General features: G+C 43.6%; 1 protein-coding gene across 1 annotated transcript; it reads left to right on the top strand.

Moving 5' to 3' along the window:
• Positions 1-50,143: 50,143 nt before the first annotated feature.
• Positions 50,144-115,728, top strand: NPTX2 (neuronal pentraxin 2). Its single transcript, XM_073590997.1, has 5 exons — positions 50,144-50,931; positions 54,779-54,995; positions 67,905-68,149; positions 105,087-105,266; positions 108,462-115,728. Exons 1-5 carry the CDS (start codon positions 50,485-50,487, stop codon positions 108,687-108,689), a joined length of 1,317 nt encoding a protein of 438 aa, XP_073447098.1. The 5' UTR covers positions 50,144-50,484; the 3' UTR covers positions 108,690-115,728.
• The last annotated feature ends 28,451 nt before the right edge of the window (positions 115,729-144,179 follow it).

The raw sequence follows: 144,179 nt of genomic DNA, 5'->3' as shown, positions 1-144,179 counted from the left end.
CCTATTGTGTTAGTTGTTTCCTTTCCCAAGATTTGGTTGAAGAGATTGTTCATTTTTTCTATTAGATTTTCTGCTTGTTCTGTTTCCGGTAACCCACGTATTCTCAAGTTTTTCTTTTTATCTCTATTTTCTTGCTCTTCTATTTTATATGATTGTTCCTGTTGTTCCCGTTTTAATTTCTTTATTTCATCTTCTAGTTCCTTTATGTTTTTTTGATGTAGGTCTACTTTGATCTCTACTTCTTCCACTCTGTTTAACATATATCCCATATCTTTATGGAGTGTTGACATCTCTGCTTTTAGGGAATTCTCTAGTGCCGCAAACATTTTTTCCATATCCTGTTTTGTTGGCAACTGTGGCCCTTGTTGTCCTTCCTCCTTTCCTCTGTCTTCCTCTCCCATTTCTGGCTCCATTCTGGGTTCTGAGAGGTGGCTGGTTTCTGTTTGTACTTTATACTGGCCTTTTTTATCCTTGTTGTCCTTCTCTTTTGTATCTATTTGTCTGCCCTTTGAACCCACTTGTTTCTCTCCTTCTCCGATTCCTTGCTGTATATACCTGTTCATAGGGCCTGGACTTGGGCCTAGGCTGGTCCTAGGTGATTTCGGTATTGCTCCCGCACTTCTTGTTGTTTTCCCCTTCATGTTTGTTTCTATGGCTGGATTTATAAGATCTTCAAAGCTGCCTTCCAGAATACCCCTTGATTGGGATCTCTTAATGATGAAAAAATCTCCCAGCCTTTTTAAATTGACTTATTTTTACTAATATTTCTTTTATTCCGTTCTCATACCCGGCATCCTCCCCACAATCCAATAATAGAAATAAATTAATGAGATATGAGTGGTCCCCGTTTTCCAGAAGTTATGTTACTACCTTAAGTACATTAAGCATTCCTTAGTGCTGTTCAATTGTTTAAGCGTTCTTAAGCTGGAAAAAAAAAAAAAAAAAAAAAAAAAAAAAGGCTCAAAAACGCTCAAAAACGCTATTGCAAAAATGCTGAAAAAAAGCTGGAAAAAGTTAAAAAAAAAAAAAAAAAAAAAAAAAAGTCACTGCAAAGACACCGGCGTCTTCACAGCGCTTTTCCAGCAACCCGTGTGCATGGGGGCCCAGGTGCTCAGCAAAATAATTCAAATGTTTTAGCGATATAATGCAATCTAATTCAAGTATTCAGCAAGATGATTTATATATTCAGCAGTATAGTTCCAGTATAAGCTTATATGTTCCACATTTTGTTACTATGGAATTTCTTCTTATTCTATAGTTTGTACTATCAAGCCTATAATTAGTACCCTTTGCAAAAAAAAAAAAAAAAAAAAAAAAAAAAAAAAAAAATTCACAAGAAAGGGAGATACTGCAGCAGCAGCAGCAGCAGCAGCAGGCAGGTGGGGGCTGGGAGACAACTCTTCCGTTGGCTTGTCTTTCTTTCACCTTCTCCTTCTCTTCTCCCCTGTTCCCCCCCCCTGTTTTTATTGTTTTTCTTAGCTCACTTGATTCTACTTTTTCAGCTCTTTCGCCTTTTCCCCTGCTTGTTCACTTCAAGACAATTGCAATAGAAGAGCCAAAAGAGGAGGAAAAAACAAAAACAAAAAAAAAAAAAAAAACGCTCCAAAAACGCTCAAAGACGCTATTGCAAAAACGCTGAAAAAAGTAAAAAAAAAAAAAAAAAAAAGTCACTGCAAAGACACTAGCGTTTTCACAACGTTCTCCCAACAGCCCATGTGCATGAGGGCCCAGGTGCTCATAAAAATAATTCAAATGTTTTAGCGGTATAATGCAATCTAATTCAAGTATTCAGCAAGATGATTTATATATTCAGCAGTATAGTTCCAGTATGAGCTTATATGTTCCACATTTTGTTACTATGAAATTTCTTCTTATTCTATAGTTTATACTATCGAGCCTATAGTTAATACCATTTGCAAAAAACAAAAACAAAAAAAGACCAAAAAAAAAAAAAAAAAAAAAAAAGGATCACAAGAAAGGGAGCTACTGCAGCAGCAGCAGCAGCAAGCAGGTGGGGGCTGGGAGACAACTCTTCCGTTGGCTTGTCTCTCATTCACCTTCTCCTTCTCCCCTGTTCCCCCCCCTGTTTTTATTGTTTTTCTTAGCTCACTTGATTCTACTTTTTCAGCTCTTTCGCCTTCATTTACTTTCGCTTTTTATTCCATTTTATTTCGTTTTATTTCAATATGTTCTTTCCCTTTCCCTTTCTTTTGCTCTATTACTTTTCCTTTGCCTTTTCACTTCAAGACAATTGCAATAGAAAAAAAGCCAAAAAAAAAAAAAAAAAAAAAAATACGGTACTTATCTTTTAGTTGTTGTTGAAGTTGGGACAAAAAGGGACGCTCACTACAGCTTGTTGCAGTCAGACGCAGGTACAAACTTCCTCTGGCTTACTCCACAAGACAGCTCAGTGAGTGATGAGCAGGGGGGGCGGGGAGGGAAGCTACCTACACCTTCTCATCAGGCCGATCATTCCTCTCAGCTGCAGGGAGAGGGTTCTCAGGATCCTCACGCCGTGCACAGAGCCATTACCAGGCTCCCCAGACCCCAGACTATTTATGTGCTCTGCTTCCACCTACTGGGCACACCTCCTTTAAGGATTGACCGAGACCCCATAAATATTCAGGCTACTCATTTGACCTGCTGCACTGCTATATTCTGGAGCCTTCCAGGAGGCAGGGAGAAACAGTCAAGCCTGCAGCCTGTGAGTTTCAGTCCAAAACTATCAGCAACTGCTCTACTGATTACAGAAGAGCCCAACAAATATTTACCTAGCAGCCTACCATCTAACTAGGAGGGTGCTACATAAGTATGCAGTTGTGGAAGAGGGAGGGTAGGTTCTATAAGCATATGGGTTCAAGTATAATGATGTATTAAAATTATCTTTATGCAAATCAGTGATGCAACCATTCAGTCCCTTATATTCTGCTAAGCAATATTTTTTAAAAGATATCCTTTAAAGTGGACGTAATCCCATCAATTTAACAGTTTCAAAAAACATGTATATTCTCGGCATGCCAGGAATGCTAACTGTCACATTGGTTGTACTCTCAACCAAACTGTCAAACCATCCAATGGCTGGTGTCATAACTAATCACATGTGCACCTTAATGGCAGTTGAAGATTAAACAGAGGCCAAGGTGGCAGCTTCCTTGGATGAAAACGATAGAAGGATTTACTTCCACTTTAAGAATGTAATATTCAAAACTGCCAGGTTATGTGCACTTTCACTTGATGTTTTTTTGAGTCCATGCAGTGACAGCACTCAGGGTTATATGCCAGCTCGCCATAGCTGATGGCAAGATACTAATCAAAGTATATTGTAAATGGTAGGTAGACTACCTATCAGATGAACTATGATGTGCCTAAAGCCACGTACACACGGGCGGACTTTTCGACTGGTCTGACTTTTGACGGACTTTTGACGGACTTCCGACTGACTTTTTACCGAACGGACTTGCCTACACATGATCACACCAAAGTCCGACGGATTTGTACGTGATGACGTACGCTGGACTAAAATAAGGAAGTTGATAGCCAATAGCTGCCCTAGCGTCGGTTTTTGTCCATCGGACTAGCATACAGACGAGCGGATTTCTGGGTCCGGCGGAGTTACGCCGTAAAGATTTGAAGCATGTTCCAAATCTAAAGTCCGTCAGATTTTCGACTGGAAAAGTCCGCTGAAGGTCTGATGAGGCCCACACACGATTGGATTGTCCGCCGGACTCGGTCCGTCGGACCAGTCCGATAGAAAAGTCCGCTCGTGTGTACACTGCATAACAGCTAGTTTGACTCTTCAACCCTCAACAAACAATAAGTTTTTAAGTCAGGCAGACTTTGCTGCCTGCTTCTGGTCTACAAGTGATTTTCATTGCATCTTGTAATTGTTTATGCTTGTCTTCACTGCTTTTCTTTTCCTCGCTGTGTAACTCACCCCATGGGCATTCACTGCTACCATATTAGCCAATGACTGCTAAAAATCCCACAGAACACACATGCCTTTTGCTGCTTTAGTGGATAATTGCAGTTATAATAACCATATAGGCTACATCAGGTATTTCTTTACACTTATTCTTATGCTCAATATAACAGACTTGTTAACTACTCAAATGACTATCTGCAAAGTTCAGTTCAATAAGCAGAACCACGTTTCTGTATAAACAACAAGGCTGAAAGTTGCATTCTTACTACAGACTACAGTTACAATTGAAGTGTATGTAAACTCTAGCAATGGACCTTCATCTGATACCATTTGATATGTTAACCGTTTGCTGACCATATAACTTACATATACAACGGCAAGGCGGCTCTCCTGTGCCAGATCATGTACTAGATGCGTCCCACCGGTGACTCAGCTGTGCTGTGATTATACACAGCAGATGCCGATCAGTAAGTGCCAACCAATGGATGACCACCGGCACCCGCAGACCATCGAGAAGACAAACAGGACAGAGCTCTGTCCTGTCAGTGGGGAAGTAATGGATTTTCTTTCCCCGCAAAGCAGGGAATAAAATCCATTACTTCCCTTAGTAAAAGCACCACACACAGTACACCAAAACACTGGACCCTTTGATCACCTTAGATGTTTAACTCCTTCCCAGCCAGTGTCATTAGTACAGTGACAGTGTATATTTTTAGCACTGATCACTGTATTTGTGTCACTGGTTCCCAAAAAGTGGCAGTGTCAGAATGTCTGCCACAAAATTGCAGTCCCAGTATAAGTCGCTGGTGGCCACCATTACTATTAAATAAATAGATAAATAAATAAAAATTCCAGTATATATCTCATATACTATACAATGTTTGTAGACATTATAACGTTTGTCCAAACCAATCAGCATATGCTTATTGAGATTTTTTGCTGTAAATATATAACAGAATACATATTGACCTAAATGTATGAAGAAATCTGATTTTTTTATTTTTTTTATTGGATATGTTTTATAGCAGAAAATAATATATTTTTTTTCAATATTATTTGGTTTATAGTTAAAAAAATAAAAACTGCAGTGGTGATCAAATGTCACCAAAAGAAAGCTCTATTTGTGGGGAAAAAAAATCACATACATTTTATTTGGGTACAGCGTTGAATGACCATACTAGTGTCAATTAAATTTACTGTCCCCTCAAAATAACTCAACACACAGCCATTAACCACTTCATTACAGGACACTTATACACCTTCCTGACCAGACCAATTTTTAGCTTTCAGCATTCTCACTTTTTGAATGACAATTGCGCTACAAATAAAAAAAGAATGAACTTTGTAAATAAGCGCGTTTTCTCTTTCTCTGATGGGTACTAATGAGGCTGCACTGACAGGCACTGATGAGGCAGTAATGATTGGCACAGATAAGGTGGCACTGATGAGGTGCCACTAATATGCAGCACTGATAGGCACTGATAAGCAGCACTAATGGGCACTGATAGGTGGCACTGATATACAGCACTAATGGGCACTGATAGGTGGCACTGATGGGCACTCATAGGTGACACTGATGGGCACTCATAGGTGGCACTTATGGGCACCCATAGGCGGCACTGATGTGCACTAATAGGTGGCACTGATGGGCACTGATAGGTGGCACTGATAAGTAGCACTGGAGGGAATGTATAGGCGGCACTGATGGGTGGAACTCATAGGCAGCACTGATCAGAGGCCTGGCACGGAGCACTGATGGGCACAGAGTGCCATCCCTAATGGGCAATGATTTCTATCCCTGGTGGGCTCTAGTGGGCTTACCTGGTGGCCATGGGTGGGAATCCCTGGTGGCCATGGGTGGGCATCCTTGCTGGCCATGGTTGGGCATCCTTGGTGGCCATGGGTGGGCATCCCTGGTGGTCCTGGGTGGGCATCCTCGAGGGGGCTGCACTGATAATCAATCAGTGCAGATGCCCCCTGTCAGGAGAGCAGCCGATCGGCTCTCCTCTACTCGCATCTGTCAGCGTGAGTAGAGGAAAATCTGATACACGGCTTTTCCTGTTTACACTGTGATCAGCTGTGATTGGGAAGATTTCCAAGACCCTGAAACTGAGCTACAGCATGGTGACCAAGACCATACAGTGGTTTAACAGGACAGGTTTCACTCAGAACAGGCCTCGCCATGGTCACATGGCACATGCTCAGCGTCATATCCAGAGGTTATCTTTGGGAAATAGACGTGTAGTACTGATAGATTTGCGATCTACCATATGTTAGGTAAATTTAGTAACTTGTTCGTTAGGAAGGTTAGGTTTGCCTCTGTTCCAGCTTGGCTGATGTTGTGTGTGTTTCCAGACTGACCGGTGGGTGTCGCTGTTATTACTGGTCAGTGTTGGAAAGGCAACGTGTTGAAGCGTATGGATGCTCTTCTGTCCCGGAGACAACTCGGTGGAGGTGGTCCTCCGAGTTACATTCTGGGTGAGGGTATTTATGGGACAGACGCCATATTAGGGGGTTCGTTTTACAGCCACCTGCTGGCCCTCCTGGCCAACAGGTATGCGTTAGAGAGCTATCTCGTGGTCCTCCGTTCCGGAGGCCCACGCCGCTGCGGCGCAGGGGTGGGCCCAGAAGCTTGTCTGGGGCCTACCACAGCAGCCGAGGAATGGTCCTGAGCTGTCTATCCAGAAGGGAAGAAGCTGGACAACCGGGGAGATCCCAGGGGAGGACCCATCATGGAAGGATCACGCAGCATGCTGGTCTGGAGAGGGGCCTGGTGACTCGGTTGGAGGACGTATCCTAAAAGTAACTATACAGCATAGTGTTGCCAGGTTGGCTTAAAGGTTCAAGCACTGTGACTGACATTCACTACAAGAAAAACCGGTACATCCTGTGGCAGAGCACTGTACAGGTTTATCCCAAACAAGTCTGTGGCAGAGACTTTTGTTCGGAGCGCATTCTATTATATTATCCAAATTCTACCAGGACATTTGTTATCAACCTTATAAGAAGATATTTGAGTTTCTTCTGCAGTTTTCCTTCTGCCTCTTTCCTGCTACTTCCTTAGTAAATCGTTTAATAAAGCATTGAAAATGTGTTCAAGTGTTGGTGCGTGTATCGTCCAGAGGTAAACTCAACGGAACCCTAGACCCGGTGCCGGTAAAACAGAGGGAAGGAGAGTGAAGGTAACAAGCAGCTCCAACGAGAGTTAGTGCTACAGACGTATGAGTGCTGCCAGCATTGCTGCAAGGGTTGAAGGGGTGGGGGGTCAGCCTGTCAGACCATACGCTGCACACTGCATCAAATTGGTCTGCATGGCTGTTGTCCCAGAAGGAAGCCTCTTCTAAAGATGATGCACAAGAAAGCCCACAAACAGTTTGCTGAAGACAAGCAGACTAAAGTCATGGATTACTGGAACCATGTCCTGTGGTCTGATGAGACCAAGACAAACTTATTTGGTTCAGATGGTGTCAAGCGTGTGTGGCAGCAACCAGGTGAGTAGTACAAAGACAAGTGTGTCTTGCCTACAGTCAAGCATTGTGGTGGGTGTGTCATGGTCTGGGGCTGCATGAGTGCTGCCAAAACTGGGGATCTACAGTTCATTGACAGAATCATGAATGCCAACATGTACTGTGACATACTGAAGCAGAGCATGTTCCCCTCCCTTCAGAGACTGGGCGGCAGGGCAGTATCCCAACATGATAACAACCCCAAATACACCTCCAAGACGACCACTGCCTTGCTAAAGAAGCTGAGGGTAAAGGTGATGAACTGGCCAAGCATGTCTCCAGACCTAAACCCTATTGAGCATCTGTGGGACATCCTCAAACGAAAGGTGGAGCAGCACAAGGTTTTTAACATCCACCAGCTCTGTGATGTCATCATGGAGGAGTGGAAGAGGACTCCAGTGGCAACCTCTGGTGAACTCTATGCCCAAGAGGGTTAAGACAGTGCTGGAAAATAATGGTGGCCACACAAAATATTGACACTCTGGGCCCAATTTGGACATTTTCACTTAGGGGTGTTTTCACTTTTGCATACCTCCCAACATTTTGAGATGGGAATGAGGGACACCTACTAGCATACATATGTAGGCATAGGACACGCCCCTTTGCCACACCCCCTTAAAGGAGAATTAACAAAAAAAAAGGTTAATTAAATCCACAAGTGCTTTTTTTACCACTACTATTCCTTTATATTGGCTTTTAAAATGTACAAATGCAGTAATTTAGGAGTTGGATGAAAGGTTTAGTGCTGGGAAACACTTTTTGATAGATAAAATGGGCATTTTCTATACAACTATATAGATCAGACCAAAATGAGGGACAAATGAGGAGGAATGAGGGACAGAGGGACATTGCTCCAAATCAGGGACAGTCCCTCGAAATCAGGGACAGTTGGGAGGTATGACTTTTGTTGTCACTGGTTTAGACATTAATGGCTGTGTGTTGAGTTATTTTGAGGGGACAGCACATTTACATTGTTATACAAGCTGTATACTCACTACATTACATTGTAGCAAAGTGTCATTTCTTCAGTGTTGTCACATGAAAAGATAGAATCAAATATTTGCAAAAATGTGAGGGGTGTACTCACTTTTGTGAGATACTGTATATTCCTTTAGGTGGCAGCAAAGTAAAGCTTATCTCTTCATTTTAAAGGAAACCTGTACTAAGAAATATAAAGGTACTGATGACCTCTCCAGAGAAAATGCTGGTTGCCTGGTTGTTACGCTAAACAAATGACTTCAATATTTTCTGATTCACTGACCTGAAACAAGTATGCAGATCATGAATTATGGTTTCACATGCCGCATGATTGTTTTTGCTCTGACTCAGAAGGTATTGATGTCAGAGACAGATGGCATACTAACATTTTCACAAGGAAGTACGTGATGGCAGGCAATGCATTTATCTCAGCACAGGCTTCCTTTAAAGGAAATATATAGTCATTCATGTAGATGAGCTCCAGCCAAACAGATAAAAACACAGATTAAATATTTATATTGGAGCTGTTTTATCTACCAAAGGATTTGTATTTCTGTCCATCCAGTCTTGAGCTTTAGATAGCTCTTCCACATAGCACAGCCCTGTCTGGCTGGACCAGGTTCTTTTATGTGGCAATTCAGTAAGACCCCTTTCACACTGGGATGGTTTTCAGGCGCTTTAGCGCTAGGAATAGCCTCTGCTAAGTGCCTGAAAACTGCCTCCCATTCATTCCAATGTGCCTTTTCACACTAGGGCGGTGCACTTGCGGAATGGGAAAAAAAGTCCTGCAAGCAGCATCTTTGGGGTGGTTTGGGAGTGCTGTATACAGCGCTCCCAAAAACGCCGCTGCCCATTGGAAGGAATAGGCAGTGCATTCAAAGTGCCTTAAAAGCGCTTTCAAAGTGCAGCAAAATGGGAGTAAAACCGCCCCACTAGCTGACGAAAACAGCCACTTAAAGAGCGATTTAGCGCTAATGCATCCCCGTGGCCCCAGTGTGAAACGGGTCTAACACTTACAGGTCTCCTCTCAACCCACACCCTGTTACTGGATACTGAAAGAAGCAGCAGACTGATAAGTCCATCTCTCTGCTCACTCCTACTGTCAGCATGGTCCTTGTGCTGCAGCAGAACTGATCAGCTCCTTCTATTGCTTCTTCCTCCTCCCAGTCTAAGCTCTGCTGTACAGGGACTGCAAAAGGCTGATACCAGGTCAAATGTAGATATTCACATTGCTTGCTTAAAAAATACATTTAAAGTGGATGTAAATCCTTCCATATACCCAGTGAAGGGACTATCCTCAGGTGATACGCAGAGATGAAGCCAATCCCCCCACATAAGTTGTACCTGTCTATCTGCAGTATTCTCTTCTCTACATCTGTTCAAAGTGCTGAATTTATAAGGTTGTCTGAGCAGTCAGAAAAAAGGGGGTGGAGATCTGAAGTTACACCCTGCAGAGCTCAGTGACCAGAGCTCTGAGATCTAATTGGAGTAAAGAGACACAGCCCAGTTAACACAGCACACAGGAACAGAGCTGAGGCTGTCAATCACCTGGAGATCCCTCTCCTCTGACAATTTCTCTCTCGGTGTCACGAAAAACATCAGAGGTGATTCATGCTGATAGCAGATGAATAAAGCAGTAAACAGAAATGACACTGAGGCGCGGTTTCCACTATTGCGACCCCAAAGTCGCGCGATTTACAGTGCGACCTTGATGTTCTGCGATTTAGTCATAGTGATGTAATTCCTTATCCTGCTTAGTTATTTCCCCTTCCTCTTTCATTGTCATGTGTTGTATAGTGCTTAGCAAACATGTTGGCTATGCAATATATTGGGTCAGCAGTCATGGCTGCTGTAGCAGCATTCATAGATGAAGAAGAAGAGGATAACCGGAGGAGAAAAAGGCATAGATTTTGGATCCATCCCGTCATTGCCCAAAGGGAAGGGAGAGGCCAGTTTTGGGTCCTTTACAACGACCTCCGTGCTCATGAAGAGAAATTCTTCAACTACACACGGATGTCAATTAGAAGGCGAGAACATTTATTTATGTCAACTTGCAAATGCTCTAAGATATATTTAGGAAAACGTGTATATGCATGGTCACTATGACTCTTTTTCTAATTTTTAGCTTTGGATAGCTAGAAGTGTTAACAATAACCTGATCAAATGTTTTAAAAAATGGAAATAGATTTATAAATGGTTGATTTTTACATGGTCAATGTAGATAATAGCCATATATTTTCTCTTTTCAGTTTTGATGAATTGTTGGCTTTGCTCTCTAGCCATCTAGAGCGACAAAATACCAGTTTCCGAAGGAGTATTCCAACTGTTGAAAGACTCATTATATCATTGAGGTAACTTTTCATACCTACTTTTACTTCTTCTTACCTCATATGTGGCATTTGGATATCTACATCATTCTTTCATCCTCTTTACATGAATTGAAATAATAAATACTAGAATGTTATTGTGGGTGTGATTGTTTTTACAATATTAATTGTCCCTGTACATCACCAGTGTCTTTCTTCTGCTCCTCTTCATTCTAATAAACTGTATTTACTCTTCCATTTTATGAACTTGGCAACTAGACATTCCTTTGCAAGTTTGCATTTTGAGTTCTTGGTTGACAAAACTACTGCCAGCAATATTGTACATGGTACCTGCAGAGACATCTGGAATGTTCTTAGGGATTTGGTACGAAGAAGCCCACTCCCGAAGATTGGTGCAAGATAGCGGAAGTTTTCTGGGAACGATGCAATTTTCCGAATTGTGTTGGGGCAATTGACGGCAAACATATAAAAGTAGTGATGCCTATTAGCAGTGGAACAAAATTCTTCAACTATAAAAAATATTTTTCGTTTGTCTTACTAGCAGTGGCTGATGCCAATTATTGTTTTAGATATATAGACATAGGACCGTACGGCAGCAGCTCAGACTCCAGTATTTTTGCATGATCATCTTTTGGAAGAATGTTGAGGGAAAATAGCCTAGACCTGCCGCAAAACTGTCAGTTGCCTGGAACAAATGGGCCGCCACTGCCATTTGTGTATGTTGGGGATGAGGCCTTTAGTCTCAGTGACCATCTACTAAGGCCTTATTCCAATCGGTCTCTGAGTGAAGAGAATCTTCAACTACCGCTAAACGAGTACAAGACGAGTTGTCGAATGTGCATTTGGTTTTCTAGCGAACAAGTGGCGGTTCATGCATACACCTATCAATTTGAAAATGGAGAATGCAATAGCTGCGGTAAAAGCAGCATGTGTGCTTCATAACTATGTCCAAATTTGTGATGGGTACCTTTTTGAAGACTCCCTCATGGCATGGTATGGAAGGTGCACAATGGAGTGCCAGTAGGGGCACCACCAATGGTGCCACTGTGCGTGAGCAGGGCCACCATCAGGGGGGTACAGGCATTACACATGTAAGGGGCCCACATGTCCCCAGGGGCCCAGCCAGCGCGTCCCCCCAGTAATCAAAATGTTGCTGGAGAGAGGAGGAGAGAACATGACACTATCACTTTTTCGGCAGCACCCCCCCCCCCCCGCTTATCAGCTGCTGGAGAGAGGAGAGGAGGAGAGAACATGGAGAGATGACACTTTTTCCCCAGCACCACCCACCAATGCCCCCCCTGTTTATCAGGCTGCTGGAGAGAGGGGAGAACAAGAAAGAAGAGAAGACACTTTCACTTTCACTCTCTGCTCTGCTGATGGCTGCTGCAGGATTTGCACGGACTGTGATTGGGCAGGACAGGGACAGGGAGAGTGGGCAGCTCGTCGATAGTGCACATGGACACCAATAACAGATTGGAGAGTGCAGCATGGAGGGTAAGTCACAAATATTTATTGTGTGCTGCTGACTGTGCCCCCTGTGCTGCCTGTACATTTTAGTGGGACTTTATTTATCTCCTTCTTGTTGGATGGGACACCCTTAGGCTGACTAGCTGCCTATAATTGATTTGCATTGTGAAAATGGATGACTCTGTGGGTGCAAATGAGTTACATTTTGGAGAGCCTGCTGCCTGCCTCTTCACTATGTAACTCTCATCCCCATCCACAGTCATCCTCATCCATTTTCACAATGCAACTCAATCATCTTCATCTGCACCCAGCATCTGCTCCATCCCTCCCTCCAGTCTCCACAACACACGCATCCCCACCCACGCTGAGCACCATCCATCCTAGTCCTGCTAGCGGCATCTTTAGAGCGGTGTGTATACTGCTCCTCCACCTCTCCTGCCCATTGAAATGAATGGGGCAGCGCGGCTATACTGCTGGCATAGCGCTGCTGCAGCAGCACTTTGCGGTGGATTTAACCCTTTCTCAGCCGCTAGCGCGGGGTAAAAGCGACCCGCTAGTGGCCGAATAGTGCCGTGAATTTGACGGTAAAGCGCCACTAAAAATAGCGGCGCTTTACTGCCGACGCACCCATCGCCCGAGTTTGAAAGGGGCCTTACTGTTAAATATTGAAAGCACTGATGACTTTTAATCCACTTTGCATATATTAAGGTGTAAGAATGTTAAAATAAAAGTGGGTGCACCGAAGAACTCGGTGGGATGGCCAGTGGGCCGATTCGGTGGGACTACCAGTGGGCGGGCCCTGGGGAATGTCAGGATGCCATTGCATAATGTATGTCACACATTTTTTGATTTATTATTTATATGTCTGTTATGTTTAATTGCATTCAAATGCTGAATAACAGGTCTTTAACACAAAATATAAAAATGGATAATTTAAAAACGCATAATGTAACCAGAATAATTTTTATTTTCAAAATTTTTGGGCAAGAATGCACCAAAAATAAAGTATTTTTTGGTGAACTACACCATTTGTTGTTTTTTTTTTTAGACAACCACAACAAAGAAAAATAAATTAACATATATAAATTTGAACAACACCAAAAAAAGGCATACCAAAAACAATATATAATCTGAGTGTTTTTTAGCGGCAAAATCTTTTTGCAAGAATGCAAGAATAGCAAAAATTAGTTTCCGTGAACTAAACCATTTTTAGGTTGTTGTTTTGGCAACCACAACAAAAAACATAAATGAACAAGTATCAAAACAACACCAAAAAAAAAAAAACCTTACAATTGCTGGTATGTTTTTGTTTCAGTGGTCCCGGAAACTGAACTAGTGGTTGGTCCAGGGTAATCCACTGATGTTCCCGGGTAGTATATCCTTTCAAGAAAAGGCGGAACCTGACTGGGTGTAGGCTGCCTAAGTTGGTGAGTGGTCGGGGGGCCAAGGGTAGAGGTAGTGGGGGCAGGAATTGGATGCAACATGCGTGGCCTTGAGGGATTCAGCATATTACCATACTGGTCACAGTATGGACGGTTTATTGGTGGAGCATACTGTGTACTTTGAAAGTGAGGGTATTGTTGATTAGGGGGATATGCAGGGGAGGGTTTGCATATATGCTGAGGATGTTGTTGGCTCCTCACCCACAAAGGATTGAGCAGTTGACATCAAAGCCATCCTGAGTGCATATTTTTTCTCTCGGGGGACCTGTTTACATATGCTTAAAATTACAGTGAGAAATGCTGTGTCTTCACACTGGTTTTCAGCCATTTTATTGGAAATCTGACTGACTACATCTAAGATTTTATCCATGGGTTTCCCAGCCCTGGCACTTAACCTTGAAGATCTTCGCAAAGGCCTAGAGACATTGCTAGGCCCTGGTTCTGCATCCTCCTCATTCATGGAGTTTGTTGATGACCTTGATTCATCTACGAACAGTTCCTTGTCAACATTGTCTTGGAATTGTTCTTCCTCCGCAGCAGCAGCAGCTTCCTCTGACTCATCTTCCGGTCGCAAACCCTGTGTGCTGTCTTCCCAGCTTGCTTGGGTTCTGAAATTCGAATAACATATTTTTAAAGTAAGCATTACAATTTTAGATGTCAAATTCATAAAATATGCCTGCTGATAACTCACTCTCGCATTTCCAACACCAGTTTTAAAAATTCAAGATCCCCGGCATGGGCATATGAGGCTAATATTTTTGAGCCACTCCTTCCCACTTTTAATTTTTGTACGTACTGGTTGTAACAGTCTTTGAGACTTCTCCATGGAGTTTGTAATGAGTGCACTGCAAAATATAAAGACCATACCAAGTTCAAAAAATCTTTCTTTATTAACTGCCCATAGGTCATTCATTTGCTAGGCTGCATAATTGATGTTGATGGTGGGAAAACAACCCCAAGATATATTATTCATGACACCTGCAGAATTTGTGATGTGCTGAAGGATGTCGACAGGGCCATCTTTAATATTGTTTGGACCATGGTCAAATATTATTTGGGCCCCCCCCCACACACACACACACAGATTTACTTTCCTGCAGCCACAGGTTGCAGGAAAGAAACTAGCTAAATTCCACCATCCACACAGACAGTGTTGACAGGGGATTCCCTCCTGCCAAACCATTGTGATCTCCCGGCAGGAGAAGCGGTCCCCACCAAGAAAACACAGTAGTGCACATTATTAACACACACCCATTGGTTGCTAGAGGTTACTGCACATTATTAACACACACACATTGGTTGCTGCATATTTAAATAGGTGCAAGCCACAAAATGCTAAGCAGCATATATCAACCACTTACTTTTTGCAGACCGTTCTGTAGCTGATAAAGAGTCCCAGGTATCATTATATATGTGAGCCACTTCCAACCATGCTCTCTCCTTCTTTACATGATCTTTGTAACATGGATCTCTGAGGTCATATATTGCCGGACACTGTCTGACAAGCCAAATGATTTCTTCATTGTCATGAACTTGTCACTTGTTCTTTCTAGCCCTAGGCATGCTTCCTGGTGTCTTCCACACTCACGTATATACATATAGGAAGTGATGTATTTGGAAGGAGCAGAGATCATGTGCTTCCGTAGACTTCCGTGGAAGTCGCAACAAAGTCGCGGTGTCATACATGTACATGTGACTGCATTGCGACTTACTTACTTTCTATGGAGAACAAGTTGCACCAAAGACGAAACAAAGTAGTGCAAAACCCTTTTTTGGAGTCGCTACGACTTGAGTCACACCAATTAGAATGGGGACCCTTGAAATACATGGATTTTGACTTGTCATGCGACTTCACATGTGTCAAGTCGCACAACTCGCAGTAGTGGAAACAGAGCCTGAGCGTTTTTAATTGAGACAAGTACACGCAATAGAGGGATATGCTTTGTTCATATATCCTGCCTGAGGTTTACAACCACTTTACGGGTGTATTATTGAATATATTGAATATAGAGCTGTATAATTTGTGTCATTTTTATCTGTCTTGAGTTCAGTTATATTGTTATTTTTAGATATATTGTATATGTGTAGCCAGAACAGTGACTGCAAGCTGTTGCAAAATATCCCTCTATGTTAAATTGTATCACTCCCTGCATGTTGTATTGACAGAGTTAAAGCGTTTGTTACCCCAACACTTCATATTCCTGATATGTGCCTGCTGTACCATGTACTTATATGAGAAAGTACCCTGTTCTCTTTTTTTTGCTTAATGTATGTGAAATCTCTGTTGTTCCTGCTAGTCCCCTTGCTTTCCTATTAAAAACTGTTCACACTAAGCAGGAGAGCACACTGTGGTCAGTTCTCTAACTGCGCTGGGAACTCAGTGTGCTCTCCTCCAATGGTCAAACTTTTCCTGACATGCCCCCCCTGCACAGTTATTCACTTGCAAGCTCAGTATGCTGCTGCTTCTCCTCCCCCTAGCTCTTATGCAGCTGAGAACAGAGGGGATGTGATCACTTATAAAAAAGGGAAAAAAGGTATTTACAATGTTTTTTTTTTTTTAATAACTATACAAAAATGTTTTGCTTTTCATTTCTATTTTGAACTGAATGAGCTGTTTTACAAGGTGATCCTTTACAATCACTTTAAGTAAAGGTATCTACAATAAAGAGATTTGGCAGCCATCTTGCCAAATAATTAGTAGCAGGGGGCCATCTTGAAGGAGACCATGAACAATGCTCAGCTAAGAAGTGTCTTCAACCATGGGAGTGGCCATCTTGAAAGAAACCATGAACAATTCTCAGCTAAGAAGTGTCTTTAACCTTGGAAGTGGCCATCTTGAGTGCGACTAAATGGATGGAGAAGGACTGTAATTGGCTGAGACTGGTGACTGTTGCACCTGTTACTGGCTACAGATTCTAGCTTCTACCCCTGCTTGTCTAGAACTGAGTGGCTGCTGCATTGGACTCCGAGGGAATGTAGAACTATAGTCACCAGGGTACTCAAAATTGAATGACTGTGCCTATAAGTAACCCTATTGCTTCACCATAGGGACAGAACTGAAACAGCAAACTGTGTTGGTGTTTGGATCGGTAATACTTAGCACTGCACTGCTGTTAGCAGAAGAAACTATGTGCTTCTAGAATCAAGAAGAGGACAAAGACTGTTTGGGGTCCAGGATCCAACATGAGAGCCCATTCATAACATAGGAGGGCACGCTCAAGGTTTCAGGAGTGGTGAGTGGCCCTGTGGCCACCAGGATATTTTGTACTAGTCATTATAGTGGTTGTTAACCCACTTCTATTAAATACTCCCATCTGCTCTGTACCATTATAATAATTGTCCCTGTGCCTGTATTCTGTAAAAAAATCTGCCCAATTGTACCTATATGAGCTCCGCTCCGGGTGCTTAGCTGATTCCTCTCCTCTCTTCTCTCTTCAGCTCACGGCTGCAGTGGGCGGGGCCAAGACCTCCCACTGACGTCAGCCAGGGAGGAGGGGGAGAGAGGAGAGAGAGCCTACAATCAGCTGAGCACCTGGGGCCACGCTCATATAGGTACAATCAGGCAGATTTTTTACAGAACACAGGCACAAGGACAATTATTATAATGGTACAGAGCAGATGGGATGATATAATAGAAGTTATGAGAGCAGATATGAGAGCAACAGTAGCGGGGGGGGGGGGGGGGGGCGTTCACTGGTACGAGCAGAAACAGACAGAGAAGGGAGGGGGGAGGAGGACACAATAGACAGATAGCAGGCTGCAGATGATGGAATCATGCAAACTGACCACGGTGTCAGGGCACAGCAGCCTTGATTATCGTGCGGAGTTTGCAGAGGGGAGGGTATAGCCAGGCAGGATCAGCCAAGTATTTTAGATGATACAGGGGTCCAAATGACACCGCACAAGCACTGTGCTGTATAACATGCTTTAAGGGAACAGGATCTTTATTATTTTTTTGGGGGTTAACAAACGCTTTAAGTCTGCTAACCAAAACACACAGGGCCCCCGACACTGGCCAACAATACACTTAGTCCACTGGCCAGTTAGACAGTATCAAAACTAGAAGTATAGGTCAGAGCCTAATGTAGAGATTTTCCTGAATTGCTCTAACATGCACTGTGCCTGTGTAATCAGTTAGTCTCATATCCACCTAGGACTAAAGTGTACTTGTGTAAACTTAGATTTGCTGAACTAAGCTCCTCTTTCTTTTTACAGTTTGTGCCTATCTATATTATTGCCCATATTATCAGCTGGGCTGTGTAGCTCATTGCAAAGTTGGAAAGAACCCCTAAGGCCTTATGCACACAGGATGTAAAAAATGCAGCTTTTATTGGAGTTTGACTTTTTTTTTTTCCTGCCTCTAAACGCACCTCTATTTTAGCCTATGAGTCCATGCACACATAAGCATTTACAGGCATTTACAATCAGGAGCGTTTAGAGTCAGAAAAGAAACATCACTTGCACGTCCAGAAAAGGAGCACATTAACACTAGATGTGTTTTTTTAGTGTTTGCATGTTAATGCATTCTAATGGCCAGAATAAATTTTATTATATCCAGTGGAACGCATTAACTGACAAAAACACAAATGCACATAAACACGCATAAATGCACATGCAAAACATGGCTTTAGGTGCATTTTTAAACTGCGTTTTCCTCCCCTGGAGCAAAGCTATCCAGGTGAGGGAAAAGATGTCCTGTGTGCATGAGGCCTAAAGTGTATTAGTGACTGCCAAGCAATTAAAGAGGAAATAAACCCTTATGGGTTTACTTCTTTGTTTCCCTGCAAAGGTAAAGCATAATGGGCTACTATGAATCGCATAGTAGCCCATTATGTGTCACTTACCTGACACAGGAGCCTGCGATGTCACCGCTGTCCCCTCTTCCACGAAGCGTCCATCTTCCTTCCCTGTATCGATGCTCCGGCCACTCACAGCGCACTCCGGGAGCTGTCAGTAGCGGCATGTTAGCCTTCACTAACGGCATGCTCAGTGCGTTTGCACCGTTGTCTACAGCACACTAATCATTCACCACAAATATAGACCATGTTGTAACCAAAATATTCCAGGTTCTCTTTTTACCCTTTTGTGCCCCCTTAGTTTGGATCGATTCACCAAATACAAATGACCTTTAAATGATAAAAGGTCTTATAATGCTTTCCCCAATAGGACTAATACACCTTCTTCAGCCAATCCATCCACATCTAAGGATTGGCAAGCTGCAATATATTAAATTGTTGTTCTGGCATTTAGATATACTGTAAGTAGGGAGGCTTAATACCAAAACAAAAATATGGAAGAGCAAGCAGGAAATATGTGACAGACACATTAAAAATGAAATGCATAATACATTTTTTTTTTTTTTTTTTTAGGAAATATCACTGCTCATAATGCAGCTGTTCTGGGCAACATCTAAACTCATTTTAACTGTAATGAGAAGAAGGTAAAAGATAGCTGCAGCTAAAGTGTTACTTAACCCACAACAGTAAAATCAGTCTGCATATGCAGTAAAGCACGCTTGTTATACTCACTGTGGAACCTAAGGGGTTAATCCTCTGCATTGTGTAAAGAGGCTGTTTTATCCTGTCTTCTCTGATCTTCACCTTCTTCCAGTGTCTCCAACACCTCTTTGAATATTATAAATGGAAGGAGTCAGGCTGCACTTGCTCAGTTTGGAGTGTTTTTTTGTTCTTGGAAGGGTGCATGTTCTTTGTTCTAGAGATGGTTTGTTTGTTCTTGGGAGGGTGCATGTGATCAGCACTGTCCAGACAAAGAGTCAGGGGTCCTGAAGTTTTATAGGACAGTGACGGCAGAATGAAAACTCTTCCTACCAGCTTTACTACACAGGGATAGAATTCAGACTGCTATATACTGCTGTGAAGGTAAGTATGTAGCGCTAAATATTCGAAACAGTGAAATGTGTGTAAATCACTAAATAATAAATAATAATTAATAATATGCACCCTGCTGGGTGAGATAGTGAAACAATAAGTCCACAAGTGAGGCAAATACAGTGGAAATGTCCATCATAAAAGGATGAAGAATATCATGGTGAAGATGTCATAAAGCGGTATGAACCATCCCATGGAAATTTCTTTCAAACAAATGGTATGACTTAAACATGCTTACCGGAACTGTTGGACCCGACTGTTAGTGACAACAGATCAATCAAGAATGGATAATCCCAATCGGCAGATGGACCGGGCTGTCACAGGAATCTTGAAGAATATGGGGTACACCTTGCTGATATCCCAATGGTGTTAACCACAGATGGAGCCAATGGACAGCAATAGGCTGATCAGATGTTGGTGTCCCAATTGTGTAGATGGATCAAACAGCCAAGGGTATCCACGAGAAATCCAAAAGCAGCAAATGGATTCTGGTATAGAATACCCCTGAGAAGGGTAATAAGGACCCAATAGAGGAACCCAAAAAAACTTTCATCCACAGAACATGGAAAGAAAAAGAAAAAATAGGGGCTCCAATGGTGCAGTCTATTGGGTCTTTATTACCCCTCTCAGGGGTATTCTATACCAGAATCCATTTGCTGTTTTTGGATTTCTCCTGGATACCCTTGGCTGTTTTATCCATCTACACGATTGGGACACCAACATCTGATCGCCTATAGCAGACCATTGGCTCCATCTGTGGTTAACACCATTGGGATATCAGCGAGGTGTACCCCATATTCCTTCAGGATTCCTGTGAGAGCCTGGTCCATCTGCCGATTGGGATTATCCATGCTTGATTGATCCGTTGTCGCTGACAGGCGGGTCCAACAGTTCTGGTAAGCATGTTTAAGTCATACCACTTATTTGAAGAGGTATGGGATGGTTCATACGGTTTTATGACATCTTCAATGTGATAGTCTTCATCCTTTTATGATAGACATTTCCACTGTATATTCCTCACTTGTGGACTTATTGTTTCACTATCTCACCCAGTAGGGTGCATATTATTAATTATTATTTATTATTTAGTGATTTACACACACTTCACTGTTTCGAATATTTAGCTCTACACACTTACCTTCACTACTTTTGGAATTTTTGTCACATTCTGTGTAGCTGCTGCTTTCTTTGTGTTTGATCTAGGGTAAGCGCAATAATTATTTTTATTCACATTTGCTATATACTGCTGATGAGAAAAGTTTTTAGCAGTTTATATTTACTAAAATAATTGCATTTGCATGTTCTGTGTACTGTGGGAGACCAGATATATTGAATGCAAGGTCCTGGGTTTAGTAGCACTTTAAGTGTAACGATACAGGATTTTGGTCAAACATTTACTTTGTACCCCTTGTTTTCCCTAACTCCCCCCTATTCTTCCCCTGCCCCTCTTCTTTTTTCCCTTTTTTATTTTTATTTTATTCCTTCTGCCCCTGATATCACCTTCATTCCTGATAAATCTTTCATGACCCCTTCTTCCCCACCTTCGTTTCCTCCCCTATTTCAGACCAGCAGCTATCATCTACCTTATTTTAACCTCTCAAGCCCCAGAAGGTTTACCCCCCCCTTTATGACCAGGCCATTTGACACTTTCTGGGGACCTGTGACATCAATACAGTGATCAGTGCTAACAAATGCACTGTCACTGTACTAATGACACTGGCAGGGAAGGGGTTAACATCAGGGTTAAATGTGCTCCTAGGGAGTGCTTTCTAACTGTGTGGGGGATGCTTTGACTGGGGGAAGACAGGTATCTCTGTTCCTGCTTAGCAGAAACACAAGATCTCCATCTTCTTCTCTCACAGAACGATGGTCTGCCTTGTTTACATAGGCAGACTGCGGTTTTGCCTCTCTTGAAAATGATTGCGGGGTGCTGGTGAACATCGGGTCCACCAGACCCGCTGATTAGCTCCCACTGTGTCCAATCACAGCGGGAGTGGGTCGCCGGCGGCGCGCTCCAGACCCAGTGCACAAATAGTTTCCTCTTTCAATTTCCCACCATTAGGGTTTCCCTAGTTTTATAAAGAAAAAAGGTGGGCCTCACCAAACACTTTGCTATACTAACCCAAGATCCCCCCTGGAGTGCAATGTAATTACATGCTGTTAATGTATGCTTCAGTGAACATCTTAAATACAGAATACATTTTTTTTTTAAATACATGTTTATAAACTGATCATTTGCAACATTTTGTTTCCCAATTCTTGTGTAAAACATTCATTTTATAATTAAGCATTCGTGAGTACATTAATGATACTTTGGAGAAAATTCTAGGCTTTCTAATAAGAAAGTCTAGCAGTACAGGCTCGTTTTTTGACTGTCTGTCTGAAAATCCATATGGCTTCAGGTAAAGCACTGTTCCCCACCTCTGACCTATTCAACTGTATTCAAACAGCGCTAAATATCTGAGAATCAATTACAGGCTATTCACAGCACAGTGGTAAAATCCCTCAGCAGAAAAGTAGAGTTCTACTTTGAGTGCACCACTTACCAAATGCAATTTTGAAACATAGATATGCATTATTTTAGATTTACAAAACAAACAAAATTCATAAAATTATTTTTCATATTTCAATATGTGCAATGTTTTACAATATTGCTTTGTAATTATTTTTCTCAGTCATATACTCAATCTCCCACATTAGCTGTCAAGTCAAATTAAGAATATTTTTTACAAATAACATTAGCTTACTGTTGATGCTGGCTAATACTGACCTTGTTGTATAATCTTTCCCAAAGGCTTCAGATCTGCAGCAATCTCAACACTCCTTGCTGATTTTCTACAAATTACGGCAAACAAGCTTGTAAACATTACAAATGTGTTCCATCTTTCAGAGCTAACTGAAGTGTGAAGTGCTTTTAGACCTTAGAACATACAATATCTCCATCACACTATATACAATAGCTAAAATGTGGCAAAAAGTAAATATCATATCCCTGTTCATTAAACCTTGTTTATTATAGAGGCTAATGGCACTTCATACTTTAACCCCGCTCAGGCTTCCCACTTCCCTAGAAGTCCATTAATTCAGTCTCCCAATTAATAATGCATTTCCCCCTTGAGCACTGAACTCTGAATTTGCCTTTTTTTTCTTGTTTTCTCAATGGTGAATCCAGCCGCAAAGAAAAATTACCAGTTACACTTACCGGTAACGGGTTTTCTAGGAAATCTTCCAGGACGGCACACCTGAGATGACGGGTCTCACCTGAAAGGAACACAATCAACAACAGAGTTTAAAAGGCCCCACCCTTCCCTCTATCCCTCAGTTATGACAAAGTATAAAACCCACACTGGTGCCAGAGGGTACATTCTGTGAGAATTAAAACATCACTGACATTTAAGGGTAGGCCTGCCGTCCTGGAACATTTCCTAGAAAACCTGTTACCGGTAAGTGTAACTGGTAATTTTCTCCAGTCATCTTCCAGGACACACTTGAGACAATGAGCAAGAAGTTCAGGCCTACCTTAGGGACCTGTAGGACCTTCCTGCCGAACGCCAAGTCCTCTGTAGTGCCTCAGGAAGGTATTTTGGCTCGTCCATGTTGCTGCCTTGCAGATCTAATCAATCTAGGCACCTGCCCTCTCTGCTCAGGAGGTCGCCAGTGATCTAGTTGAGTGAGCCTTAAGGTGAGCTGGGACAGGTCTACCTGAGTGCTCGTAAGCTATTGAGATAGTCTGCTTGATCCACCTGGCTATCGTTGGCTTGGAGGCCTGAAGACCCTTTCTCTGGCCACAAAAACAAATTAGTAGATGGTTTGATCTCCTAAACTCTCTCACTCTCTCTAAATAGACCAGAAAACAACGTCTAACGTCTAATAAATGAAATTTTTCTTCCTTATCATTTTTGGGGTTCTGAAAAAATGATGGAAGTATAATCTCCTGTGACCTGTTGAAACCCGAGGTCACCTTAGGTAAATATAATGGATCCTGTCTGAGGATTACCCTATCCTCTAGGAGCAACAAAAGGGGCTCTTTAATAGGGATGAGCTTCGAGTTCGAGTCGAACTCATGTTCGACTCGAACATTGGCTGTTCGCAAGTTCACCGAACAGCGAACAATTTGGGGTGTTCGTGGCAAATTCGAATGCCGCAGAACACCCTTTAAAAGTCTATGGGAGAAATCAAAAGTGCTAATTTTAAAGGCTAATATGCAAGTTATTGTCATAAAAAGTGTTTGGGGACCTGGGTCCTGCCCCAGGGGACATGGATCAATGCAAAAAAAAGTTTTAAAAACGGCCGTTTTTTCAGGAGTAGTGATTTTAATAATGCTTAAAGTCAATCAATAAAAGTGTAATATCCCTTTAAATTTCGTACCTGGGGGGTGTCTATAGTGTGCCTGTAAAGGGGCGCATGTTTCCTGTGTTTAGAACAGTCTGACAGCAAAATGACATTTTGAAGGAAAAAACTCATTTAAAACTACCCGCGGCTATTGCATTGCCGACAATACACATAGAAGTTCATTGATAAAAATGGCATGGGAATTCCCCAAAGGGGAACCCCGAACCAAAATTTAAAAAAAAAATGATGTGGGAGTCCCCCTAAATTCCATACCAGGCCCTTCAGGTCTGGTATGGATATTAAGGGGAACCCCGGCCAAAATTAAAAAAAAAAAATGACGTGGGGTTCCCCCTAAATTCCATACCAGACCCTTCAGGTCTGGTATGGATTTTAAGGGGAACCCCGCACCAAAAAAAAAAAAAAAAACGGCGTGGGGTCCCCCCAAAAATCCATACCAGACCCTTATCCGAGCACGCAACCTGGCAGGCCGCAGGAAAAGAGGGGGGGACGAGAGTGCGGCCCCCCCTCCCTCCTGAACCGTACCAGGCCACATGCCCTCAACATTGGGAGGGTGCTTTGGGGTAGCCCCCCAAAACACCTTGTCCCCATGTTGATGAGGACAAGGGCCTCATCCCCACAACCCTGGCCGGTGGTTGTGGGGGTCTGCGGGCGGGGGGCTTATCGGAATCTGGAAGCCCCCTTTAACAAGGTGACCCCCAGATCCCGGCCCCCCCCCTGTGTGAAATGGTAAGGGGGTACATAAGTACCCCTACCATTTCACGAAAAAAGTGTCAAAAATGTTAAAAATGACAAGAGACAGTTTTTGACAATTCCTTTATTTAAATGCTTCTTCTTTCTTCTATCTTCCTTCATCTTCTGGTTCTTCTGGCTCTTCTGGTTCTTCCTCCGGCGTTCTCGTCCAGCATCTCCTCCGCGGCGTCTTCTATCTTCTTCTCCTCGGGCCGCTCCGCACCCATGGCATGGGGGGAGGCTCCCGCTCTTCTCTTCTTCTTTTCTTCTCTTCTTCTCTTCTTCATTTTCTTCTCCGGGCCACTCCGCAATCCATGCTGGCATGGAGGGAGGCTCCCGCTGTGTGACGGCGCTCCTCGTCTGACAGTTCTTAAATAACGGGGGGGGGGCCACCCGGTGACCCCGCCCCCCTCTGACGCACGGTGACTTGACGGGACTTCCCTGTGACGTCACGGGGAATGCCACAGGGAAGTCCCGTCAAGTCACCGTGCGTCAGAGGGGGGCGGGGTCACCGGGTGGCCCCGCCCCCCGTTATTTAAGAACTGTCAGACGAGGAGCGCCGTCACACAGCGGGAGCCTCCCTCCATGCCAGCATGGATTGCGGAGCGGCCCGGAGAAGAAAATGAAGAAGAGAAGAAGAGAAGAAAAGAAGAAGAGAAGAGCGGGAGCCTCCCCCCATGCCATGGGTGCGGAGCGGCCTGAGGAGAAGAAGACAGAAGACGCCGCGGAGGAGATGCTGGACGAGAACGCCGGAGGAAGAACCAGAAGAGCCAGAAGAACCAGAAGAACCAGAAGATGAAGGAAGATAGAAGAAAGAAGAAGCATTTAAATAAAGGAATTGTCAAAAACTGTCTCTTGTCATTTTTAACATTTTTGACACTTTTTTCGTGAAATGGTAGGGGTACTTATGTACCCCCTTACCATTTCACACGGGGGGGGCCGGGATCTGGGGGTCACCTTGTTAAAGGGGGCTTCCAGATTCCGATAAGCCCCCCGCCCGCAGACCCCCACAACCACCGGCCAGGGTTGTGGGGATGAGGCCCTTGTCCTCATCAACATGGGGACAAGGTGTTTTGGGGGGCTACCCCAAAGCACCCTCCCAATGTTGAGGGCATGTGGCCTGGTACGGTTCAGGAGGGAGGGGGGGCCGCACTCTCGTCCCCCCCTCTTTTCCTGCGGCCTGCCAGGTTGCGTGCTCGGATAAGGGTCTGGTATGGATTTTTGGGGGGACCCCACGCCGTTTTTTTTTTTTTTTTTTTGGTGCGGGGTTCCCCTTAAAATCCATACCAGACCTGAAGGGTCTGGTATGGAATTTAGGGGGAACCCCACGTCATTTTTTTTTTTAAATTTTGGCCGGGGTTCCCCTTAATATCCATACCAGACCTGAAGGGCCTGGTATGGAATTTAGGAGGACTCCCACGTCATTTTTTTTTTTTAATTTTGGTTCGGGGTTCCCCTTTGGGGAATTCCCATGCCGTTTTTATCAATGAACTTCTATGTGTATTGTCGGCAATGCAATAGCTGCGGGTAGTTTTAAATGAGTTTTTTCCTTCAAAATGTCATTTTGCTGTCAGACTGTTCTAAACACAGGAAACATGCGCCCCTTTACAGGCATACTATAGACACCCCCCAGGTACGAAATTTAAAGGGATATTACACTTTTATTGTTTGACTTTAAGCATTATTAAAATCACTGCTCCTGAAAAAACGTCCGTTTTTAAAACTTTTTGCATTGATCCATGTCCCCTGGGGCAGGACCCAGGTCCCCAAACACTTTTTATGACAATAACTTGCATATAAGCCTTTAAAATTAGCACTTTTGATTATTCATGTTCGTGTCCCATAGACTTTAACGGTGTTCGCATGTTCGAACGAACTTTTTTCCTGTTCGCATGTTCTGGTGCGAACTGAACAGGGGGGTGTTCGGCTCATCCCTACTCTTTAATAGTCAGAGCCTGTAGGTCGCCAACCCTTCTGGCTGTGGTGATGGCCAGAAGGAAGGCCATTTTAAGGGAAAGAAATTTAAATGAAATTTGAGCCACCGGCTTGAAAGGCTCTTTCGTTAGGGCATCCTGTACCAGGGACAAGTCCCACGGCGGAAACCTGTTTGTCCTTACTGGGGTTACCCTTTCCCTGGCTGTCAAAAATCTTTTTACAAGGGGGTTCAGAGCCAGTCTACTGTCCAGAAATACTGATAGGGCTGCAACCTGGACCCTGAGGGTACTGACCGCTATACCCTTGTCAACCCCCTCCTGGAGGAAATCTAGGACTGTTGGGATTGTTTGGAGAGTGCCTTCCCTAGACTGAGCCCAGCGAGAGACCTTCCAGACTTTTGCATAGATCTGTCTAGTGACTGGTTTCCTACTAAGCAAAAGCGTAGATCCCATACTTCTGAAGATCTCCCTCTCAAAAACCAGGCCATCAGGGAAAGGAACCCCAGGACTGGATTAACGACTGGGCCCTGGCAGAGGAGAATGCGTAGAGACGGGAGATGCAAGGGAAGAGCAATCGACCACCTCTTCAGGGTGGGGAACCATGCCCACTTCGGCCACCAGGGTGCAATCATAATGAGGCATCCGTGTGACCGGGACAGCTTTTGCAACACCCGGGGAATGAGCACTAGGGGAGGGAATGCGTACGCCAGGCCGAAATCCCAACTCTGGGCTAAGGCATCTACACCCCAGGAACCCTGCTCCCTGGTGAGAGAGAAAAACTTCCAAACTTTTCTGTTCTTCCTGCAAGGAAACAGATCTCTCTGGTTTGCCATAATGCTGGCTTACCAGAGAGAAAACCTCCTTGTTTAGCTCCCACTCTCCTTGATGAATGGGCTGCCTGCTGAGGAAGTCTGCCTATAAATTGAGGGACCCTTTTATATGGACTGCTGAGACTGAGAGAATTCTCTTCTCTGCTTCCCCCAGGATCTCCTCGGTCAGCTTCATTAGCCTGCTGGATCTTGTCCCTCCCTGGTGATTCAGGTAGGACACAGCCACCGCGTAGTGCGAGAAGATTTGTACTCCCCTTCCCTGGACCTGGTCCTTGAAAAAGTTTAACGCCTTTCCAACTGCCAGAAGCTCCCTGACATTGGAGGAAGCTTCGCTCTGCTTCCCGTCCCAAGGACCCTGGGCGTAGAGATCTCCCCAGCCCCAGGCACTTGCGTCCATTCTTACGCTTAGTGGATTTTGTTGTGTCCAGGTCCGACCCCCTGACAGGCTGTTCGGACTGAGCCACCAGTCTAAGGAGTTTCTTACCTCTCCTAAGAGAGATACTCTCACGTCCGGGGATTCTCCCATCCCAGTAGGAGAGAAGGAATCCCTGGAGCCCCCGAGAGTGGAGCTGGGCTCATGGGACCGCTGGGAAGTGCCCTGTGCACACAGCATTACAGCGGGAGTGAGCGTCGTGTCAACATCGGAAGAAGAGAAAACAAGACGATGGAGAAGATCAGGCCAACGCTAGCAAGAGAGCGGCAAAAGAGCAGAAGATAGCGGAGGAGCCCAGCAGAAGAACCGGAGATCGGGAGAAGAACCGGAGAGCGGGAGAAGAACTGGACACCGGGAGAAGAGGCCAGAGAGAGCGGAGAAGAGGCCGGAGACAGCGTAGAAGTCAGAAGAGACCCCCAAAGTCAGAAGAAGACCCCCGGGGCTGCCTAATAAATTACTTTAAAAACCTGTCTAGTGTGTTTTTTTATTGACACTTGTTTTCCCCCAGGTGAATGGGTAGGGGTACGATGTACCCCATACTCATTTACATAGGGTGGGGGCCGAGATCTGGGGGCCCCCTTATTAAAGGGGGCTCCCGGATTCCGATAAGCCCCCCGCTCGCAGACCCCAGAAGTCGAGGTTCGGGGGCACTCTGTACAAAAAGAACTGCACAGTGGAGGTAAGTATAACATGTTTGTTATTTTAAAAAAAAAAAACGAAGCCTTACAATCACTTTAAGGCCAGCTTATGATCAGCTGTGTATGCTCATGCCTGTTCACAATATATTTCTCTGTGGGGGGTCGCAGTGTATTATTTTCTACAAGCTGTGTACTACAGACAGAGTAAATGATTTTTTTCTCCAGTCATCTTCCAGGACGGCACACCTGAAATGACGGGTCTCATCTGACAGGAAACACAATCAACAACAGAGTTTAAAAGGCCCCACCCTTCCCTCTGTCCCTCAGTTATTGATTGTGTTTTCCACAGGATGGCAGCGAAACCATTTATTTTTTTCTATTTCTTGGACCAAGGTCTGGGACCGAGGTCTCCCCCCTGGGATGTCAGACCTAGGGCAGCCAGTGGTGACTGCAGGGTCTGACAGGGCTCTATTCGTTCCGAGGGGGGTCTTTCCCTCTTTCTTCCAGAAGAAAGTACTCAGGGGGAGGTACAGCAAGAACCCCCCTGAGAAACTGGTGGCACTGGACACGGTGAGGGTGTCCATAACCCCAGGGACCTCACATCCCACTCTCTCCTCCTACCTGACAGTGGTGGATGGCATAGAGGGGCCGCTTGAATGTTCCCCATCTGGTTTGGGATGGAGTCCCTGATGTGTTTGGCATGGTGTCCTGGGTCAGGTGTGGCTGCGGGACCGAGGGATCTCCTGCTTGCCGCTGTGCTGTATCGGCGTCATCCGGCTGCTATTGCGCATGCCTGGATGTCAGTAGCGCTCGGATGTCGTCATTTCCGACGACTCTGGGCTATGACATGATGTACGTCGGCAGAATGGCACGGCTGGGCAAATGGACTTACAGGTATGTCCATTTGAATTCTCGCCACGCCATTGCGTGCTCGCCGCCAGCGGCAGGCGTGCGCGCCGGCCGGGAGCTCCGTGAGTCGGGTGGTGGGTCCCGCGGACTCGATCGCCAAGGGGATACCCGCAATCGCCTCACGGAGAGGACGAACGGGGACATGCTGATGTAAACAGCATCTCCCCGTTCTGCCTAGTGACAAGTGTCACTGATCACAGCTCCCTGTCATCGGGAGCAGTGATCAGAGTAATGACACTGCTAGCCCATCCCCCTACAGTTAGTAATCACTCCCCTAGGACATACTTAACACCTCCCCGCCCCCTAGTGGTTAACCCCTTCACTGCCAGTGTCATTTACACAGTAATCAGTGAATTTTTAATCGCACTGATCGCTGTATAAATGAGAATGGTCCCAAAAATGTGTCAAAAATGTCCGACATGTCCGCCATAACGTCGCAGTCACAATAAAAATCGCTGATCGCCGCCATTACTAGTAAAAAAAAATTGTTAATAAAAATGCCATAAAACTATCCCCTATTTTGTAAACGCTATAACTTTTGCGCAAACCAATCAATAAACGCTTATTGCGATTTTTTTTTACCAAAAATATGTAGAAGAATACGATCGGCCTAAAATGAGGAAAAAAAAAATGTTTTTTTTATATATTTTTGGGGGATATTTATTATAGCAAAATGTAAAAAATAATGCGTTTTTTTCAAAATTGTCGCTCTTATTTTGTTTATAGCGCAAAAAATAAAAATCGCAGAGGCAATTAAATACCACCAAAAGAAAGCTCTATTTGTGGGGAAAAAAGGACGTCAATTTTGTTTGGGAGACACGTCGCACGACCACGCAATTGTCAGTTAAAGCGACGCAGTGCCGAATCGCAAAAAACGCTCTGGTCAGGAAGGGGGTAAAATCTTCCGGGGCTGAAGCGGCTAACCACTTCAATACAGGGAACTTTTACCCTCTTCCTGCCCAGGCCAAATTTCAGCTTTCAGCACTGTCGCAATGCCATGCAACATTGTACCCAAACAAAACTTTTATCATTTTATTCACAGTAATCAAGCTTTCTTTATGTGGTATTTAATCAACAATGTTTTTTTTTAATTCTAGTTTTTTTTTGTTAAATAAATGAGAAAAGTAAAAAAAAAGAAAAAAACATGTTTTTCTGTTATAAAATTTTGCAAATAAATAATCTTTCTTCATGTATTTAGACCAAAATGTATTCAGCTACATTTCTTTGGTGAAAATAACCCAAATCAGTGTATAATATTTAGTTATTTAGGAAAGTTATGCAGGCCACACATTATGGTATATATCTAAAAATTGATCAATCCTGATGTACTGGCGGCCTATCTTATTTCTTGTGGCCCAAAAATGTCAGTACAAATACCCCAAATGACCCCTTTTTTGGAATGTAGACAATCCAAGGTATTTATTAAGAGGCATGGTGGGTTTTTTGAAGTTGTAATTTTTTTGTCATAGTTTTTTGGAAAATTTAAAAATTTTTACACTGTTTCCAGTGCAGTACACTGTCATCATATAAGTGGTGGGGTGGTGATCAGGTACACTGACTGGTAAAAGTATTGAAAAAAAAATGTATTATTTTTTTAAATTATATTTTTTTTACAATTTTTTTTTAACACACTTTGACCAGAGCAATATAATGTTACCATAGTAACATCGTACTACTCTGGGGAAGTGATCAGTATTTAAATTTTTTTTTTACACAATATGTTTGCATATAGCAATGAATTTCTAAAATGAAAGCATTTTACCAAATGAAGTTGATTTGTTCAGTATGTTTTGTTGTGATTAGCTGTGATTGGCCACATCTGATCACATGGCACAGATGGGGCGTGGTTGGCCCTGTCTGTACCATGTGATCATTGTGACCAATCACAGCTAGCAACACAATTGTATACAATAGATGGCTTAAAAGGAAGCCATCCATTGTTTAAAACTGTCACGTGACCTGCTGTGATGGGTTACAGCGGTCACATGGTACTGTCAGCGGGCCAGTCCAGTGACTGGTCATCGCTGTGTCTGGTGGACGCAGCCCCTGACAGTTTGTGTCACTGCTCACGGGGAGCGATCTGGGATAACGTCACATGATGTCCACTCGGATCGACGAGAGGTTTGTGCAGGTGTCATCCACTCATAGGCCGGGTGGGAACAGATTAAAAAAAAAGAGAATAATGAAATTGCATTACCTATAGCAACCAATCAGAATTTATTGATCAATTACTTTGCCTTGTTAAACAATAATTTGATCGGTGGCAAAGAGTCAGTAACTATTCCTGGATAGAGTAGAGATCCCATAGAACTGTAAATGAAACAGAGTACACTGACATAAGTAAGATCCTCAAAAAATCTTTTAATTGGTTAAAAGATATTGTACTCACAAAAGTAGTATAAAGACACACTTCTCGCATAATTTCCATAAGAAACATCTCATCCATCCATTAGCGCTTCATTTGAAAATGGACCTCTAATATCCTGGCTAATGTGTATTGAGGAAGCACCTCTTCATCTTTAACCCCTAAGGTGGCTGGAGCTACCTCGAAATGCGTTGGCAAGTTTTATTAAAGATGGGTCTTCGAATTAAACTAATGGATAGATGAGGTGTTCCTCAATTATATGAGAAGTGTGTCTTTATACCACTTTTGTGAATGTAAAGACACACTTCAAGATATTTATTTTAACAAATGAAAATATTAATTAAAATATTTTTTTGAGGCTCTTACACCATGCCAGTGCACTCTCTTTCATTTACAGTTTTTCTGAGGCTTCCCTAATCTGGAGAGAGCTGCAAGGAAATGGATGTTTTTTCTTTTATATTATGTTGAAAAATGAGACTGTGTCAATAATTAGAACTTTGGGAAAGACTTTTAGATCTCATCACTGTTGAGTGCTGACACTAGTTTATTATTTCAGGGATCTGTAGACACAACATCATGTAAGTGGAAAATCTCTCCAAAGTGGGGAAAATCCCCTCTTACACAGTTATGAATGGAATGTGCCCCTACTGGAAAATTTTCACTATATTCCTGTTCTGATGACAACTAGGGATGAGCCGAACACCCTCCTGTTCGGTTTGCAGCAGAACATGCGAACAGGCAAAAAATTTGGCAAGAACACACGAACACTGTTAAAGTCTATGGGACACGAACATGAATAATCAATAGTGCTCATTTTCAAGGCTTATATGCAATTTATTTTCATAAAAAGTGTTTGGGGACCTGGGTCCTGCCCCAGGGGACATGTATCAATGTAAATTTTTTTTTAAAAACGGCCGTTTTTTCAGGAGCTGTAATTTTTGAATGCTTAAAGTGAAACAATAAAAATGAAATATTCCTTTAAATATTGTGCCTGGGGGGTGTCCATAGTATGCCTGTAAAGTGGCACATTTTTCCCGTGTTTAGAACAGTACCACAGCAAAATGACATTTCTAAAGGAAAAATTGTCATTTAAAACTGATTGCGGCTGTAATGAATTGTCGGGTCTTAGCAATATAGATAAAACTCATTGAAAAAAAGAGCATGGGATCCCCCCCAGTCCACTACCAGGCCCTTTGGGGGAACCCCAAACCAAAATTTAAAAAAAAAATTGTGTGGGGGGGCCCCCCCTATAATCCATACCAGGCCCTTCAGGTCTGATATGGAAATTAAGGGGAACCTTGCACCAAAATTTAAAAAAAAATGGTGTAAGGGCCCCCCTCAAAATCCATACCAGACTCTTATCTGAGCACGCAACCTGGCAGGCCGCAGAAAAACAGGGGGGGCAAGAGAGCACCCCCCCCTCCTGAACCATACCAGGCTACATGCCCCCCCAAAGCACCTTGTCCCCATGTTGATGGGGACAAGGGCCTCATCCCCACAACCCTTGCCTGGTGGTTGTAGGAGTATGCGAGCGGGGGGCCTTTCACAAGGGGACCCCCAGATCCCGGCCTCCTCCCCTGTGTGGAATGGTAACGGGGTACAAATGTGCCCCAACCATTTCACAAAAAAAGTGTCAAAATGTTAAAAGCGACAAGACGCAGCTTGGGGACAAGTCCTTTATAAAAAATAAAAAAATAAAAATGTCCCACGATGTCCATTCAATGACCCCCATGCAATTTTTTTTTTAAATTTTGGTTTGTCAGAGAGGTTACCTTGGTGGATGTGGTGATGCTCACTGTGGTGTGCGCCGGGGTGCACCGGTGCATGCTGGCGCGCGCGTTCCTGTTCGCGCTGGTGTGCGCGCTCCTTTAGGCACTGGTGTGTACGATACAGCTGGCCCTGGTGTGCGTGCCAGTGTTCAGACGCGTGCGCGTGTGTACGTTAGCGCGCTCGTTCCTATGGGCACTAGTTCATATCATTCTGTGGGTGCTGGTGTGCGCGCTGGTGTGCGGGTGCGCACGCCTGTGCGTGTCGGTGCGCGCGCATGCGCCATTTGGCGCCAATCTGCCTATTTAGGCTGGCTGCACTCTCTGCTCGGTGCTGCCTGATCAACAGCTCTTCCGTGCCTTGTTCCTGTTTCCTGCACCTATGCTTTGATCTCCTGACAAACCCGGCTTGTTTCTTGGACTCCTCTGAACGCACCTGACCTCTGGCCTGTTTGATTACTCTTCTGACTGCTCCACTGTACCTCGTTATCTGCCTGTTGCCAAACCCAGCCAGTATCCGGACCACCCTGCTCTGCTCCTGCTCAGCTCCTGTTTGCGTGTGTTCCAGCTTACACCTTGCTGCTGAAGGACTGCCTACCTACCAGCATCTCCTGTGCTTCCTGTATACTCTACTAGGGGCCACGAGTCGGACACGTAAGGGAGTCTACCCTCTGCCCAAGTGGACTCACCGGTCAGGTACGTAGAAGTCTGATAGGGTTCCCCTTAATATTCATACCAGACCTAAAGGACCTGGTAATGGACTGGGGGGATCCCATGCTCTTTTTTTTAATGAGTTTTATCTATATCGCCGAGACCCGACAATTCATTTTCAGTTTTAAATGACAATTTTTCCTTTGAAAATGTCATTTTGCTACGGTACTGTTCTAAATATGGCAAAAATGTGCCACTTTACAGGCATACTATAGACACCCCCCAGGCACATTATTTAAAGGAATATTTCATTTTTAATGTTTCACTTTAAGCATTAAAAAAGTCACTGCTCCCGAAAAAAATGGCCGTTTTTAAAAAAAAAATTTCATTGATACATGTCCCCTGGGGCAGGACCCGGGTCCCCAAACACTTTTTATGACAATAACTTGCATATAAGCCTTTAAAATTAGCACTTTTGATTATTCATGTTCGTGTCCCATAGACTTTAACGGTGTTCGCGTGTTCGAACGAACTTTTTTCCTGTTCGCATGTTCTCATCCCTACTTTTGACCAACAATCAGTTAGTTTTATGGATGTTAGTGTTTGTCAACCCAGATGGTACTGTTGGATCCTCTCTATATAGGAAACCATGCGTGGGAAATACAGCCCTGCGTGTAACAAGTTCCCACCCCAAACCTTTGATTTCTAGAATACCCTACAGCCAATATCTTAGGCTGAAAAGAAACTGCAGTCGAGAAGAAGATTTTGAAATTGAGGCATAGGCCCTACATAGTTGTTTAATTAAAAGAGGCTACAGCCGTTCCTGCTTTAAAAAAGCCTATCATCGAGCAAAATCTAACAATAGAGATGGCATGATACATTCTAAAAAAAACTAATTGCAAGATCAAAAGGTTAGGCTGATAACTCGATATGCTGGGCAACATAACAAGGTTCCAATATATACTGGCATTTGTTAGTTACGGATGATGTGATGTCCAAGTATGTGAATTCCTATCCCCAGAACACTTACAAAAGATCCCAATCATTGAGAGACCAAATAGTCCATAGCCATTTTAGAACTAAATCCAAATCTAATTCTTGAAAAGCTACTGCCCCCTGTGGAAAATGCTATTTTTGCAGATTCTTAATGAACACTGCAGTGATAGTTTTGCCAAATGGGGAGCAATACAGATACAATTTCTATGCCGATTGTCAATCACTCAGCGTAGTATATTACATGGAATGTGATTGTAAAGCCTTCTATGTTGGCAAAACTAAAAGGTAATTTTTTCATTGAATCAGGGACCATGTATCCCTTGTTTTGAAGAAGAGAATGGAAACTCCCATCAGTAGACACATGGGGCTGTATCATTCCTTTCAGTTATACAAAATGAGGTTCTTTGCCTCATTTTGATAGCACACTTTTGCAGTGTGAAACAAGATGGATTCACACCTTGGCAGCTACTAAACACCCGGGTTTGAATTAATCCATCAGCTATAAGCCTTTTCTATAACTTTGTTGGACCTATTCTCCATAAAGTGGCATAATTGTGTTATTCTCAAATTATGCTGTTTGTTTTATACAGACAGATACCTTTGTGATTGAAGAGTCTTTGTAGCTCTTATGTGTGTATGCCTGTTTCAGTTTCTCCATGATCTCTAGTTAAGTTGTATTTAATAGATATAAGTATTTCATTCAATTGGCTCAGTTATCAACTAAAAACCTAATGTATTTTGGCTCTGAGATGTTTTCTCAGTGAGTGTATTTTAAAATTTTAGCAGTAGATGGCACCTGTATGGGCTAATTATGGGGTCTGGATTAGGATCAGGTGACCACACGGATGCACGGGCATCATTTTGGAGGGTGACGGGGAGTAATTTACTCCATTTCCTATCCTGGTGGTGCCATCACTGGGCGTGTTTGCTTTGCCCCCATAGTGAGATATCTCGGCTGGATTGCCTATAGACAGTCCTTCTTGTTATGTCAGATGAGGGGCGATAACTTCCATCATCTAATCGCTCCTTCCTATGGGCGTACTTTTCCAACATGGTGCCGCGGCTTCAACATGTGAAGCGTAACGTGTTTACGTGACGTCAATCCTGCAGTGGCTCGCGCATGCGCACTGGCCTACCTTGGGCGTCCGCACCTCCACCGGTGCCATTGGTTACTGGTGTAGGTGGAGGGGGTATAAAGAGGTGCAAATTTATTGAATTTTCTGTGGCTCCAACTGAAAGAGGGAGGTATGTCCACATTTTCATACATCTAATAGGTAAGGAGGTCATGATCTTGGTAGATTTTAACTTAAGTCATAAGTGGGTAATTGTTCCTTGAACTAGTCCTTATTTTATGTGTATTTCATACAGGATCGTTGCTGGTTTATTCGGACAACTTGTCCTGATGAAAATCGGTCCTGTTGTTTGGGCAATATCCCAGGTTGAGGATCCCTGGACCTTATATCCAGTAATTAGGATTGATCAAAATGAACACTTTTGATTTTTCATGTTAATGTCCCATAGACTTTAACCGCATTCCAGCGGCTTTCAAATGTGCCCCAAACACCACAATTTGTTCGGTGTTCTCAGAACTTCAGAACAACCAAAGTTTGGCCCGAACGTTTGCTTGGGCCGAACCGTTCACCCATCCCTAATGACAACCCCAAATGTTTCCACACTTTTGGTCTCAGAGACAATGGTCACCACGACATGAAATACTTTATCTATAGCAGCCAATTAGAATTCATTGTTCAATGATCTGACTTTAGTAATAAAAATCTGATTGGATGCTAAGGATTGCAAACTTTTATTTGAATAGGAAACGGTTAAAAACCAGTGAGGTTTTTTTTAACCATCTAGGTTCTATTGGATAGATTTCCTTTCACTTCCTGTACTGTAGACATGACAACTTGTCTTTAAGGCAAGCCAAGGTTAGGATAGCTGGAGAGCAAATCTCTCCAAAGTGTGGAAAATACCTGAGGGCGGAGGCCTAGTCACCCTGCACACAGGGGTACCTTTCGCTGTGTATGCACTCACCAATGCTCAGGACAAGGCGGGAACTGTGAAAGTCTAACATTAAGGCAGTTCCCCTTCTTAGAGATGAGCCATAACACTGTGTACAGGAGTAAAAGTACAGATTCATAGTGAAAGTTCTGCCCCCTGTCACTACACACCATGACTTGATGTGTGTTGTATTAGGAGAGACTCTGCTGAGCGCGCCCCCTCTCCACCAGTCCAGTGTACCTCTGTTACCTCACTTCCAGTAAAAGAATGGGGTCCTGCCATGCACATAGTGAGGAACACATGTGTGCACTTGTTAACACTTTCCTTCCCCTACCAAGTGACCGGGTCATAGATCTCTGAAATGCTGGTTCGGTTCCAGTTGCCACTGTAAACTGACCACTGTAAAGGAAACTGGAACATCAACCACCTCATTACCAGAGGACCCACCCCCTATACCAGGTACCACATTAAACAACTGGTTGCTTTCTGGCTTGTTCTAATGCTTGGTTATCCATGGCAACAGTATTGTTTATCTTGTTAATTTGCCAAGTAAACCTTTTGTAGCAGCTAAACTTCATACCTCACATATGCTTTACAGATCCTGGTTCTTTTGATATGCCAAAACCAACATGCACCCCTTTGAATAACTTCAGAACGGTCAAACGACAGAGCAGGCATTCCGTAATTAGCCTTCGTTGCGGGCAGGACTTTTTCAGGTCTGGCGGTGGGGCAGGCATCGTGATTGACGATGGATCTACATAGGGGCACATTGTTTTTTTTATTTCTTTAATAAAGGAATTGCCAAAAACTGCCTCCCGTCTTTATTTATTTTTGACACTTTTTTTGGTGAATGGATAGTCCATACTCATTCACATAGGGAGGAGGCTGGGATCTTAGGGTCCCCTTGTTAAAGGGGGCTTCCAGATTCTGATAAGGCCCCTGCTCGCAGACCCCCACAACCACCACCCAGGGTTGACGGGAAGAGGCCCTTGCCCCATCAACACTGGTACAAGGTGCTTTGGGGTGGACAAGTTGAGGGCATGTCGCCTAGTATGGTTCAGGAGGGGGGGGGGGGGGGGCGCTCGCTTGTCCCCCAACCTTTTCTGTTCTGCCAGGCTGCATGCTCAGGTAAGGGTCTGGTTTTTTTTTTTTTTACTTTTTTCTATTGCCTGCAATGTTTTTTTTTTTCAATTCAGGGAGTCTGTTGACAGCTGATGACTCATCTTTTGTTAAGGACACAGCGGTCGGCTTCCCGGTCCGCTCAACAACCAGCTATTCACTGTGCCCTGATTGGACAAAGTTTTGACCAATTAGGGCTTAAAATGCACTGTGCAGCCCTGCAAATGCGGGTGTTCGTCGAATGGGTGAACAGGCGATGTTTGGGCCAAACTTTTGCTCGGCTTGAACTGTTTGCCCAACTCTTTTGATAATGTCAAATACAGCTGCTGATATGATTTTTGTAAAAAGTGCAGGCATAAAAGTGTTTTCTTAACTGGGGTACCTCCAAAGATAAGGAAAAAAAAGAGACAGAGGCTGTGGGAGAGTTCCTTATGGTTTAGTAGATTAGCAGATAATTGGATAAAATATATGATGAAAAGGTAAATTGCAACGGTGTACTCAATCTGTGAGGTTGCTGAGCTCCCTAATGGGGGATCAGACAACCTGGAGTAAATGCCTGCAGAGAATATGACTGTCCCTGCGCAGAGTAAGGTCACTCTCAATGTTTGGTGGGGTGATCCACACAATCCTACGCTCTGCGATCTCAGGATTTTGGGGTATTTACAGAAAGAGGTCTATAAGCCCCAAAAGATAGGAAAGTGGTGTCAGCAGAGGCGCTCAAATGTAAAGAAAATTTGATATTTATTGCTCACAGAATAGTATAAAACACAGTCAATGCGTTTCGTGGCACTACACTGGCCACTTCCTCAGGATGGTGCATAAAACACTTTAAACAGCTGTGATCTGCCTCTCGTGCTGTTTGTGAGTGTGCTGGAAGGCACACTCTGTTTGGTGTATAAATAAACAGATGGTGTGCGTGTCAGGGAAGGAGAGAACTTCCGGTAATTTGACTTCTAGCTAACAGGGCATGCCTGAAGTAGCTCTTTTTTCAAAATGTCACATATCACAGCTGTTTAAAGTCTTTTATGTACCATTGTATGAAGCAATAATTATCGAATCAATGAAGAAATCATTTCTCAGCTTCTTCTTTACAGCACACCTGTGGACACCACTTTCCCATCTTTTGGAGCTTATATAGTAGACCTCTTACTGAAAATTGTCTTCTGTTACAAATTACCTTTCGACTCTCTGCCTGAAAATCCATTTGGCTTTGTGAAAAGCAATGTGCAGCTCCCCTGACCTATCAAACTATATGCAAAAAAAGGCCAAATATCTTAGGATCAAATTACAAGCTGTTTACAGCATAGTAGTAAATAGATTTAGCAGAAAGGTTTAAGTACCACCTTTAGTGCAATTCTAGAATACAATAGAACTAAAACTATAGATTTGCAGTATTTTAGCTTTACCAAATATTTTCCAAATTACATTTCTTAGCAATTATTTTTCTCAGTCAGACACTCAATCTCCCACATAAGCTGTCAAGTCAAATTAAGAATATTTTTTACAAATAACATTAACTTACTGTTGATGCTGACTAATACTGACCTTGTTGTGTGATCTTTCCCAAAGGCTTCAGAATTGTAGACATCTCAACACTCCTTGCTGATTTTCTACAGATTACGGCAAACCAGTTTGTAAACATTAGAAATGTGTTCTAGATAACTGAAGTGTGAAGTGCTTTTCGATGATAAGACACAGAATATCTCCAAACTACTATATGCATTAAGTAAAATGTGGCAAAAAGTAAATACCATATCCATGTTCATTAAACCTTGTTTATTACAGTAGCTAATGACACTTCATACTTTAACCCCATTTAGGCTTACCACTTCCCTAGAAGTCCATTAATACAGTTTCCTAATTAATAATGCATTTCCCCCTTGAACAGTAAATTTGCCTTTTTTTTCTTGTTTTCCCGATGGTGAATCCCCACTCAAAAAAATGTACTCTGTATGTAGTGCCTGTAGAAAATAATACACTGCATCCTCATGCAGAGAGATAGGTTGTAGGAGGATTGATCCTTTGATGCACAACCTGTTTTAAAGTGGCCAAACATGTTACAATCTAATTTAACAGTCTCCAATAAATTTACCAATACTGTACAGTGAGAGGCCCTGAGTAAGCAAACAAATCAAATTGTATCCAATTCAACAGGCCCTAACACTACATAGTTGTAGATTTAAAGGAACATACACAGAATGCTACCTAACTCTACCTAAACTGGCTACTGGTAGCATAGGTTGGCTTGGAAATGCATTGGCTTGATCATCTTTGCTACTTTCAATAAAACGACTACGTATTCACCTCCATTTTGTTACTAATTGGATATTGGGCACACCATTAACCTACCCCTAGAAATAAATGCGGAAACGGCCTTGAGGCCATACCAAGAGGTAGCTCACACTGTCACCCTTCTGTTAAGTTGGGCCGGAATCATCGGGAGTGAACTCTTCCAACCCCCCCCCACCATCACCCACTTACAGACCTTCAACTGAGTGAGTCAGTCCAGTGCAATCTCCAACCTTTAAGAAGACAGTTATTGAGCTGCAGCAAGTGTAAATTGGCTACAAGGGCACTGATGAGCATGCTCTTAGTCCATTGAGAATTACAAGTCCATCTGCCACAGTGGAAGATGGGACTTGCTGTGAATGAATGATGCAGCTGTCTAGAGCCTGACAATTTTAAATGTCACAGCGGCTGTGGGGAGAAGAACCCCCCCACCTCCAGTTACAGGGGAAAGGGCTCTGGGGGTGAGGAGGCTGGTGATTACAAACATGTTACATGTTATGCCGTAAATACGTGTGTAACATGTTACATGTTGGTAAGGGTGAACCTATCCTCTAAAAAAAAGAAATCTAACCAAAAGGTAAAAAGGAAAAAGCAGAAAAACCTAACAGCACTTTTAGTCCTTCCCTGTACTATAGAAAACTAGAATTTTTTATTTATTTTTATTTATTTTTTTTTTTTAAAGATACTTTAATAAATACAGAGCTGCAGTAAAATGTGGCTTTTATATCGGCCTGGATTTCAGCTTTAAATGTCTGTCACATTCCACATGTAAAATATACATATTTGCATATTTAGGATGACTTAAATGACTTTTGACAGATCAAGATTTAACTCCTCATTCTGATTTGCACACTTGGGAATTAGCAGTGTATCTCTTAACTGCAAGCCTGATATAACTTTAAAAAATAAAATGTGAGTTTTTATTCTGTTGAAAATACAAGGCTTATTCATTAAAGTGAATCATGAAATTGCTTTACCATTTTTCATTGTTCAATAATCTGACCTTAGCAAACAGAAATCCGATTGGCTGCTAATGAAGGCTGCTAAGTACCACTTACAGTACTTTGCCAGCTTTTTATTGCACTGTTCCAACTTTTTTTTAAATGTGTTGCTGCCATCAATTTCAAAATTACCTTATTTTCTCTTAAAATGGCACATTTTCTTAGTTTGAACATTGAATATGTTTTTTAATTTTTTTTATCGTAAATAAAATATGAGTATGAGATTTACAAATAATTGCATTCTGTTTTAATGTAGATTTTACACAGCACCCCAACATTTTTGGAATTTGGGTTGTAAAAGTGTATTCAATTCCTGTAGCACATGCATGCCCAGAACAACAGGGACTTCTAAAAAGCAGAACCACAGGTCACCTCTACTCTAATATGATCAAATATTTGATCGAACACTTAAATTCTCATCCAGGAGAACCCTACCACAGGGATGGGTAACTTACTGGTAGCCTCCAAAGGTTATGAGGAAAGTCCAAAGTCTGATACTGTTCATAATGTTGTTGATAAATGGAGTCCATAGTAGTAACTTCAGATGCAGTATCTACACAGCATATTGGTGTGGACTAGATACCAAAGTACTTCCTGCAGCTTGTTCCCCTACCCCACAATTCTTTAGTTTTGGAGGTGAACCTTTTTGAAGAATAGTCCTTTCACACCTACAATTCTGAGTGAAATGGCCAGAATGGCCACATCGCCAACCTCTCTGATTCATGCGGCAGATCCTCCGATGGAAAATATTTCTATGCAATGACTGGGCAACTTCCCATTTAACAGCCGTCACCTCAGCTTGATGATGACCAGAGACTCCTTCAGTTCTTTGTAGTCTCCTCTAGCATGAATAAGGCAGAAGGAGTTGTCTCGTTGCACATTGCCACAGATTTCATAGTCCTGTGGGCAGCTCTCATTCTAAAGCCTCTTGGAGGATGGTGATGAATGTCTCCACTTGGTCACCTAGAGCTCATTTGCTGGCCAGACTGAACTCTGGAAATAAATAGCAAATACAACCTGATCAGGAGTAGGTATGTTTGCATAACTGGGGCCATCTTTCATTTCTAAGCAGTTCCATAATTCTTGCATGTCCACTGCCTGGGCTTTTTCCTCAGAAAATAGGTGTAGGAGTTCATACCCACCTTGCCAACCCTTCCAGTACAGATCTCACTCTTCAATACCCATCTCCCCAGTACAGTGCTCTCCACCCAACCCTCCAGTACAGAGCTGTCCCCCATCCCATTAAAGAATTCTCCTCCAACCCCTCCAGTACAGAGCTCTTTCCCCAATACCTCCCTAGTACAGAGCACTCCACCCAACCCCCAGTACAGTGCCCCCCCAGCACCCCCTTAGTTAACTCCTCAGTTCAGAGCTCTCCCCCATCCCTCCCCCATTACAGAGCACACCTCCAATCCTTGTCAGTAAGTACACCTCCCCAAGTAGAGAGGTCTCCCCCAAAAATCTAAGTATAGAGCACCCCCTTCCCAATAACTCCCCAGTAGGGATGAGCCGAACACCCCCCTGTTCGGTTCGCACCAGAACATGCGAACAGGAAAAAAGTTTGTTCGAACACGCGAACACCGTTAAAGTCTATGGGACACGAACATGAATAATCAAAAGTGCTAATTTTAAAGGCTAATATGCAAGTTATTGTCATAAAAGGTGTTTGGGGACCCGGGTCCTGCCCCAGGGGACATGGATCAATGCAAAAAAAAGTTTTAAAAACGGCCGTTTTTTCAGGAGCAGTGATTTTAATAATGCTTAAAGTCAAACAATAAAAGTGTAATATCCCTTTAAATTTCGTACCTGGGGGGTGTCTATAGTATGCCTGTAAAGGGGCGCATGTTTCCTGTGTTTAGAACAGTCTGACAGCAAAATGACATTTTGAAGGAAAAAACTCATTTAAAACTACCCGCGGCTATTGCATTGCCGACAATACACATAGAAGTTCATTGATAAAAACGGCATGGGAATTCCCCAAAGGGGAACCCCGAACCACAATTAAAAAAAAAAAATGACGTGGGAGTCCCCCTAAATTCCATACCAGGCCCTTCAGGTCTGGTATGGATATTAAGGGGAACCCCGGCCAAAATTAAAAAAAAAAAAATGACGTGGGGTTCCCCCTAAATTCCATACCAGACCCTTCAGGTCTGGTATGGATTTTAAGGGGAACCCCGCGCCAAAAAAAAAAAAAAAAAAAAAAACGGCGTGGGGTCCCCCCAAAAATCCATACCAGACCCTTATCCGAGCACGCAACCTTGCAGGCCGCAGGAAAAGAGGGGGGGACGAGAGTGCGGCCCCCCCCCTCCTGAACCGTACCAGGCCACATGCCCTCAACATTGGGAGGGTGCTTTGGGGTAGCCCCCCAAAACACCTTGTCCCCATGTTGATGAGGACAAGGGCCTCATCCCCACAACCCTGGCCGGTGGTTGTGGGGGTCTGCGGGCGGGGGGCTTATCGGAATCTGGAAGCCCCCTTTAACAAGGGGACCCCCAGATCCCGGCCCCCCCCCTGTGTGAAATGGTAAGGGGGTACAAAAGTACCCCTACCATTTCACTAAAAAACTGTCAAAAATGTTAAAAATGACAAGAGACAGTTTTTGACAATTCCTTTATTTAAATACTTCTTCTTTCTTCTATCTTCCTTCATCTTCTGGTTCTTCTGGTTCTTCTGGCTCTTCTGGTTCTTCCTCCGGCGTTCTCGTCCAGCATCTCCTCCGCGGCGTCTTCTATCTTCTTCTCCTCGGGCCGCTCCGCACCCATGGCATGGGGGGAGGCTCCCGCTCTTCTCTTCTTCTTCATCTTCTTCTCTTTTTCTCTTCTTCTCTTCTTCATTTTCTTCTCCGGGCCGCTCCGCATCCATGCTGGCATGAAGGGAGGCTCCCGCTGTGTGACGGCGCTCCTCGTCTGACAGTTCTTAAATAACGGGGGGCGGGGCCACCTGGTGACCCCGCCCCCCTCTGACGCACGGGACATGACGGGACTTCCCTGTGGCATTCCCCGTGACGTCACAGGGAAGTCCCGTCAAGTCACCGTGCGTCAGAGGGGGGCGGGGTCACCGGGTGGCCCCGCCCCCCGTTATTTAAGAACTGTCAGACGAGGAGCGCCGTCACACAGCGGGAGCCTCCCGCCATGCTAGCATGTGTGAGGAGCGGCCCGGAGAAGAAAATGAAGAAGAGAAGAAAAGAAGAAGAGAAGAAGATGAAGAAGAAGAGAAGAGCGGGAGCCTCCCCCCATGCCATGGGTGCGGAGCGGCCCGAGGAGAAGAAGATAGAAGACGCCGCGGAGGAGATGCTGGACGAGAACACCGGAGGAAGAACCAGAAGAGCCAGAAGAACCAGAAGAACCAGAAGATGAAGGAAGATAGAAGAAAGAAGAAGTATTTAAATAAAGGAATTGTCAAAAACTGTCTCTTGTCATTTTTAACATTTTTGACAGTTTTTTAGTGAAATGGTAGGGGTACAAAACCCTTACCATTTCACACAGGGGGGGCCGGGATCTGGGGGTCACCTTGTTAAAGGGGGCTTCCAGATTCCGATAAGCCCCCCACCCGCAGACCCCCACAACCACCGGCCAGGGTTGTGGGGATGAGGCCCTTGTCCTCATCAACATGGGGACAAGGTGTTTTGGGGGGCTACCCCAAAGCACCCTCCCAATGTTGAAGGCATGTGGCCTGGTACGGTTCAGGAGGGGGGGGGGCCGCACTCTCGTCCCCCCCTCTTTTCCTGCGGCCTGCCAGGTTGTGTGCTCGGATAAGGGTCTGGTATGGATTTTTGGGGGGACCCCACGCCGTTTTTTTTTTTTTTTTTTTTGGCGCGGGGTTCCCCTTAAAATCCATACCAGACCTGAAGGGTCTGGTATGGAATTTAGGGGGAACCCCACGTCATTTTTTTTTTTAAATTTTGGCCGGGGTTCCCCTTAATATCCATACCAGACCTGAAGGGCCTGGTATGGAATTTAGGGGGACTCCCACGTCATTTTTTTTTTTTAATTGTGGTTCGGGGTTCCCCTTTGGGGAATTCCCATGCCGTTTTTATCAATGAACTTCTATGTGTATTGTCGGCAATGCAATAGCTGCGGGTAGTTTTAAATGAGTTTTTTCCTTCAAAATGTCATTTTGCTGTCAGACTGTTCTAAACACAGGAAACATGCGCCCCTTTACAGGCATACTATAGACACCCCCCCAGGTACGAAATTTAAAGGGATACTACACTTTTATTGTTTGACTTTAAGCATTATTAAAATCACTGCTCCTGAAAAAACGGCCGTTTTTAAAACTTTTTTTTGCATTGATCCATGTCCCCTGGGGCAGGACCTGGGTCCCCAAACACTTTTTATGACAATAACTTGCATATTAGCCTTTAAAATTAGCACTTTTGATTTCTCCCATAGACTTTTAAAGGGTGTTCCGCGGCATTCGAATTTGCCGCGAACACCCCAAATTGTTCGCTGTTCGGCGAACTTGCGAACAGCCAATGTTCGAGTCGAACATGAGTTCGACTCGAACTCGAAGCTCATCCCTACTCCCCAGTATAGAGCTCTTCACCCAACCCCCCAGTACAGATCTCTTCTCCTAATAATCCACAGACCAGCAAAAGCCTGTTTACTGATCTTCCCTAGCTTGTAAGAAACCAGAAGTGACAAGGATTTAATCACTTCCACTTTCTACTGTCACAATCTGCACTCCATTAGCTTCAACGTAGTTCAGCTGAGATATTAAAGAGAACCTGTCCCAGTAAATATAGTACTATTGTATATTTGTGCTGGAGGGACCTTAAATGTGTTGCGTACAGGTACCGAAGCCTGTTGCCAGTTCACAGACTGCTGCTCCCCAAAATGGCCACTAGGAGCCCAAAACAGAGGACAAATCAGTCTTATGATCATTGTGTTTACTCCTGGATCTAATCAGGAAATGATTTGTGATCTGTTAATCACCCCCTCCCTTTTCATGCTGTCACCTGAGAAATATTACCTTCCTTTGGGTGCAGCAGCAGCACCTCTTACAAGCTCTTAAATCTAAAGTTTACATATAAATTTTATTGTATAGTTACACTGGTTCAGCTTGGATCAACGTAACATGCATATCTCATACCTATATAACTGCTGGGGAAGCTCACAATTGCCATTACTACAGTGATGACAGCAGTCATTTGGGTACAGTGCTGAGCAGCTGTCCACCCGCATAGTAACCACAGGGGGCCACTCACTTGGTACTGTCCCCATTCACAGGATGCCATTCTATGATTGGAAGAGGTAGAAAGGTGGAGCAGCAATGTCATGATCTTCACCTTGTCCAACCAGAAAATGCCTTGAATTCATTGACAAAAAAGACAAGGCGTCCTGTGAATGATGGCAGTGCAGAGAGAGCAACCCTCTGTGGTCACTATGCAGAAGGGCAGCCACTCACAACTGGGCCTGGACAACTTCCACTATCACTGTGGTATCTGTGACTACTATAGTGATTTTCAAAGAGATCACTCAGGTATGAGATATGAATATGTTCATTGGCCCAAGCCAGACCTATGTAACTATGCAATAAAGTCTAAACCTAATCTTCAGCTTTAGGGGCTGTGGTGGAAATTATAAGCTTCACCTATAAGCAAAAAGATTTGTTGCACTTAAAAGCACAAATATAGCTCTTTTGTATAATTCCAGAAAAGCGCGCTTTTATATCTCAAAGTAACACAGACAGACGCTGGTATCATGTTGAGCTTAGCAAAATCCTGCCTGTGAAGATCTGCTGCTTTTATTTATACTGTAAACATGAATAACAAAGGAAGGTGGTGGCTTCAGAATCAGCCAATCAGACATTTATATTCTTTCAAAAGAACCAATCACACTCATGTATATATTCAAATAGAATTCCAGTAGTGACGTGTGCAGACGGTCGTGTGCAGAGCCATGCGGCCAGCCCCTTTTGAGACACAAAGTGTCTCACAATTTGAGCACTAAGTACATGGCTCTGAACATGCTCTTGTGCACATTCCCACTACCACTGACGTGAGCCGCACTCTAAGATAGCTCAGTAGGCCATAATTTTCGTATGGTAATGCCATGTACGCAGATCTGTTTGCTAGGTGCGTTAATGCAATCGCCATAAGATGGCCAGTCTCTTGGTGAGGCATAAACGAACATCCCTAAAAGAGCAAACAGATCTGCAATGTCCACGGGAAGGTTTCCCCAGCCAATGGTCTTCCACCAAAGTCTGTATGTGCGAATACGCTCACATGAGCGTATTACAGCAAAACTGACACTGGGGGACATCTGACAACATACATTAATAAAAACAGGGCTCATTTACACTCTAATTTTCCCCTCTGAAAATCAATCTGTGATGGATTATTTTTAAGAGAGTGGTTGACAAGTGTCTTGAAGGTGATATGTCACCTCGTCACCTATTTTAACCCTGAAATACCTGCACCACCTCAAATCAACCACATGTATTGCATGCAATTGCAGAATGATTGCAGCACAGCCCCATTCACTTGTGACAGGGGGTATAAATTTTGCTTCAGCTAAAAAGCAGGGCATTGTGGCTGCTGCATGTATACAAACCCGTCTGATATCTGGGTTGGGTTTAGGGGACTGAATACATTTTTTCCCCATATAGTAAGGTAATATAAGGTAGTACAATAGGTAAAATAATAGCTCGCAATCAGGATGAATCTTTCACTATTTCAACTACACTGACCCAAAATCATATCAGTTGATCTGGATCAGTGATTCTCAACTACTGGGCCATGCCCTTCTGCCAGACTGCGGCATCCCTCCTCCCAGGTCTCTATCTAGCTGTACATTCCCAAACCTATCATAGTGCCTTCAAACTTCCATAATTGCCCACAGTATCACTCAGCTCCCACAGTGCCACCCAGCCTGCCACAGTGACCCAGAGCTTGCTGGAGTGCCCTTAGCCCCTCATAGCACCCCCAACCTCCAACAGTGTCGCACAGTGCCCTCCAAACTTCCACAGTGCCTCTTAGCCCCCACAGTGCCCTTCTGTCTCACACAGGGCCCCTGCAAAGCCCCCAGCCTTCTGGAGAGACCCCAGCCATCTCCTGAAACCCCAGTCCCACCAGGACCACCAAGTCTGTTGCAGTCCTCTATCTCCCTCCAGAACCACTATTCCTCACAATGACCTCAGGCTCCATGAGAGCCCCCAGGCCTCACAGTGCCACCAGCTTGCTGCAGCTCTTTCAGCCCCCATAATACCCACAACCTAACAGGCCAGTCAAGTTTTCCCCCCCAAAACTCGCTCATCCATGTCTTTATGGACCTTGCTTTGTTGGAACAGGAAGGGCCATTTGCAAACTGTTCCCACAAAGTTGGGAGCATGAAATTGTCCAAAATGTCTTGACATGCTGACACCTTAAGAGTTCCCTTCACTGGAATTAAGGGGCCAAGCCCAACCCCTGAAAAACAACCCCACATCATAATCCCCCTCCACTAAATGATTTGGACCAGTGCACAAAGCAAGGTCCATAAAGACATGGGTCACGAGTCTGGGGTAGAGGAACTTGACTGGCCTGTACAGAGTCCTGACCTCAACCTGACAGAACACCTTTTGTGATAAATTAGAGTGGAGATTGCAAGCCAGGCCTTCTCATCTACATCAGTGCCTGACCTCACAAATGCACTTCTGAAAGAATGGTCAAACATTCCCATAGACACATTCCTAAACCTTGTGGACAGCCTTCCCAGAAAAGTTGAAGCTGTTATAGCTGCAAAGGTTGGGCCAACTCAAAATGTAACCCTACGGACTAAGACTGGGATGCCATTAAAGTTCATGTGCATGTAAATGCAGGCATCCCGATCAGTGGTGGCTGCTCCATAAGAGGCGCTGCCCCCCTAGATTGCATGCGCGAGGGCACCAGACTAATACTTTTCTATCAGGTCTTTTTTTTTTTTCAAGCACATGATTAGAGGCTGAGGCTCTAACTAGCTTGAAAAAGGTTGGGCTCAGGGCGTCCTGAACCCTCCCACATTTGATACTAGCGAATCAATATTCACTATCGGTTTCCGACTTTGCTTCCCGGCCAATCAGGACAGAAGGTGGATCTAAAGAAGGCTGGGTTGGCCGGAAGGAGAAGCCAGGAAGCCATGGCGCCATGACCGCTGGAGGGGTGAGTGCGGACCTTGGGGGGTTTGTTTTCTGCCCCCCAAAAAATGTTTAGCACGTGGGGGGGGAGGGGGGGCAATATGAATTATATTACTTTTGGTAATATAATGTATTTTACATATCATACTTTTATTGTGTGAGTATAAACATTTTTATTTTTTGCTATACTCTTAGTGGATAGAGGAAGAATTTTCAGTGATCTAAGGTTGGTGAGGACTGCTCTGGGCTACTTTGCATCTCCCATCATTCCTCGCTCTCCCTAAAGCTCACATACTCTGTTGTGTTTTATTCATTTTAAAATCACAAACCTTGCATTTGCAACCGGAAACTCATGATGAATATGTATTGTTGTAGTAAATGCAGTGGGCAGCATGACAGATGAAGGGGGCATTTAGTAACCTACAAGAAGAATGTAGTGAAGTGATTCCTGTCCAGCCAATAGCCGGGCTTTCTGCTCTCACACATCATTTTTCACCTTGAACAGAATGCTGTACATTCACATGGGATGAGATGACGTCTGCATGGGGGGAGAAGCTGTCCATCAGACCCGCCTGCTGGCGCTGTCCCTTTAAGACGAGGCAGTGAACTCGCTCGGGCACAGCTCCGCTGGAGAGAATCTCATAGAGAGCGGACAGAAGAGGCTCCGCACACACCGCTCCGCACACACCGCTCCGCAAACACCGCTACCTACCTAACCTCATCCCTCCTGACGCTTCCTGGCTCAACGTCAACGCGGCACCACTAGTCACATCGCGTGCCCTCTCCTTCACCATACCCTCCCGGACTCGCAGCTTCTTGTGTGGACTAGGAGTAGTAGTAGCAGGCATGCTTGCGGTAATAAGTGCGGGGATCTGCCTGCTAGCCCTGGCCGGGGGCAACACCATCAACAAGCAGCAACAGCTGCAGGACAACGCGGGGGAGCGCTTTGTGTGTACAGCTCTGCCCCCCGATGCCACCCCAGGCTGCCCGATGCAAGGCTTCAGTGCCACTCCCGAGGAAGAGCTGCGATCTACCGTCATCCAGCTCCGGGAGACCATTCTCCAGCAGAAGGAGACCATCGGCAACCAGAAGGACACCATTCGGGAACTTACCGCCAAGCTGAACAGATGTGAGAGCCTCTCCGAGGATGGCAAGCATGGGTCCTGGAAGAAGGTGGCCGGAAAATCGGGGGGCAAGGACACCATGGGCGATCTACCCAGAGATCCCAGCCAGATCATCGACCAACTCAGCCGCACCATGCAAACCCTGAAAGACAGGCTGGAGAATCTGGAGGTAAGTCGGAGCGATTATCCCTTACGGCTGCCATGGAAAACTTTATAACATGCACACACCTTACAATCTGATTGTACAATCTCCTTTACTTGTCAGATTGGATATATACTGATTGAATAGATTCGGAAGGTCCTTACATAGTTATGCTCAATCTAAATGTCATCACACATACAATCTGCTTGTGCAATCTCCTTTACATCTGCCCACTAATATGTCCGATTGAATATATACTGATTGGATAGATTAGGAAGGTCCCTACATTAGAGCTATGATAAATCTAAAGTTCATCACACATATTACAATCTGATTGTACAATCTCCTTTACATCTACCCACTAATATGCCCCATTGGATATATACTGATTGGATAGATTGGAAAGTCCTTACATTACATAGTTATGATAAATCTATAGTTCATCACACATGTTACAATCTGATTGTACAATCTCCTTTACATCTACCCACTAATATGCCCCATTGGATATATACTGATTGGATAGATTGGAAAGTCCTTACATTACATAGTTATGATAAATCTATAGTTCATCACACATGTTACAATCTGATTGTACAATCTCCTTTACATTTACCCACTAATATGTCCGATTGGATACATACTGATGGGATAGATTAGGAAAGTCCTTACATTACATAGTTATGGTAAATCTAAAGCTCATTGACAAGTTCAAGGACATTATATAGTTATGGTAAATCTAAATTTCATCACACATAATACAATCTGATTGTACAATCTCCTTTAGTTCTACCAACAACTTACCTAATGCAAAGAACTCTCTGACTGGATACAAATTGATTGGGAAAGATGAGGTAGGTCCTCATATTACATAGTATTGGTACATTGAAAGTGAATTGTATAGTCACATTGTAAGGTTACCCTTAGGGCCGTCATACACACTTTTTAAAAAAAAATCTGATTATTGTGTGATTTGATCAAAACAATTGAAGCCACAAACAATCGGAAAGCCATAATTTCCCTTCCAATCGATTTCGAACAAACTGAGATGTTTGGCCAGGATTAAATATTATTGATCGGTTTGCATCAATTAGTAGCACTGAGATAATTTGTTTATGAATTTGATGGTGTTTTGGTCAATCTAATTATGAGATAAAATTATAGAAACAGATATATGATTATGATTGTAAGTTACGATCTTATCTTAACTATCGATCAGAATCTACTTCCCCATGTGTGTAATATGATTCAAATAGGTTATTGACTATAGATCAATTATTTATATTGGAGGAGATCAATCTGAAAATAAATCAATAATTTATGGATGTGTGTGTGTGTGACCACCATCAGTCTTCACTCCTTGTGTCTAGTATGGTGAGGTCTGTGCTTCTTCAATGGTCTGCATGCATAGGAGAGTAATCCCATTCATTCACATTTACTGGACACGCTGTGGGCTGCTTTCCATTCATACTTATGGCACGGAGATGCTGACAGAGAGAGGTTTTAAAGCACGCTTGGCTCTGTGCAGAGCTATGAAACAGAAAGAAACAAGAAAAATCCAAATTCAGCACCTGGGACAGCTCAGGCTCTGATCTTCTATTGAGAAGCATCACAGACCACCCTGGAGCTGTCAAGATTAGCACCCAGGAGCTGTCCAAAGTGCTGAAATACCACCCAGGAGCTGTCCAACGTGCTGATTTACCACTCGGGAACTGTCCGAAGTGCTGGATTACCACCCAGGAGCTGTCCAACATGCTGAATTAGTAGCTTCATTCACACATTGCTTGTGTGTGTAGTCCAGTGTTTCTCAACTACAATCCTCATGACGCCCCAACAGGTCATGTTTTCAGGATTTCCCTCAGATGAAACAACTGAGAAATTACTAAGGCAGTGAAACTGATCACATCACCTGTGCAAAAAAATGAAAAGCCTTAAAATATGACTTGTTGGGGCGCCTTGAGGACTGGAGTAGAGAAACAGTGGTGTAGTCAATGCGTTCAGTACCCTATAAGAAAACGGGGGCAACAGACATACGGATTAGGAACCTTGTCATTTTAAATAGTTGTATACATTGATGGCATTATCATTTGTCATACTGTAGAGGTCATTAGTGCTTAGCAAATAAAGTCTTCACAAAGTGCTAATATTACTTTTAGCAGTTTAGTACATCAGGTATACTAGATAGTGTGTTGATTTAACTATGTAATTATACAGTGGTTCTACAAAGAGAATGTATTTAGTGGGCAGGTAAGAATGTTATGGTTTATAAGATGTTAAGAAAAAAGCAAATGCATATGTAAAGTTTAGGTTGAGGTTATAAAGAATATGCACATAGATGATAGATATATCGATATATAGATTGATATTTCCAAGGGTGACCACCACATTCTAAGTATGAGCAAATATAGATAGATAGATAGATAGATAGATAGATAGATAGATAGATAGATAGATAGATAGATATTTCCAAGGGTGACCACCACATTCTAAGTATGAGCAAAGATAGATAGATAGATAGATAGATAGATAGATAGATAGATAGATAGATAGATATTTCCAAGGGTAACCACCACATTTTATTTGTGAGCAAAGTACCCACCCCACAGAGAGAGGTAGATAGATAGATAGATAGATAGATAGATAGATAGATAGATAGATAGATAGATAGATAGATAGATAGATAATGTATTTAGTGGGCAGGTAAGAATGTTATAGTTTATAAGATGGTAAAAATATAGCAAATGCATATGTAACGTTTAGGTTGAGGTTATAGATAGATAGATAGATAGATAGATAGATAGATAGATAGATAGATAGATAGATAGATAGATAGATAGATAGATAGATAGAATGTGTACACAATATTGAGAATGCCCAATGGTCATGATGCAGGAATTAGCAAAATTTAAAGGACTGCTTATTGTTAACATATTTTACATTTGTTAGCATCTGTTGACACATTTACTAGCTATTTATTAAGATTCTTAGAGATATTATAGAAGTTTTAATGTACAGTAATGATATTTTAATTTTTCTGGTAATATTTCTAGAAAGGGAGATGAATGTGTTTGTATGTTGTTACAATTATCGAGATTGTCATTGATTGTGTAAAATGTGTTGCACTGTAAGGTTTGTAACTGTTAAGTATTCCGGTTAACGTTTGCTGATTTTTACAGTTGCTGCATATTTGTAGTCATTGATAAAATCTAAAATAATCTGTGTGTGTAAATGTGCATGTGTTTATATATTTATACACACACACACATACAGATTATACTGATCTATTGTGTTGGGATATACTGCAATATTTTAATTTCCTAGAGCCATGTGTTTACAGCAGGTCTGTAGCAAAATGGCTACATATAATGCTTAATGCAGTTACTAAAATAGGGCAACCTAGGATAATGTCTTGCTGTGTTGTGTACTCATTATTTTCATAAACCATGTAGCTCTCCTGGGTATGCGTTAATTCCCTGTGAGTGGCATAGTTATTTCAAATGCCTGCTAAAATTGTAAGTACATCATAATCCTTGGCATAATCACACATGTAAGAATGCGAGCCAATATGGGCACAAGCCCATGGATAGTACACTTTTGTTCATTGATATTCCTCATAAATCATTCATAACTATATTGCAGTATTGGCAACTGTGCACAAACTAGACTACCATAGGAGGCAAATCACCAGTCAGATAGTGAAAATGTATTGAAGGTGATTTTCCATGGCTGCGCATGACTTGTTCCTTGGTGCCTGAAGCGGTTAATTCATTTGATGAGCAGTATGCCAAGAATGCATTGCAGGAAGTATTGTGAATTTGAATATCTAACCTCCATATCAGATGCCTAATTGATTTGTCTTTTCTTTTTGTTGAAGCATCAACTGAGATCCAATGTGTCCTATTCAGCTCTGCCTAATGATCTTCGAGAGATGCTCCAGAGGAGGCTGGGGGACCTGGAGCACCAGCTTTTAAACAAAGTGGCTGAACTAGAAGATGAGAAATCCATTCTTCATAACGAGAGTGCAGCACATAGGCACAAAACAGAGTCTGCCCTCACTGCGCTCCTAGAAAGAGTTAATGAGCTGGAGAAAGGTAATTTGGTAGAAGAATGATCAATAACAGCACATTCAGCTGTATTTAACATCATACAGACTTCATTAGTAATACAAAGAGCAGAAATGATGTACAAAGGGTAGTAACCCATGGAGAACAACACATTTTATCATTCACTAGATCTGACCAAAGTAAGCTGAAGTCTGTTCAGTTGCAATGATTTATTCCCCTTTGCTCATGGTCAATGTTCTTTGAACTGTCTTAATGAATATACATAAAAGAGCAACACTGAGCTTTAATCTAATGCAACTAGTAAGATATAAACTGGCAGTATGGTCGGGATGAAATTTGGCTTGTGATTGGCTGCCAAGGCTGGTTGCCCATAGCTTCATTTTTATTGTGGTTTTGAACTGAAAGGATTATCCTTCTTTAGGCATCTACATGATGCACCAACACATGTGCATTGCTGCAAGGACTGCCCACCACATCTAAGTCCACCATATAAATGCATGACTTTTTTACTTCTCAAATCAAGCTGTACCACAAAGCATGGAAATACGTTACAATGCATTGTGATGCAATGCAACATGTATGATGGCTAGGTACATTGGGGTGCCATTGAGGCTCTATTCATACCCTGCAGGTGCAACATAGCATGCACTCTTTTTTTGCACATTTCCATGTATTTTTTTCACTTCACGTCTAGGGCAGCCCATTCATTTTTTAATGGGCTGCTCTACACATTGGAAACTTGCAAAAAAAGTGCCTTACCCAATTTCAAAACACAAAAAAACATCGTACTGCATACATTCCCACAACACAGAAGTGTGAACAAGCCCTAAGAAATAATGGTGGGCAACTCCAGATAACGCTTACAAAGACTATATTAAAACTTGATAGTGAGTAAAATAGATAGTAAGTAATCACAGTGGTGCTGTAATCAAGGCGTCTAGCTGAAATGTGTGAGCCTTTGTGTATTTTATTCCCTATCATGTTATAATAAAGTCTTTGTAAGGATTATCTGGAGTTGCCGGCTATACTTTTTGTTCCAGTATTTGTCTTTTGATGTTTGGGAGGACATCTGAGCTTGAGCACTCATCAGTGGATTCCATTACAAGCCTGCATTGGAGGTCCACTGCTCTGACCTCTTCACTTGTTTTCTCTTAAGAAATAATGGCATTGCAGTTCATATTACAGTGTAATACACGTTCTTGGGCAATGCAGTCCATAAATAAAAAGTCCACTGCACTCCATACAGCAATGAAACCCAGTCATAGGAGGTTGATGTGATGAAATAGTGGATGGAGCTACCAAGAATAAGTCCAACCCAAGATATTAGCACACCATGATCAGAAAAACACACAAGACATGCAATTGTCACCAACAGAAAGCAGCAGGGTTTAGAGGCCACTAAGGTCCACTTCCTCAGGCAGCAGCCTAATGGCCTTGAGACGTTGCTGCTTTCTGTTGGTGATATTAAAGTGTCCTGTCTGTCTTTGAACATTGTTTGCTGCTGATATCTTGAATTGGATTTGTTCGATGCAGGAACATGCTTGGGAAAACCCAGAGATCTGAAGAGAGCTTTATAGAAAAACTTAAAAATATATTCAAATATAGAAGCTGCCATTGCTGACCTCTTATTGAAAGTGCTAGATGCCTGGCAGTATTTTGTACTTTCTGGGTCATGGACTTTGACCAAACAAACAGCCATTTTAATCACAGGTCAAAGTTCCCACTTGCACAATTTTGGGGAGATTTCCTAAAACTGGAGCACACAGAATCTGGTATACAGTAGCTGTACATGGTAGCAAATCAACGTCTAACTTCAGCTTGTTCAATTAGGCTTGGACAACAAAGCCTGGAGGCTGATTGGTTTCTATGCAGAGCTGCACCAGATTTTGCACTCTGCAGTTTTAGTAATTCAATCCCATTTTTGTGGAGCAGTATTTCAAAATGTGTAAAAAGCTGGTGTATCAGCATAACAGCATGGCATCCATTTTCAGCAGACAGCCTTCAAAACAGTGTCATAGCCACTATCCTTCAGTAAGCCTGCATTCACATTATCGTTCCATGGACATGCGCAAAATCACATCATGAATATGTGTGTTGTTTGTGCATTTTTGCATCATGTGCATAGAGCAGCCTCATGCGCGACATGGTTGGGGCGCCATTAACAATGAATAGCAACATCAGCTCAATGTGCGTTTTTTTGCACATTTCGTAAATGACTGTAAAGTACGAGCTTGTCTTTGCAACCCAGCACACTACTCTAATGCCGCATACACACGAGCGGACTTTACGGCAGACTTTGCCCGGCGGACGGGATTTAGTCGGACGATTCGATCGTGTGTGGGCTCCAGCGGACTTTGCTCAAAAGTTGGACGGACTTAGATTTGAAACATGTTTTAAATCTATCCGTCGAACTCGACTCCGGTCGAAAAGTCCACTCGTCTGTATGCTAGTTCAACGGACAAAAAGCCACGCTAGGGCAGCTATTGGCTACTGGCTATGAACTTCCTTATTTTAGTCCGGTCGTACGTCATCACGTACAAATTCGACAGACTTTGGTGGATTGTGTGTAGGCAAGTCTGTTCATTCAGAAAGTCCGTCGTAAAGTACGTTGAAAAGTCTGCCGGGCAAAGTCTGCCGTAAAGTCCGACCGTGTGTACGCGGCATAAAGCACTGTTACATATTCAGTACTTTAGTACCAACAAACCATATGCTTTTAGAGTTTATACTATGCCCTTCAAGTATTATTTGTCATCAGCATTTCAGTCTGTTCTAAGATAGTGGGATGTTTTACTAAGCAGCACAGGGGATTATTGAACAAACGTAGGCCACATAGCCTTTAGCATTTTAGGAAAAGAGCCCCAGGTCCTGAATTCAAATATTTGTTTGGCATATCTAATTCTCAACTGTGAGTACATCAAAGGTTGTCCATGACTGTTTGGGTAAAGAATAATCAATAAGAAGAAGCTGTGCATGAAAATGGTGCTTTTGTTGAATATGAGCATGTATTTATTGCTCCTACAACCCAAAATTGTAATAGAATATAGAAATATGTATGCATATACTGTATATTATGGCATAGACATTTAAAAAAAAATACTTGTTTGCTGTAAACTAAAGCCTTAAATATGTTTTCTTTTGTGCCAAGCTCACCTCAAAAAAAAAAAAAAAAAAAGCTGCTAACAACAAATTCCAATATTAAAGCAGTATTAAACCCAAAGTCAAACATTTAATATATTGCAGCTTACCAATTCCTAGATGCTATGCCTATGTAAGGTTTTATTTTTTAGGATTTCTTTTATTTTCACCTGGTGCTCTGGCCAGTAAGTCTGTTGTTTTCCAAGGAACAAGCTCCCTTGCTGATGTAGCAGTTAAAGAGATGAGACAAACCATTTACCACTGCCTACAATGATCAGCTTTTATTAATTTATATAAAAGCCTTTATCCCAAAAGTAAAACAAATTATTGCTGTAACTGCCTATAAAGTGTGAGCTGGAGTTTGGCTTCTGTTTGTTAGTGTATCTAAATCTTCGAGTGCATCTAAAACTCCCCTGCTCCGAGAATAACAATGCTGCTGCCCAAAGGTGCCCCTATGCTCCTTTATCCAGAGTGGTGGCACTTTAATACAGGAGGTGTATTACTGGCCAGATCACTGGGTGAAAACAGAAGGGAAAAAGTATAATAAAAGAGAACTAATGCAGCCACCACATCTAATGACTGGTAAGTTGCAATATAGTACAATTTTGATTTTGGGTTTAATATTGCTTTGATCTAAAGCATTGAAAAATAGCGTAGCACGTTTTTGAATATATTAAAGCATGTACATCTATCTCATAATCCATTATTCTCATTGGGAAAAATCTGTATCTAAATCTAAACTCTGAAAAAACACATTTTTAAATAATTTTTTTTCCAAATCACATTTATTCATACTATAATTGGTACAAACAGACATATTGGAGAACTGTGATTTATTTTCTGATTCATCTATATATAAGCATGATGATTCTCATTGCTCATCCCTATTTGGCCTCTACTCACTGTGTTGGGAAGCCCACTTAGTTTATGTTTTATACATTTTCCCTATCATCACTCACAGATAACTTAAAGTGGTTGTAAACCCAGTCATGAAATGTGAACAAAGCACATATATCTGTAGTATTTACTTGTCTCTCTCGCAAGCTATAAGTGTAGCTTCTCTCTGGTGCTTCATTCCTCTGTTATCAGCATGAGTCACTTCTGAGAAATTTTCCTGAAATTGGTGATGGGGAGGGAGATAAGCACACAGCTTTTCTATTCAGAATACAGCTCTGCATGTTCCTTCGTTCCTCTGCCCATGTGGGGGGTGGGGGTGGGGTGTCCCTTTCCTCCAATCAGCACTCACACAGTTGTCACCAGAATAGAAATGGAGGGGAAATCTTCCAAAATTACCACCATTTCTGGTGACCCAGGGATTCCTTCATTTTGGAGGGGTTCCCTCACACTTGAAAGGAAATCATCCCAAATGGAACATAGATGGAAAAAAAAACCTGACCCATTCTATCCAACATGAAAAAAAGTTCATTGTTATTGTGTGCTGTGGTATGCTGTGTAAACTCAATGCATAAAATGTTTCAGAAGACTGTAGGGGCAAGTGAAATTTGAATTCAGTGTGATAAGTGCTGTAAATAATTAGAATGGGGTAATTGTGGGGTATACATAGCCAAAGCATATGTTTATTTGAAGATTCATGCAATGCCTGTGTTTACAAAGGAATTTAGAAGAGTGTGTGTGTAATACTCTTTAGTTTGCAGAATTGCAATGTTAGGAACAGGAATTTTCAGAAAACAAGGTTACTGGTAAATGCAACATTTTTGCAGAGAATGTTGACCTGGTACTTACGACAAAAAAAGAAGTGATAAAAACAGAAAATTATTATGTAAGCTTTTTAGTTTTTTTGTGGGGTATCTACTTAATATTGCTATGTATTGGGCTTAGAGGCTGACAAAGAATGAGTTGGTACGTTCATTTAAAGAATTCCTGCATAGAAGTTTTTTCTATGAACACAGAGATCTGTAATTAGAGATGTCACGTTTAGCATTACCTGCTGGTGAAATGCTGTATTACCATGCTACGATAAAATACAGTGGTGTTCTTTGGAGACCTCGCTGCCAAGTAAAGACGCAACAGTAGGGCAAGAATCAAGCTGATATTTATTAGGGGGTGTGCACTTAGGTGCTGCTTCAGGAAGGATTAAAATTCCTGAGAAATCCTATTAAAAAATGTGTTATGCACAAAAAGGTACAGCATAATAGGCAACCCATCCTCCACATTAAATAGTGGTGGAGTATAGTTTTGCATGTTGTAGATAGACAACTGACTGACAGATCTCCATCATTCACACAGAGATAAAAAGCATTACTGTGTTACCAGGTGCAAAGAGCTTTTGATCAGCCATTACAGTCTATTATGTTAGTGGAAAGTAGAACAGATTGTGTTTTCCTTTTTAAAGTGACTTTTACTGTGCTACATGAGGATTTTAATTGCTTGAATTAAAAATAAATGGCTAGCAGAAACATAGGGATGGCTGTCTATATTCGATATTTGATTTTTTATAGTAAACCCCTTTGAAATATTCAGTAAGTAATAACTCCACTAGGCAGTGATTAAATGCCCATACAGCATGCAAAAACGTATTCACATAAGCAGTAACTCTTTCCATCCATGGTTCTACTGCATTGCAAGGAAAATAGGGATAAGAAATGACAGTGTCCTACCACTAGTTTAGTTTTTTTAGTTTTGGATACAGTGGGGGAAAGTTTTACTGCTATCCAGGGCACCATTACAAAGATTTATCTCATTTGTGTCTCAGTGATAATGGTTTAACTCGTCAAGTGAAAGCAAAGGCAGAAGGGGCACCTACCTTGGGTTCCAAGCTGCGTGGGGCACAGCCTATGCTGTCACCCAGCGCCCAGGGCAAAGATGCCAAACTGTGCCCCCCCTTCCCTTAGGGTTAGGGTCAAGGTGCCCCCATTCCTGCGATAAACCATTGCACCCAGGGCAGCCTCTCCTCCTACCCACCCCTTGTCCCGGCCCTGCTGCCTCTGCATCATCTGGCTTTAGGGTGCAGGACCAAGCCCCAACTCTTATGCTATGCCCTGGTACCACCACCTCACCCTTGCTCATCAACATAGTTCTGTCATCACATTGTCACCACTCTGACTCAGCTCTCCTGACCCCTTTGCACTCTCATACTAACTCCTTTCTACTCAGCATCAGTAGAAACCTCCACCTCCCTCAACCATTGAGGTGCTGCAACTCTGACCTTGTCCTGCTGGCAGATTTGCTGTTCGGCTCCTGAGGAACAGAGCTGTCACTGAGAGCCATGTTTGGAAGGCTTAGGAGAGCTCCGTGGAATGCATACTTCAACAGTTAGGGAAGACTTGTGTGCCAGTACACCCTGTGTTAACAAGCCTTTCCTGTGAAACATCGCTCACACATGCTGCTTTCATAATGTTTCCCTATACTCTACCAACTGCCCTTGCTGCCGCCCCTCCTATTGCACTCTAACCCCTCTCCATTTATCTCCCCTTCTCCCATTCCACACCCCTATTACTCTTCCAACCCCCCCACCCCACACACACACACACACACACGCCTTGCACCGCTTCTCTTCTGTCACCCTGTATCCCTTTTATTCTGTCACCTTTATCATCCTCTTGTCATCCTGCACCCACCCCACTCCTGTCACCCTCCCCCCATTATCCTTTACGCTCCAACTGAGGGAGTCAGAGGCCACTTCTGCTTGGAGTAGATAAAGCCACGGGATGGGTCACACCCTCATGTACTATACAGGCTGGTAGCAGGTTCTGGCACCAAGCACTGGTCTGCCAATACTGAACTGGCTGTCTTCAACATGTTCCTCAAACAGTCTCGGGAGCCTATGATTGCAGGGACATCAACCACATGGTGGCTGCATTCGTTTTCTTTTTTTTGGCTTTGTTCCCTGTTTTCATCTGGTGATCTGGCCAGTAACACACCTCCTGTATTAGAGTGCCTACACTCTAAGTGAATTTGCTTGGGGGCACCTTTGGACTGTATCATTGTCACTCTGGGGGGAAGGGAGTGTTAGATGAACTAGCCGATTTAGATACACTAACAACTTGAAGCCAAACTCCAGCTTACACTGCAGTTACAGCAACATTTTTTTTTTCTTTTGGGATAAAGATTTTACATAGAAATATAAAATTAGATAATTGTATGCACCCCTGTCAGTGATAAATTGTTTGTCTCAACACTAATACATTTGTAGGAGAGCTTTTTCTGTTGAAAAACAACAGGCTTACTGGCCAGATCACCAGAAACAATAAAGGAAAGAAAGCCTAAAAATGAAAACTAATGCAGCCATCACATCTAAGAATTGGTGAGCTGCAATATAATAAATGTTTGCCTTTGGGTTTAATAGCACTTTAAACTCCTTCATCACCTTCCCTTCTCTTTTCTTCTATTTGTATAAATCTTTTAAATTAGTTTTCCTAAGTTATACCAAATTAAATCACTCTAAGGGCAGTAGAGGTGGGGGTCACACTTTGGCATTCCCACCTTGGATGCCATTGTACATAGTCCTGGCACTGGTCTCACCAGACAGGATGTGATGGAAAATTTCCAGTAGAACACAGATAACTATAAAAAATACTTCTCTTTAGTGGAGTAGAAAAAGACTAGAATTGTGAGTTTTACTGCCCCCCGGCTGCCCACCAGCATTATAACATTACAGCCTGATGGGCTGTACACATGCCATGGCTGCAGCAATATTAAATCATGCTGCAAAGTTTGACAGGCAGCATTGCCTGTCAAACTTGCCCATTGAGACCAATGAGGCCACACCTAACCTGTGAACCAAATGCTTGGCTCACAGTTGTGCTGCTGTCCCGCCATGTTAAATTTTCATTCCACAATAAAAAAAAAAGAAAACAAAAAATAAAAGGCATCAGGCAATCCACCGCAGATTGCTTTTCAGAGGGCAGTAACCTTACTACCTGTAAGAGCCCTTGTTGTTGTCTGTGTCATTGTTACAGATTCTCCCTTACTTTCTATCTGGCCAAACCATTGGCCAGACAAAAAGGAAGTGTAGGAAGTGAGGGGAAATCTCTCTAACCCAGATAGTTAGATCTTCCTAGAAATCTCTCTAACCCATAGAGTCCCAGATGGCAGGGAAATCCTTGCAGGGGGTTTGTACCCTTATCCACTCTATCCAAAACTAGAAAAATATTTTGCTTGGCCTTACACCTTAAACTGACACCAAACTGTGTTTTAAAAAAATCTATTTAATTATGTATTGTTAAAAGACAAATTTGGGGTTCACAAAAACAAACATTTATACTCAGCTAGGTGGATCACTCAGTTCTCCCCCTCTGCTCTGAGTAGAGAGCCATGACTGTCAGTCAGTGGCTCTCTGCTCTCCCCTCTGGTGCTCACTGTAGCGCCAGGCTATGGGGGGCACCCTGCTATGAAGCCTGCCCAGTGCACTTGTAGTGCAAAGTGGATTTGCCTTTCGTATATTGCCCCCTATGTGGACAGAGGATTGTTGGTGGAGCAGTGGACAGTGAATTGTTGGTGGAGCAGGGGACAGTGGATTGTTGGTGGAGCAGGGTACAGTGGATTGTTGGTGGAGCAGGTAACTGTGGATTGTTGGTGGCGCAGGGGACAGTGGATTGTTGGTGGAGCAGGGGACAGTGGATTGTTGATGGAGCAGGGGACAGTGGATTGTTGGTGGAGCAGGGGGCAGAGAATTGTTGATGGAGCAGAGGACAGTGGACTGTTGGTGGAGCAGGGGACAGTGGATTGTTGGTGGAGCAGGGGATAGAGGATTGTTGGTGGAGCAGGGGACAGTAGATTGTTGGTGGAGCAGGGGATAGTGGATTGTTGGTGGAGCAGGTAACTGTGGATTGTTGCTGGAGCAGGGGACAGTGGATTGTTGGTGGAGCAGGGGACAGTGGACTGTTGGTGGAGCAGGGGACAGAGGATTTTTGGTGGAACAGGGGACAGTGGATTGTTGGTGGAGCATGGTACAGTGGATTGTTGGTGGAGCAGGTAACTGTGGATTGTTGGTGGAGCAGGGGACAGTGGATTGTTGATGGAGCAGGGGACAGTGGATTGTTGGTGGAGCAGGGGGCAGAAGGATTGTTGATGGGGCAGAGGACAGTGGATTGTTGGTGGAGCACGGGACAGTGGATTGTTGGTGGAGCAGGGGATAGAGGATTGTTGGTGGAGCAGGGGACAGTAGATTGTTGGTGGAGCAGGGGATAGTGGATTGTTGGTGGAGCAGGTAACTGTGGATTGTTGGTGGAGCAGGGGACAGAGGATTGTTGGTGGAGCAGGGGACAGTGGATTGTTGATGGAGCAGGGGACAGTGGATTGTTGGTGGAGCAGGGGGCAGAGGATTGTTGATGGAGCAGAGGACAGTGGATTGTTGGTGGAGCAGGGGACAGTGGATTGTTGGTGGAGCAGGGGATAGAGGATTGTTGGTGGAGCAGGGGACAGTAGATTGTTGGTGGAGCAGGGGATAGAGGATTGTTGGTGGAGCAGGGGACAGTGGATTGTTGGTGGAGCAGCGGATAGAGGATTGTTGGTGGAGCAGGGGACAGTAGATTGTTGGTGGAGCAGGGGATAGAGGATTGTTGGTGGAGCAGGGGACAGTAGATTGTTGGTGGAGCAGGGGACAGTGGATTGTTGGTGGAGCAGGGTACAGTGGATTGTTGGTGGAGCAGGGGATGCTGGATTGTTGGTGGAGCAGGGGACAGAGGATTGTTGGTGGAGCAGGGGGCAGAGGATTTTTGATGGAGCAGGGGACAATGGATTGTTGGTGGAGCAGGGGGCAGGATTGGTGGTGGAGCAGGGGACAGAGGATTGTTGGTGGAGCAGGGGACAGTGGATTGTTGGTGGAGCAGGGGACAGAGTATTGTTGGTGGAGCAGGGGTCAGAGGACTATTGGTGGAGCAGAGGGCAGAGGATCATTGGTGAAGCAAGGGACAGAGGGCTGTTGGTGGAACAGGGGACAGTGGATTGTTGGTGGAGCAGGGTACAGTGGATTGTTGGTGGAGCAGGGAACTGTGGATTGTTGTTGGAGCAGGGGACAGTGAATTGTTGGTGGAGCAGGGGACAGTGGATTGTTGGTGGAGCAGGGGACAGTGGACTGTTGGTGGAACAGGGGACAGAGGATTTTTGGTGGAACAGAGGACAGTGGATTGTTGGTGGAGCAGGGTACAGTGGATTGTTGGTGGAGCAGGTAACTGTGGATTGTTGGTGGAGCAGGGGACAGTGGATTGTTGATGGATCAGGGGACAGTAGATTGTTGGTGGAGCAGGGGGCAGAGGATTGTTGATGGAACAGAGGACAGTAGATTGTTGGTGGAGCAGGGGACAGTGGATTGTTGGTGGAGCAGGGGATAGAGGATTGTTGGTGGAGCAGGGGGCAGTAGATTGTTGGTGGAGCAGGGGACAGTGGATTGTTGGTGGAGCAGGGTACAGTGGATTGTTGGTGGAGCAGGGGATGCTGGATTGTTGGTGGAGCAGGGGACAGAGGATTGTTGGTGGAGCAGGGGGCAGAGGATTTTTGATGGAGCAGGGGACAGTGGATTGTTGGTGGAGCAGGGGACAGGATTGGTGGTGGAGCAGGGGACAGAGGATTGTTGGTGGAGCAGGGGACAGAGGATTGTTGGTGGAGCAGGGGACAGTAGATTGTTGGTAGAGCATGGTACAGTGGATTGTTGGTGGAGCAGGGGACAGTGGATCGTTGGTGGAGCAGGGGACAGAGTATTGTTGGTGGAGCAGGGGACAGAGGACTATTGGTGGAGCAGAGGGCAGAGGATCGTGGGTGAAGCAAGGGACAGAGGACTGTTGGTGGAGCAGGGTACAGTGGATTGCTAGTGGAGAAGGGGACAGTGTATTGTTGGTGGAGAAGGGGACAGAGAATTGTTGGTGGAGGAGGGGACAGAGGGTTGTTGGTGAAGCAGGGGACAGAGGACTGTTAGTGGAGCTGGGTACAGTGGAATGTTGGTGGAGCAGGGGACAGAGGATTGTTGGTGAAGCAGGGGACAGAGGACTGTTAGTGGAGCAGGGTACAGTGGAATGTTGGTGGAGCAGGGGACAGAGGATTGTTGGCGGAGCATGGGACAGAGGATTGTTGGTGGAGGAGGGGACAGTGGATTGTTGGTGGAGCAGGGGACAGAGGATTGTTGGTGGAGCAGGGGACAGAGGATTGTTGGTGGAGATGGGGACAGTGGACTGTTGGCGGAGCAGGGGACAGAGGATTGTTGGTGGAGCAGGGGACAGAGGATTGTTGGTGGAGCAGGGGACAGAGGATTGTTGGTGGAGCAGGGGACAGAGTATTGTTGGTGGAGCAGGGGACAGAGGACTATTGGTGGAGCAGAGGGCAGAGGATTGTTGGTGAAGCAAGGGACAGAGGACTGTTGGTGGAGCAGGGTACAGTGGATTGTTAGTGGAGAAGGGGACAGTGTATTGTTGGTGGAGCAGGGGACAGAGAATTGTTGGTGGAGGAGGGGACAGAGGGTTGTTGGTGAAGCAGGGGACAGAGGACTGTTAGTGGAGCAGGGTACAGTGGAATGTTGGTGGAGCAGGGGACAGAGGATTGTTGGTGAAGCAGGGGACAGAGGACTGTTAGTGGAGCAGGGTACAGTGGAATGTTGGTGGAGCAGGGGACAGAGGATTGTTGGTGAAGCAGGGGACAGAGGACTGTTAGTGGAGCAGGGTACAGTGGAATGTTGGTGGAGCAGGGGACAGAGGATTGTTGGTGGAGCAGGGGACAGAGGATTGTTGGTGGAGGAGGGGACAGTGGATTGTTGGTGGAGCAGGGGACAGAGGATTGTTGGTGGAGATGGGGACAGTGGATTGTTGGCAGAGCAGGGGACAGAGGATTGTTGGTGAAAGAGGGGACAGAGGATTGTTGGTGGAGCAGGGGGAAGAGGAGTGTTAGTGGAGAAGGGTACAGTGGAATGTTGGTGGAGCAGGGTACAGGGGACATCAGTTTCCTGTGCTTTGGGGGGAAACTGGGGGGCACAGGAAACTGCTATGGGGGGAAGGGGCAGAGGACCCTATGAGAGTGATATGAAGGGGGGCCGGGGGACACTGACACTGCTATGGGGGTACAGAGGACACTGCAATAGGGGAGGACCCTATTAGGGACCACATCAGCCATGGGGACAGGGACCCCATCTCCCCAAGGGACAGGAACCCCATCTCCAGACCATGCTGGCTGGCAGGACTGGCGTCAGGCACCCTTAGGTGCCAGGATGGGGGAGGAGGCAGTAAAATACGAATCCCCAGCCACATGCTCCCTCAGGGTGAACTGGCTTTTCATTAGTGAAGCACCTTAAAGTGAGGTAAACCTGTACTGTTATTATTACTATGTTAGGATTATCTTCATTTATTAGCAGGTGAATGCGGCCCTCCATGCATTAGCATACATTGAATCCGACCCTTACGTGGAAAAAGGTTGCTGACCCCTGGACTAGGAGCTATGAACTTTGGAATTTGTAGTGTGCACAGAGCAATGCACATGAACCCAACTCACGTGCACTGCTTGCTCCAAGCAAACAGAAGTGAGGGTGAAAAGGAAAGGTTCAGGAGCTTAGGGAGGATGTTGATAGGAGGCAGAAAAACACACAAATCAATTCAATGAAAAATAGATTACAGGGCCTTTAAGTAGTGCATGTGTATGGATTATTTTTGGAGAATAAGGTTTTTTTTTAGTGTCACTTTGATTGTATAAGATCTCTGTGTTTTAATGATTTAAATGTGCAGTGCAGGCTTATGTAATCTCTTTTTAACATTGTGATTTTAACAAAATAACACATGCTATAATTTCATTTTTTTATCAATAATGTAGAAGTGGAAGGCCTGCAATGTCATATTTTGTTCTTCTTTTTCTGTGCTCTAACAGGGAGCAGCGCGTTCAAATCACCAGATGACTTCAAGGTTTCCCTCCCACTTCGTACCAATTATTTGTACGGCAGGATTAAAAAGACTCTGCCTGAGCTGTTTGCTTTCACAATCTGTATGTGGCTGAAGTCCAGCGCCTCGCCTGGGATTGGAACCCCGTTCTCCTACGCTGTGCAGGGCCAGGCTAATGAGATTGTGCTGATCGAATGGGGGAATCACCCGATTGAACTTTTAATTAATGACAAGGTAGGCATATTTTTTTAAATAATTACTTGTATCCTGGTAAACATATTAAGTGAAGAAAATTGAAGGAAGCAAAAAAAACACTGAAGCATAAATAATTTCATATAATTTGATGTTGATAATGCTTAAAAAATTGCTGAAAGGCTGTTATTAAGTGGAATATATAGTTTGTTTCAAATATTTTATAATTTTATGACCGCAATATGCCTTTTACTTCCTCACACACAATGCTGCGTGCCATGAAGAAAATTGAAACAGAACACCAGCCAAAAATAAGAAGATAAAAATGTATAACTGGCTAAAATATAACATAAAAAAGCACCTTTTTTTAATATTCACTTTCAATCCAGAGCTCTCCCCCGTAGTATCTCTTTCCTTCCACAAGATGTCCTCATTGTGTTGGCGAGCGTCATTCAACCCAGTTTTTCTCAGCTCAGGCTGTCCTGGACCCACCCGAAACCTGTGACTAGACAGTGAAATATCACAGTTACTCTACTCTCTCCTCCTATCAGCATGCTTCTTGTCAACACATGAATTGGCTACTTTTGCTGCTTCTTCTTCTCTTGACACTCTGGCTCTGCAGTATAGAGGCAGATACAAAGTCAAATTTAGGTACTTACACTGCTTTTATGATTAATACTGCAATAATAAAACGTGTTCCTGACCTCTACACTCTACGCAAGGCTGTATGTTACATACTTCTGACCACTACACTCTTTACACAAGGCAATATGTTACATAGTCCTGACCACTCTATATGGCAGGAGTGCAGCAGGTAAGAGTGTGCCAAGTACACCACAGTATACAGAGTTCAGCAATCAGGAGTATGTAATGTACAGCACAGCTAACAGAGTGCATTGGTCAGAAGTATGTCATTTACAGCCTCATGTAAAGTCCAGTATATTGTGGTAATGGACAGTAGCATGCAATGTAATACACAGAATACAGATGGCAGCAGTCAGGGGTATGTAATGTACAGCACAGCTGACAGAGTCCATTGGTCAGGAGTATGTAACACACAGCCTAGTGTAAAGGGAACAGCAGTCAGAATTATATACTGTATATTGCAGCATACAGGGGTAGTAGTCAGGAGTATGTAAAGTGTGACAAAGCATACAGACTGCAGGAGTTAGGAATTTGTAATATACAGCCTAGTGTAAAGAAAGCAGGGGTCAGGATTATATAATAAAGAATAGTGCAGTATACAGTGGTAGTGATCAGAAGTATGCAATGTACGACACAGCATACAGATTGCAGCAGTCAGGATTATGTAACGTACAATGTACATCACATAATCCTGAGCATATTGTATATGATGTGTTGTGTGGTATATACAGGTACCTTTTACTGTTGTACTATACACATACCTCCCACCTTTTTGATATGGGAACAAGTTCGACTGCTGCAACCCTGGTAGTTCCGCCACTGCGCCATCATATGACAGCGCCTAGTCTCACAGCGATTGCGCGCCTACGGGGGACTGAGACACAGCGCGATCCTGATCTTGGTAAAGAGCCGCGACCACGGCTCTTTACCCATGCGATCAGCTGTGTCCAATCACGGCTGATCACATGTAAACAAGGAGATGCCATTTATTAGCTCTCCTCACCTCACACTGACAGAGTGAGCTGATCTTTGGCAGCAGCATCTCCTCACAGAGGAGACTTGTATAGGTAATCAGGACACTAATCATCAGTGCCCTGATTACAGTGCAGCCCCAACAGTGACAATCTGTGATGCCACTTTGTGCCCATCTGTGATGCCAATCTGTGCCCATCAGTGACACCAATCTGTGCCCATCAGTGATGCCAGTTTGTGCCTATCAGTGAGGCCAATCTGTGCCCATCAGTAATGCCAATCAGTGCTGCCATTCAGTGCCCACAAGTGCCTGCTCATCAGTGCCGCCCATCAGTGCTGCCTATCAGTGCCCATCAGTGCCATCTATCAGTGCCCATCAGTGCTGCCTATGAGTTCTCATCAGTGCCGCCTATCAGTGCTCATCAGTGCTGCATATTAGTGCCTCCTCATCAGTGCCACCCATCAATGCCCTTCAGTCCTGCCTCATCAGTGCTGCATATTAGTGCCAGAAACTGAATATCAGTGCCACCTATCAGTGCCCATCAGTGCTGTATATTAGTGCCTCCTCATCAGTGCTATCCCATCAGTGCCCTTCAGTGCTGCCTCATCAGTGCCCATCGGTGCCGCCTCATCAGGGCCCATCAGTGCAACCTATCAGTGCAGCCTCATCAGCGCACCTCAATGAAGGTAAAAAATTACTTATGTCTTTTTTTTGTTTTTTAGCAAATAAAAAAACCCAGTGGTGATTAAATACCACCAAAAAAGCTCTATTTGTGAGAAGAAAATATAAAAAATTAATTTAGGTACAGCGTTGCATGACCGCGCAATTGCCATTCAAAATGTGAGAGCACTGAAAGCTGAAAACTGGCCTAGGCAGGAAGGGGGTGAAAGTACCCTGTATTGAGGTGGTTAAAAGAGAATTATACAAACTACCACTTTTATTCCTTTATACTGGCTTTTGAAATTTACAAATGCAGCAATTTAGAAATTGGATGAAAGGTTTAGCACTGAGAAACACTTTTTGAAAGATAAATAATGCATTTCATATACAGCTATATAGATCAGACCAAAGTGAGGGACAAATGAGGAGGAAAGAGGGACAGTTGGGAACTATGCTATACATACTTATGACCACTGCACTCTGTATTCTAAACTGTATATTCCATACTCCTGACCAATGCACTCTAGGGTTGCCACCTGTCCGGGATTCACCCGGACAGTACGGGTTTTGAAACATGTGCCCGGGTCTCTGCCCGCCTGAGACCCGGGCACATTATTCATTTCAGACCCGTGGCTCCCTGTGCCGAAGCTGTGTCATCAGTGCGGCCGTGGAGTTCGGGTCCGTAGCGCCGCCTTAGCGCTGCTGCTCCCGCACAGCTGTCTGAGTGCAGGACGGAGTCGGGACACAGAGGCGGAGCCTCCGTGTTACCGGCCGGGTGCTCTCCTCCAATCCTCTGGCTGCCAGCAGAAGGGACAAGGAGGTGGGCGGAGCCTCCCCATTCCCTGCTGGATTGTGTGCACAGATCGCGCTGGGACTGGAGCCCAGCTTGTAAGGTAAGTTTTTATCATCCATGTCAGGATTTCAAAGTACTCTCACCTCCTTCCCCCCCACCATACACTATACATACATACACCCCCCTCCCCCCACCATACACTATACATACACCCCCCCCTCCCCCCACCATACACTATACATACATACATACACCCCCCTCCCCCCACCATACACTATACATACATACATACATACACCCCCCTCCCCCCACCATACACTATACATACACCCCCCTCCCCCCACCATACACTATACATACACCCCCCCTCCCCCCACCATACACTATACATACATACATACATACACCCCCCTCCCCCCACCATACACTATACATACACCCCCCCTCCCCCCACCATACACTATACATACACCCCCCTCCCCCCACCATACACTATACGTACATACATACATACATCCCCCTCCCCCCACCATACACTATACATACACCCCCCTCCCCCCACCATACACTATACATACATACATACATACATACACCCCCCTCCCCCCACCATACACTATACATACATACATACACCCCCCTCCCCCCACCATACACTATACATACATACATACACCCCCCTCCCCCCACCATACACTATACATACACCCCCCCTCCCCCCACCATACACTATACATACATACATACACCCCCCCTCCCCCCACCATACACTATACATACATACATACATACACCCCCCTCCCCCACCATACACTATACATACATACATACATACATACACCCCCCTCCCCCCACCATACATACACCCCCCCTCCCCCCACCATACACTATACATACACCCCCCCCTCCCCCCACCATACACTATACATACACCCCCCCCTCCCCCCACCATACACTATACATACATACACCCCCCTCCCCCCACCATACACTATACATACATACACCCCCCTCCCCCCACCATACACTATACATACATACATACACCCCCCTCCCCCCACCATACACTATACATACACCCCCCTCCCCCCACCATACACTATACATACACCCCCCTCCCCCCACCATACACTATACATACATACATACACCCCCCTCCCCCACCATACACTATACATACATACATACATACATACACCCCCCCTCCCCCCACCATACACTATACATACACCCCCCCTCCCCCCACCATACACTATACATACATACACCCCCCCTCCCCCCACCATACACTATACATACATACATACATACATACACCCCCCTCACCCCACCATACACTATATATACAGTTCTGCCGGCCCCCTCCCATATACCATCCATATAGTTCTCTCTCTCCTCCTCATACACCATCCATATATACAGCCCCCCCCCCATATATACAGTCCTCTCCATATATACAGTCCTCTCCCCATACACCATCCATATATACAGTCCTCCCATATATACAGTTCTCCACCCCCTATATACCATCTATAGATACTGTTCTCCACCCCCCATACACCATCCATATATACAGTTCTCACCGGGTGACACAGTCCACTGCTCTACCGACACCATCCACTGCCCTACTGACACCGTCCACTGCCCTACTGACACCGTCCACTGCCCTACTGACACCGTCCACTGCCCTACTGACACCGCCCACTGCTCTACTGACACCGTCCACTGCCCTACTGACACCGTCCACTGCCCTACTGACACCGTCCACTGCCCTACTGACACCGTCCACTGCCCTACTGACACCGTCCACTGCTCTACTGACACCGTCCACTGCTCTACTGACACCGTCCACTGCTCTACTGACACCGTCCACTGCCCTACTGACACCGTCCACTGCCCTACTGACACCGCCCACTGCCCTACTGACACCGTCCACTGCCCTACTGACACCGCCCACTGCTCTACTGACACCGTCCACTGCCCTACTGACACCGTCCACTGCCCTACTGACACCGTCCACTGCCCTACTGACACCGTCCACTGCCCTACTGACACCGTCCACTGCTCTACTGACACCGTCCACTGCTCTACTGACACCGTCCACTGCTCTACTGACACCGTCCACTGCCCTACTGACACCGTCCACTGCCCTACTGACACCGTCCTCTGCTCTACTGACACCGTCCTCTGCTCTACTGACACCGCCCACTGCTCTACTGACACCGCCCACTGCTCTACTGACACCGTCCACTGCTCTACTGACACCGTCCACTGCCCTACTGACACCGTCCACTGCTCTACTGACACCGTCCTCTGCTCTACTGAATCGTCCTCTGCTCTACTGACACCGTCCACTGCCCTACTGACACCGTCCACTGCTCTACTGACACCGTCCTCTGCTCTACTGACACCGTCCTCTGCCCTACTGACAACGTCCTCTGCCCTACTGACAACGTCTTCTGCTCTACTGACACCGTCTTCTGCTCTACTGACACCGTCTTCTGCTCTACTGACACCGTCCTCTGCTCTACTGACACCGTCCTCTGTTCTACTGACACCGTCCACTGCCCTACTGACAGCGTCCTCTGCCCTACTGACACCGTCCTCTGCTCTACTGACACTGTCCTCTGCCCTTCTGACACAGTCGACTGCTCTACTGACACCATCCACTCTACTGACACCATCCACTGCCCTACTGACACCATCCACTGCCCTACTGACACCTTCCACTGCCCTACTGACACCATCCACTGCTCTACTGACACCGTCCTCTGCCCTACTGACACCGTCCTCTGCCCTGCTGACACCGTCCTCTGCCCTACTGACACCATCCACTGCTCTACTGACACCGTCCTCTGCCCTACTGACACCGTCCTCTGCCCTACTGACACCGCCCACTGCCATACTGCCACCGTCCTCTGCCCTACTGACACCGTCCACTGCCACCGTCCACTGCCCTACTGACACCGTCCACTGCCACCGTCCACTGCTCTACTGACACCGTCCACTGACACCGTCCACTGCCCTACTGCCACCGTCCTCTGCCCTACTTATACCGACCTCTGCTCTACTGACACCGTCCACTGCTGTAATGACACCGTCCTCTGCCCTACTGACACCGTCCTCTGCCCTACTGACACCGTCCTCTGCCCTACTGACACCGTCCTCTGCTCTACTGACACCGTCCACTGTTCTACTGACACCGTCCTCTGCTCTACTGACACCGTCCTCTGCTCTACTGACACCATCCTCTGCTCTACTGACACTGTCCTCTGCCCTTCTGACACAGTCGACTGCTCTACTGACACCATCCACTCTACTGACACCATCCACTGCCTTACTGACACCATCCACTGCCCTACTGACACCTTCCACTGCCCTACTGACACCGTCCTCTGCCCTACTGACACCATCCACTGCTCTACTGACACCGTCCTCTGCCATACTGACACCATCCATTGCTCTATTGACACCGTCCACTGCCCTGCTGACACCGTCCTCTGCCCTGCTGACACCGTCCGCTGCCCTACTGACACCGTCCTCTGCCCTACTGACACCATCCACTGCCCTACTGACACCATCCACTGCTCTACTGACACCGTCCTCTGCTCTACTGACACCGTCCTCTGCTCTACTGACACCGTCCTCTGCCCTACTGACACCGCCCACTGCCCTACTGCCACCGTCCTCTGCTCTACTGACACCGTCCACTGCCACCGTCCACTGCTCTACTGACACCGTCCACTGCCACCGTCCTCTGCCCTACTGATACCGTCCTCTGCTCTACTGACACCGTCCACTGCTCTAATGACACCGTCCTCTGCCCTACTGACACCTTCCACTGCACTACTGACACCATCCAGTGCCCTACTGACACCATCCAGTGCCCTACTGACACCGTCCTCTGCCATACTGACACCGTCCTCTGCCCTACTGACACCGTCCACTGCCCTACTGACACCGTCCACTGCTCTAATGACACCGTCCTCTGCCCTACTGACACCTTCCACTGCCCTACTGACACCATCCACTGCCCTACTGACACCATCCACTGCTCTACTGACACCGTCCTCTGCCATACTGACACCATCCATTGCTCTATTGACACCGTCCACTGCCCTGCTGACACCGTCCTCTGCCCTGCTGACACCGTCCGCTGCCCTACTGACACCGTCCTCTGCTCTACTGACACCGTCCTCTGCCCTTCTGACACAGTCGACTGCTCTACTGACACCATCCACTCTACTGACACCATCCACTCTACTGACACCATCCACTGCCCTACTGACACCTTCCACTGCCCTACTGACACCATCCACTGCTCTACTGACACCGTTCTCTGCCCTACTGACACCGTCCTCTGCCCTGCTGACACCATCCTCTGCCCTACTGACACCATCCACTGCCCTACTGACACCGTCCTCTGCTCTACTGACACCGTCCTCTGCCCTACTGACAACGTCCTCTGCCCTACTGACACCGCCCACTGCCCTACTGCCACCGTCCTCTGCCCTACTGACACCGTCCACTGCCACCGTCCACTGCCCTACTGCCACCGTCCACTGCTCTACTGACACCGTCCTCTGCCCTACTTATACCGACCTCTGCTCTACTGACACCGTCCACTGCTGTAATGACACCGTCCTCTGCCCTACTGACACCGTCCTCTGCCCTACTGACACCGTCTTCTGCCCTACTGACACCGTCCTCTGCTCTACTGACACCGTCCTCTGCTCTACTGACACCGTCCACTGTTCTACTGACACCGTCCTCTGCTCTACTGACACCGTCCTCTGCTCTACTGACACCGTCCTCTGCCCTTCTGACACAGTCGACTGCTCTACTGACACCATCCACTCTACTGACACCATCCACTGCCTTACTGACACCATCCACTGCCCTACTGACACCTTCCACTGCCCTACTGACACCGTCCTCTGCCCTACTGACACCATCCACTGCCCTACTGACACCATCCACTGCTCTACTGACACCGTCCTCTGCTCTACTGACACCGTCCTCTGCTCTACTGACACCGTCCTCTGCTCTACTGACACCGTCCTCTGCCCTACTGACACCGCCCACTGCCCTACTGCCACCGTCCTCTGCTCTACTGACACCGTCCACTGCCACCGTCCACTGCTCTACTGACACCGTCCACTGCCACCGTCCTCTGCCCTACTGATACCGTCCTCTGCTCTACTGACACCGTCCACTGCTCTAATGACACCGTCCTCTGCCCTACTGACACCTTCCACTGCACTACTGACACCATCCAGTGCCCTACTGACACCATCCAGTGCCCTACTGACACCGTCCTCTGCCATACTGACACCGTCCTCTGCCCTACTGACACCGTCCACTGCCCTACTGACACCGTCCACTGCTCTAATGACACCGTCCTCTGCCCTACTGACACCTTCCACTGCCCTACTGACACCATCCACTGCCCTACTGACACCATCCACTGCTCTACTGACACCGTCCTCTGCCATACTGACACCATCCATTGCTCTATTGACACCGTCCACTGCCCTGCTGACACCGTCCTCTGCCCTGCTGACACCGTCCGCTGCCCTACTGACACCGTCCTCTGCTCTACTGACACCGTCCTCTGCCCTTCTGACACAGTCGACTGCTCTACTGACACCATCCACTCTACTGACACCATCCACTCTACTGACACCATCCACTGCCCTACTGACACCTTCCACTGCCCTACTGACACCATCCACTGCTCTACTGACACCGTTCTCTGCCCTACTGACACCGTCCTCTGCCCTGCTGACACCATCCTCTGCCCTACTGACACCATCCACTGCCCTACTGACACCGTCCTCTGCTCTACTGACACCGTCCTCTGCCCTACTGACAACGTCCTCTGCCCTACTGACACCGCCCACTGCCCTACTGCCACCGTCCTCTGCCCTACTGACACCGTCCACTGCCACCGTCCACTGCCCTACTGCCACCGTCCACTGCTCTACTGACACCGTCCTCTGCCCTACTTATACCGACCTCTGCTCTACTGACACCGTCCACTGCTGTAATGACACCGTCCTCTGCCCTACTGACACCGTCCTCTGCCCTACTGACACCGTCTTCTGCCCTACTGACACCGTCCTCTGCTCTACTGACACCGTCCTCTGCTCTACTGACACCGTCCACTGTTCTACTGACACCGTCCTCTGCTCTACTGACACCGTCCTCTGCTCTACTGACACCGTCCTCTGCCCTTCTGACACAGTCGACTGCTCTACTGACACCATCCACTCTACTGACACCATCCACTGCCTTACTGACACCATCCACTGCCCTACTGACACCTTCCACTGCCCTACTGACACCGTCCTCTGCCCTACTGACACCATCCACTGCCCTACTGACACCATCCACTGCTCTACTGACACCGTCCTCTGCTCTACTGACACCGTCCTCTGCTCTACTGACACCGTCCTCTGCTCTACTGACACCGTCCTCTGCCCTACTGACACCGCCCACTGCCCTACTGCCACCGTCCTCTGCTCTACTGACACCGTCCACTGTCACCGTCCACTGCTCTACTGACACCGTCCACTGCCACCGTCCTCTGCCCTACTGATACCGTCCTCTGCTCTACTGACACCGTCCACTGCTCTAATGACACCGTCCTCTGCCCTACTGACACCTTCCACTGCACTACTGACACCATCCAGTGCCCTACTGACACCATCCAGTGCCCTACTGACACCGTCCTCTGCCATACTGACACCGTCCTCTGCCCTACTGACACCGTCCACTGCCCTACTGACACCGTCCACTGCTCTAATGACACCGTCCTCTGCCCTACTGACACCTTCCACTGCCCTACTGACACCATCCACTGCCCTACTGACACCATCCACTGCTCTACTGACACCGTCCTCTGCCATACTGACACCATCCATTGCTCTATTGACACCGTCCACTGCCCTGCTGACACCGTCCTCTGCCCTGCTGACACCGTCCGCTGCCCTACTGACACCGTCCTCTGCTCTACTGACACCGTCCTCTGCCCTTCTGACACAGTCGACTGCTCTACTGACACCATCCACTCTACTGACACCATCCACTCTACTGACACCATCCACTGCCCTACTGACACCTTCCACTGCCCTACTGACACCATCCACTGCTCTACTGACACCGTTCTCTGCCCTACTGACACCATCCACTGCCCTACTGACACCTTCCACTGCCCTACTGACACCATCCACTGCTCTACTGACACCGTTCTCTGCCCTACTGACACCGTCCTCTGCCCTGCTGACACCATCCTCTGCCCTACTGACACCATCCACTGCCCTACTGACACCGTCCTCTGCTCTACTGACACCGTCCTCTGCCCTACTGACAACGTCCTCTGCCCTACTGACACCGCCCACTGCCCTACTGCCACCGTCCACTGCCACCGTCCACTGCCCTACTGCCACCGTCCACTGCTCTACTGACACCGTCCTCTGCCCTACTTATACCGACCTCTGCTCTACTGACACCGTCCACTGCTGTAATGACACCGTCCTCTGCCCTACTGACACCGTCCTCTGCCCTACTGACACCGTCCTCTGCCCTACTGACACCGTCCTCTGCCCTACTGACACTGTCCTCTGCCCTACTGACACCGTCCTCTGCTCTACTGACACCGTCCTCTGCTCTACTGACACCGTCCTCTGCTCTACTGACACCGTCCTCTGCTCTACTGACACCGTCCACTGCCCTACTGCCACCGTCCTCTGCCCTACTTATACCGACCTCTGCTCTACTGACACCGTCCACTGCTGTAATGACACCGTCCTCTGCCCTACTGACACCGTCCTCTGCCCTACTGACACCGTCCTCTGCCCTACTGACACCGTCCTCTGCCCTACTGACACCGTCCTCTGCTCTACTGACACCGTCCTCTGCTCTACTGACACCGTCCTCTGCTCTACTGACACCGTCCACTGTTCTACTGACACCGTCCTCTGCTCTACTGACACCGTCCTCTGCTCTACTGACACCGTCCTCTGCTCTACTGACACCGTCCTCTGCCCTTCTGACACAGTCGACTGCTCTACTGACACCATCCACTCTACTGACACCATCCACTGCCCTACTGACACCATCCACTGCCCTACTGACACCTTCCACTGCCCTACTGACACCGTCCTCTGCCCTACTGACACCATCCACTGCCCTACTGACACCATCCACTGCTCTACTGACACCGTCCTCTGCTCTACTGACACCGTCCTCTGCTCTGACACCGTCCTCTGCCCTACTGACACCGCCCACTGCCCTACTGCCACCGTCCTCTGCTCTACTGACACCGTCCACTGCCACCGTCCACTGCTCTACTGACACCGTCCACTGCCACCGTCCTCTGCCCTACTGATACCGTCCTCTGCTCTACTGACACTGTCCACTGCTCTAATGACACCGTCCTCTGCCCTACTGACACCTTCCACTGCACTACTGACACCATCCAGTGCCCTACTGACACCATCCAGTGCCCTACTGACACCGTCCTCTGCCATACTGACACCGTCCTCTGCCCTACTGACACCGTCCACTACCCTACTGACACCGTCCACTGCTCTAATGACACCGTCCTCTGCCCTACTGACACCTTCCACTGCCCTACTGACACCATCCACTGCCCTACTGACACCATCCACTGCTCTACTGACACCGTCCTCTGCCATACTGACACCATCCATTGCTCTATTGACACCGTCCACTGCCCTGCTGACACCGTCCTCTGCCCTGCTGACACCGTCCTCTGCCCTGCTGACACCGTCCGCTGCCCTACTGACACCGTCCGCTGCCCTACTGACACCGTCCGCTGCCCTACTGACACCGTCCGCTGCCCTACTGACACCGTCCGCTGCCCTACTGACACCGTCCCCTGCTCTACTGACACCGTCCTCTGCCCTACCGACCACTGCCCTACTGACACCGTCCACTGCCCTACTGACACCGTCCTCTGCCCTACTTATACCTTCCACTGCCCTACTGACACCATCCACTGCTCTACTGACACCGTCCTCTGCCCTACTGACACCGTCCTCTGCCCTGCTGACACCATCCTCTGCCCTACTGACACCATCCACTGCCCTACTGACACCGTCCTCTGCTCTATTGACACCGTCCTCTGCCCTACTGACACCGTCCCCTGCCCTACTGACACCGTCCTCTGCCCTACTGACACCGCCCACTGCCCTTACTGCCACCGTCCTCTGCCCTACTGACACCGTCCACTGCCACCGTCCACTGCCCTACTGACACCGTCCACTGCCACCGTCCACTGCTCTACTGACACCGTCCACTGACACCGTCCACTGCCCTACTGCCACCGTCCTCTGCCCTACTTATACCGACCTCTGCTCTACTGACACCGTCCACTGCTGTAATGACACCGTCCTCTGCCCTACTGACACCATCCTCTGCCCTACTGACACCGTCCTCTGCCCTACTGACACCGTCCTCTGCTCTACTGACACCGTCCTCTGCTCTACTGACACCGTCCTCTGCTCTACTGACACCGTCCACTGTTCTACTGACACCGTCCTCTGCTCTACTGACACCGTCCTCTGCTCTACTGACACCGTCCTCTGCTCTACTGACACAGTCGACTGCTCTACTGACACCATCCACTCTACTGACACCATCCACTGCCCTACTGACACCATCCACTGCCCTACTGACACCTTCCACTGCCCTACTGACACCATCCTCTGCCCTACTGACACCATCCACTGCCCTACTGACACCATCCACTGCTCTACTGACACCGTCCTCTGCTCTACTGACACCGTCCTCTGCTCTACTGACACCGTCCTCTGCCCTACTGACACCGCCCACTGCCCTACTGCCACCGTCCTCTGCTCTACTGACACCGTCCTCTGCCACCGTCCACTGCTCTACTGACACCGTCCACTGCCACCGTCCTCTGCCCTACTGATACCGTCCTCTGCTCTACTGACACCGTCCACTGCTCTAATGACACCGTCCTCTGCCCTACTGACACCTTCCACTGCACTACTGACACCATCCAGTGCCCTACTGACACCATCCAGTGCCCTACTGACACCGTCCTCTGCCATACTGACACCGTCCTCTGCCCTACTGACACCGTCCACTGCCCTACTGACACCGTCCACTGCTCTAATGACACCGTCCTCTGCCCTACTGACACCTTCCACTGCCCTACTGACACCATCCACTGCCCTACTGACACCATCCACTGCCCTACTGACACCATCCACTGCTCTACTGACACCGTCCTCTGCCATACTGACACCATCCATTGCTCTATTGACACCGTCCACTGCCCTGCTGACACCGTCCTCTGCCCTGCTGACACCGTCCTCTGCCCTGCTGACACCGTCCGCTGCCCTACTGACACCGTCCGCTGCCCTACTGACACCGTCCGCTGCTCTACTGACACCGTCCTCTGCCCTACTGACACCGTCCTCTGCCCTACCGTCCACTGCCCTACTGACACCGTCCACTGCCCTACTGACACCGTCCTCTGCCCTACTGACACCTTCCACTGCCCTACTGACACCGTCCACTGTGCTACTGGCTGACAGTGTCCTCTTTTAAGGTAGGCTATTTTCATATTTTAACTGACATTTCTTTTATTAATTGAATCATATTTTATGGGTACACTAATGCTTTTGTTTAATTTAACCATGCCCCTTTAAGTCCCCCCCCCCCCCCCCCCACTGTTAATGCAATTGGGCCACAGCCACTGTTCACTGTAGCACACCTCATTACTACTCTCTTTGGGTAACCCAAGGTATTTTACAATCATATAGCATGTACTACAAAAAAATTGCCGTGCACCGCAAAAGTGTTCGGGTTTGGCTTGAAGAAAAGGTGGCAACCCTAATGCACTCTGTACATTATAAACTCCTGACCACTGTCTCTTTATGCTATATTGTAAATATATATGTCCTGTTCATTGCAGTTGATAAGTAGTGTCTAACTATTCTTTATAAAATGGTTCTTTAGGGTAGTCTTAGACAAAGTGTTAGCTCTATGTTTTTATTCTGTGTGCAGTAAAGCAAATGTCATCAAAGAATGTTAGCTTTATAAAAAGTTTGGTTCTGATGTTTATGTGTCTGTGGGACTCTGATTGTGACAATCAGTAAATAGGGTTGTAAACCCTCGTATTTTTTCACCCAAATGCATCCTAGATATTAACCACTTCAGCCCCGGAAGGATTTACCCCCTTCCTGACCAGAGCACTTTTTACAATTCGGCACTGCGTCGCTTTAACTGCTAATTGCGCGGTCATGCAATGCTGTACCCAAACGAAATTTGCGTCCTTTTCTTCCCACAAATAGAGCTTTCTTTTGATGGTATTTGATCACCTCTGCCGTTTTTATTTTTTGCGCTATAAACGGAAAAAGACTGAAAATTTTGAAAAAAAATGATATTTTCTACTTTTTGTTATAAAAAAAATCCAATAAACTCAATTTTAGTCATACATTTAGGTCAAAATGTATTCAGCCACATGTCTTTGGTAAAAAAAATGTCAATAAGCGTATATTTATTGGTTTGCGCAAAAGTTATAGCGTCTACAAACTAGGGTACATTTTCTGGAATTTACACAGCTTTTAGTTTATGACTGCCTATCGCATTTCTTGAGGTGCTAAAATGGCAGGGCAGTACAAACCCCCTCCAAATGACCCCATTTTGGAAAGTAGACACCCCAAGGAAATTGCTGAGAGGCATGTTGAGCCTATTGAATATTTATTTTTTTTGTCCCAAGTGATTGAATAATGACAAAAAAAAAATTTACAAAAAATTGTCAATAAATGATACATTGCTCACACAGGCCATGGGCATATGTGGAATTGCACCCCAAAATACATTCAGCTGCTTCTCCTGAGTACGGGGATACCACATGTGTGGCACTTTTTGGGAGCCTAGCCGCGTACGGGGCCCCGAAAACCCAGCACCACCTTCAGGATTTCTAAGGGCATACATTTTTGATTTCACTCCTCACTACCTATCACAGTTTTGAAGGCCATAAAATGCCAAGATGGCACAACCCCCCCCAAATGACCCCATTTTGGAAAGTAGACACCCCAAGCTATTTGCTGAGAGGCATGGTGAGTATTTTGCAGCTCTCATTTGTTTTTGAAAATGAAGAAAGACCAGAAAAAAAATTTTTTTTTCTTTTTTCAATTTTCAAAACTTTGTGACAAAAAGTGAGGTCTGCAAAATACTCACTATACCTCTCAGCAAATAGCTTGGGGTGTCTACTTTCCAAAATTGGGTCATTTGGGGGGGGGTTTGTGCCACCTGGGCATTCCATGGCCTCCGAAACTGTGATAGGCAGTGACGAGTGAAATCAAAAATTTACGGCCTTAGAAAGCCTGAAGGCGGTGCTTGGTTTTCGGGGTCCCGTGCGCGGCTAGGCTCCCAAAAAGTCCCACACATGTGGTATCCCCGTACTCAGGAGAAGCAACAGAATTTATTTTGGGGTGTAATTTCACAAATCCCCATGGCATGTTTGAGCAATATAACATTTAGTGACAACTTTGTGCAAAAAAAAAAAAAAAAATTTGTCTCTTTCCCGCCACTTGTGTCACAATATAAAATATTCCATGGACTCAACATGACTCTCAGCAAATAGCTTGGGGTGTCTACTTTCCAAAATGGGGTCATTTGGGGGGGTTTGAACTGTCCTGGCATTTTATGCACAACATTTAGAAGCTTATGTCACACATCACCCACTCTTCTAACCACTTGAAGACAAAGCCCTTTCTGACACTTTTTGATTACATGAAAAAATTATTTTTTTTTTTGCAAGAAAATTACTTTGAACCCCCAAACATTATATATTATTTTAAAGCAAATGCCCTACAGATTAAAATGGTGGGTGTTTCATTTTTTTTTTTCACACAGTAATTGCGCAGCGATTTTTCAAACGCATTTTCTGTGGAAAAAACACACTTTTTTAAATTTTAATGCACTAAAACACACTATATTGCCCAAATGTTTGATGAAATAAAAAAGATGATCTTAGGCCGAGTACATGGATACCAAACATGACATGCTTTAAAATTGCGCACAAACGTGCAGTGGCTACAAAATTAATACATTTTTAAAAGCCTTTAAAAGCCTTTACAGGTTACCACTTTAGATTTACAGAGGAGGTCTACTGCAAAAATTACTGCCCTCGATCTGACCTTCGCGGTGATACCTCACATGCATGGTTCAATTGCTGTTTACATTTGACGCCAGACTGACGCTTGCGTTCGCCTTAGCGCGAGAGCAGCTATTATTTTTTTGCTTTTTTATCTTATTTTTAAACTGTTCCTTTCATTTTTTTTTTTTTAAATCATTTTTATTGTTATCTCAGGGAATGTAAATATCCCCTATGATAGCAATAGGTAGTGACAGGTACTCTTTTTTGAAAAAATTGGGGTCTATTAGACCCTAGATCTCTCCTCTGCCCTCAAAGCATCTGACCACACCAAGATCGGTGTGATAAAATGCTTCCCCAATTTCCCAATGGCGCTGTTTACATCGGCGAAATCTAAGTCATGAAATGCTCGTAGCTTCCGGTTTCTTAGGCCATAGAGATGTTTGGAGCCACTCTGGTCTCTGATCAGCTCTATGGTCAGCTGGCTGAATCACCGGCTGCATTCTCAGGTTCCCTGTTGAGACAGGAGAGCCAGAGAAAAACACGGAAGACGGTGGGGGGGGGGGCATTCCCTCCCACTGCTTGTAAAAGCAGTCTAGAGGCTAATTAGCCGCTAGGATTGCTTTTACATGAAAGCCGACCGCTGGCTAAAAAGAATGATACCAAGATGATACCTAAACCTGCAGGCATCATTCTGGTATAACCACTCAAAGTCGTGAATGGCGTACCAGAAGACAAAAAAATGGTTAACAATAAAGCACAGTAAACGGTAAAGTATAAAAAATTGCATACCTGAAAAGCAAACATGATAAAACATAATAACAATAAAACATTGCAGAACAGAATACAGTAAAAAAGAGCAGAACAATAGAGAGAGAATAGAGAGAGAGAGAACAATGAAACGACAACTATTTTTTTTTTATTTTTGTTTGTGTTTTTTTTTTTTTTTACACTTTTTTTTGTAACTGTAACTTTTATAACTGTAAACGGTTCCAGGTTCGGGTCTCTCAAAATGCGATGGCATCTTGGTAGACCCAGTGAAAGTGTGCCTAGTCTGTGCAATGCTGTACCCTACGCTAATACTCAACTAGTGAATGGTAGCGTTCAAAACATTCACCAATGCAAAGACCAGGATTGTCAGGACAGGAGGGACAATAATAGCGGGTGTCATGCTTATATCCGCGCTTGCTGCAGACACAACATCTTTTTTGGGGGGGTTCGTTGGGTAGGGGTACTCGGGAGGACATAAAGAAAATGCCTCTCATGCAGCCGACTGCATTTGGTTGGGGATGTGAATGGGGGAAGTACGGGCGCTGCAGAAGCGGTGGGTTCCCAATTAGGATTGGCGAATGCAGCAGGAAGGGCATTATGGGCACGACAGGCCTGTGTTTGTCTTTTTGGTGGCAGCGGGACACTACTTGTGCTTGCCACCTCACCAGCTTGAACTGCACTTATGGGACTCGCCACGTCACCAAGTGTTACTGCAGTGCTGGTATGACCATGACCGGGGTGTACTAGGCCGCTGGCGCTTGCCAGTTCACCAAAACGCTAAAAAAAAAAGTGACAGTGATCGATCGATACTGCACTTGGGTGAGCTGGGCTGGGCCGGGCGGAGGGGCAAAACGCAGGTGCTAGCAGGTATCTGGGCTGATCCCACTAACACTGCGTTTTTGGGAACCCTAAACTGCTGGGGACGCTAGTGTAGATCTGATCGGATCAGATATTGATGCGTTCAGATACTATACCACTAAGGGAGGCGTATGCTGCGTGTGTGGGTGTTAGCGGTACTGGCGCTAATCTGACGCTGCCTGGGGCTGGTGCTTGCCAGTTCACCAAAATGCTACCAAAAAAACTGTTAGCGATCGCAGGGATCAGGCCTGACTCTGCGAACGCTGCAGTTATGCGTTTAGTGTTTTGTAAGTGACAGTGATCGATCGATACTGCACTTGGTTGGGCTGGGCCGGGCCGGGCGGAGGGGAAAAACGCAGGTGCTAGCAGGTATCTGGGCTGATCCCGCTAACACTGCGTTTTTGGGAACCCTAAACTGCTGGGGACGCTAGTATAGATCTGATCGGATCAGATATTGATGCGTTCAGATACTATACCACTAAGGGAGGTGTACGGTGCGTGTACGGTACGTGCGTGGGTGTTCGCGGTACTGGCGCTAATCTGACGCTGCCTGGGGCGACGCATATCACCGCCGGGCGATCAGGGGGCTAAACCTTTATTCGGTAATAAACGGCGGGTGCCCTGACACTATAAAAAATAAACGAACTAACCAGCGTCACCTGTAACAGTTATACGGTGATCAGTGGTGAAAGGGTTAACTAGGGGGCCATCAAGGGGTTAAAACATTTATTAGGTAGTATATGGGGGTCCCTGTCGCTATAAAACGCTGACAGCGAACCTAAATATTTACGTTCCTAACTAGCGTCACCAGTGACACTAATACAGCGATCAGAAAAATGATCGCTTAGCGACACTGGTGACAGGGGGTGATCAAGGGGTTAAAACTTTATTAGGGGGGGTTAGGGGGGGTACCCTAGACCTACAGGGGGCTAATACTAACTGTCCTACCACTGCTAACTGTCACAAACTGACACTATGCAGTAATCAGGAAAAAAAAAAAAACCTGCTTGGTGTCAGTTTGTGACTGGGGGGGGGGGGTGATTGGGGGGGGATCGGGGGGGGATCGGGGGTGTTTAGTGTGCCTGGCATGTTCTACTGTGTGTGTGTGTTGGTGCAATTACATGTCTTCTCTCCTCGGCGCTGGAACGGAAACTGCCGAGCCGAGGAGAGATGACATCACATCCTCTGCCTCTGTGTACTATACAGAGGCAGGGGATGTTTCTCATTGGCTGGGAGCGATCGCGAGGGGGGGGCCACGATCGGATGGTCTCCCCCTCGTCTCTCATCGCTCCCAACCAAATGCCGACCGCCGATGGCACCGGGGGGGGTCCGATCGGACCCCCCGCCCGCGGGAAGGCAATCACGTACCAGGTACGTGATTTTGCCTGCCCGTGCCGCTCTGCTCACGTATATAGACGTGAGGCGGTCGGCAAGTGGTTAAGGTGAAAAAACCCCTGGCAGTGACCGGCCCCCTAGCCCCCTGTTTTACTTACCTGAATTTCCCTCGGCGAGGATGTGCTGTCCCTCTCTCCACGGGGTCCCGGCTCTTGATTGGATAGATTGATAGCAGCGCAGCCATTGGCTCCCACTGCTGTCAATCAAACCCAATAACATGGGTGCCGGGGGGCAGGGCCGAGTCCGGCATTGGTGTCTATGGACACCAGTGCTGGACTCGGAAGCATGCCTGCAAGGTAACACCCCAGGAGAGCGCTTCTAGGGGGTTATCTGATGCAAGGAGGAGCCGCAAGAGCCACCGAGGGACCCTAGAAATGGATAATTGGTGTCACTCTGTGCAAAACGAGCTGCACAGTGGAGGTAAGTATGATGTGTTTGTTATTTAAAAAAAAACGATTTCAATCACTTTTGAGCATTATTTGTGAGGATTGGGGCATATGTGTTGCTGTGAAAGTAATGAGTAGGCCCCTTTAACTGTTAGCACACTTGGCCCACACTGACTGTTCTGTACCTAATTTTGCCGATCCATTGGCTCCACCCCTGACTCCACACCCTTTGCCCTGCCCATGTATAAGGTGGTGGGGGAGATGTTTGCGGTGCCTCTCCACTATTTCTTCTGCCGTGGTCTGCAGGCCCGCACCTGCACCCCTGCACCTGGCCTGAAGACTAATAGTGGCTGCACCGGCTCGCTTCCTCACACCAGCTGTGGCCTGCAGGTATACAGGCAGGCTAGGAGGGTATACAGACAGGCTAGGAGGGTATGCAGACAGGCTAGGAGGGTACAGACAGGCTAAGAGGGTATACAGGCAGGCTAGGAGGGTATGCAGACAGGCTAGGAGGGTATACAGGCAGGCTAGGAGAGTATGCAGACAGGCTAGGAGGGTATACAGACAGGCTAGGAGGGTATGCAGATAGGCTAGGAGGGTAAGCAGACAGGCTAGGAAGGCACAGACAGGCTAGGAGGGTATACAGACAGGCTAGGAGGGTATGCAGATAGGTTAGGAGGGTATGCAGACAGGTTAGGAGGGAACAGACAGGCTAGGAGGGTATGCAGACAGGCTAGAAGGGTATGCAGGCAGGCTAGGAAGGTATGCAGGCAGGCTAGGACAGTATACAGGCAGGCTAGGATGGTATACAGACATGCTAAGATGGTATACAGGCAGGCTAGGACGGTATACAGGCAGGCAAGGACAGTATACAGACAGGCTAGGACGGTATACAGGCAGGATAGGATGGTATACAGGCAGACTAGGACGGTATACAGGCAGGCTAGGATGGTATACAGACATGCTAGCCCCTAGCCTGGGGGGGAGAGAGAGAGAGAGAGAGAGAGAGAGAGAGAAGAAGGTGATGAGGAAGAGAAGGGGAAGGAAGAAGGTGCATAGCACATAGGGGTGGGAACAGAGAGGGGTGTTATTCTGGGGGTCTTACTCACTAATTTTGCTCTCCCATTCAGGCTGATCTCCCCCAGGGCTGTGGCAGCTATTGTTTGAAAACAGAACTCCTCTCACAGCACAGTACAGTGCATTGCATGCATGTGGCTGGAGTGTGGGCAGGCACAAAGGGGAGGCGGAATATTGGATTGGACAAGCAGTGCAGTGAGGGAGGGGTTAGGAGGACAGTGGAGACAGAACACAGCCCGACTCCTGCAGAAGCTAGCTGGCTTTCCACGCTCTCAATGTATCACTGTGACAGGATGCCAGAGGCAGTGGAGCGCCGGAGCTAGAGGGGAATAGTTATCCTTGATCTCCACTCCACACTGTACAAGTCTTGCTGCCTGGGGGAGAAGACGCTCCTCCCGCAGCTACCCACACAGACTCCGCCCCCTGCTCCGCCAGCGCTTGTTTATCCTCATCCCCGCCCTGCTCATAATCTGGCTTGTCACCCCGCACCCAGCAATATAACTCCAATCTGCTCGGTGCGGCGGGGTGTGTGATAGCATCCAGCAGTGCGGGGTCACTACGTCAGCCAGGATTTTACTGCCCCCTCCATCCTGGTGCCCTAGGCGGCTGCCTAATGGTGACGTCGGCTCTGGTGACATACCAACGACAAGTGTTTTACCACAAACAGAAGTTGCTGTCACTGGAATGTGAACATTTACTCTACTATAGGCTATATGTACTGGGCAACAAATGACACCATGAAACTATGTGATCAATGCACATCTTATGTAGATGAAAAACACAAGGTGCAGGTAGAAAGGTTTAGCATGTCTTTATTAGTATACAGCAAACTGGTCTGTTCAAGAGTGGGAGATAACAGTAAATGTAACTCATTTTCGAATCACCAGTAAGGCTTGGCCCTGTGTATCATGGATCTTTTTGCTGCATAGGGTTGTGTTGATGTGAAATTATTAGGTTTAGTCAGTATAGTGTATATAGTGGAAATTCTCTCTTTCCACGCTTTCTTGAACATGCAAGTCAACTCAAACGCACTCACAGTAAGAGGCCAGCTTGCATACTTAAGTTTAGACTTTAGATGAGCAACTATCTGAGAGTAACAAAAAAAATTCCCCTAGGGGTAACTTAAAGTGGAACTTCACCCAAAAGGGGAAGTTTTGATTTTCCTCCTCCCCCTTCCTCTTCCTTATTTGTATTTTTTTTTCTTGGGGGGGGTATACCAGATTTTGAAAGTTACCCACTTCCACTCCTGGTCAGATTGCCGTAATGGTACAAGCAGAAGTTGCACCCCCCTTCCTCGTCCTGCGGGACCATTCACGAGGTCATAGTGGGTAGCCGGCTGTGAAGCTGCCAACAGCCAACAGTTGCAGTCGCCTGGACCCAAAGACAGGAAAAGAGTCAGGTTGGGTGAGGACATGCTGGATCCTGAGACAGGTAAGTGTCTGTTTTTTAAAAGTCAGAAGCTACAGTATTTGTTGCTGCTCCAACAATGGGATAAATATGACACCAACAATGTGGAAAATCACATAAGTGTGCAGCTGCCCCTTTAAAAGGGGAAAAGTAAGGCGCTACTGTAAAACCACAAAAAAACTTTATACAAGTGATAGCAACATATTATACATCAAAAAATGGAAAATTAGAAACCAAAAGAAAGTCCAACAATTATAAGTATATATACACACACATACACACATATTACCAACGGCTGCCTTTACACACACATGAACTTTAATGGCATCCCAGTCTTAGTCCGTAGGGTTCAATATTGAGTTGGCCCACCCTTTGCAGCTTTTACAGCTTCAACTCTTCTGGGAAGGCTGTTTACAAGGTTTAAGAGTGTGTCTATGGGAGTGCTTGACCATTCTTCCAGAAGTGCATTTATGAGGTCAGGCACTGAGTTTTTTTGTGGTTTTACAGTAGCACCTTACTTTTCAATGGTTTATTTGTAGCTACTGACTTTCATATTTTTGTTTACAGGGTGACAATCCTTTAAAAGATCTTTTTGAAAATAGTCTATGCTACATATTCTTTCGCCTGTTGGGAAATTCCCTATGCAATTTAGACCTTTGTTTGCCTATCATTTGGTCCTTTAATAGATTAAACTGTCCAGCAAACGTGACAGTTGGAAGGTTGAGAACAAACCATTTAAAACTGGGGTACTGCAGTGGTCAGCTTTTATTAATTTATTTTTTATTCATTTATGCTAAATGTTTAACCCAAAAGGAACAGAAATGTTACTGTAACTGCTTAAGAATTGTTTGCAGTTTAATTTGTTAATTAAGACTTATCTAAATTTGCTAGTGCATCTAACACTATCCTCTCACCAGATTGACAATGCTGCAAGTATTATACAGGACTCAGGCATATCTTTCATTAACATAATGTTACCCGTAAATACCACACAGGAAATACAAGGAACTCTCCCCAATAAAAATCTAGTTCTATTCCTCCTCTGCTCTATCCAAAATTCAGACTGGGTTCACACTATTGCGAATTGGATGCGGGTTTCTCCACATCCAATTGGCATGTCAGGAGATTATGACCGGCTCTCAATGGAACCAGTTCACACATCTCTGGAGCGGCTCCAGAGCGAATTGCACAGGGGTCCTGTGTGTCTTCTGATCCATGTCAGGGTTTTTTTGGCTGAATTTGGATCGAAATCAGACCTGAAACGGTGAACAGGGATGCACCGAACCCCTGCTGTAAGCCGCTCTGTACTGCGGTATGAACCCAGCCTAAAAAAAAAAAAAAGTATTGCCTGCAGTTGTGTTTTCTTGACACATCATGGTTAATATGTTTTTTTTTTTTTGTAGAATTTGATGCACGAAAAATACTTAGGGATTAGGAATGTTTTGGAATTTTGTGTAACATTTTGGTCTTCAGTAGACTTACATATCCTTACATATCCTTTTCAAGAAGTTGAAAACATGAAAGAGAATAATGTCTTTTAAATCAGACATCTCTTGTCTTTTTTTGAGCTGTGGGGTCTTGGATACAAGCTGTTTCAGAACATCAGCTATCCAGGCTATAATACTAACAAGTTTACATTTTGGCATTTTTGCCTGAGCCCAGGGCAAATTTTCTTTCGCCTCATCCTTAGAACTGCAGCAGAGACCCACTACAAACCACAGTTTTGCTAAAGGAATATTTTTGATAGATTTGCAATACTATGTTCGCATCAAACACCTCTTTGCAGGCTTATGTTCCATAAACCATGATAACAAATACAGAATTACTAATTAAAATGTGATGATTCATTTAGACAGATGGAAAGAATCCATAATATTTGGCAGGAATACCATTGATATGAAAATGTCATCAATTTCCCTTCTACAGGCTATGTTTTAACCAAGGGCACCTTACGCAATTTCCTCCTTTGTAAAGGGAATATATAGTACATTTTGTTACATTACTTACCATGATCATAACACAAAATAATATTGTATGTTTTGAAGCAAATAAATATAAAATATGATTATTTTTTTTTCAAAGCTAGTTATTAGTTGAATCTATAAAACCTGTTTCTCAATAGCTCAAACTTAAATTTAGCTACACAATTGACTAAGAGATGTGACTCCTCCCCTTCCAGCCTTTAGTCAGATAAGGCCAGGGGGCTTGTACTGTGCGCTCCCTTTGGAAAACCAATATTTGTGAATACCATGTCATGGGTGCACCCAAAATTAAATGCTTATTCAAAAACAAAGATTGTATATACAAAAAAAGATATAAAAATGTCATTAAAAAGCATAAATAATAAATAATATAAGTAATAATATTAAATAAAATACTATAACCTCAGATTGTTATAGTTTATATAAGAAAAATGGTTGAGGACATAATAATGGAAGAAACATTATTCAAGAAGAAAGTATTCAGACCCCCTTAAATTTTTCACTCTTTGTTAGATTGCAGCCATTTGCTAAAATCATTTAAGTTCATTTTTTTCCTCATTAATGTACACACAGCACCCCATATTTACAGAAAAACACAGAATTGTTGACATTTTTGCAGATTTATTAAAAAAGAAAAACTGAAATATCACATGGTCCTAAGTATTCAGACCCTTTGCTCACTATTTAGTAGAAGCACCCTTTTGATCTAATACAGCCATGAGTCTTTTTGGGAAAGATGCAACAAGTTTTTCACACCTGGATTTGGGGATCCTCTACCATTCCTCCTTGCAGATCTTCTCCAGTTCTGTCAGGTTGGATGGTAAACGTTGGTGGACAGCCATTTTTAGGTCTCTCCAGAGATGCTCAATTGGGTTTAAGTCAGGGCTCTGGCTGGGCCATTCAAGAACAGTCACAGAGTTGTGAAGCCACTCCTTCATTATTTTAGCTGTGTGCTTAGAGTCAATGTCTTGTTGGAAGGTAAACCTTCGGCCCAGTCTGAGGTCCTGAGCACTCTGGAGAAGGTTTTCATCCAGGATATCCCTGTACTTGGCCGCATTCATCTTTCCCTCGATTGCAACCAGTCATCCTGTCCCTGCAGCTGAAAAACACCCCCACAGCATGATGCTGCCACCACCATGCTTCACTGTTGGGACTGTATTGGACAGGTAATGAGCAGTGCCTGGTTTTCTCCACACATACTGCTTAGAATTAAGGTCAAAAAGTTCTATCTTGGTCTCACCAGATCAGAGAATCTTATTTCTCACCATCTTGGAGTCCTTCAGGTGTTTTTTTTAGCAAACTCCATGCGGGCTTTCATGTGTCTTGCACTGAGGAGAGGCTTCCGTCGGACTACTCTGCCATAAAGCCCTGACTGATGGAGGGCTGCAGTGATGGTTGACTTTCTACAACTTTCTCCCATCTCCCGACTGCATCTTTGGAGCTCAGCCACAGTGATCTTTGGGTTCTTCCTTAGCTCTCTCACCAAGGCTCTTCTCTCTCGATAGCTCAGTTTGGCCGGACGGCTAGCTCTAGGAAGGGTTCTGGTCATCCCAAATGTCTTCCATTTAAGGATTATGGAGGCCACTGTGCTCTTAGGAACCTTGAGTGCAGCAGAAATTTTTTTTGTAACCTTGGCCAGATCTGTGCCTTGCCACAATTCTGTCTCTGAGCTCTTCAGGTAGTTCCTTTGACCTCATGATTCTTATTTACTCTGACACGCTCTGTGAGCTGTAAGGTCCTATATAGACAGGTGTGGCTTTCCTAATCAAGTCCAATCAGTATAATCAAAAACAGCTGGACTCAAATGAAGGTGTAGAACCATCTCAAGGATGATCAGAAGAAATGGACAGCACCTGAGTTAAATATATGAGTGTCACAGCAAAGGGTCTGAATACTTAGGACCATGTTATATTTCAGTTTTTCTTTTTTAATAAATCTGCAAAAATGTCAACAATTCTGTGTTTTTCTGTCAATGTGGGGTGCTGTGTGTACATTAATGAGGAAAAAAAATGAACTTAAATGATTTTAGCAAATGGCTACAATATAACAAAGAGTGAAAAATGTAAGTGGGTCTGAATACTTTCCGTCCCCACTGTACATAACAGATAGCTCATCACACTGTTGCAGTTTAAATACATTTTTTGTTAAATAGGACACATAGCTAGTCTGGATGGCACTTTTAAGCTGCTTATAAGTTCTTTACAACTCAATATTTTATTTTTTTTTTTATGTATTTTGTATGGTATGTTTTGAATATAAAATATGTTTTATTTAGATATTTATGTGAATCTGTAGAATGCCTAAAAAGGCCCATCCAGACTAGCTATGTGTTTCGATTTACTTAGGGATGTTGGCATACAAATGAGGGGTGGAAACACTTCTAAGTACATAACAGTGAAGACATTGAAAGACTGTTTGCTGTCCCCTAAAATTCATCTCCTCAAAAAGGTTACTTCATGCACGCATTAGGGAAAACTAGAAAACCTAAAAGCAACTTCCCTGTATATTGCAAAATTACTGCAAACCTCTGCAGACCTAAATCAGATATAGCACTGAAGTGGAAGGACTACATACTCTCCTCAGTTCATAATTAAAATCATATGTATAATTATGCTACAGATAAAGAGTCATTAACATACTGTTCACTGCAAACATTCCTGAGTGATACAACAGAAGACCATAGCAGTTTCAGAGGTGGCAGGGTGGTGGGCAAGTACATTAATAAAAAAGGCTTATAGGTAATCGAATTAAAATGTACAAGAAGTTTGGAGTGTAAATCATATTACTGGTGAAATTCTCCTCCTGCCACTCCCTTTCCACTCTGCCACCTTGAAATATCTTGTGTGCATGCAGATGTGCTGCAGGTCTCTGCCAGGTATTTGGGACCTGAGGGAGACCTGAGGTAAGTATGTGTATATGCGGGGTATTCTGGCACATGCACACCAATGCCACCAGTTTTAGGTATCTGTGACCTTGTAGAAACTTGTATCATTTGTGTGCATGTACGGCAATGCCCAGTGCATGTGCAGACATCCTCCAGGTATCTGCCAGTCCCCAAACACCTGGCAGAAACCAATGCTAGCAGATGTTTCGAATTTCATGGGCCATGGGCATCTCTTGGTAAAACACTGCCTCTTAGGATGTGTGATATAGACATCTCTGGAGGTAACGTGGTCCCTATGTCATTCTCAGCCAAGTGAGGAATCAGGGAGTGTTAGGCTGCATAACAAAAAAGGTACAAAATGTTTTTGAAAATGATGAAATGATCTGTTGTTGTGTAAGCTAGAGGTGAAGGAAACAGGAGAGAGAAAGTTCTTGTAATGGGTGAAGGTCCACTTAAGGGTATGAAAGATGCAAGCTTTGAGGATGCTTTAGATCCCTTCTTCAGGTTTTTACAACTCTGAAAATAGTTCTTAAACCCATATATTTATACATACAGTGCATTCTTAATGTATCATAAACATGATAATGATCCTAGGCACACAGCCAAGACAGCACAGGAGTGGCTCAGGGACAACTCTCTGAATGTCCTAGAGTGGCCCAGCCAGAGCCCTGACTTAAACTTTATTGAACATTTCTAAGGAGACATGAAAATGGCTGTCAACCGACAGCCCCCATCCAACCTGACTGAGCTTGAGAGGATTTGCAAAGAAGAATAACAGAAAATCCCCCAATCCAGGTGTGCAAAGCTTGTTCTAAAAAGACTTGAAGCTGCCAAAGGGGCTTCAACAGTATGGGATCTAAATAATTAACGTGATATTTCAGGGGGTTTTTTTAAATAAATTCACAGACATTTCGAAAATTCTATTTTCACTTTGTCATAAATGGGTACTGAGTGTAGATTAATGAGAAAAAAAATAATTTATACATCTGTAGTATCAGGCTGTAACATAACAAAATTGAAAACAGTGAAGGGAGTCTGAATACACTGTAGGGTAAGAAGGGGGAGCAATAAAACATGACTATTTAAAATGTTATAACATGTTTTTTTCTTGACACACTTAAGTAATAAAGGCATTGACTATTGAGATAGAAATACAAATATTGAGGGTTATTGGCATAACTGACTAAAAGGTCCATATGCCAGAGAAGAAATTAAATATAACCATTAATGAAATACAACTATTTTTCATGTCAATCTTTTTTTTACATTAATATTCTTTTGAACAAAGGCTTCAGAAGAAATAGGCTTTATTGTCAGAGATCGGAAATTATAGTGTTGCAGAAAATTCAGTTCTCTATTTGGGCAACTGTCTAAAGTTTTACACTTTTATATGAATTTACTTCCCCATTCCAGCTTTTTTTTGTGTGATTTGAAGTTCCCCACCAGTACCATAATATTCAGATGATTATGTTGTGGTCTCTGATGTAGAAATGGGCCTCTATATCTGTTTTGTTGTTAAATGTGAATCTATGAAGGGCCTGTAGGGTATTTTGCACACAGTTTCAGGTACAGTATACCATGTTTAAGGTTCTCTAGCTAAAAATGCCATGTAGTCTGTACTTCTAATTTGATCCTGGTACTGTTACAGGTTTCACATCTCTTCTACATGGAATTACAGTATATATACCATTTAGTACTGTGCTGTTTAGGGAACTTCTCACAATTAGCTGTCTTAGATTGGGTGGTTGTTGATATACTAGAAAGGTGGTTTCAGGAATATGTTTAAAAGTCTTTTGTCTTTGTGAAGAAAAGGCTGGAGCTCTTTTGTAATCTTTATTTGAGCTTCCAGGCGTGGGGAGTAGGCGACCACCGGTTATCATTTTCTATAACTCCTGTATGATAATATTAATAATCATCTGTTTAATAATGTTAAACTGGTTCTAGGGATGTTAATTGCTTTCCTGATTTGTTGTCAGTGGATTGTATCCTCATTTTATGACATTCCACCTGAAATGTTCCTGTTGGGCAATTCTGTCTGTGGTCTCTGAACTGATCCAATTGTAGCTTATGGCCTGAGTATAAATGACATATTATTTTATGTGCCTGGGATGGAAGCTGTCCATCTTGATCGCAGATTAACATGTAGAACTGATGTAGGATTTGTTTTATCTCTGTGTATCACCTGAGGCCAGTCACTTCAATGGGTATATGTGATGGTTTTCAACCACTTTAAGTTTTATTGTGGGGTAGAAGTTGTTGAAGTTCAGGTGAAATTAGGAAAGATCCTCCTCACTTGCAGTTCAGTGGATCTCTCTCTCTCTCTCTCTCTCTCTCTCTCTCTCTCTCTCTCTCTATATATATATATATATATATATATATATATATATATATATATATGCACACACAGTGCCTTGAAAAGGTATTCATACCCCTTGAAAACATAAATGTATTTTATTGGGACTGTATGTGATAGACCAACACAAAGTGGCACATAATTGTGAAGAGGAAGGAAAATGAGAAATGGTTTTACAATTTTTTTTTACAAATAAATATCTGAAAAGAGTGATGTGCATTTGTATTCACCCCCCTTTACTCTGATACCCATAACCAAAATCTAGTGGAACCAATTGCCTTCAGAAGTCACCTAATTAGTAAATAGAGTCCACCTGTGTTTAATTTAATCTCAGTATAAATACAGCTGTTCTGTTAAGCTCTCAGAGGTATGTTAGAGAACCTTAGTGAACAAACAGCTCCATGAAGGCCAAGGAACACACCAGACGCGTCAGGGATAACATAGTGGAAAAGTTTAAAGCAGGGCTAGGTTATAAAAAAAATATCCCAAGCTTTCAACATCTCACGGAGCACCGTTCAATCTATCATCCGAAAATAAAATGTGTATGGCACAACTGCAACCCTACCAAGACATGGTCGTCCACCTAAACTGACAGCCTGGGCAAGAAGAGCATTAATCAGAGAAGCAGCCGAGAGGCCCATGGTAACTCTGGAGGAGTTGCAGAGATCCACAGCTCAGGTGGGAGAATCTGTCCACAGGACTACTATTAGTTGTGCACTCTACAAATCTGGCCTTTATGGAAGAGTGGCAAGAAGAAAGCCATTGTTGAAAGAAAGCCATAAGAAGTCCTGTTTGCAGTTTGCGAGAAGCCATGTGGGGGACACAGCAAACATGTGGAAGAAGGTGCTCTGGGCAGATGAGACCAAAATTGAACTTTTTGGCCTAAAAGCAAAATGCTATGTGTGGCGGAAAACTAACACTGCACATCACCCTGAACACACCATCCCACTGTGAAACATGGTGGTGGCAGCATCATGTTGTGGGGAAGCTTTTCTTCAGCAGACACTGGGAAGCTGGTCAGAGTTGATGGGAAGATGGATGAAGCTAAATACAGGGCAATCTTAGAAGAAAACCTGTTAGAGTCTGCAAAAGACTTTTGAGACTGGGGCGGAGGTTCACCTTCCAGCGGGACAATAACCCTAAACATACAGGTAGAGCTATAATCAAAGCAGATCAAAGCATATTTATGCGTTAGAATGGCCCAGTCAAAGTCCAGACCTAAATCCAATTGAGAATCTGTGGCAAGACTTGAAAATTGCTGTTCACAGACGCTTTCTATCCAATCTGACAGAGCTTGAGCTACAGTACGTGACCGCGATATTGTGTCAATCTTACTGTCAAATTCTCGGCGAGATTTGACACCTGCGAGCCCCGTCGCGGGAGCCAGCGACGAGATGGCTCACTCATCAGGAAAGGAAAACTTTTTTTTCCTTTCGTGATGAGCGACAGGCAGTGCTGACAGCTGTCTGGTATGAATCATGAGGGGAAACGCCGTGCCAAATTTTAAATGAAAAAACCAGCGTGGGTTCCCCCCCAGGAGCATACCAGGCCCTTAGGTCTGGTATGGATTGTAAGGGGAACCCCCTGCGCTGAAATATCGGCATGGGGGTCCCCCTAAAATCCATACCAGACCCTTATCCGAGGCCGGCCGGTCAGGAAAGGGGGTGGGGACGAGCAAGCCCTCGCTCCTGAACCATACCAGGCCGCATGCCCTCAACATGGGGTGTAAGTGCTTTGGGGGAGGGGGGCGCCCTGCGGGCCCCCCACTCCAAAGCACCTTGTCCCCATGTTGATGAGGACAAGAGCCTCTTCCCGACAACTCTGGCCGTTGGTTGTTGGGGTCTGCAGGTGGAGGGCTTATCGGGATCCGGGAGCCCCCTTTAATAAGGGGGCCCCCAGATCCCGGCCCCCCACCCTATGTGAATGAGTATGGGGTACATGTTGCTCCTACCCATTCACCTAGGGGAAAAAAAGTTTCAATAAAAAAAAACACACTACACAGGTTTTAAAAGTAATTTATTAGGCAGCTCTGGGGGGGTCTTCTATTGACTTCGGGGTCTTCTTCCGTCTTCTCCCAGTGTTCGGCTTCTTCTCCCGGGCCCCTCCGCTATCTTCTTCCAGCTCTCTTACTAGCGGGGGCCTGGTCTGCTGCCGCTGTCTTGTCGCCGCTGTCTTGTCGCTTCTTCTCTTCTTCCGATGTTGACACAATGCTCTCTCCTGCTGGAATGCTGTGTGCGCGCTGCAGAGCCATTTATATAGGCGGTGACCATGCCCCCTTGTGACGTCACAGTCCCAGCATGCGCAGGGACTCTGGCGTCATAAAGGGGCGTGACCCCAGAGTCCCTGTGCATGCTGGGACTGTGACGTCAAATTGGAGGTAATTAAGACCAGCTCTAAGTTAGCATACAGAGACAGAAAGATTTATCAGAATAAGTCAGAGATTATAATAATAATACACTTTGATAATATTTTAATATGTACATTTTTCTAACAGGTACATGAATCTGTGGCAAAAGAATTTATGACACTCTTTAAGTGTACCTGTCAGGCCTCGTGCAAAGGGCTGTACAGGGGTCGTTGAGCAAGCAGAGCCTGCGCAATCACTTTTCCGCTACCCGTATATAGACGTATGTTCTGAATGCACACCATTTGCTTTTGGAGCGTACGTTCATGTGCATGTGGTTGCTTTATGCAACTCCTGGCGCATAATGGCATATAGCTGCATCTTCTAATTCATCTTGATGGGTGGCTGCACGCAACAGATGCAGGTCCTCAGAAAGTGATTACTCGGGCTCTACACTTTGTATGGACCCATACTACCCTGTGCATGAGGATTAAGAAGTTTTCTTTACTGTAGAAGCAAATAGTTTGAAACTACTGCGATAAATAGGTTGACACTGCATGTGCTACTGTGTGTAAAGAAATATCATGTTAGAAGAATTTATTTGCACAGCACAAATGATGATCTGTTTAATTGACTTGCTATGTGGTGTTTTCCTGATTGCTTATTAAACCTGTAAACATATAGTCCCATGGTGTGTAGTAGTAATGTTGCTAGGAGACCTGCTGTACCATTCAGATGGTCTGTGTTTTCACAGCTTGCCAGAAATGCATACAGATCTCACAAGCTGCTGTAAATTCAGGCTTTTCTGATGTATTCCCACAGCTGGCAGCACTTGTAAACCATTCTGAACTTTAAAAATCCACAGCTCAATAAAGGGGTAGAGTGTTAGAATTCTCTATAGAAGTCAGGAGACTGAAATCTTTCCTTTCTTGTCAAATTTGTTTATTGAATTTTAACAATTTGTATACATAAGTACATATGTAGCAGCAAAAGAAAAGATCACATATATGGTAATAATATTGAGCTGTAGTTCCAACATAAACAAAAAGTAGTTTCACTAAAACAATTTTAGCATGGATCGAACTACTCAAAAGATTGCGTCATACATTGTAGAGAGGATAAGAGGATAAAACCAACTTAGACCAGCTTAATATAAGATGACTTTCCTTTCAAATACATTATTATAGGTTTGACCTGTGGCAGAAGTTGGGCTATAGGGATTGCAGATGTTACGACTCAAGTAATGGGCTTCTAACTTCAGCTTGTTTAATTAAGGTTCAAGGTTAGGAGTCCTGATTCATATATTGAACCTGTCTAGGCATGTAAACTATATAACTACTTGTGATCCACCAACCCCTATTGTAATGCCCAAGTGAAGGTCAGTTATGTAGACCCTGTTCCATTGAATCACCTCCAGCCAACTTTTAGTTTCAGTATGGAACTTCACCACTATTCAGGGTGAAGTGACATAGGGGGAGATTTACTAAAACTGGTGCACCCAGAATCTAGCGCAGCTGTGCATACCAACCAATCAGCTTCTAACTTCAGCTTGTTTAATTAAGCTTTGACAACAAAACCTAGAAGCTGAATGTTACTATGCACTACTGTGACAGATTCTGGGTGCACCAGTTTTAGTAAATCTCCCCCACAGTCTCTTTAAAGCATGTTCCTTTATTGACACTTAGGTTCAAACACTTTCTAAGCTCCATGTCAGTAGGTGTCAAAATGTACACAAAGTTGATGATATCTCACCGCTACCCTCATGTTACAGTTTTTGTAACTGACGATTGGCCGACCAGGCTCAAGCACTGCATTGTGGGAGGGGGTCTCATGATCCCCAATATGTGAAAGGATCAGATTGCTCTGGATCCCCGACTGAAATGAACAAAGTGACAGAGTATCTTTATTTAACACTTTTCTTTTTTCCTCAATGCCTGGGATGTAACTGAACACTTATTTTATTTATTATTTATTTAAGGTACTTATATAGCACCATCAATGTATGCAGCGGTTTACATATACATTGTACATTCACATCAGTCCCTACCCTCAAGGAGCTTACAATCTAAGGGTCCCTAACTCACATTCATACATACTAGGGATAATTTAGAGAGGATCCAATTAACCTACCAGCATGTCTTTGGAGAGTGGGAGGAAACCGGAGTACCCGGAGGAAACCCACGCAGGCACAGGGAGAACATGCAAACTTCAGGCAGGTAGTGTCATGGTTGGGATGCGAACCAGCGACCCTTCTTACTGCTAGGTGAAAGTGCTAACCACTACACCACTGTGCCGCCCACTTAAAGTGAACCCTTAAAACTTAAAGTAGAAGTAAAGGCAATTTTCTTTTTTTCATCTGTGTCCTATTGGGGAGATTTCCCTTCACTTTCTAACTTATGGTTAAAACTGGAACTGAGTGGAAATCCTCCCAAAGTTAGGTGATTCCCTGGTTATCACCAGGGTCACCAGCACTAATGTCCCCATTGGAAGATGTCCTCTCTATTCCTTTTCTGGTGATAACACAAAATTTGGGATTTTCTTTCACTTTCACACTCAGCACTCAGAGGCACAGACAGCAATAAAAATCCCTCTCCACCCTATCTAAAATAAAATAAAAAGGCTTTGCCTTTAGTTATATTTTAAGCTCTCCCTAAAAGACTTAAAGTAACATTAAACCTTTGATTTTTTTCAATTAAAATAACAAGCATGTTATATTTACCTGCTCTGTGCAGGCGCTCCAGGCCCTCCTCTTCGAAAAGTGCCCCCCAGGGCAAGAGTGTGGGCTCACTCCCAAGCCACCCGGTCTGTGTCTAATGACACAGACCGGGTGACTCTACTCCGCCTTCTTTTCCCTCATCACAGCACTTGAACGACCCAATCTGCCCAATGAGGAGGGAGACAGTAGCGAGAGCCACTGCTCTTGTGCACATCACTGGAACGGATTGGGCTCAGGTAAGTAGAAGGAGGGGCTGGCAGGATCCTGCAGCACAGAAGGTTTTTTACCTTAATGCATAGAATGCGTTAAGGTAAAAAACCTTGAGGCTTTATAACCACTTTAACCACCCCTTAAGTCTAAGCCTAATGTTATCCTAACCTGACTCCTCAACTAATCTCTAACCCTAATTAACTTTTATTCTGCTGCACACTCACCTCATCTTGGACTAAAACCATATAATTCCTACCCTGCTTGCAGCACAGGGATCCTGGCTCCAGAACTCACTGATCTGTAGTAATCTGCCCTTACCTTTAAATCCTAACCTGAGGTAGCAGTATTTAGGACAACAAAGTAATTCCCAATATATTCATTATTTTGGAGGCTCAGAATACTGGCACCAAGGACAATGGTCATATTGTCTGCAGGAACTAGCAAGCCAGTAATTCCATTACTATGCATAGAAGTAAATGCTATTATTGCTTTTTAAATAAATCCAACTCACAATGCTTAGAGATGGAAAGATGAAACATTTAAAAAGACCACAGAAACAGCAGTGTAAAAGAAAATGTGCCAGCTCATTAACTGATGCTGACAGTAGAAAGTTTGGCTTCTATGTATAATTCCACTTCAGTCAGTATAATTGCCTTTTAGACCTGTACCTTATTTCTATACACAGCAGAATATACCAATTGTAATCGACTAAGCTATCACAAAGGTGCTATTTGCTATAATGCTTGTATTTATAGCCGTATGACTTTTTTCAAGCACTTATTGCTGAAAATAATGGCAGTTTTGTAAAAAAAATGTCCATTTAGCTTAGTGAATTGAACCTGTTAGTATTTTCTATGGTGCAACATGCCACTGGAAGCTTAGCTTTAGCGTACTGAACTGATTTAAAGTGGGTTGCCCAGGATTGTAGTAGGCTGTCTTATTATTTTTATAAAGATTTCTGTACATACAAGGATGCCCTTTCATGCATTTTGGAGCAACAATTTCTGCTATACCATTAATCTTTGCAGTATGTAAATAATAATTCAATTTATTATGAAATCTATAACCATGATACATTTGATGGTGTGTGTAAAAGTGCAACTACGTCATGTATGAATTAAAGACAGGTTAGGTAATGTAGTGCAAACCATGGGGATTCCATTTAAAACTAATGTACTGAGTTTGTATATTTGCTAGTGTTTTATATTACCTACTGGCTTTTTTTTTTATCTGCCAGGACCGCCAACATGTACATTTTTTATTAAGTTTGCTCTTCTTGGAAGTAATGCATTAAGAAAATGAATGCAGTTTTAAAGCCTCAGTTTCCTTTATAAATGACATCACCTAGCTTTGTACCAGAAACATATATTGAATGCCTTTATAAAAAGGGCCAAATGTTTATGTCGACAGTTTGATTACTGGGGGAAGGGTGGCATTGTGGACAAGATCTACCATCTCTTTGAATTGTTGGAGAATATGCTCCAAATCATCATGTAGTTGTCAGATAAATACAACTAACAACTTTTTGGATTTCAGAATTACACCTTGTTCAAGAAATAAACATGCCTTTACTAATATATGACAAAGGATTACTAAAGCACTATGGGTTAACTTGCATAACAGACAAAGGATGCCTTAGGGCCCTCTTTGTCTGATTAAAAGCTTGGTCTAAGCTGTCTGATAAATGTGAGTCACTTTTCAGCTAAACCAGATTTTGTTGGCAGAGCTGAGGGTACACCTGTATTACATATGAAATGGAAACTAGAACTTTGCCTGCTGACCGGATAAAAGAAAACAACATATTGACCTAAAATATTTTATATTTACCTGAACAAAAAAAGAGATGAACAAAATGTAATCAGAATAAGTGGAGGCAGAGTGAGACAATAATATGAATACCTAAAATGGAATGTGCCCGTGGGACCTCTTTTGAGCCTATTCAATGATGCATTGAAAAAAACAAAACCAATGTTAATTTTCAGTATGTAGTAATGCTATGAGTTATTGCATTTTGCACAGTATCATTGCTGATTGCACTGCCTTATCAAGTAAGATCATATATTTGAAATTAGGCTATGGCATGACATTTACAATATATGAAAAACACAAATATAATAACAGGAGTAAAAGTAAACTGGAAGTATAGTCCATAGTAATGATTTATATCCAAGAATCACTGTGCTAGAAACTGAACACAAACAGCAGATTGGTTGTTCTTTATAATATCTCGTTTTCCCTCTACACCAATTTTCACTTGAAATTACTCCTCCCAGGAGTAAGTAAAGGAAATCGGTTGCTATGAATGGAAAAAAGTCATCGACGTAAAAGACTTCAATGATTTTTCTTTCTCTTTTTGTGCGCAGGTGGCCCAGCTACCATTCTCTATTGGGGATGGAAAATGGCATCATATTTGCATCACATGGACTACCAGAGATGGAATGTGGGAAGCATATCTGGATGGAGTCAAGCTTGGCTCAGGGGAAAACTTAGCCCCTTGGCACCCAATTAAACCAAATGGAATTCTTATTCTGGGCCAGGAGCAGGTGGGTACAAAATATAATTACCCTCTACATTACAACTCTCCTAAAGGAGCATATTGTAAATAAGCAAATGTCAAAAAAACAGTCACACCACTTTTAATATGGTGTTCTAATGTCTTTTATTTTAAATTCTTTTGTAAAAGCTTCTATTTTAAACTAGATGGGTCAATAAAATTAGTCGTCACTTTGATTTACAGAAAATGTGAACTTACATGCATCAAGTAGAAGAACTACAGCAACAGTGGCTAATGTGGTCCTTATGAGGTCTAAAGTACCATGGACATTGTTTAGAATCCCCAGACTAAGAACATTTGATATGTATCTAACCTACAGTATAAACAGGTCGACAGCAGTCGGAACCATGTGTAAATTTAATACTGGGCCATGAGCATTTTCATTTTTGTATGCTAACATCGCTTTCCCTAAAAGGGGCCTAAGATGGCTCGAGAGCCCACAGTCGGTTTGTCCTACTAAAAAGCCTATAACTTGCTTGGTATTTAGGAAAATGTGTTTTGTTATGGCTTTCATTCCTGATAGCAGCACAAATTCATTTTATCATTTTTATTTTGTGTTCGTCTACTCTCTCAAAATTGCCCACAGAAAATGCATTTGATAAACATCCATTTAAATATTTAATAAAGCATCTTGGAATATTATTTATATGGTGATGAGGTAAGAACATAATTCATACTAGTCTGCTTATTCCCTTTAAAGTAGAACTCAAAAAGTTTAAAGTAGAAATCAAATTAATTTTGGATAGAGTGAGGCTCAGTTCACACTACTGCAATGCAATTTAGATCCAATTAGCAGAAACTTTGGTTGCATTTTGGATAGGATATGTATATTCTATGTGGCCAAATCGCACTGTAAATCGCACCAAAGTAGCACATGACTCTTTCCTAATTTGCCTTGCAGCTGTGCTGCATTGATGTAAACAAGCACCACTGGAAGCAATGTTGTTTCCATTGTCATGCGATTTAGTGCAACCCAAGTTTCATCTAAAAAAAGGAGTGTGAACCAGGCCCAAGGGAGAGCTTTAACTCCGTCATTTTTTTTTGCCATCTGTGTCCCATTGGAGAGATTTCCCTTCACTTCCTGTGCCAAAACAGGAAGTGAGAGGAGATCCCCTCAAAGTGAAGGAATCCTTGGTTGTCATTAGGGTCACTAGAACTAGTGTCCCCATTGGACGATTCCCTCTATTACTGTTCTGGTGTCAACCCAAAATTTGGAATTTTCTTTTAATTTTACTTTTGGTGATAACGGTAAACAGGACAAATAGAGTGAGAATCTTCCTAACAGAGGCATAGACAGCAATACTGACTGGTGTTCTAATCCCTCTCCACTCTATCCAAAACTAAAAAAAAAATAGTTAAAAAAAATGATTTTGCTTAAAAAAAATGCTCTTCTTGGGTCCCCCGCAAGCATTCCAGGCTCCTTCCCCTGCTGAGTGCCCCCATAGCAAGCCGTTTGCTATGGGGACACTCATGGGCTTGCTCCCAAGCTGGCTCTGTATGTTCATAGACACACAGAGAGTAGCTTGACCCCACCCCCCACTCCCTCCTAATTGGCTGTGATTGACAGCAGCAGAAGCCAATGATTCCCACTGCTGTCTCTGAACCAAGGAGGAGGGAGAGAGCCTCTGCTCTCATGCACATCGCTGGATTGAGATCGGTCTCTGGTATGTATAAGGGGTGGCTGGAGGGGGAAACTGCATGCAAAAGGTTTTTTTAGCTTAATTCTTAGAAGGCATTAAGGTACAAAAATCTTCTGCCTTTAGAACCACTTTAATGGCACATATATTCCCCTGACAGATTATGCAGAAGGGAGGGGGGGGGGGATTGGAGGGGAGAGCTCTGCCTGCATTGCATTCCACTCCTAATATGAGTGCATTGTTGAGACACTAGTGCTGGGGTTTAGATAATGTGACTATAAAGGTAGTGATAGAAGACTAGAAACTATTTCTTCTGAGCAACTAGTGGCTTGAAAATGAAAATACTAAATGGTTTTATGTAATATTTCACATTTACCTAACAAAAACTATAAATAAAAAATGTGTTTATTTAGTCCTGACCATTAAAACATATGCAAACCTTGGTACATTCTCTTATAAGCAGTAGCCCTTAAGCCACTTTCACACTGAGGAGCTTTACAGGTGTTTTTTTTTTTTTAGCACCTGTAATGTGCTTCTCCTGTCACTCCAGTGTGAAAGCCCAAGTGCTTTCAGACTGGAGCAGTGCACTTGCAGGACATTAAAAAAAGTCCTGCAAGCAGCATCTTTGGGGCAGTTTAGGAGCAGTGTATACACCGCTCCTCCACCGCCCCTGCCCATTGGAATGCCTGGGCAGCACTGCCGAAGTGCCTGCAAAGCGCTTCGGCAGCGGCGCTACACGGGCACTATTAACCCCTTCTTTGGCCGCTAGCTAAAACAACGGTAAAGCGCAGCTAAAACTAGCAGCACTTTACCGCCGACGCCCTCACCGCCCCAGCGTGAAAGTTAAATTAAATTGACCTTTTGAAGTGCTTTGTAAAATAAGATTAGTAATACTTACTTCTGGGTGTGACAAATACCTGCATTCCCCTGTTTCAATATAATAATAATAATGTTTGTAATATATTTTATAACAATAGATATTATAAATGATATAGTATAATACAATTTTACATAATATTCTAAATAAAGTGTACTCATAGTTAAAGTTATTGATGATCAATATTATTAAAATCTATTTCTAATTTATTAATATTATTATTATATAATATATGCCTCGTTTCCACTTGAGCGGAACGGTTTTTGTCGATACAATTTGGAAGGGTTAGAATGGTCCGGCCTATTAAGGTGAGCGTTTCCACTGCAAGTCGGACTGCCAGGGGCCATACAGGGTTTAGAAAAAATGCCTTTGACGTGAGCATTGATGTTTTTTCTGTCCGCCAATCAGTGGAATGTATCATGTGATGCCAGTAACCGTACCGTACCATTTTCTATGGCCCCACATCTGAAGCAGGACCATGAATGGTGCGGTATGGCTCGGTTGTATGGGCTGCTTTCATAGTGTAAACACTCAAAATAGTGTACTGTACTGAACCAACCCGAACCGATCCGCTCAGTGGAAATGAGGCAATAGTCTTCAAAGTACAGTACTTTATTGTTACAAATTGGTACTAACAAAATACAAATATTATTTTATTTTTCCTCTAAAGGATACGGTTGGAGGAAGATTTGATGCCACGCAAGCCTTTGTTGGAGAGTTAAGCCAGTTTAATATATGGGACCGTGTTCTAAAAACAGAAGACATAGTCAACATATCCAACTGCTCCACCAACATGCCTGGCAACATCATCCCATGGGCCGATAACAATGTCGATGTTTTTGGAGGAGCAACAAAATTACCCTTGGAGCCATGTGAAGAGCGTTTGATAGATTTATAGCCAAAACACATTACACTTAAGTGCCCACCTTTTTGGAGACCATCTCTAAGGAGGTTACCTATCCTACAATGCACTTATTTGCTCAGATGATTTTTTTTTTTTAAACCCATGAAAAACCGTTAGTTGCAGCTAAAGTGGATCTTATTGCTAAAATAAAAAGCCACATGAGGTTGTGCTATCAGTGCTTACATCCAGAGGGTAACTGGAGCCTTGCCATTTTAAATTCCTGTGTCCTTCAAAAGCCATTAAAATCCTAGAAGAGACATAAATATTTACAGATTACTCCATTTAACTATCTACAAATTGTAAAGGGATCATTAAACAAATATGCTTATTTTATTACATAATTATATCATTTTCATAAACTGCTTTATATAATAGATACTTTATTATCATTTGTGGATAAATATATCAAAATTTAAAGAGATTATCCAAAAGTTAAAGTGAAAGTGCTTTATTAGGGAGCAATATTGTCAAACACATGCTGACTTCCCATGTGTCACCCCCAGTTACGCTGGCCACAAGGAATGAATACACAAAAAAGTATTGGTTAAACCCACAAGGGCTTTTTGTACTTCTACTTTTCCTTTATACTAAAAGAGACACAACTAAGCAGCAATGAGGGACAGATGAATTTGGTTCCAAAAGAGGGACATTCCCTCCAAATATGGAACTTTGAGAAAGCTAACTTTCTCTATATGTGTGTTTTTTTTATATACATATAGGAGTCAATGAAATTATTGGCTCTTTTACATAATGTTCTCTTTTTTCATTATACGTGTTAGCATATAATAGGGGTCTTTTAAGTTCAGATTTAATATTATAGGTGGTTGCATTTTGACAAGTAAGGATATGTGTACCCTGGTTCCATGCAAAAGTATCAGAAGGGATATAGTCACAACATTACAAAATTCAGTCTCACTTAATATAATTTATAACTGTTATAGAGCTCTAATACCTATAGATAGCTGAGTCTATTTATAAAAAAAATTAACATAAAATATGACAGGTCATTCAGTAGTTGAAAACAGTTACATTTGGTAACTTCATTAACCAGTAAAGATGTTTTAGCCTTAAAGAGGTTGTAAACCTCCGAAAAAAAAGTTTGAAAAAACCCAAAAAACTGCAAGACAAAAGCATGATGAGCTAGTATGCATTGCATACTAGCTCATTATGAAATACTTACCTTAGAACGATGCCCTGCAGTGCCACATGCATTCCGTTCTTACAGCCGACATCTTTCCTGGAGTTACTCTCGGGTGCGCTGTGATTGGCCAGAGCTGCGATGACGTCACTCCTGCGCATGCACGCGATACCGCTGATCATGGCACGGGTCCTGAAGAAGCGACACAAGAGGTGCATTCCTTCAATGCGCCTGCGCTGATGACGATGGCGGCAGCGTATATAGTAAGTATCTCCTAAACAGTGCAAGTTTAGGAGGTATTTACAGTACCTACAGGTAAGCCTTACGATAGGCTTACCTGTAGGTACAATTAAAGAGGAAGACTTTACTTCCTCTTTAAGGTAACACAGTATTTATTGTAGATAGCCCTAAAAGTTTTCTGATCCTAATATCTTTCTGACTGATAATATTAATTTAAGATAGTGTGCAAAAACACCATTTTGTTCAATTGGATCTGATACTTTGACCCCATAAAACAGCTAATGAGTGAATAGTGTAGTTTCTTACAAGGAAAATTGGATTGAATTTGAAGCAGTTTGAAAGAGAGTGTTACGTATAACAGTCAACAAAGTATGACAGAAGTATAGCAAAATAAAAAAGAAAAGAAATAGGTATGCTATACAAAACTTGCCATACTATTTGTGTAGACTCACTTTAATTGAGTGGGTGTTCCAAAAACATATTTTGAAAAAAAAACTGCTCAAAAAAAAGGACAGTTTGGTTCCTACCCCTTTTCTGGGCATTTCTTTCAGAAATAAAAAGCACCTTTGATATAACATAAAGGAGCTGATGAGCAAACTTTGCAAAGTACAGACGTGTGAAAAAGCCTTAAATATCAGCAACAACATTAAATGAATATACAGTATTTGGTGGTCAGATGTGGACTGTGCATATTGACTTGAGGCTACGAAATGCTCACCAACTGACAACTGCCTATAAATACTAATAATATCAGACACAACAGTCCTGCTGGCCAGTGCCAGAACTGCAAGACTGCCAGTCCATATCTGCTCGCCTTAATTATGTCCCCAAAACTAAGCAGTATTGCAGTTGTGGAATTAATTCTATTCCGTTCAACAGTAATATCTTTGTTTTTATAAGAAAGATTTATATTTATTAAAGATATCCTCCAATGCCCTTATAGGTGATAATGTGGCTTAACTGTCTCCTCCTTGACAGACATAACAACCACCTGGCTCACCTCTGGATATATTCACTGTAGCATGTTTTTACATGTTTAGAATCTGTAGTACAAATCAATGCAAATCATTTTGTTAATTCAATTTTAAAGAAAAGATATATATAGATATATATTTATGAACATTTAAATGCTCCAAATTGTGTAAATAAATTATTTGCAGATGAAGGGTAAAGAAATTTCTAAAGATTTTTATTAAAACTCTGTCAGTGCTGCTATTTAATATTATATATGAAATAATTAATAATTCTAAAAATATTGTTTAATATAACATGGTTAATTCCTTTAAAGGAATTCTCCATTGGGCTAATGATTTCTTACCTATCTGAGTTGTCTCTTGAAAACTTCCAAGTTTTCATGAGACCTTCTTTGTGGTGTAAGCTGCACTCAAAACAGCATCATGCTGTTTTTTTGTAGGCCGTTGCCTACAAAAAAGCAGGGATAGACAATCAAGAAACAGCTGTAGAAGACCTGCAATAGCAGTGTGCTTTTCACAAGATGACTTTTACTTGTTTCAAGAGTTATTTTTGCTGAAAGAACTGCTCAGTGAGCATCCCTGTATTAGTTTATATTGATCAATCTAAGTCATATATTGATCAAAGCTATTGAATAGTAAATTGCTGCTATAAAATAGTTGTGGATAATAATTATAGTAGAGTTACTAATAAATGAACATTTGCAAAAACTATAGAACCCAGTTAGATAATAACTTAGGTCAGGGTCTCCAGAAGTATCCCAAAATGTGTTTAATGCACTTCCACACTGCAAGTGTTTCACTGCAAACTGTATTTTTTTTTGTTGAACAGACTAGGTCAGTGGGCTCATTCTACGGTTACTACCAGTCAAAGGTGTTAGAGGGAGCAGATGATCCACCTTCCAGACTGGATGAATGCAAGTCTTTTGGGTTGCCTGGTTCATTTTGAAGATGGCAGGTCGAAAGTACACATATACTATAGTAACATTTAACAATATAGCTATACTCAGGTGGCACTGGAGAGGTTGAAATGGTGGCAGACAACTGGGCAAAGCTTACAAAACAGTGGCCAGATCCTGCTATATATTATCCTGGTCATAGCTAATGCATGTATTATGACAAATAGTCAAGGGGAATGCACTTGTGCACTTGTCCTTTTTCCAATCTATATTGAGTTTAAGGTGATATAACCATAAGAAGAGTGGGTCCTAGAAACATCAACTCTTCTTCCCCAGTTCAGCCTCAATAGCTTTAGAGCAGTAACTTTTTTATAAACTCTTACCACAGTAATGCAGCCTCAATCCATCAACACTAAATAAAAAAAACTGATTAGTTCTTATGAACTGTACAGCTAAAATAATTTGTATTGTTTTGTCATATCCATTGCTTGCTTTGTACTGTCAGAGCTGTGTGTAAGAATGTGCACCCAATGCAATGTTTCAGATTGGATTTAAGGAACTGTTACTACATTGGCCTACCAGGATGAAAAAATACATAAAAAAACAATGTCAACTATCCCATGTAAACTATCTTGTCTGCTAAATGATCATTTTCTTTTATGTGTGGAGCACTCACAAGATTTGTGTTTAAACTGTGTACGAACACTTCAGGCTGGGTGGATGATACTGGTATGATCATGATATCTTTGAGAGGGACATTTCTAGTGCTACCTACCACCAACTCACTATAAAAATCCACCAATGCCAACTGATTTACCCATCTTCTGAGAATTATCATATGCAGTTCTGTTCAAACGCAATAAGATAATCAAATAGATATTCAATATGACAAGGCAAAAAACAATGATAATGTGCAGTATATTGTAACCCATAAACCAGAGCCACCAATCAGAAATATCCCCAACATATGAAGCCTTTTTTGCATTTAGAGTTGTATTTACCTGGTAACGTGTTGCTTTTCATTTGTTTCGCTACACAAATCTGTGTAAAATCACAGGAATTACATGGTAAAAGCATCTCAAAACTATCTTAAACATATCACAAATGCATCTTAAAGGGCATTTTATCTGAAAGCTTGCTGCATTTAACCTACATCTTAGCCTGACACCTACTCTATGTATTCTAAGCCTAAACCTATGATTGGTCTCATATATGAAAAATGATTATGTTGCTCTTAGCAATTGATTTGATTCCTCATCACATCATCATGGGTTATAACAGAAATATGAATGGTAAGTGTTTGGTTGCCATGGGCAACAAAAAGGTATGTTGTTTTAGACACTTTCCAATATATGGCCCATTTGCTACCTTAAAGACTGCAAAAACAAATGATTTTACAACATTTTTCATACAAAAGACCCAACAAGTCTCTGTGAAAACTGGAAATTCTATAGTTTTATAGAGCTGTGCTGTGCTTCATACATAAAAATGTCTGGAAGTGTCTACATTGGGTATAATAACCAACCAGGTTTTGCTTTTTTAGTGCAGATGCAAAAATGGGAACAAATATTATGAGCAACATTTACAATTCTTTCAGACCCATTTCACGCAAAAAGCCTGCAATCTAAATTCTCAAGGCTTCATAGCTAGGAAGACCAACTGGACATTTCATATTATTATGTTATGTGATATCTTTCTGTTATTGTTCTATTGTCTACCTTTGCTTAGGAAAAAAAAAAAAAAAAAAAAAAAAAGATGCAGAGTGTAGCAAGTTAAATTTAATTCGGACTTTGGTTTACGAATGAAAAGTGTCTGAAAAAGGAGTGTATTTGTTATATTTATTTTTCATGCCGCACTAGCAAAATGACAGTTCAAAACAGGCTGGTTTGTCAATTGTCTAGAGCTGTGCCTCTTTCAATTCACATTTAGCTTAATGCTTCTTGCAACTCGTTTTACCTTTCTACCATCTGAACTGTTTTTATGTGGTTTATGAATTGATATTTGCTGTAAAAGGTCCATCATGAGCCAGTGCCAAAGTCACATGATGCTTTCTGCCTATAAATATGTACATGCTATAGTTTCCATTAATAATAGCAGCATGGTTAATCGTTCTGGGGTCACTTTGTAACTGGTTGGTATTTCGGTGTACTTGACCAGGTCTGGGCAACCTATGTCACATCAACTGTTGAATTACAGTATCGATTCCAGCAGGAAGGACTGTAACTCAGCATCTGAAGTCTCATTGGTTATTCTTGCCCATTATTGTGGACTTTAGAAATATGGTGGACAATATGGTGCAAGTAGTCCAAAGATGCTACAAACATTAACAGCCAAGCATTTGTTAGCTTTGAGCAGTAAACAATGCATGACAGGCTAAGTCTGATTCTGTTTTTTGTATTTAACTTTGGGGCCCTGGCGGCTTTTGCTTATGGGTTCTCCACCATATCTCCTCCATTTTACTCCTCCAACAATCATCTGTGAATATTTAAGCAGGTGTCAGATCGTTGTTGTGTAAATAGTTCATGACTTGGGATTCTGCTATATTTATTAGGGCACCAGCCATATGCGGAAATATGCAGATCATGTAGACATGTATCTGCATGGAAAAAGAAAACAGGGTCCCATCAACTTTGATAACCATGCCATTGTTTGCTGGAACAATAGATAATGTATTTTGCACCATGCCATTAAAAAAGCCATTGATTTATAATATTAGGTGTTACAGTTATGTGTTTTTATTTTTCTCTTTACAAAAGGGACAGCTTATGCTGAAGAGCGAATGTATTAAAATTGTAGAAGGCAACTTAGCTGTCAGCATTTATTATAACACCATATCAGCTTATTTTCCACCTCAATGCATCTAAACTTCCAATGAAGTATGAGAGGTTTTTTTTAAGATAATCTGATTTTTGGAAGCTTTGGCCAAAAAAGTAGCTAAAAACAAAGGGCTAGTCACCAATTTTGCTTGTTGTCTCCGTCCAGCAAATACTTTCCCAACTACTAACTTACCATGCCTAGTTCTACTCTGTGTAATAGGGGCCATCAAGTAGAGGGCATTGTTTTCTCATGTCAGAGTTGCCCACCTGTTGACTGGGGATGTAATGAGACTAGCAGTCACAGTATAGTGTCTCTTACACAGCAGATATACAGGTATGAGGTTGCAAAACAGAAGTGCCTAGGCACACTCCTATATCAGGCAGTATACTGCTATTTATTCAGAGGGATTCGGGATGGCTACATTTTCAGAGTCTTGCAATTAACATTTCTAGATATTTCCTATAATATGGCAAAAAAAATCACTTTTTGAGTTCAGGTCTACTTCAGTTCAATTATGTTAGACTGCTGAAAGTTGCCTTCTATAATATGAATAGAGAAGAATGGAATACAGAAAGATATCATCCAAGATGAGCAAGTCCGAATGGGGTTTGTCACAAATTTGGCATTGGACCAATCCGATATCCAAAAAAATTGAACTTTGCTGATTCTCATGATTATGCACATGTTGGGATTTGCATGATCTTTGGCAGACTGTGTGTTATGCAGAGTCAGTAAAATATTTTCCAAGATCTGCATTGGTCCTTCAAGTTAATGGCAAATCACTAACAGATTATTTGATCTTTAGTAGCAGGCACAAAGGAAATTTGTAATATGTTATATATATTTTTATTATATGTAATGGACACTGATCTACAACAGAGGTAATCTGTGTATGTAAATTTAGGTCCGATTTTATAACTGTAATGAAGCCTATCTTCATATGTTCTAATTAAAAATGCACTGTGTAAGCATTGTGTTTTAATTGTGTGCTGCTAACTGTACTACAATATTTGCTCTTTCATGATGTCTTAGTACATAACACCACATTTGAAAAGTGATTAGTAGTAGTAATTCATAGATTTTATTATTTTTCTGTTAGCTCTCTCTGCAGGTCTTTATTCTACTGAGAGTTTAATGCGATTTATATATTCTCATGACTGACCTGCATGCACATCCCATTAAATATTAATGCTCATGCATATGTAAACCTCCACTCATACTTGGGGATATTTGCTAGCTGTCTCAGTTCAGAAAGCAGCAGGAAAGATTCACCTGCTTCAGATGAGTTCTTCTACATTGTACACAGCTCTCATAGTCCTGATTTACCATAACTTTACATACCTTAGACAGGACAAAAATGAATGAAAAGGTTGAATAACCCAACACATATTCTTTTGCTTTAAAATATAACATATAACATATCTTCATCAGCCAACGTGCCATTTTCCTGCCATCAAGGTACATGTGCAGATATCAGAATCTTAGTTCAGGTTTATGGCCATTGCTCTTCAGAGCATTACATTGTGTTAACCAGGAATAATCTCACCATCCATAACACAATAGGAGCCGTACTTTACAATCTGTTCCAGAATAAACTGTGTTGTGCAGTCCATATGATATAGTAGATTGGAGTGACACAGGCATTACTTCTGATATTTAAAGTGATCCTGTTATGGATCCAAACAATTAAAACTGAGCACATAATGAAATAAAATGTATAAGCAATAATACAGCGTCCCGTCATTGACAAAAAAAAAGAGCTATGCCAGAATCTTCACATCCAACACCCTTATGGAAGTATATATGTAAAATGCTCAAGCGCTGCTATGCGTGGTGATGCTTGTATTCCATGGAAGTGTTGGATGCTTGTGTTCCATGCCATACTATGTGGTTCCCCACCACCAACCCCTCTGTCAGTGGTACACAGGACACAATAATGATTCCCAGGCCAGCTTGAGCAACCACAAAGCAGGCATCTCAAACATTGCTGGCGACAGGGTCTCTGTAGCCTCCCTGGCGGTTTTCCCGAGTGTGGCTCGGGGTTAAAATTCAGGCCCATTAGCGGTAACCCCGAGCCACACTCGGGATCGCATTGCAGGATCCTGGGGCGGCGTTACTTACCTTGTCCCCGGGATCCTGCGATGTCCCCCGCAGTGTCCGAGGGCTCCGTCCTCCTCCGATGCCTCTCCGTGCCAGGCTCCGTTCCCTGCGAGCGGCGCGACGCACGGGGGCGGAGCCTGGCGGCAAATTAAAAAAAAAGTAAAAATCATAACACATACAGTACTGTAATCTTACAGATTACAGTACTGTATGAAATTATTTCACATCCTTTTTGTCCCCAGTGCTTTGTCCTATGCCCTGCATGCAGTTTTACATGATATACACTGTTCTTTCTGCCTGGAAACTGGAGATTGTCCATAGCAACCAAAAAGTGTCCCTTTACGTCAAAAGTGGCTTTAGACCAGCTAGAAAACAGCGATAGTAAATTAGAACACTTGCAGAATTGAGCGATAGTGAATTGTGGGGAAATGTATTTTATTACTATTTTTTTTTTATTTTTTTTAATTATTTATTTTTATTTATTATATTATAATTTATGTTTTTGTATTTCAAACTTTATCATACCCGGGATATCTACTAGACTCTGTTTTGGACAGATTTAAGTGTGTTATTAAGATTTACAGACCTACAATATAGAACGCCAAATTTCCATGCAAAATAATTGTAACGCTTTCAGCACCTAAAATCCGAAATAATCATACCGCCAGGGAGGTTAACCCTTAATTAACCACATGCCAAAATGACCAGTAGATCTGAAGATAAAGACAGTCAAAGTTATATAAAATGTGTCCTGTAATAGCTTGTTCCTGCTTTCTCTTGGCCTGGTATACTGTTTAATTGAAAAGATAAAGAACAACAACATGGAGTAATTTACAGTAATCAGAAAAAATGTTCATAAAGATGACTAAACAATATAGGTAAATGTTAAAACTGTACAGTTGGTGTGAGACGTACAAGCATATTATGTCTTTGCATAGTGGCCTATTACACTGTATTATTTAGGTTATAACAGCTTGTGCAATGACTAAACACAAGGTGCAGGAACTGAAACCAACCTATCAGAAGTAATCTTATAGGTTGTCCAGTTTCAATGATTACAATTGAATTCAATATAGTTATTAATGTGTTAGAGTCACAAAAACTATAAAGCATAATTAAAGCTGCACTCTATGCAACCCTCTCACTCAGAACAACACTATCCAGTAAGGAAGAAGACGTAGCTATTATCTGCTGTATTAAAGCTTGACTAAACCTTCCTATCCTTTACAGCCACGGAAGCTTGTTTGATGTGCGGTTGGCATCAAGCTGCACGTGCTCAGTTGTTACATCAGCCATTTAATGAATTGACAATTTTGATGAAAACAGAAGTAACTGAGACAGCCATCATTTATGACATGCATTGAATGTAACTATTTTGGGAAACAGTTACATTGATGTGTTTTTCTCCACTTTTAAGTTTTACTAAAGGCAAAAGCTTTTTTTTTTTTTTTTTGATTTAGTTAAAGTGGAGTGGGATTGGAACACCTGTCAGGTTTTTATTGTTGTCTGTGCCCCCATTAGGAAGATTTGCTGTCTCTATTTGTCCTGTTTACTGTTATTATCGAAAGTTAAAGTATAATCCAAAAGTTTGGGTTGACATCAGAACACTAATAGAGGGCTACTCTTCTAACGGGGCCACTAGCTCTGGTTACCCTGGTGACACACCAGGATTACCTAATTTTAGAGAGATTTCCTCTTACTTCCTGTTTTAGCTACTCCCCAATAAAACACTAGATGGCAAAATAAAAATCCGACAGGGGTTATAACCCTCCCTTACTCTATCCAAAATGGCAAAAATATTTGCCTTTAGTTACACTTTAAGTGATGCTTATGGGTCTTGCCATTTCCTTAGCATGATACTGGAGAGTGCTCATAGGTACATGAGCTCATCTCTTTGTCTCTCTGCTTTATTATCCCATCAGCATGTCCCTTGTTAGCACTGCAGCAGACATTACTAGCTCCTTCTGTCGATTCTTCCTTTCGAAGTCTGAGCTCTGCCATAGAGGAGGCTGATACCAAGTAATATTCAATTACTTACACTGCTTTCTAGTACAATATACATTACATGGTGTAATAAGGATTACAGAGCTGCATTAATTTGTGTCGTTCGTATCTTAACTGTAGCTCAGCTTTAAAATCTCATATTTCTCATTAAAAAATCGCATATTAACCCATCAGCAGAGTATTAAAAAAAAGTTTTTTTTCCATTGAGGGACACTGTTAAATTCATAAAATCTTACTTGACACCCACATTGGAGAAAATATCCCAAATCTAAACTGCAACAAAATACATAGGGGGTTATTTACTAAAGACACATCCACTTTGCACTACAAGTGCACTGCAAGTACACTTGAAAGTGCACTAAAAGTGCACTTGGTAGTGCAGTGGCTGTAGATCCGAGGGGGACATGCAAGGAAAATAAAAAAACAGCATTTTAGCTTGCACATGATTGGATGATAAAATCAGCAAATCTTCACCTCATTTCAGAGCTTCCCCTCAGATCTACAGCGATCTACAGTGACTGTACTTACAAGTGGATTTGCCTTTAGTAAATCAACCCCATTGTGTTTACTACTACATATGTACATTATATAACATTGTGCATAGTGCATTTAACATAATTTTCTGTGTCTGGGAAGATTGTATGAATCTGAAGAGACTCTTCATTGAAGATTAATTTACAAGTTTTATTCATGGGTTAATTTGTGGTTTAATCAGATTTAATTTTTGGTGACCCAAACCCATTATTAATCTTACTGAATGCCAACTGCTGTTTCTAAATGAAAGTCTCATCTTTAATAATACTTTTATATACCTGATGGGTATTCTGCCCCTTTTAGCTTAGTGATGCTTCATACAAATAAAAGAGAAAATTGTATTTGGCTTTATATGACGTATAGCCAATAGCCTTTCTAGAAACTTTATTCAGGGGCCAGTTCTTATTAAATAAAGTTTTCAAATTAGATGTGACTTATAAAACTCTAGCATTCCTAATACTTTGAAGTTTATTTTTCTTAGTGCCATTGTAGTCTCCATAAACTGGAACTTTCTTTTTCCAATATTGCTACAAGAACTAGCTTGCCTTGTGGCAGAGAGCCATCAATCAATCGCAGAGATAGCTGCTGCATAAACTGGCATGTGAGTGACAGTATTGTGTAGCAGAAGTATTTAGAAGAGCTGTGTCCTTAGGGAGCAGTTTTCGTTTCAATCAAATGGATGCTATTGGAAAGCTGTGGTTGGAAATGTAATAGAGAAAAGGTATCCATTTCCCTGTCCCCATCCTGTTAGAAGAAGGACAATTACTAGCAGATCAAACAGTGGACAGATTCCACTGACTGCTATGATATAAGGTATATACTAGATAGTGATAACAATGTAACAGACTCCTACAGAAAAAAACTTTAGGATTTGATAACTGGAGTGTTGATGACACCAAGAAATGTCTGCAAAAGAAGAGGCAGATAATCAATGGTGAATTCTTAAAATAGATGTTCTAGAGTTTCTCTTTCAATTGGAATACCATCTTACATCGAGTGTTTTAAAACAATACAAAACTATAAGAACTATCTGAAATATATACAATATTTTTTGAAAAACAAAGTTAGATACTAGAAGATGTTAGTTTAGATTACACAACGATAAAACTTTTGGTGTCTACAGGCTACGGTCTTCTGCATTCCACAGCATAAGATGTTTTATGTTATATGATGTTATCACCATAAAAGTAGTTTGTGACCAGCTATATATTGCTTATGTGTAAGAGATAACCTCAGGTTAGCTGGGGTTTATCTATACAGTGACTAATAGCATGAAAAGCTGAATCCTGCAGGACATCTTTTTAAATAAAACTTGGTTGAATAAATCTACAGCTAAAGCTGAAATCACCTTTAAAGTGAATCTGTAGCTTGGCTATGGACATTCAAGTATTTACATATACTGAACAAGCAGTAAATGATTTTTCAAGCTGAATGTTAACCTGCTTATTTTTTGTCTTCCCCTGTCCTTTCTTTCCCCCTTAAGTGCTTCTGCTGTGAAATGTGTGGATGAATTGCTCCACAGTGCATGAAGCTACAAAGTCATCTGTCACTGATACTAACAGATTAACATTCTCTGGTCCAAATCCTTTGTGCAAACATAATACCATACAAAAACTACATTTTGTAAAATAAGACATGTTGTTAGTTACTTAATCTTGTCTCGGGAAAACCAATTCCATACAAACAGCCCTGGTGAAGACTGCAATTCACTGTAATTGCTCTGTAATGCATTAGTTGTCACCTCTGTGAAGTTAACCAGGTAGGAAGTGCTTGGCTATGTCTATCAGCAGCCTTCTTGCTGTTTTACTGAGCCTCCTTCAATTCTTCTGTCTCCTGTAAGGCTGCTAATCTGTTGGGCACAACAAGAATTGTAGTTGAGTTGGAGAGGCTAGGATTAAATACTGGATGATAACTAGTGTTTGTTTAAAATGTACTTTGGGAAGTGGAGCTCTGTTTAGAATTGTTATAGGTGAAGTGAAGGAGTGGTTGGAGTAAACCAGAGGAGAAGATTGGGATGTCTTATTATGTGCCCACATCAGACATAAGGCATCTTTTTCACAAATTGGCAAACAAAGGAACATTATAAAAATTCCTTATTCTTTGTGGTCTCAAAATGCTCTGCAAGTTTGGACTATTGAACCAGCCTTGGGACTTCCACTTGAGCAGATTCCAATACATAGAGGTGATGGAAATGAATTTAGGAAAGTCATTAGGGTAAGATACTTACATTTAGATAAGTTCCTACGTGGGTGGTTGGGAAGTGACTAATTTTTAAAGCAGTCTTTAGGTAGAGTAAGGGAATGCTTTGGAAATCGTGGCTGTTGCTTCCCTGATGGGTCTGATGGGACAAAGTGCTTGATAAGGTTTCTGCCTTGTCATTCCTCAATTCAGGTTGGTATAAGATAATAAAGTTTAAACTGGAGAAAGACAAAATTGTACCTGATAAATTTGAAATTTTATGATTAGTAATAACATTCACAAGCTGAATGGCCCATTTCAGGTGATTGTCTCCATTCAGAAAAGGTATAATTGAATATTTATTTCCAATTCTTTTCGTCTTCAAACATCAGACAAGAGAAGTAAGTACAAGGGTAAAGCTGCATTGTATCTTCCTTTGTCTGAAAAAGAATAGCTGCCCCAGCAGGATTTGAAGCCTTCAATTCCACAATGAAAGATAGTGAGAACTATGAACATGAAAAGAGCTTCTATCGGTAATTAGTGCTATTACTTTTGAGAAATCCCTTATGAATTCTCTGTAAAAGTTAACAAATTCAACAAGCCATTGAATTTCTTTAATGTTCCATGGGGCAGGCCACTTTACAACTGCTTTTATCTGATTGGGGTCCATACATAACCCTTCTGAAGAAATTATATAACCCAAGAACTGGATATGGGTTTGTTCTAACATTTCTCCAATTTGATGTAAATCTGTTTCTTCCTCAGTTGTTCAAAAGTGGTGCAGATATGCTTGTGATGCTCCTCTAGATTATCTGAAAAGATAAACATAGCATCCAAGTAGGCAACAACAAACTGATCTAAAGGAACACGCAGCACATTATTGATTGGCTATTGAAATGTTGTGGAAGCATTACAAGTGCCAAATGGACTGACCAACAACTTGAAATGTCCATATATGGTTTTGAAGGTAGCTTTCCAATTGTCCCCTGGACAAATGTGGATGAGGTTGAATGCCCCCCAAAGATTTTGTGAACATCTTAGCACAGATGAGTCTAACAATTCAGGAATTAATGGAAGTGGTTAATGATTCATTTACATGGATCTTTCTTTTTTGTTTCCTGTAGTCAATATATGGACACAAAGTTGAATCCTTCAATTTAATGAAGAATAAGGCTGTCAGGGCAGGAGAACATCTAATAAATGTTTTAGATTTTCATACAAGTATTCTTTAATGACTTTAAATTCAGGCTCAGACAAAGCGTAAATATGAACAAACAGCAATTGATCAGCATTCTTTTTATCACAGCTGTCTTAAAATTTGCTGTTCTCTGTACTGCCAAAGTTGTCAGGTTTGTATGAGCTTTACACCTGGAAGTGTACATGTGTCACAGGTGAAGGATGCTGAGAGACCTCCCAGCCTCCAGGTTTAAAAACAAAGGCAGTTTGTCTTCAGATGCAGAGATCCTCTGGCAGAAACAGTGGATGCTCCGGTGACTCTATGGAATCTATACAGCCTGATCAATGCCTTCTTTCCTCTAAAATGCCTCTCTGTCTACCACAAGGATTAAGAAGGAGGGCATTTTGATGATCCTCCTAGCTCCAAACTGGCCCAAGTGGATAAGGTACTCCAACCTGATCAAACTTCTGGCAGTCTCCCTGTGAGCTCTTCTTCATCAACCAAATCTCATGTCTCAGAGATTAGTTTACCATCCTGCTTCTGTTACTGACTTTGATGGCATGGTTGTAGTAGCCCAGGTCTGCAGAGGTGGGGATCTCTTAGCTTTGGTATTTCCCATGCTTTTAAAAGCAGGGAAGTCTACTGGAATGCTTACTATGCTTGGTGTGAGTAAAGAAAAATTTTCTCTAGGAAATATTCCATGGGAAGAATTCTAAATAATCCACAATCAGGATTGGATCATCATTTGGTACCAAGTACCATTAAGTGGCAAATTTATACCCTTCAATTTTGTTTCAAAGAACACTAGCCTCCAATTTCTTGGTCAAAACTTTTAAAAAGAGTGCGTCTAAGGTCGCTCCACCTGTAGCTACCTGTGACTCCATGGAATTTGAATTTGTTGTTTAAGATCTTCAAAGATTGGAATTTGGATCCATTTGGGATATCACCCTCTCTATTTTCACCAACAGGGTTGTTTTCCTTTTTACAAAAAAACAAAAAAAAAAATCACTGCGCTACCCCCTGAAAAGCAGCAGTTCAACTGTGAGATATACACAACAATACGAAAAAAAGAAAAAAACTGTGCTATACCATAAATTATGAGTGCATAAAAATCAATTAATGCATACCAAAGTGATTAAAAACAAAAATATTGTGAAAAAATGTCATAATTCAGAATTCAGATTATCATGCTTTTTCTTATCTAGCACTGGAGGGGTGCTCTGCAGGCATTAGAAATGTACCCTCTTTGAAGCCCTTGTATACGAGGACTTTATCAGAAGTGAAAATGCCAAAACATAAGAAGCCCCCCTGCTTTTTAATGTTAGAAACAACAGTTTAGATTTCGTCTGTTCCCTTTAAACATTTGTGTGTTTTATCTAACCTGCAGAAATCATAAACATTTAATTGCAAACAGAAATTCTCAAAGATAAATTCTGCATAGATAAGCACAAAGGGAAAGGTCTTAAAAGGGCAAAATACATTTCTTACTAGGCACAACCATCTCTATACATATTGCAAGCAGTGACAAACATCAGATGGTTTAGTATTCCCAGAATGCCTCTACTAGTCAGGAGGTAAAACACTCCTCTTTTATCCTGCTCAGTAAAGTAACTACGGCTCAAATGGAAAGTATTCTTCTGGATTATCTATATGCATGAGAGAAATAGCGACGAGGAAACCAAGGACAAGTGGAAAGCATTTACACAGAGAAATGTGGATAATTGCTAGAACAACCATTGCTGTACCAGAAAGAAACAGGATTTATTATGCATAGGGAAAGGGGGTGGGGCGCAGTCAATAGCACTTTTCAATGTCACTTTTTTTTTTTTTTTTTTTTTTAAGTGAACCATTCACCGTGTTACACTTATACATTTTTACCAGATAATGAATTGGTAACCTTATAAGTGCCTTATCTACAGTCTGTATGTCTTTGAGAGCCTGGTACTCATTGAAAATTATGCCTTGTACAAAGGAACTACAGTGCCTTGCAAAAGTATTCACCCCCCTTGGCTTTTTACCTATTTTGTTACATTAAAGCGTTTAGTTCAATGTTTTTTAAGAAGAATTATATGTGATGGATCAAAACACAATAGTCTAACTAGGTGAAGTAAAAATTGAAAAATATATACATAAAACTATTTTTCAGAAAACAAATACTGATAATTGGCATGTGCGTGTGTACTGTATTCACCCGCTTTGTTATGAGGCCCATAAAAAGCTCTGGTGCAACCAATTACCTTTCGAAGTCACATAATTAGTAAAATGATGTCCACCTGTGTGCAATATAAGTGTCACATGATCTGTCATTACATATACACACCTTTTTGAAAGTCCCCAGAGGCTGCAACTCCTAAGCAAGAGGCACCACTTATCCAAAGCGACTTGGAGCTGTGATAGCTGCAAAAGGTGGCTCTACAAAGTATTGACTTTAGGGGGGGTGAATAGTTATGCACATTGACTTTTTCTGTTATTTTGTCCTATTTGTTGTTTGCTTCACAATAAAAAAAAAACATCTTTAAAGTTGTGGGCACGTTCTGTAAATTAAATGATGCAAATCCTCAAACAATCCATGTTAATTCCAGGTTGTGAGGCAACAAAACACGAAAACTGCCAAGGGGGGGGTGAATATTTTTGCAAGGCACTGTATAGGTGTAAAGGAAGGCATCAAACCCAGGAAACAAGAACAACAGATGGACTGTCAGTTCCCACAGACCCTACAGCCATATGTAGTTCAGTGCCAATAAAAATTAGAAAGCTAATGTGTACATGGAACCATTGGCTCATTGCACCTTTTCCACTCCTAGCACCAGGGAGTGCGTAGCACATGTATGGAACACGACCAAGACTACCAAACTTTGACAGCTGTCTGTACTGTATGTAGTCCTGAAAAGGTTCTGAAAAATGAACAAAGCATATCCTTCTATAGAGTGTATTTGCCTCTATTCAAAGAACTTTGCAATCTGCATGAGTCACTTCTGACAGTCAATGCCATCACCAGACAATCCCAGAAGATGGTTCTGCCCCCTGCAGCACACAGCAGGTGATTGACAAACTCAGCTGTGCATGTTCACCTGTGAGACTGTGTAGAGGGGATTAAGAGGATTTGTTTCATCTCTGTGTATTACCTGAGCCAAGTCACTTCAGTGGGAATATGTAAAGGTTTACAACCACTTTAAAGCTGAACTCCAGCCTTACCTTTAGGAAGAAGGAGGAGGAACCACACAAGGAGAGGCATAAGCTGATCAAACTATAAGTGTAAACTCAACTTTCCAATTGTGTCAAGCTTTGCCAGGCCCTCATCTCTTTAGGCTTGCAATGCCCAGTGTGAGCAAGGATGCATCTTCTGTCATGTGTACAGTGCTCCAACAGGGCTTCTAACAGAGAGTGGTGTGTACACTGCAGAAACTACCATAAATCAAAGGTAGGCCCAAGAAATTTGAGAACTTTTAAAAGACACATAATCTGAATCATCTTTGAAGTGTCTACAGCCTGAATTTTAGGAGTTCACAGGCTTGCCAACATTTTACAAGCAGATTGAGGTGTCATATACCTGTGTGGTTGCTAAAACATAAACACAAAGCCAGCAACAACAGATAGCAGTTTAAAGCTCCAGGAAAAATTCTGAATACACAAATAAAATACATTTATGGGAACTGATAAACTCAACAAAGGATTTGCAATCTCACAGTTTTATCTGGAGAAAAGGTATTGACTTCCCCATCCACATTAAACAGCATGGATGGAGGAACCCCTATTGTCAGCGTTTGTATTTAAGCAAGCAGAAGACTTATGGGGTTATTGCTCTGCTCATACTGCTCTGTCCTCCTGTCAGCTTGTTCATTGACAGCACATTTGCATGCATCACACTTGACTGACTCCTGGTATTGCCCAGCAACTCTTCCCTTAGAAGTGACCTGACACACCTGGCAGTGGAAATTAGAGCATGATCCTTGCACCCACCCCACAATATAATATTTGGTGCTTTAATCTTGAAGCGCCTGGATCAACATGACAGCCAGACAGCAAGCAAGTGGTCAGATCCTCTCTGCTCACCAACAAACAAAGGTGTTGTCACAGACCTCTGCCTTAGCATGAAAAAAAGCCTCATCATTCACACTGCAGCAAACATATTTGTCAACATCAGCCTGGACATAATGTCCTATTCATGCACTACCCATGCTTGCAACCTTCTCTAAAGCATTTAAGATTATACTCATGTGATCACCAAGACCGATCACAAGAAAAGGTCAGGCTTTGGCATTCCAATGAACCTTTCTATTGCTGTCCTGCAAATAGGAAACACTCAGAGATCAATTCTCATCACACATCTTTCATGGCAGTCCTGATGAAGATGCGATTTTAATTATGATTTTTTCTCAGGAGGTCTGCTTCAGATTCCCTGTAGTGATATCTAGCTTATTTTTAGCACTGCTCAAAATTTAATATACTGTATGTTTTGCTCCGGATGTATAACAAAACATTTCAATATATTTCCCTGAAGCAGATAATCACTGAAAAACAACGGCCAGTAAATTACTGCTTCTGACATATTTTCCAGTAATTTTCAAATGTAGTGCATTTCCAATAAATGTGCACACAAAAAACACATATAACATTTTGCTTAAGAAGTTCATTTTTTTAAGAAAGGGGAAATGTATAAGGCGACCATTGCAGCCTGAAGAAGTTCAGCATATGTAATAAATACAGGAAATTTTGTCTGTGAGAAACAAATTGTTCGCAGCTCCAACCCTTGTTCAAATTAGCTTATAATTATTTAGTCATACCACGTTGCTAAAAATACTTTATCTGGGTTTAAAGGAAACCTGTGATGAAAGTACATGGAGAATATAGTTGCTGACATCTCCCGCTTGGAGGGTTGTCATTTGCTTGTCAGTTGCCTAGCTGCCATTCTGATCCAATGGCTTCCATACTTTCTGAGGCACTGACCTGGAACAAGTATGTAGATTTGGAATTCTGAATTTATTCTGACTGGTTGTGTGCCTGTTCTGAGTTAGTGATTAAGGAAGTGCTAAATACATAGGAAAGCAGGAAGCTGGTATTCAAGAAGGAGAAGGAAATTGGTATCTATCCCAAGATACCATTTCTCACATGTGGATTAGTCCATTAGGCTTAAAAAAACTTGGATTGTGTAGCAAGCTGGCTAAGTGGCTAGCATTTAGAACATCTAGATGCCAGGAGTCTGCATGATCTCCCTGTTTACAAAGATTATCCCCTATGAATAAAATCAATGTTGTAGTTTATTTGGCTTCTGACCAAACACACCCTAATGCACGTGTATTTCTATGATTTTGGTGGAGATATTACAATGTAATCTTTTTCAGGGTCAAAGAATGGTTCTATAACTAGTTGGACTTATTCAACCATTTGATTCTCAAGTCGACTTCAATCCCCTGGTGGGCCCCCATTTGCAAAGCCTCGGTATTGCTAGGCCTGGGTACAACTAATGCAGTGCAGAATGACCTTGGTAGTGCATAGTTCTGGGCTAGAAAGCATCTTCCAAGGTTGGCAGCTGCTAGGATTAATAGCTGGGTATTCTTCATTTTACTGACCAAAAATGCTATGGTGATGGCCATATTTGGTCAGTGATATCACACTCATTTCTACTGCTACTATACAAGACATTTGGTTCCCATTGAATGTGTAATCAATTAGGTGTTTGGACAAACGTCCAAACAGTCAAAGTTCAACCCCAACCTCTGTTCAAACTGAACTTTGATCCTATTCCTAGAAGGGAGTTATGAGAGCATATTTTGAATTATCATATTTACTTTAAAGATGAACTCAAGTCAGCTCATAAAAATCCCCCTTTGGCAGCCTCCCTTCCCATATAATAAGGATCTAGTAATCTTTAGTTTAGGGGCATATAGAAATCATAATTGCTTACCTTACCAGATGATCGATAGCATGGAGCCACTCCTCTTGGCTGTTAGTATGGTTCTCCTTTGCTAATGTCATTATGTACAATGAAGTTTCATGTTAAATAGAAGAACATCAAGAAGCCCATCACCTACCTGGTGGAGATCGACTTGGAGAAGGGGCTACTCTTGCACCTCTTGTCCAATACCCCTGGTAGTCGTAACAGGAGACGTGGGGACAAAGAATGACACAAGGGTCAATGTAGTGGGCAATGCCAGCTGTTGGTTGCAGGATACAGATGACTGTGGATCACCAGACACCAGACAAGGACCAGAGGCCAAAACATTGTGACATCTGAAGAAGAGGGCACAAGTCAAAAGGTCATCAACAATTTGGCAGTGAGTTACAGGAACATCAGGAAGAGTCAGGATACAAGCCAAAGACAGTTCGCAGCTAGGAAGCAAAGTACAGAAACATAAGGCAGAGACAAAATCAGGGTACAAGCCGAGGAACCAACGGGTAGCAAGGGATCCTAAGACAAGTCAGAGACAAGCCAGGTTGTGCACAGAAAAGCAATTGTAGCAGGTCAGGGCACAGATAAAGCAGGAACTGGTTAAAAACCACTTAGCAATCTGTTAATTTCACAATTCAGCTTAAATAGGCATTTGGCACCAATGCCAGTGCTTAGGATGCATATTTGCCTACACATACACTGCTTAGTGTGCGTACTAATATATTTGCACATAGTTGCTAATATACATCTTGAGGTCAGCCTTTGCTCAGAATTTTGAGCATGCGCATGAACATGCAAAGGAGTTCTTATTATGGTACGTACTGGGCTCTTCTTACAAAACACCCACTCGCTTCAGAGACTGTAAGTTAAATAGAGAGGCTGACTTCTAGGATAGCGAGGAATAAAGTAAGTATTTCTCTTTGTCACATCTCCTTACACTAAATGAGCATTAGAGCCATATAGTTTACATTTTCACATGCTTGTTGTTCCATATTTTTGTTATTCTATTAAATATAGGCTCTTATTTTAGTCACTAGAGTTGAATAGGTTAACCACTGCAATCACTTATTCACCCTGTTTACTGTAACAACTGTTTGTTGAGAAAAGATATAAGCCATTAAGGGAGTGCATTGAGTTTAGAAGATTGACTTATTGGCTTGCATTGTGAGAAAGGATAGAAAAGCACAACTGCAGTGAAGCACTGCAAAGTGCAGTCTGTGTATGTAACTGGCAAACATGGATGCTCCTAAGTTCATATATAATATAATTATATAATACAAAAACAAACATGGTTTTTAAAAGCATAACACATATTGATAAAATCAAACATATCAAACTGATCATGTTTATATACATATATAAAACAAAAATAAAATAAAACTTAACATATAAGTTCACTTTTTCATCAAAAATGGGTCATACAGTTTCACCACCCACACAGCCCAGTGCAGTGGTCCTGGAGTTTGTTCTTCCTCTCCATTGCCTACAGACACCAAGATGGATCAGAATGGTACTGATTAGCCAGCAAGGTCATGCAGGGTAGGGTGTTAGTTCACCTTTTAATATTTTCTGAATGAGTGAAGTAACCCTTTAACATAAATAGTATTCCCATTTGGGACCACAATATACTGTACAAGAAGCTACCGGTCATTAGTAGTAGAGCATTATAGGGTTAGAAAATGAGCTAGTATCAGTGTGAAACATCCTTTGATGGGCCAAGTCTTTTCTCATACAGTTATTCATTTTTACATTTACCAGGTTTATATGCTTTGTTTTAAATTGAAAAAAAAATCTTTTTATATATATAGATATATCTATATCTCTATAGATATATCTATATCTCTATATCTATCTATATATATCTATCTATCTATCTATATATCTATATATCTATCTATATAATATAGATATATATATGAAAAGATCTATCTATCTATCTATCTATATACAGTGCCTTGAAAAACTATTCATACCCCCTGAAATTTTCCACATTGTGTTCTGTTAAAACCAAAAACGTAAGAGCAATTTATTGGGAATTTATGTGATAGACCAACACAAAGTGGCGCATAATTGTAAAGTGGAAGGAAAATGATAAATGGTTTTCAAAATTTTTTATATGTGAAATAAATATGTGAAAAGTGTGGCGTGCATTTGTATTCAGCCCTCTTTACTCTGATACCCCTAACTAAAATCTAGTGGAAAAAAACTGCCTTCAGAAGTCGTCTAATTAGTGAATAGAGTCCATCTGTGTGTAATTTAATCTCATTATAAATACAGCTGTTCTGTTAAGCCCTCAGAGGTTTGTTAGAGAACCTTAGTGAACAAACAGCATCATGAAGGCCAAGGAACACACCAGACAGGTCAGTGATAAAGTTGTGGAGAAGTCTAAAGCAGGTTTAGGTTATAAAAAAATATCCCAAGCTTTGAAAATCTCATGGAGCACTGTTCAATCCATCATCCGGAAATGGAAAGAGTATGGCACAACTGAAAACCAACCATGACATGGCCATCCACCTAAACTGACAGGCTATTCATGGAGAGCATTAATCAGAGAAGCAGTCAAGAGGCCCATGGCATCTATGGACGAGCTGCCGAGATCCCCAGCTTAGGTGGGAGAATCTGTCCACAGGAAACTGTTATGCCTCATACACACGGTCGGATTTTCCGACGGAAAATGTGTGATAGGACCTTGTTGTCAGAAATTCCGACAGTGTGTGGGCTCCATCACACATTTTCCATCGGAATTTCCGACACACAAAGTTTGAGAGCAGGATATAAAATTTTCCGACAACAAAATCCGTTGTCGGAAATTCCGATCGTGTGTACACAAATCCGACGCACAAAGTGCCACGCATGCTCAGAATAAATAAAGAGATGAAAGCTATTGGCCACTGCCCCATTTATAGTCCCGACGTACGTGTTTTACGCCACTGCGTTTAGAACGATCGGATTTTCCGACAACTTTGTGTGACCGTGTGTATGCAAGACAAGTTTGAGCCAACATCCGTCTGAAAAAATCCATGGATTTTGTTGTTGGAATGTCCGAACAAAGTCCGACCGTGTGTATGGGGCATAAGTCGTGCACTCCACAAATCTGGTCTTTATGGAAGAGTGGCAAGAAGAAATCCATTGTTGAAAGAAAGCCATAAAAAGTCCCTTTTGCAATTTGCGAGAAGCCATGTGGGGGACACAGCAAAAATGTGGAAGAAAGTCTGTTCAAATGAGACCAAAATTTAACTTTTTGGCCTGAAAGTAAAATGCTATGTGTGGCGGAAAACTAACACTCCACATCTCCCTGAACACACAATCACCATAAAACATGGTGGTGGCAGCATCATGTTGTGGGGATGCTTTTCTTCAACAGGGACAGGGAAGCTGGTCAGAGTTGATGGGAAGATGGATGGGGTCAAATACAGGACAATATTAGAAGAAAACCTGTTAGAGTCTGCAAAAGACTTGAGACTGGGGAGGAGGTTCACCTTCCAGCAGGACAACGACCCTAAATATACAGCCAGAGCTACAATGGAATGGTTTAAATCAAAGCATATTCATGTGTTAGAATGGCCCAGTCAAAGTCCAGAGCTAAATCCAATTGAGAATCTGCGGCAAGACTTAAAAATTGCTGTTCACAGACACCCTCCATCCAATCTGACATGGCTTGAGCTATTTTCCAAAGAAGAATAAGCAAAAATGTCACTCTAGTAGTCTGCAAAGCTGGAAGAGACATTCCCAAAACGACTTGCAGCTGTACTTGCAGTGAAAGTGGTTCTACAAAGTATTGACTCAGGAGGGCTGAATACAAATTCACTCCACACTTTTCACATATTTATTTGTAAGAAAAAAAATGAAAACCATTTATTATTTTCCTTCCACTTCACAATTACAATTATGTGCCACTTTATGTTGGCTATCACATAAAATCCCAATAAAATACATTTACGTTTTTGGTTGTAACATGACAAAATGTGGAAAATTTCAAGGGGTATGAATACCTTTTCAAGGCACTGTATATACTGTATATATATGTAAATATGGTACAGGACGCCATGGCTGGGTCCTGGAAGAATGCTATACAGTGAGGCAAAAAAGTATTTAGTCAGCCACCAATTGTGCAAGTTCTCCCACTTAAAAAAGATGAAAGAGGCCTGTAATTGTCATCATAGGTATTCCTCAACTATGAGAGACAAAATATGGAAACAAATCCAGACAATCACATTGTCTGATTTTTGAAAGAATTTATTTGCAAATTATGGTGTAAATTATTTTGTCAATATCAAAAGTTCATCTCAATAATTTGTTATATATCCTTTGTTGGCAATGACAGAGGTCAAACGTTTTCTGTAAGTCTTCACAAGGTTGTCACACACTGTTGCTGGTATCTTGGCCCATTCCATGCTGGGCAACATGGACTTTCAATTACCTCCAAAGGTTTTCTATGGGGTTGAGATCTGGAGACTGGCTAGGCCACTCCAGGACCTTGAAATGCTTCTTATGAAGCCACTCCTTTGTTGCCCGGGCAGTGTGTTTGGGATCATTGTCATGCTGAAAGACCCAGCCACGTTTAATCTTCAATGCCCTTGCTGATGGGAGGAGGTTTGCACTCAAAATCTCACGATACATGGCCCCATTCATTCTTTCATGTACACGGATCAGTCGTCCTGTTCCCTTTGCAGAGAAACAGCCCCAAAGCATGATGTTGCCACCCCCATGCTTCACAGTAGGTATGGTGTAGGTTGTGTTTCTACCAAACAGTTCTACTTTGGTTTCATCTCACCATACGACATTCTCCCAATCCTCTTCTGGATCATCCAAATGCTCTCTAGCAAACCTCAGACGGGCCCAGACATGTACTGGCTTAAGCAGGGGGACACATCTGGCACTGCAGGATCTGAGTCCCTGGCGGCGTAGTGTGTTACTGATGGTAGCCTTTGTTACGTTGGTCCCAGCTCTCTGCAGAACATTCACTAGGTCCCCCCTGTGTGGTTCTGGGATTTTTGCTCACTGTTCTTGTGATCATTTTGACCCCACGGGGTGAGCTCTTGCGTGGAGCTCCAGATCGAGGGAGATTTTTAGTGGTCTTGTATGTCTTCCATTTTCTAATTATTGCTCCCACAGTTGATTTCTTCACACCAAGCTGCTTGCCTATTGCAGATTCAGTCTTCCCAGTCTGGTGCAGGTCTACAATTTTGTTTCTGGTGTCCTTTGACAACTCTTTGGTCTTCACCATAGTGGAGTTTGGAGTGTAACTGTTTGAGGTTGTGGACAGGTGTCTTTTATACAGATAACAAGTTCAAACAGATGCCATTAATACAGGTAATGAGTAGAGGACAGAGGAGCCTCTTAAAGAAGAAGATACAGGTCTGTGAGAGCCAGAAATATTGCTTGTTTGTAGGTGACCAAATACTTATTTTCCACCATAATTTGCAAATAAATTCTTTCAAAAATCAGACAATGTGATTGTCTGGATTTGTTTCCACATTTTGTCTGTCATAGTTGAGGTAAACCTATGATGACAATTACAGGCCTCTCTAATCTTTTTAAGTGGGAGAACTTGCACAATTGGTGGCTGACTAAATACTTTTTTGCCCCACTGTATTGCCCTCTGTTTGGACTGTGGTCCCTTTAAGGGAACAAAAGAGTTAACTCACCTGTCAGAGGAAGTGGGTTTTAAAAAAAGACAGGGAGTTGTAGGTGGGTGTAGAGGAGTATAGAGGAGACTGTGGATGGTGAACGGTGAATTGGTGTACAGCTGTGAAAGTGTACGGCAGTATCGTGCCTGAAACCTGCTAGCAGTGGAAGTTACCTGCAACAAAAATCAAGGATTGTTTAACTGCGATATTTCCTTCTGTTGGGAAGCTGTTTAAGTTTAATAAACCTTCTTTTGATTGCAAAGTTTGTATCCTGTGATGTAGCTGGTTCCCTGAACTTTACAACTGGTGGAGAATGCAGGCAGGACAGAATAACAGGCATAAGAAGAAAAAAAAATGTTTTTTTTTTTTGCATTGGACTTAAAACTGACATTTAAAGAGACAGTGCATTGGATGTATGTCCTGGGTTAAAGGTGCAAAAACCCTGAAAGCTGAACCAATAGAGGAGCTAATTAAACAGCTATCCCTGGCTAATATGCAAGTGCAGACTCTCCACGAGGAAGCTAATCAGTGCTTAGCAACCCAGCTGGAGCTACAACAAACTCACCACAAAGAGGTGCTGCAGCAAGAAAGTACTTGCCCTTTGGTAGCCCAGCTGGCACCCCAGCAAGTGACCCAGCAAGGGGTTATGCAGGCTCAGGTGACTGCCTTACAAGAAGCAGTGCAGCAGCTTTGTCAGGGGCGCGAGCAAGTGGCTGTTGCCCCTGGCAACCGTGAGGGTGAGACATTTTCTGCAGCAGTTGTCCCTTAGTGATAATGTGGAGGCATTTCTTGCTACATTTGAGAGGACGGCAGAGAGAGAAGGGTGACCCCAGGACCAGTGGGCCGGCCTCATTGCTCCTTTCCTCAATGGAGGTCCTCAAAAAGCCTACTTCGACATGCCACCGGATGGCGCTAAAGATTATCAAAAACTAAAGGCAGAAATTATGTCTCGTCGGGGGGTGACTACAGCCGTTTGGGCCCAACAAGTGCACCAATGGAAGTATCGTCCAGATGGGCCACCCCAGTCTCAAATGCATGACCTGGTGCAACTGGTAAAAAAATGGCTGCAGCCCGAGGTGTTGTCTGGCCCCCAAATCGTGGAGCAGGTTGTGCTGGACGATACCTGAGGTCCCTGCCAGACGAACTTCAATGGTGGGTGAGCCATGGAGACCACAAAACAGTAAATCTCCTTGTCGTGATGGTGAAACAATATACAGTGGTGGAGGATCTGCTCGGCCCTACCAAGCGCCAAAGGCCCAGTCTGCCTATTCGATCAACTGCTGTCCTGCGAAAGGATGTCCCACGGAGCCCTGGAACAAACAGAGTCACTCCTGGTACATTTTCAGCGTTCTGTTCCTGTACGGAGAGGGAGGGGATGTACAATGTTGGCAATGTCATTCCTGGGACCATACCCAGGCACACTGCCCACTGCAAGAGGAGCCCATGGAATGCGGGGTTCTCTTTTTTTTCTCTTTTTATGCCCATAAAGCATGCACCACACATCTTGACCTTGCTGATGGGAAGTTTGAGCGTGAAGTTCAAGTGAACCACCTCCCTGCCAGGGCTTTGTTGGACTCCGTAAACACGGTAACCCTGGTTCATCCCAGAGTAATTGGGAGGATCGGTCCAGTAAGCAAAACTTTACGGGTTATGTGCATTCACGGGGACACTAGAGAGTACCCTCTCATTTTGGTGACCATCTCCACAGCCTTTGGCACTGGTACTCAAGAGGTTGGGGTGGTGAAGAACTTGGGGCATGATGTTATAATAGGACGAGACTGTCCATTATTTGCAAAACTATGGGAACAAGGAGAACTACATGAATGGTCCAGTTGTTGACCCTGAACTGCCAAATGTTATGAATGTTGATCCAGATGATGAAACTGCTAATGATTTGGTTAATGGTGATACCATTAACGATGTCAAAACAAGTGGTTCACAGACCTATCTGAATACTGAGGGGGGGGACATTCTCCATTTCAGGTAATGCTGGGGGAAGAGGATGAGGAAGTGGCCTCTACCCCTGCCCTGCCAGATTTGGGTGTTCCCCAGGGGGCATTTGTTACAGCTCAGATGCAGGACTCCATTTTGGCCCGGGCATGGAAACAGGTTGCAGTGGTAAAACGGGTTCCCCAAGGGCCAGGTGCGAATGAGCGATGTGTCAGGGCTGGCTCAGCCCTTCCTTCTCTGAGCTGACCGCTCAGCTGTCGGCTAATTGCCTGCTCTCTTCTCTCTTCACAGTTAACCAGCTGTTGTGGATCTGCTCGTCAGTCCCGCCTACTTAAAGACATCCAGCTCACTTCCTCCCTGCCTTCGCCTTGGTCACATCACAAGAAACCATCTCCCGCATTCCTGTTTTAAGACTGGCTTGCTGACATCCCTTCTGGCTCCTTATCCTGCTTGCTGTTCCTCCACTTGGATCCCTGATTTCTGGCCTGGATGATTACCCGATCTGATTACTGAACTCTGGCGTGGCTGACTACCCGATCCAGTTACTGGACTCTGGCTATGCTTTGACTATGCTTACTCTACTTACCTTTTTATTAATAAACAAGTGTGATTTAACTGTACTTCTGTCTCGGTCTGGTTCATGGTTTCTGACAGTAGGCGAAGGCCATGAATTCAGAAGATACAGTCAATTCACTTGTTGGTAATATTTTTTCCAGATTGGATGAGCAAGATCACTGCATGGATCAGTTTGCCATTCCATTACAATCGCTCCTGAGTCCTACCTGTCCTGGGAACACCCGAACCTTGAGGTCCTGTCATGGACAGACCTTAGGTGGTGTTGTGTCGTCCCCAGTTATTCAGAAGGATAAGCCCCTGGTTTCGGTCACCCTTTCTTGGGCTAAGTCATCTATTGAGATACAGGCTCTAATCGACTCTGGGGCTGCAGGCCTGTTCATTGATGCTGCCTTTGTATCAAAACAATCGATTCCACTGCAGCTGCGTGACACTCCACTTGTCATTGAGGCTCTTGACGGGAGACCTCTACAGCCTGCCCATGTGACTCATGTGACGGTTCCGTTGTCCATGGCCGTAGGGGCTCTTCACCATGAGATAATCCGATTCCAAGTGATTTCCTCTCCTAAGTTTCCGCTGGTTATTGGTTATCCTTGGTTACAGAGGCACAATCCCTCTTTTAATTGGCTCCATGCTGAGGTTCTCTCCTGGTCATCACAATGCAGTGAAACATGCTTTCGAAAGGTAGCCAAGGTCCTGTTTACCTCTTCACTCTCCTCCCTGCCAGATGAGTACTGTGATTTTAGCAATGTCTTTGACAAAGGTCAAGCTGGTAGTTTGCCTCCACACTGCCGTATGATTGCGCAATTGACCTTCAACCTGGTGCCACTCCCCCTCGTGGTCGGGTTTACCCTTTGTCGGTCTTGGAGGATAAGGCCATGGAGGAGTATGTTGCAGATGCACTTTCTCGAGGTTTCATCCGCAAATCCTCATCTCCTGCTGGTGCTGGTTTCTTCTTTGTGAAGAAGAAGAGCAGTGGACTGAGACCTTGCATTGATTATAGGGGTCTCAATCGTTTCACGATTAAGAATGCCTACCCGATCCCGTTGATTACAGAGTTATTTGACCGCCTCAAGGGAGCAACGGTTTTCACTAAGCTTAATCTGAGAGGGGCTTACAATCTCGTGAGGATTAAGGGGGTCGACGAGTGGAAAACTGCATTTAACAACAGAACAGGCCATTATGAGTACCTCGTAATGCCTTTTGGCCTTTGTAACTCCCCGGCAGTTTTCCAGGAATTTATTAACGAGATTTGTTTCAGTTATGTGTGGTGGTTTATCTCGATGATATCCTCATATTTTCCAAGTCCCTGGAGAGCCACCACACAGATCTCTGTCATGTGCTTCAGAAATTAAGAGAGAACAATCTCTATTGTAAACTGGAGAAGTGTGAGTTCCATCGGGAACAGGTTAAATTCCTGGGCTATGTCATTTCCTCTGCTGTTTTTTCGATGGACCCAGAAAAACTTTCGGCAGTCCTACAGTGGCCTCGACCCATGGGGTTACATTTCCTCTGCAGCGTTTCCTGGGTTTTGCCAACTATTACCGGAAGTTTATTCGTAACTTCTCATCTCTGGTCAAGCCCCTGACCGATATGACCAGAGAGAATGGTAACCCACAGAGTTGGTCTCCAGAGTCCATTCAGGCCTTTGAAAGTCTCCAGGCTGCCTTTGTTTCTGCTCCTGTGTTGGCACATCCTCATCCTGTGTTACCTTTTATCCTTGAGGTTGATGCTTGTAAAAACTGGTGTTGGCGCCCTTCTGTCTCAAGGTCCTACCTCTGAGAGTGCTATGCATCCTTGTGGCTACTTTTCCAAGAAATTGTCACCTGCGGAGTGCAATTACGAGATTGGTGACAGAGAGCTGTTGGCAATCATTTTAGCCCTGAAAGAATGGAGACATCTCCTCGAAGGTACCACTGTGCCGGTTCTCATTCTTACTGACCATAAGAATTTCACATTCTTGTCTGAAGCTAAACGCCTCTCTCCCAGAAGGACGCGATGGGCTCTTTTCTTGTCAAGTTTCAATTACATTGTCTCATTCTTACCCGGTACTAAGAATGTAAGGGCTGACGCCTTGTCACGACAATTTTCCTCCACTTCCAAGTTGGAGTCGGTTCTGGTTCCTATGATTCCCCCTGATCGTATTCTGGCTACGGTTCGCACCAGTCTTACTTCTCCTTTGGGTGACAAAATTCTTGCTGCTCAGGTCGATGATCCTCCTGAGAAACCTTGTGACCATTGCTTTGTCCCAGAATGTCTCCATACTGCCGTGCTCCAGACTTACCATTCTCCCAAGGCAGCTGGCCACCCTGGGAAGAATCAACTCGTTTGGGCCATTTCCCAACAATTCTGGTGGCCTAGTCTACTTGCTGATGTAACTGCCTTCGTAGCTGCCTGTTCCGTGTGTGCTCAGAGTAAGACTCCACGACACTTTCCAGTGGGCCTCCTACAACCCATACCCAATGGAGAGAGGCCCTGGACCCACCTGTCTATGGATTACATTGTGGAGTTGCCCAACTCCCAAGGCAACACGGTTGTCCTTATGGTGGTTGACTGGTTCTCAAAGATGTGTAATTGTATTCCACTTAAAAAGTTGCCCACTTCTAAGGAACTGGCTTCCATTTTTGCTCGGGAGATCTTTCGCCCACATGGGCTACCCAAGGTGATTGTCTCAGACAGGGGTAGTCAGTTTGTGTCCTGGTTCTGGCGAGCCTTTTGTGCACAGCTGGGAATTCAGCTTGCTTTCTCCTCTGCGTATCACCCGCAGTTGAATGGGGCCGCAGAACGAGCCAATCAGTCCTTGGAGCAATTCCTACAGTGCTATATTTCTGACCATCACAACAACTGGTCAGACCTATTACCATGGGCAGAGTTTGCTCACAAAAGTTTCTTGAATCCCTCTTCCCGTTTGTCTCCGTTTATGGTAAATTATGGTTTCCAACCTTCCATGTTGCCTGACTCGTTTGTTCCACAGAGTATTCCGGCGCTAGAGAAGCATCTCTGTGGTCTTCGTTCCACTTGGGCATAAGTCCAGGAGGCTTTGCGTCATGCTAATGATAGGTACAGACTCCATGCTGACCGCAGATGCCTGCCTGCGCCTTTCTACCAGGTTGGGGACAGGGTCTGGCTGTCATCTCGCAACCTCCAACTTCATGTTCCCTCACTGAAGTTCGCACCTCGGTTTATTGGGCCTTTCTGTATCCTTCGCAGAATGGCTCACGCGTTGGACCTTCCTCCTAGTATGTGCATCTCAAATGTGTTTCATGTCTCCTTATTGAAACCGTTGGTCTGCAACCGCTTTACAACCTCTGTGCCATGTCCTCACTCTATATAGGTTGAGAACCATTGAGGAGTATGCGGTACAATCCATTGTTGACTCCCGTAGGTTCCGTGGGCGCATACAGTACTTGGTGCATTGGAAGGGGTTGGTCACATCACAAGAAACCATCTCCTGCGTTCCTGTTTTAAGACTGGCTTGCTGACATCCCTTCTGGCTCCTTATCCTGCTTGCTGTTCCTCCACTTGGATCCCTGACTTCTGGCCTGGCTGATTACCCAATCCAGTTATTGAACTCTGGCTTGGTTGACTACCTGATCCGGTTACTGGTCTCTGGCTATGCTTTGACTACGCTTACTCTATTTACCTTTTTATTTTTATTAATAAACAAGTGTGATTTAACTTTACGGTCTGGTTCATGGTTTCTGACATGATGGCCGCACTTTGCATTATGTAATGAGCTTTATTGGGTTAACAAAGTGAGAGAAAAGGTGGTAGAGCAATTGTTGGTACCCCAACAGTATAGACGAAAGGTTCTGGACCTGGTCCATGATGATGTGTTAAGGGGACACCTGTAAATTGAGAAAACGGAGGCACGGATCACCGACCAGTTTTACTGGCCAGGTCTGAAAGCGAGGTAAAGAAATACTGTACCTCTTGTCCCACCTGTCAGTTGACCGCCCCGGTGACTCACTTCCGGAGCCCTTTGGTCCCTCTGCCCATAATTGAGGTCCCATTCAGAAAGGATAAGCATGGATATAGTGGCTCTCTTGGTAAAGTCAGCTCTATGTCACTCCTACATACTGGTGATCCTCGGCTATGCCACCAGATATCCTGAGGCAATACCCCTGCGGAATACTTCCTCTAAGGCTATTGCCCAGGAATTATTCAAGTTGTTTACACGGATTTGTTTTCCTGAGAAGATACTCATGGACCAGGGCACTCCGTTTATGTTGAGGGTTATGGGTAATGTCTGCAAGTTGTTCCAGATTAAACAGTTGCGCACATCAGTCTACCATCTCAAAATGGGCAGCTTGGTAGAACGCTTTAATAGGACTCTTAAGTCTATGCTCAAGGGAATGGTACAAAGGGATGGGAAAGACTGGGACTGCCTGTTACCAGCTCTCCTGTTTGCTATCTGGGAAGCTCCCCAGGCCTCCACGGGGTTTTCGCCCTTTGAGCTGGTGTATGGCGGAGACCCTACAGACTACTTGACTTTAAAGAGGAATGGGAAAGTGAACCTATTCAGCATAAGAGTGTTCTTGAATATGTCTCCCAAATGCAGAAAATGATCCTAACCGTGATGCCACTGGCCAAGGAACATTTGAAAAAAGCCCAGGAGGCCCAACGACGGGTCTATAATAGGGCCGCTAAAATGAGGCACTTCCAAGTGTGGGATCGAGTAGCGGTGTTGATTCCCACTGTGGAAAATAAATTCTTGCCAAAATGGCAAGGTCCCTTTGAAGTGATGGAAAAAATGGGGGAGGTAAATTATAGAATCCACCAGCCAGGCAAGAGGAAACCATATCAGATATACCATGTAAACTTGTTTAAGGCCTGGATGGACAGGGAACTGGTGACCTCCCTGGCTGGTGCAAGACTTGAGCCTCAGGTTGGGGTTGAGAGTGTCCAAGTAGCAAATACCCTGTCTAAAATCCAAAGTAAGCAAAGGAGTTCTTGCAAAGAAATAAAGGAAATTTTTAAGACTTGCCAGGGCTAACTAGTGTCATAGAGCATGATATTATCACAAACCAGAAGTCAAAGTTTTTGTTCGGCCCTACCGCATCCCAGAGGCTCATAGGAAGACTGTTTCAGAGGAAGTGAAGAAGATGTTAGACCTGCAGATTATTGAAGAATCACAGAGCGAGTGGTCGAGCCTGCTTGTGTTGGTCCCAACAGGCCTCTGTGATTCTGCAATGATATCAAGAAACGTAATGAGGTTTCAAGGTTTGATGCCTACCCCATGCCCCGAGTAGATGAACTTATTGAGAGACTGGATCCAGCCAGGTATATCACTACATTAGAATTTTTCTAAAAGGAAAAATTTGCGCTAGGTATAAAGTGAAAAATATAAATCAATAAAATATTATATTGTGCTCAAGTGTGCAAAAATATTGATAATAATAAACCTATGAGGAAGTATCCTGCGGCTATGCGCTATAACCCTGATAGGGGGCACCACTAAGAATGTATATAAAGAGCGCAGCGCTGGATTTAAGTATACAGTGAAAAATATTCAAGCAGTAGAATTATTTTGTTCAAATAAAAACTGTGCATATTAATCATCAAAATAATGTCCATAAATTAAATACAAAAAATATAAGTGATTAAACGTCCATGAAGCACGTGAAACACCAATCTGGATATCTGACTTCCACCGCTGTGAGACCCGTCACCAGAAAGATTGAAGGCTTACCGGACCGCCTTTTAAAAAAGGCATGAATCAATCACCACTATGGATGCTGTCCCTCTCCTGGCTGGATCCTGCTGTGAAGCACTAGATGGTTGATCCCAAATCAGTCAGCCGTGAAGGAGCGCCAATCTCAGTAGTGTAAATATCCAAAAAGAAAGGGAGAAATGCTCCAATGGTGTAGTAAATTATTGGTTCCTCCTCTGCTGCGTCTTCCAGCAATGTCTCCTTTGTACCTCATGCATTGTCTTGTCTGCGCTCTTTATATACATATCACTACATTAGACCTTACTAAGGGGTATTGGCAAATCCAGTTGGCCAAGGCTGCTAGAGAAAAAACTGCTTTTTCTACCCCAGAGGGGAGTTTTTAGTACAAAAGAATGCCTTTTGGACTACAAACTGCTCCAGCCATGTTCCAGCAATGGATAGGATTTTACGACCTCAACGGGAGTATGTCTCACTGTACTTAGACAACATAGTCATTTTTAGCAGATACTGGGAATCACACTTGCCCAAAGTCCAGGCAGTGCTGGACTCTCTCTGGAAGAAGGGGTTTACAATAAACCCTGAATAATGTGCTTTGGGAATGGAGGAGGTGAAATACCTAGGATATATTGTGGGTGGAGGGGTGGTGAAACCTCAGGTCAGCAAGGTAGAGGCTATACAGAACTGGCCCGCCCCCTCACAAAGAAGCAGGTATGTGCATTCCTGGGCATGGTGGGATACTACAGGAGGTTTGTACCCAACTTTGCCACATTGGTGGCTCCATTGACTGATCTGACTAAGGGTCAGAAATCAGTCATGGTGGAGTGGAATGCAGATGCTGGGAAGGCTTTTTTGGAGCTCAAGTCAGCACTGTGCCAACACCCTGTCCCGACTGCACCCAATTTTTCAAAAGAGTTAATTGTCCAGACTGAAGCTTCCGATGTAGGATTGGGATCGTTGTTGTCACAGGTTGTTCATGGCGAGGAGCACCTGGTAGTCTTCCTCAGTAGGAAGTTGACACTAGCAGAGAAAAACTACACTATAGTTGAGCGAGAGTGTCTGACCATTAAGTGGGCTCTAGAATCCCTCAGATATTATCTCTTGGGGAGGAAGTTTAGGTTGATTTCTGACCATGCCCCTTTAACATGGATGAGACAAGGTAAAGGGACTAATGCCAGGGTTACTCATTGGTTCTTGGCACTCCAGGAATATAAATTTGTAGTGGAGCATAGGCCCGGGAGACGGCATCAAAATGCAGATGCCCTCTCCCAAGTCCATTGTTTTGTTCACCTTCCTTGGCGTTGGGGCAGAGGGAGGGGATATGTACAGGATGTTGTGGCTGGGTCCTAGAAGGATGCTATATTGCCCCTCTGTTTGGACTGTGGTCCCTTTAAGGGAACAAAAGGGTTAACTCACCTGTCAGAGGAAGTGGGTTTAAAAAAGACAGGAAGTTGTAGGTGGGTATGGAGGAATGTGGATGGTGTACGCCAGTGTCCTGCCTGAAACCTGCTAGCAGTGGAAGTTACCTGCGACAAAAATCAAGGACTGTTTAACTGTGATAGCAGTTCTGAGCTCTGCAAGTCGGTGAGACTGATATTTCTTTCTTATATATATAGTTAACTAAAGATATCAAAACTAAGTGGCTGTCAATTTCTGCAAAGAACATGTTTCTTCTTCACATAACTGTGTTTATGAAATGACAACACGCCATT

Source organism: Aquarana catesbeiana, linkage group LG06 (assembly GCF_042186555.1).
Source record: "Aquarana catesbeiana isolate 2022-GZ linkage group LG06, ASM4218655v1, whole genome shotgun sequence".
NCBI lineage: Eukaryota > Metazoa > Chordata > Amphibia > Anura > Ranidae > Aquarana > Aquarana catesbeiana.
This window is presented reverse-complemented; position numbering and strand designations above follow the sequence as displayed.

Coding starts and splice junctions, on each gene's coding strand:
- NPTX2 (XM_073590997.1), top strand. CDS start 50,485: ATGCTTGCGGTAATAAGTGCGGGGATCTGCCTGCTAGCCCTGGCCGGG. Junction 54,996..67,904: donor AGTTAATGAGCTGGAGAAAG/GTAATTTGGTAG, acceptor GTGCTCTAACAG/GGAGCAGCGCGTTCAAATCA. Junction 105,267..108,461: donor TTATTCTGGGCCAGGAGCAG/GTGGGTACAAAA, acceptor TTTCCTCTAAAG/GATACGGTTGGAGGAAGATT.